This window comes from Theropithecus gelada, chromosome 4 (genome assembly GCF_003255815.1).
Source record: "Theropithecus gelada isolate Dixy chromosome 4, Tgel_1.0, whole genome shotgun sequence".
Classification (NCBI taxonomy): Eukaryota; Metazoa; Chordata; class Mammalia; order Primates; family Cercopithecidae; genus Theropithecus; species Theropithecus gelada.
Window position 1 is genome coordinate 156630039 of NC_037671.1, and position 144179 is coordinate 156774217.

Below are 144179 nucleotides of genomic sequence, written 5' to 3' on the forward strand. Positions count from 1 at the left end.
CAGCCTCTTGTTACACTTGTTACACTTCTGGCCTTTGGCCTCATGACCTTTCTTCAAGCCAGTGCCTGCCTTAGTTGTTCCTATAGTGTCTGCCATACATGTGTGGTCTCTAGTCTCAGATGTGTCCTCAGTTCTACTATGTTGTGCTTTTAGTTGCTCTGGTCCGTTCTTTGCCATCCTTTCCTTTGTGTCCCTTCCAAGCCTAACTGCTTCCCTCGAGGGTCCTACCCTGTCACCCCTCCTCTGCCTCCCTGCTGATCAGCCTTCCTTTCTACGTGAGACTACCAGGCATGAAAAACTCCAGCCTTTGTCCCCAGGATTGATGGGCTCTCAGCTTCCTGTTTGCTTCTTTAGTTTGGGCTGCAGTGTTCAGTTCTACAGCCACTGGCCACATAGGGCTATTTACATTTAATCAATATTAAAATTCAGTTTTTCAGTTGTACCAGTTGCATTTCAAGTACTCAGTAGCCATGTATAGCTAATGGTTATTGTTTGGATGGCATGGAGAACCTTTCTGTCTTTGCAGAAAGTTTGACAGGATAGTGCTGGTTCAGACAGACCTCCACTTGGGCTTTAGGTCCAAAAGCACAAGTCTGCTATGGAACCATGTGCTCTTTGGAACCTGTGGGATCATGTCACCTATGGAACCATGTGCTTTTTGGAACCTATGGAACCATGTCTCCTCTGGAACCATGTGCTCTTTGGAACCTGTGGGATCCTGTCACCTATGGAACCATGTGCTCCTTGGAACCTGTGGAACCATGTCACCTATGGAACCATGTGCTACTTGGAACCTGTGGAACCATGTCTCCTATGGAACCATGTGCTACTTGGAACCTGTGGAACCATGTCTCCTATGGAACCATGTGCTCTCTTTTCTTTTCATTTTCTCTTGTCTTTCAATTTGTTTTTCTCTAGCAGCTGCTTCTTCCCAACCTATAAACATGGCTACATTTCTCTCATATAAAAAAGAAAAACCCCAAAACAAATGAAATAAAACAACCCTTCCATTGTCTTAACACCCGTTTTTCACTGCTTTTTTTTTCACACTGAAGCTCCTAAAACACATACATACTCACATAGTGACACACAAATCCCCTGTATTTATTGTCTCCAAATACACACCTTCATGTTACCATTCAACTGATTGTAATAAAGCTCCTGACCATGGCACTGCAAATTATCACCAAATAACCTCTTTGTTGCCAAATCCAGTGGATTCTTTTCAGCTCTCATACAATTCAATCTCTCTGTAGGTATTTAGTTGAATCCTGTTCTCTCTATCTCTTTGACCATTTCCTTTGCTCTTCTTTGCAGACTCATTTCCCTCTGCCTACCCCAATGATGTGAGTGACCTGTAGTCTTTTGTCCCTGGTCCTCTTCTTACATGTTCTTCTCCTGCCACATTGTTGATGGTTTCCTGCTGTCTGGATCCCAACCAGAAACTCGGTTCTGAGTTCATTTGTGCTGTTAAAAACACATTAATCTGAATGTCCTATTCAGATGTTAAAGTAAGCATAGTAAAAACTAAATGTGTTACTCATCTCTACTTCAAAATCTTTTGCCTTTAGATGTGTTCCCATCTTAGTGATTGGAACACTGTCTTCCCAGTCGCTCCATACTGAGGCTTGTATGTTGTCTTGTATTCTTTTTTTTCTTTCAGTCCCTATATTTGATGATTCATAAAGCTGTGTGGACTCTACCTCTCATGATAACTTCCTAACACATTATGCCCTGGACATCTTTTGCTTGGATCACTGCATTAGTCCTTTTGCTATTAACTGGCCTTTTGACTTACATTATTGCCCTCCAATTCATTCTCTCCACTGCCTGAGAAATATATCAATCTACAGTGCTTATTCACCTGCCTAAAACCAAACCTGTATGTGGCTCCCATTACCTCTAAGATAAGAGCCTTTGTTTGGCTTCTATCTTCTCCATTCTTATCTAGTAGTATCCACCACTCCTGTCCTATTCTTTGGTTTTACCAGTGCATTTGAATAACTTACAAATTTTATCATGCTGTTTCATGGTTTTATAAGTTGCTCACGATTGCTCTCCAGCACTTGGAGCAGTGGCTAAGTATGCTCATATCAGATAAACTATTTTTTTTTTTTTTTTTTTGGAAACAGGTCTCACTCTGTCGCCTAGGCTGGAGTGCAGTGGTTATGACTCATCCAGCCTCGACCTCCTAGGCTCAAGTAATTCTTCCATCTCAGCCTCCCAAGTAGCTAGGACTACAGGCATGCACCATCACACTTGGCAAATTTTTAATTTCTTTTTGTAGAGACGGTGTCTCACTATGTTGCCCAGGCTAGTCTCAAATTCCTGGCCTCAAGTGATCCTCCTGCCTCAGACTCACAAAGAGTTGGGATTACAGGCGTGAGCCATCATGCCCAACCCTAATTAACTTTTGACTTTAGCAGGAAGCTTTATTTCTATTTGGTCCAGTAAATACATACTCACCCATACACATGCACAGGGAAACAAAAATTTTGTAATTTTATTGTTACTGGTTGTGATGCCCTTGGTATTTTAAAATCTGTTCCATTCCATTTTAAAGAAAATTCTAGTTTTCATCTCCAAGTTTATTCTACTGTCTGACATTTGGAAATAAGAGATATATATCTTTATATATATAAATTATATATGTAAATTTATATATATTTATTTTATATACATGTGCGTGTGTGTGTGTGTGTGTGTATCCTTGGAACACCGAACAATCAGCATAAACTGTCTGAATAAGCAGTTGAGGGAGTTAGTGTGAGGATGTGAGGTCTGGGAATGCTCTGGACGTTCTGGGAACACCTGTAGCTGCTGGGAGACGAATGTGTGGAATTTAAGAATGAAAGTACTGCAGTGAAATATAGAGCACAGGCACAGAAGAAAACCTTATTTTTGGTATGAATCAAGCCTTGCCTAAAGTTAGTTCCATCTCTCAATTTATCAATTTCATGAGCCAATATATTCCCCTACCCCTATTTTAAAAAGTTCTCAATATTGTACCATAAAATGTCCTAGCTGATACAGACTTCACCAGTGTGGGACAGACATAATTTTATTTTCATATTGATATTTTCTGATGTAACTATTTATATCATTTTCTAATTCTATTATAGTTTTAGGGTAGAACAATGCTTTTCAACCTTTTTTTTTTAACATAATGGAATACTTAGAAAATGATAACATTTTTATGACATTTTGGGGCAAAGACTTTCTAAAACCTCTAAAATTCTGAAAAGGAAGGGATATAGAAACTCTTTTGATTTAAAGATATCAAAGATCACAGGAGAGCTTACTGGCAAATTGCTACCATTTTTTTTTTTCTTAAGTTTTTAGGTAATTCAGCGTTTTTCTTGTAAGTTGACTTCTGAGTATTTGTGAATAACTCTTACATAGCATCTAGTACAGACAGATCTGCCATTGAATGAATTTTTTATGTAAAATTTGGGGACTAGCTTGAACTTTAAAATATTACAAAATTTGGCTAAAATTGCATAATTGCTAAGGTCTTAGGAACTATGATAATTCATAAAATAGCATATTTATATCAATTCATAGGTAAATATTTTTATAGTTTCCTATTTGCTTCTTTAGTTTGAGCTGTAGTGTTCAATTCTACAGCAGCCACTAGCCACATAGGGCTATTTACATTTAAATTAATCAATATTAAAATTCAGTTTTTCAGTTGTACTAGTTGCATTTCAAGTACTCAGTAGCCATGTACAGCTAATGCTTACTGTTTGGATGGCATGGAGAACCTTTCTATCTTTGCAGAAAGTTTGACAGGATAGTTTATGTTCTTCAGAATACCAGGAAATACCATGTTTATTTTATTCAAACCATAATTTACTAAAGTAAATAATTCTCTAGAAAATTGGCTAGTAGCACCAGTAAGTGTTTAGGAAAAGTTGCTGATTGACTGGCTGATAGAATTTTAAAAGTCAATGCTGTCAAAGTTGCCTAACCTTAAGCATAAGAAGATCTTAGTGTGAAATGCTTCCAGACCAATAAATGTGTTCCACTGTACCAAATTAAAAGTCAGTAAGTCATTTATTGTTGTTTACCTCTCAATGAAATAAATAATTCACAAATATTTTGAGCATTTGGTATATTTCTAACATTGTGTTAAACACAGCGAGATGTAAAAAAAATACCTGGTTCTTGCTTACAAGGAGGTTATGATTTATTTGCAGAAGCAAGACATATGTGCACTAAAAGTTCAACCAGTGGTCCTTGCAATTGTGTGACTTGAGAACCACAGGACACACAGAAAACTCTGAAGAATTGGTGCAGTGCAATATGTCATGACCCTGAAATTAGAATTTCTGAGGCACGGATGATGATAGAGCCACACGCCATGAGGCTTGAGAGCTCTTGCTCAAGTGTCAGTGAGTCAGTGGAGGTCATTAAGTGGAAATAGAAGGATTTAGCACTAAATGTTCCGCAAAGGAAGAAATAACCAACCTGAAAAAGACCAGCCTGAAGTTTTTTATGAATACAGCTGGGCCAAAGGATAAAGAAGAGAGGAGCAGCATGGGCATTTCAGACATTAGTAGTAGGGACAACAGTCCTGACTTTAGGGATGCTGTGGCACATGGAAGAGAGTAGGTGGACCGTTTTGACCTGGGTCAACATGGGGATTGAAAGATTAAGGAAGGGACTATGTTGTAAGAACCAGAATCCTAATTTTTTCTTCTTTCTTTTATTCTAATGTTGAACACATTGCTTTCATTTCCAGTCCCCTTAGTTTTTTCGAAATATATACACAGACACACACACACGCGTATATACATACACACACACACACATATATATATACACACACACCTCTCTAATATATATATTGCTGTATTGCTCTTATACTAATTCAGGAATTGGAGAATGTTAAGAAGACATTTACTGATTTACAAGGTAAAATGAAGAGAGCCTCAAAACAAAGAATTAGTAATGCTTTAATTTTTGTTATGCTTCTGTTTGTCCTCTTGCTTTAATAAACAGTATGTATATATTTTTTTCTTTCCACAACCTGCAAAATGCCAGACATATGGAAAAAATACAAAGCACAATAAATATGTATTGAATTCAGGGACCCTCTTTTATGATTCTCCATAATTTCTACAATGATGTTTTGTACACAGTGGACATCCAATCACTATGAAGTAGTGGAAATATTTATATTGACGAGAAAAAAACACAGCTAAAGTTGTTACTTGAGAGGCTATCTCACAAATTTATTCATTTGTTCATTCATTAATTCATTCACTTAATAATGGGTGCATTCACTGGACACTGTGCTAATGTGAAGACTAATAGTGGTGATTTTTAATTGATACAAATATTTATGGTGTACATGTGATATTTTGTTACATGCCTAGACTGTGTAATGATCCTGACTTGATCATTACACAGTCTATGCATGTAACAAAAGATGACATATATTTAACAAAATATTTAACATGTAAAATGATCAATACTCGAGGTGATGTCCAACACTTGGGGTGTCTGTCATCTCGAGTATTTATCATTTTATATGTTGGAAACATTTCAAGTCCTCTCTTGTAGCTATTTTGAAATGCATACTACATTGTTGTTAACTATAGTCACCCTGCTCTGCTCTCATACACTAGAATGTATTTCTTCTATGTAACTGTATGTTTGCCCTCATTAACCAACGTCTTTATCTACCAGCAGCCACCCACTAATGGTGATTTTTAGCAAGAGTTTCATGTCTTTATATGTTTGTAGAGTCTGGCCAACTTTTACCCATTCGTCAACTCTCAGAGCCCATGCCACTTTGTTTTTGTGGCTCTCCAGACTCAGCTAGCTGCTTATCCTTCCGCAGCTTTTCTCTGACTGTGTGGGGATTTGTCTGTATACCTTACCAGATGGGAACTTCACAAGAGTAGAATTGAATCATTCATCTCTATGTCTTTAGTGCCAACCTTAATGCCTCATCCCTTGAGAATTTGTTGAGTGTTTGTAGAACAATTATAATCTTTATGATGGTGTTGTCAGATATCTGGCTTTAAACTGGCAATTTGGCTTTTAAGTACTGTGTTCAGAAAATGAACTGAAAAAATAAACACTGGAATTATGTCAGTTTAGAGACAAAAGATGAGTTAAAAAGAAATAAAAACTGAAAGTCAGAAAAATGCAATGTAAAATATAAGATAGCACGTACATTATCATTAATGAACTATTCCTATTGTGTAGGTATTTTTTTTATTGTGGCAGACTTTTACTGTGTGTCTCATATTTTCGATGAAACTTTATAGGTAGCCTTTTGGGTTTGCACTGACTGTGAGAGCAGCAGGGCAGCAGGGACTCTAGAGATCGTTCCGTCCAAATACTGGTCAATTGAAGAAATACAACCACTCATTGTTGGAGTTCACAAAGGGAGGCAGATTTCAGTGACACAGTCTTGTGTGTGCCATAGTGGGCAGAAGGAGCCCCACTGACTGCAGACTTTCCACCATACCATGCTACTTTCCCAGCGACCCCTCATGTACAGTCTAGGAAGCAGCTGTTGGGGGTTGGTGGATGGCTTCTGTTTTTATACACACTGTTTCCCTTTGGCCGTCCATGTGCTCTGGAGGAAGAACGAAGTTGCTACAATACAGGTCCACCCCATTCCTTCAATTTACAGGAGCGGGCCTCACATATGTGAATAATAACAATAGTGGCACCATTGATTGATGACCTATGCTGGACTTATTATGTAGGTTAAGTCACATCTTCCCACAACCTTTTAGGGTCACTTCCTTTTTATAGATGGGGATGAGGGTTGCAAAGATTATTTAGGTATCACATCCATATCACAGAGCCAATGTGGTGAAGCCAGGTAGCTCTAACTCCCCAAATGCCATAGGTTTTCCAGATACCGCACAGCCTTTTGTAAAGCGAAGAGGATATGGTGACCTATCCATATTTGTCAGGTAATATGATATATCAAAAGGAACAAAGCACCATGCTTTCTAAAGTGCTTAAAGACCTACCTATCGTTAGATAAATGAAACGTGAATGAGTATGTGATTCTTAAAAAGAAAAAAAAATACTTCATTACAACATAGATTTAAGATCATTACAATAAGTTAGAATTTCATGAAAATATGAAGTGGAAAGGCTAAATTCAGGATTTTTTGGTTAATTTTTTTAGTAAGCATTGTATCAATACAGTATACTTTTTTTTTTGTTTGGTTGCATAATAAGACTTACAATTTTTTCTTGCCTACTTGGAAGGAATTATGAAAGTCGTGAAATGTACATGACACTTTCCTTTAAACCAGCATAAAGGCTTACTGTCTCATTACTTTCATATTACACCTTGGTTCTAAATTTAAAAAGCCAAATTAAAAATAATTATGTTCCATGGCACCTGTATACCTATGTAACAAACCTGCACGTTCTGCACATGTATCCCAGAACTTAAAGTAGAATTTAAAAATTATGTTAATGAAGGCATGATGTTCATTCAAAGTTTAAGTTAATAACTGTCCATTTAAATGCCCATCTTAACACTCAAAAAACTTCTTTTTAGCACTCCTAGAACTAAATAATCGATGATTGTGATCTTGAGGTTAGAAATAGAGACTGATTAGTTTTGAAGTATTTTTCAAAAACTTACCAATGTTGTTTGTAACAAATACAATGAGACCTATTATCATATCCTTATTTATTTGATTTTGAGTTTTCAATTCCCACCAGAATGTTTTACTAATATGTAGAATTTACATATAAGGCAAAAGTAGTTACTGTGGGACAAATCCTTTATACAGTTGGAGGCTAGGGATAATTCATTTGTCTTGGATTGATTAATAGCAATAATATCATTCCATTCTCAGAATCCTATTTGGAAGAGAAGTTATCAAATACAAAATGAGAGGGGAGACTAATTACTTTTAGCACAAATGGACTTATGTGTCACAAGAAGATTTTACAAAGTGCATTATTTTCCCTAGAAACTCCTCAGGCCCAGCTTGTGCTTGTCTTTGTTTTCTCCATATGCCTAGTAGAGTGTTTTGCATATTTACAACTATGAGCTGACTTGAATTTAACTTGGTTGGATCAGGCTGCTCTTGAGTCAACTGGTACCTCAAAAGCATGGAGATACAGCACTCTTTTATCTAACTGTAGAATTATGTCCTACTCCATGTAACTCTTGGAAATTCGGTCACAAAGGGTGGCAAATGGCGGGGTATTAAAGCAGGACTTTGCAGACTCAATAAGGCATCCTTTTCAGATTTATCTTCCCTTTATTCCTAATTAGAATATTGGAAATTATGCATAAATGTAAACTTTGAGCTTCACTGCTCTTAAATTCTGCAGAATCATTTAGATAAATGACTTTTATGTGGTGTGTTTACATATGGAAAGAGGTGGTGGAACCACTTTCATTGAGAGCATTACAAAGTAGAGAATACTGCAACTCTCCAAATGTTATGAAGGTGAAGGGTTACTATATCAGATAAGCAGCAGAACTAACAACTGAATTGGAAGATAAGTGGGGAAAACGAAATATAGAGTCAATGTCTTGTGAGTGTATTAAAAAAAAAAAAAAACTAGGACATTAAACTGAAAGTAAACCAAAGTGAAAATTCACTAAAATTAGTGGCTCTTTTTCTTTTAATTTTATACTTATTTGACTTATGGACTAATTCTTAATGCTTATACTTTATCAAAAACTGAAAAAATGAAAAATAAGGTCAAATGTCTGTTTTTTCCCCAACCCAAAATGAAGGAAGTTTGAAGTATTTAACACACATTTTTTTATTGGGATGACTTATTAAAACGAAGTGGACCTAAATGATTATAAAATTTCTGCATTTATAGATGTTAGTGGATAATGTTATTTGGGCAAGTCCTGAATAAACAATTAAGATCATTTCCACTTTGAACCTAAAACTAACCAATTTAGTAGTAAGAGTTTTCTTTGTAGCTTGTGAAAGTAACACCATGTACTTTGGTTTCAGGTAATAGGATAAAGAAGTGATAGACAGAAACTGTCTTCCTGATCTGAAAAAAGTAAGGTGTGAAAGACATAAACAATACTTGTGGAAATTCAAACATATGATCACATGCTAACCAAGTCTGACCATTTTAGTATTTCCCTTGTGAACTAGATTTTTATTGGACATAAATATAGCAAAAACAAGTACTTTTAATGTCAGTTTCCTTTTTTCTGAGAACAAGAAATAAGGCATATGCTGTCCTATAAGATGAACAAACTTAAAATGGTGTTTGCTAATTACCCTATCTTCTAAATATGGTCTCTAGAGTTTATTTGGTGTGGTTCATCTTTAGGAAGCTGCAGTGTAACAAAGAAGAATGATTATATGGGAACCACAATTTTACTCTTCTCTATGGGAAAAGTCCCTTGAAACAACAGAAAACATTTCTAAACTGTCTTAGAAGAGTTTTTTCTTTCTTTTTTAAAAAGCTCAGTTTAGGACAGTATAATAGAAATTAAAGCATAAGTGTTATTTACAGTTATTTCTCCAGTGATAATACATCACAACAGTATTTGATGATTAATAATACAATTGACATAATTCCCTAAAACCCTTGGGAATTTTATGTGATAAAAGTAGAGAGGGTTTTTTTTCCCCCCTCTTTAAGGTTTGGAATATATATGTAAAGACTTGTCCAAAGCCCCGTAGCTAGTTAGTGGCAGAACTAGTGCTAAGTACCATGACCCTTGACTTCAGCTCTGTCTCTGTTGCATTTCTTTTTCTTTTCTTTTCTCATTACATCATCCTGTCTTTTTTTATAGTGGAGAAATATTCTCTGAATACCATAAAAATAAATGGAAAAGAATAAATTGAATTCCAACTTACAGCTGTGGTTTTTGCCTATAGTAGTTGTAGATGTGTAACTCTGAGCACAGCAGTTCCAAGTCTGGGCTCTGGAGTCAGCGCTCCTGGTAAGGGTGGTTCTGCCCCTCACCATAGTGACAGCTTGTGTCTCACTTGTGTCTCTGGAATATGGGGAATGTAGGAGAACCTACTTTTGGGGGTTGTCTTGAGAATTCAGTGAAGTATAGTTTTAAGTGTTAAAATATTGTTGATGAGTATAGTAGTGCCCACCAGATGTTAGATATTATTATTTTTAATAGTTAATATTATCAAGGGAGATTTGATGTTTCCTATACCAAATTAAAATACTAAAAAATTTGGGAATCAATGGAGAAGAACATCTCAGTGCTCTAATGATCTATCTTGTAAATGTTATTAGCTCATGGTAAGGGCTATTTAATGAGAAACAGAAGAATAATGTTTTCACTTAGTAGAAACCTCATAAGCCAGGTTCGTTAGCAGCTTAGTTACTAAGTTAAATGACCTTGCTTTGAAACATAGGCTTTATGTTAAAACTTATTTATTAAATAGACTAAGAACTCTTTTAAAATGTGGCATTAGTTCTTAGAAAATAATTATTGGGATAAATTCTCGGTAAATGAATTTAAACCATGGATTAAATATTCACTAAGTATATGAGTTAGAAGTTATGAGGGTCTTGGGAATTTGTGTAGGAAATCTGCAAAAGCTAAGCACCATTAAAATGGTTCATTTTTGGTTCTGGTTATCAAAGTTGACAGTTTCTTTTTTTCTTATCTAATTAAACACAGACATAGAAGTAGAGACTTGTAGAGTTGGAAAAAAATCTTTGAGATCATGTAGTATCATGCTTTCCAAGTTTCTACACATGACCTGTTGCACAGATACAATCCTGTACAGAAACCCACATGAGCTCTAGTTGTTGCAAGGGAGGGGACTAGAGCTGGGTTCACCACTTCTGCAGGACTAAAGTCTCTACAGAGTGAAAGGAACACATCTTTCCTTGTACAGGTGAGGAAGCTGACTCCATAGGCAATGGTACCTTTCTCAAAGACCCACAGACAGACAGCGGAAGGGCAAGTTATTGAATAAATATACTCTGCTACATCTGCCCTACTGATTGCATCCTATACCCTTCCTAGTAAAGAATCTATCATATAGAGCCCTTAACAATCCAGATTTTTTTTTGCTCTTCCCCATTTCTACTAGGAAGAGGTATTTCACTTGATAATTTGTATCAAGGGTACCTGATTCTCTTTTGATGCCTGTATCATGATACATATATTTATGCTTGCTTCTACATGAAAGCTCAACTCAGTCTCTAAGCATTCTATGTAATGAAGTTTATATCGAAGACTTCAGTTTCCACGATGGGGTCACTTGGACAAACTCCTCTGCAGCAAACAATTATAAAAGCAGTGTAGAACATGTACGACAATAAATTGAAGGCACTGGAGAACAACCAACATAATTAGGGCATAATTATGATCTTTGAGAGAAGAGAAGCACAAAAGCTGAGTCTGTGTTTTCTCTGGCTGCTTCTGTGAGGGCATTTTCTAAATCACAGCATAGGTGAATGAAGTATAGGAAAAAGATGGTATTCTGTTATTGGAAGTCAAGGTTGGTGCCACCTAATTGGGTCCCTGCTGCAAGAAACTTGAGGACATCCTCCTCCTTCATTTGCAGGATATCAAGGGCTCCAGACATTGTGAAAGTTTCCCTTTAAGTTACAATGGACTAAAGAGGAAGAAGTCAGAATTTTGGACAACAAATGTGGCTAGGACTAGAAGAGCAAAATTCTAGAGATGTGGAAACCACAGAAAAGTAGCCCAAATATCTGCATATAAATGAGAAAGATCCCCAAAAACCCAGAATAAAAGAACATTTGGACAGCCAAATAGCTTATCTGAGATATTTTGCAGCCTCATGGTGCTGGGGGAGACATAGAAATTCAAGTGCTTCCAAGGTAGTGGGGGCATTGGTAAACAACCTCAGGCTTTCAGTGGAGACCCTGTCTGCCAAGCCCTAGGAGTAGGAACCATACTCTAGTAGGAAAACTGAAATAGACAAGCCCTAACAGAGCTTTAAATCAGGCTTAGACAGGATCAAGGTGATCCACCAGTAATTGTTTTCTGACTTCCAGAAGAAAATTTAATCCTCTTTGAAGGAAGATATTCAGAGCCTCAATTTTTCCATCCATAATATTCAGCATTCAATAAAAATTTGCAAGGCATGCTATAAAACAGGAAGAAATAACTGAAACCCAAGAGAAAAAAAGACACTAAACCCACAGAAGATTTAGCTATTGCAATTATTAAATAGGGATTTAAAAATAACTATGATTTAAAAAAACACAAAACTATGATTAACATAATCAAGAAAATAGAGAAAATGATAGACAAAATGGATGAAAAGATGGAGAACTTCTACACAGAATTGAAACCTATATAAAATAATCAAATGAATACTCTAGAATTGAAAAATACATTATTTAGACCAGGCGCAGTGCCTCATGCTTACAATACTGGCACTTTGGGAGGCCAAGGCAGGTGAATCACCTGAGACCAGCCTGGCCAACATGGTGAAACCCCATCTCTACTAATAATACAAAAATTAGCCGGGCTTGGTGACACACACCTGTAATCCCAGCTACTAGGGAGGTTGAGGCAGGAGAATCACTTGAACCCGGGAGGCAGAGGTTGCAGTGAGCCAAGATTGTGCCATTGCACTGCAGCCTGGGCAACAGAGTGAGACTCCATCTCAAAAAAAAAAAAAAAAAAAAAAGAAAAAAGAAAAGAAATATACATTATTCCATGTTAAGAATGTTGGATGTAAAAACGGAATAGAGCATAAAAGACATGTGGTATACAAACTGACTTTTGGACTCACTCTTCTTTGGAAACAGACTTCATATTTAGCTCTAAGAATCACTGTCTTTCTAGACCATTTGGTGCTATTAGAAACATACTTAGATAAATCTAATTCCTGTGCTGATTCAAAGCCTTTAAGTTTTCAAGGGAACATAAAGAATTGAGAGATATTGTTTTTAAACTTAATTTTAATGGAAAAATATGTTTCCTCTAAATACTATCTTTGCCAAAATTGGACAACTTCTAAAAAGGGAATTGAGTATAAGATTCTGAGGAGTAGACATAATCTGGATCAAACTTTCTTCCTAAAGGAAATAGTACAGTGTCAAAATAATATATTAATATTCTCATGTTTTAGTTCTTTTTAAATTCTTAATCTGGTTTTCATTTTCATTTTAAAACTATTTGGAGCAGTGACAGATCCCGGCCCCCTTCCCCTTCTCCTGTCTTTTTTGCTTTCCATCTGTTGATGTTTGTGCTTCTTGCCATTTTACTATATTAAAAGTCTGTAGGGTTTTCCATTGATGGAAAGTTAGGCAGAAATGAGAATTTTTGATCCCAGTCTTTGTAATTTGCAGCATGAGAACCGTTTCACCAGCCTCAGTGCATCTTTTATAGGCCTTAAACTATTTCTCTTGAGACTTTCGTGTGTTGTAGACCCATCTTGACACTGCTGGTGAAAAATAATATATTCTGATAGTAGCCTTATTAGTTCCTTAGGAAATCAATGAAAATATGGCATAATGCATATTTATGATGACTGTAACAAAAGGATGTTTTATCTCATTCCTATTCACTGAATTTCAACTAAAACTTAACCAAAAGCCAATGTTTGGTATCATAAAACACTGGCTATTTTACATATCCAGAAATGGCTTCTGACCTAGAAATAACATTATATTCCCTCCGTCCCTCTACTCTTTTTACCTTATAACCTCCCCCTAAATCCTTAATGGTAAAGATATATCCCCTGGACATCAGTAACACATGAATCTAATTGCAAATAACTGATTACTCTACAACTCTGCCTGATATACTATAATAACCCAGTTTCTGAGGGCATGAAAAGATTAGGTTTGGCATCCCTGAGGCACAAGCAAGCTGCAGGAGATACTTATTAGAGTATTAAAGCACCTTAAAGATCTATTCTTGATTATAAAATGCTTTCATAAATGTTATGTCATTTGACTTTCTCAAAAATTGTGTGAGATAGGAAGAGTGACTATTATTATCCCCATTTCACAATGAGGAGACTAAGGTAGAGGAAGAAGTTAATCATCCAAGTAACAACTAGTAAGCATTAAAGCTAGGATTCATACCATGGTAACATGTGGGTGTTAACATGTTTACTTGGGTGACCTGGTAGGGAGATGCAGGAAGCATCATTATTGAAATGTGTTCATAGTCTAAGCCTATGTCTACCTCAAACCCATAATAGTTATGGACTGTATTTTGGAATACTATTTTAATGCTAGTGAAATAGAGATGTTCTACATTGCAGAAGTATTTTATAATGGGAATCCCCAAATTATTCTGGAAAATGGTAAAAGACAAAAGTTTCAGAAATTTGTGCTGACCTTAAAAAAGAGGAAATGAATACCTATAGATGGCTTGAGAAATTCAGAAAAATATTTCTGGACCGTGCAATAGTGGTTTGTCTAGAAAAGGACCTTGGAGATCCAGAGTCATTTAAACCATCTAGCAGCATGATGCCAAGCACAATAGAAGCATGTTTGCTCTGAGTGCTCAGTATCAAGGTCATGCTGGTAGACAATTCTCCACGGGCTTCTCACATTTCTACATGTCTTATGAGCAGAGGAACTAACTGACGTTATTTCATTCTATTATTTCAAAAATGTTTGTACAGTGAACAGCCTTGGAAGATGGAGATACTGCCTCTCTCAGAGCAAAGGGCAGGCATGCTTGCTGTTCACCATAAAAGATTCAGGTTCTGTAAGCTTGGAGTCTCTCTCCTATAATGCTTACTATGTGTGCAGATAGTCAAACTGGTGCAAGAAACTGCTGAAAATGCTAGCTACTGCTGTTGCTAAGAGTAATAAAGTCAATGGTCTTTCTCCCAGGGATGTCACTTCTTTTTCCAGCACCCAAGAAAGCATGCTAATTATTAGCTGGCGAGTAGTTTTTGCAGGCAGTTCCTGACAGATCACAGGGCATCTCTCCACCCTATGTGTAGTTTAATGTAAACAAAAACAAAAATAAAACCCATAAAACATTTAGAGTCCATGCATATGAAGTTAGTTCTGAGTCTTTTGCATTTCTAGCAGGATAATTCTGACATTTTACAATGAGCCCTTGTCTCTGGAAACTAGATAGGTAGTTGGTGAAAAACAGTCTGCAAGTAATGATACTGCAGACAATTTGGGAGCCTTCAGATAATTCATTACGGATCCTCCACTGCTGACTTCAGTTCCTTTAAGATCAGCCATGAGCAACCTGGGATATAAGTGTTTAGTATGAGGAGCTGCTTTTACTTTTCCATTTTGTTACTCAGCACATTTGGAAATTATTCTCACTGTTCCTCCTTAGGCTGAATTTTTATTCCTAACCCAGTGCTAAACTTCCATTGCTGCATAGACTTCCAGTCATGTTTGGATGATGATTCTTGTCAATGTAACCATGTTGTCTCTTAATTTTTTATTATAATGAACCAGTAGCACAACAAATCATCTCTGATGAGATTTATGCTCATTGAAGAGTGGGAATTTTTCTTTTGCATTGTAGATTAACTAAGGCCTAATTATGGGTAAGAAAGTTCTCCAAGCTTAGGCTGTCTTCTTGTTAAAGGTTAAGGTGATTTTCTAAGACTTTACATAGCCCAGTGATTCTGATGTTATTTCTGTACCTGACCCCATCAGACTTTTTATTTAGGTTTGCTCTTCTCAAGTTTTGTAGTTTAGTTTTGTTCTGTACAGATGTACTTCACTTATTCTTTTGCTCTCTTCCTTCTGAGCTCCCAGTAAGTCGCCCATTGAATTGGGGAGCTGGTCAACCTTGATACCTTGCAGAAGCTCAAAAAGTATTCTTAGAAAGATTGAACGAAGGTATCAGGTATTTTGGGGGGCCTTTCACCAGAGCTCTTCAATCTAACTAGAATCTTGAATGTCCAATAAAAATCCATGGGAACAGGAATAATAGTGCTGCAAGTAATATGATGATATTAATCATAATACCAGCATTGGCTGGGTGCCTACTATATGCCAGGTACTGTGCCAAGTGCTTTGAATGTACTGCCTCATATAATTCTTGCAAAATTACTGTGTGATTATCAACATTATTGGATAAATAAAGGGACACAGAGAAGTTATGTAATTTTCTCAAAGTCACTCAGTGACAGAACTGAGTTCCCACCACCTTCTAAGAGCCAGGGGAATCTGCTGAACATATTAGATGATTAAGAAAGAACAGGGAAGTTTTTATTTTGGGTAAATTTGAATTAAAGCAACCATAAAAATGTCTTCTTTATTTCAGATTACAGATGGGTCATCAATAATACACTTGAAAGCTTAGAATCAGAGCTCACCTGGACAAACCTAACTTTTGTTGAAAGCAAGCCATCGATATTTTGGTTCAACTCCTCATTCACAAATCTCCATCTCAGAGCAATTGCATGATTAATGAATTAATTCTTTCATTTATTCTACAAATATTTATCAAAACCTGATGGTGAATAGGACTGTCTCTAAAAATTCCTTCCTTTTAGGGGAAGGAGAGCATTCCTCATGGCCCTGCCTGAGGCCAGATGTTTACCCCAGGGATTGGGAAAAGACAGAAGAGCCAGGAAGGATGCAAGGTACAGGCTGAGGAGCCTTTCACTGATGTAAGTTACGTCTGTGTCTGTACCTTTCTCTGCTGCTGCCTTTGTGCTCAGTATGCTACCTGACACACGGTGGTTGCTTCATAAAAAGGGTCAAATAAAATGAAAGCAACAGCTCTCTTGGATGTTCTTGTTTTTCCTTAACCATTCTGGAATTTTACTTATTAAGCTGTTGACTGGAATAATTGGATATATTGGCTTATTATAAAGTTTCCTATATTAGATTAAACATGATTAAGTTTCAGTTTCTGCTCTTTATTTTTCTTTAACCAAAAATAACCTCATTATTCCCCAGATCTCATCATTTTTAGTATTGTGTTTTGGACTCAGAACTGTATTTCTCTATTTCACTCCCAAGGTACAGAGAGCAATGCGATAGACAGACTACTTACATGTGAGTAAATATCACGTTGAGCCATATGAAATTGATATTTGAAAGTTTTTAACCTTTAGTCAAAACATTCTTTAGGTTAAATTTAATGGATTGTTGTGTGTGTGTGTGTGTGTGTGTGTGTGGTTTCTTTTTTTTTTGAGATGGAGTCTTGCTCTGTCGTCCAGGCTGTAGTGCAGTGGCACGATCTCTGCTCACTGCAACCTCTGCCTTGCAGTTCAAGTGGTTGTCCTGCCTCAACCTCCCGAGTAGCTTGGACTACAGGTGCCCACTCCCATGCCGGGCTAATTTTTGTATTTTTAGTAGAGATGGGGTTTCACCATATTGGCCAGGTTGGTCTTGAACTCCTGACCTTGTGATCCACCTGTCTCGGCCTCCCAAAGTGCTAGGATTACAGGTGTGAACCACCACACCTGGCCGTGTGTGTATTTTAATAAAATCTACAATGTCTACAAAAGAACACACATTTCTCTCTTTTTTAGAGACAGACTCTTGCTCTGTTGCCCAGCTAGAGTGCAGTGGTGCAATCATAGATCACTGCAGCCTTGACCTCCTGAGCACAAGTGATACTCTTGCCTCAGCCTCTTGAGTGGCTAGGACTACAGGCATGCACCACTATGCCCGGCCTATTTTTTATTTTTATTTTTTGTAGAGATGGAGTCTTGCTGTGTTGCCCAGGCTGGTCTCATATTCCTGGTCTCAAGCAAAACTCCGACCTCAGCCTCCCAAAGTGCTGGGATTACAAGCACAGGCCACTGTGCCCAGCAGAATAAATATTTCTCTACAAACATTTCCATGATACACTCCAGGATGGAGAATAATGTCTGACCATAATGAATGATATTTGTGTTTTTCCATTTCCTTTTCAATTTCTTCCCATCTGGATGGTCTGTGTCACGAAACCTTGCTTTCCTAGCTCCAACTATAATGTGCATATGGGCTGGATAATTTATCTCATATTCTTTGAGGCCTTGTGAGTATTATTAGAATGAGAGGAAACCATGGGTTCTTGTTTCATTGCTTTAACAAAAATTTACTGAGTGCCAACAAAAACAATATCTACCTCATGAACAAAAACCAAAAGACACAGTCCTTGCCTCCTTGGAATGTATTTGTTATGGTTTGTATTGTTTATATCAAATAGCTTTGTAAGTACTGCCATGCATCACTTTAACAAGGGAGATACATTCCGAGAAATGAATCATTAGGCAATCTTGTCTTTGTGAGAACATCATAATGTTTTTACCCAGATGCTATAGCCAACTACACACCTAAGCTACATGGTATAGCCTTTTGCTCCAAGCATGTACAGCATGTTACTATATTGAAACCTGTACAGCATGTTACTGTATTGAATACTGCAGGCAATTTTAACACAATGATAAGTATCTGTGTATCTAAATATAAAAAAAGTACAGTAAAAATACAGTATAAAATCTTCATTATAATATGAGATCAGTGTCACATATATGCTTTATCATTGATCAAAACATACTCATATGACACATGGTTGTAAGTGTAAAATGATAGCTGTGATGGGTGTTTTGAAGGAGAATGCATAATATTATATTTATGAATATTAGTGGGAATTGATCAAATACAGGAGGTTAGGGAGGGTCTTTCTGAGGTAGTGAAGACTGAGCCAAGGTTAAGTGCAGCTGTTAACCTGATGAAAGGGGACAAGCAGTAGGGATATGAAGCAATGCAATTCAGTTCAGTTCAATGAACATTTATAGAGCACCTACCATGTGCCAGACACTATGCTTAGATGCTGGGAAATAAAATATGAATAAGACATGGCCTTTGCCCCCAGTAAATAGCTCACTATACAAAGGTTTCCTTGTCATTTAATTTATAAATTAAGAGAGCCACTCTTTGTGTATTTATTTTGCTTCTGTGTAGTTTGAGTTTTCTTTTCTCAGGATTGCCTCACTGAAGCAAGTCCTAAATCAAATACAGTCTTTGTCATGGAGTCAAAGTTTCACAAACACGCATCGTTTGTGAGATTAAAGTCCAATAACGCTATTCTAGGCTTTACCATCAACTGAATGTGGCCCCACAGCATAGCTCAAGCCTGTTTCAGTCTGCCAACAGTGTGGCTCCAGGAAGGAAGCCTGACTGCTGCCGAACAAGAAATGCATTATGACTTTATCTTTTTTCTGAACCATTAGCTGAAATTACTAAATTATTAACCCAGCCATATAAACAAATTATAAGCATAGTGTATGTGCATTTGATTAATCTGTTTTTCATGTCAAGTATTATATAGACCTGGGATACAAACTCGTGGGGATACTTAAGTAACACACGGATGAAGTATAAAGGGTGTAAACCAAGGGGGAGGCAGGAAGTGTGGCAAAATGGAGATTGCCAAAACAGCAACAGAAAAACAGAGAAACCAAACAATGCACACCACAGCCAGATTTTTGCCCCAGCCCATAGGGCAGCTCTCCATTCTCTGCACCCACCTAAAGCACATTCTAGAACTGTCCTTATTACTCCCACCTTTGGTCTAGGCCCCTTCGTTATCTTTCTGATTCTGGCATTCTTTGCTTATTCTAGAATTTACTGACATTTGGCCTGCTTGGCTTCATGCTGTGATCTTGGTAGAGAACTTGCCTTGGGCTAGTTCTGAGCTACAAATCCTCCACTCCTCTGCTTTGCCTTGTCTGGACCTCCGCACAACCATGCCTCAGATCCCTAAGACCCTGCTCTGATCACCAGGCTGCTTGGCCTGCTCCTTTTGCTGGGACGGACAGACCTCTAGGAAGGGGTGGATGAGAAGGCCAGTGACACCTAGATCTGTGTCTCTGTCCTGCTGTCTCATTTCACTATTTTCTAAGTTTTCACTCTTCTTTGCAGGGACTTGCAAATTTCCTTTATAGGTTAGTATCAATGTATCATACTGTTAAGCCTCTTGTCCTGGCCTCAAATCCTAAACACTTTTTTTTCTCATGTGTTTGTTTGTTTATTTATTTATTTTGGGAGGGGTATTTTATCTTTGGGACTTATTTATTAGGGGACAAGTAATATTTCCAGGTTATAGAAGAGGGCATTTCCATATTGCAACATTAAGGGACTTGTCCATCCTCATTTATTATGGAGTAATCAAGTAAAAAAGAACAATAACTCCCAAATTTGGTTTCTTATTTGCGTATGCACAATCTTGTACAGATCCTATGAATATATATACACACACATATATATACACATATATATACACACACACACACACACACACATATATATATATATTTTATTTTGAGACGGAATCTTGCTCTGTCCCCCAGGCTGGAGTGCAGTGGCACGATCTTGGCTCACTGCACGCTCTGCTTCCCGGGTTCATGCCATTCTCCTGCCTCAGCCTCCTTGAGTAGCTAGGACTACAGGCACCTGCCACTGAGCCCGGCTAATTTTTTGTATTTTTAGTAGAGATGGGGTTTCACCGCGGTCTCGATCTCCTGACCTTGTGATCCACCCGCCTCAGCCTCCCAAAGTGCTGGGATTACAGGCGTGAGCCACCGTGCCTGGCCCCTATGAATATATTAACCTAATGGTTGCGCATTAGTGGTTTAAGTTAATAAAGTAAGAAGTTTAAAGACTCTAAGAAATTAAGTTAGAGGAAGCATTAAGTGGCCTTTTGGAAGATGCAAAATATACCCCTATATTCACAATCTATAAAACTTTAGAGACTTAACTTTTGAGAATTCAGTGTGTTTTGTTTTTAACAGTTCCACACTCTTCCCAAGAAGCGTTATTATCATCAACCCTGTTGATGGTAGCTGTGATTTTTGCCTAAAATCTCTAAATAAAAGTGATGAACAGCATTGTCAGACTCCCTAGCAAGTTGTTTGTGCATCTAATTTCCAGATTATTCTGTAAAAAGGAATTTACATGAATACAATTTTATCCATTAAATAACTGTTTCTGCTTATTTCTTTTCTGGAAATATTTTAAACAATATACTCCAGTAATGAGCTAGCCTAAGATACTCTTGTGTTATTTTGGAGCCAGTTGCTAGTGACTCATAGCACACTGGGCGTCCAAACTATGGTTAACTGGTGGTCAAGTTAGGAAATTTCATTCCCATTAACTCTCTTTCTTAGCCCAGGACATCTCTCCACTCAACTTTTATTCTTTTGATTCATCACACTCATAGTCTCTGCTTGGTGTTTTCAGACCAAAAGTAGAAGCAATGACATGCCATAAGAAGTATTGTTTCTGTTGCATTTCCAGCTTAGCCAAAACAGGAAATACAGGGCATTTTGTGGGAAAGCCCGATTTTGTAATATTTCCAACCCAAGAGGTTTGGATCAACTTTGGTTGAATGTCTGAACTTTTGGCTTCTTACTTACAGTAAACCTTCTAACTTCAGAATTTTAGCACAATTCTTACTTATAAGGCGATGTCAGCCATATTTAGATTATGCTGACACATCAGTCAGTTTACCTTTGAACCATTTTTACTTAATATTAGGATGAACTTGTAGCCAAAAAAAGATGCATGAAATTGTGTGCATCATAAGAAAGAATGCCTAATAGTGGAAAGGGCCATGATTTTCATAGTTTCAGGACTTTACTTATTTATTGCATAGTTTATTTAAAAAGGGTCTTGTCTTAGTCCATTTTCTGTTGGTTATTACAGAGTATCTGAAACAGGGTAATTTAAAAAGAAAAGGAATTTATTTCTTACAGTTGTGAAGGCTAAGAAATCTAAGGTCAAGGGACTACATCTGGTTAGGTTCTTTTTGCTGCAGAATCCTGAGATGGCGCAGGGCACCATGGCAAAGGGCCTGAGTGTGCTAGCTCAGATATCTCTTCTTCTAATAAAGGCACGGTCCCACTCCCATGGTAACTCATTAGTCTACTAACCCATTAACCCATTAGTCTATGACTCCCTTCATGAGAGCTCTGCCAATCTCTTATTAAAGGGCCCACCTTTAATACTGCCACATTGGGAATTAGGTTTCAACATGAGTTTCAGAAGGGACAAACATTCAAACCATAGCAAGTCTATTATCATAAGGCTTTACTCATTAAATGAACGTTTGATGAAGAGATTTACTGTCTAAAATAAATCCAGAAGCAGAAATTCTGGGTTAGGTAAAAAAAGCTTGATGACTCTTTTGGTAGGGAATATCAGGACCTACCAAAAAATAAATTTAAATTACATTGCATCCTAAAAATTATTCAGCTGACTTTTAGTAATCCTGGGAGACAGAGGGAATCTAAACTTAGAACTTCGTGTAGACTATATTTATTTCTTAGATTTGTCAAGGTAAAAATCTAATTGACTGCATTAGCCAGAGAAGCCAGATAAGGTAACATTAACTGTATTCCAGGCAAGTAGAGTAGCCTTGGACTATTTGTTGTGTTATTTTCCAACATCAGTGAGGAACTTAATCTTTTTGTTCTCTCCCGTATTTTGTGATGATATAGATTGGCCATAGTGAACTGAATGGGTTACACTAGTTCATTTATTCTCTTGTGATAGCTATCTAATGTGATCCTACATACCATTTATGGTTTTCAAACATGATAAGTGGTGAAATAACTATAATTCCAGATAGAGTTGTTAAATAAATTGAGTTTACTTGCCTTCATAAGCTATGACTTGTTACATTTATTTTTTCTCTTTGATTTTTGTATTAAAGGAAGTTATCTGAAAGAAGGAAGATAAGAAAAGTAATATCAAGGAGCATAAAATATAGAGATAAAGGAAGTATATTAAGAGGAATCAGAGCCTTTAAGCTTTAACCCTTATTGGAAAAGATATTTAACTCAATATTTGTTGAAATTCTGAAATGACTGAATAGTTCTTTTTATTCCATGTCTTCTTGCTTCCATTTAGCTGGAATGTACTGGGCAGGATTAGAAATGGCTGTTCTTTCAGTTTTTTATGGTTTAGACTAAAAGCAAAGTGCCAGAAATCTTAAAAGTAATCTCTCTTTATGAGATTCCAAGCCCTTGTGCAGACTCAGAAAGTGAAGACAACATCTAGATTTCTTTTTTAAGAGTTTATCAAACTGTATATAACATGTTAACTTTTAAAATGTTGCTTATAGTTAGTTGACAGTATAACTTTCCATTCCAAGTCAACCCGCCCACACAAAAACTTTCTCTAAAGCAAGAAAAACAAAGTAACAGACAGCTAATACCTGTTAAAATGCTGCACAAGCCAAACATTTTTTCTATTGTGTCTGAATCACATGATATCCATTTTCCTCCTTAATTCTTGGAATAATATCACTCACAATTTAAGATCTTACATTTCAGATTTTTTAGCTCGAGCTGAATAATACTTGATGAGTTAGGAAGTCCTAACAGTGAATTTATAAAGAAAATGTTGACAGAGCTTGGATTCTCACAGTGCTGGTGGGTACCACGATTATAATAATGATTTCCTTTAAAACTCTTCCATTAAATGTTCCAAACAGTGGAATTTGTAGTTTTTCCTTTGGTCCTAAGATCAAAAACATGAACAATTTTACATTTCTAAGGTTGGATAGCATGTATGTTTCCACAATTTCTGTGGGAAAGCAATCCATCCTTTCTCAGTTTTATTGAAAACCACCATCTTGGCTCCAAATCTGTGCCATTACAAGCACTTTCATTATGTCTAGTATCTCCTTTTAGGAAGCAGGAGTCTGTCTACTGCCTTTTTTCTCTTACTGGTTTTCAAAGACTACACACAGTGAATGAAAAGTAGTTTTAAAAAACTGAAGATAAGGCCGGAGAATGGCGTGAACCCGGGAGGCGGAGCTTGCAGTGAGCTGAGATCCGGCCACTGCACTCCAGCCTGGGCGACAGAGCGAGACTCCGTCTCAAAAAAAAAAAAAAAAAAAAAAACAAAAACTGAAGATAGGGGCCAGGCATGGTGGCTCACGTCTGTAATCCCAGCTCTTTGGGAGGCTGAGTTGGGCGGATCACAAGGTCTGGAGTTTGAGACCAGCCTGACCAACATGGTGAAACCCTGTCTCTACTAAAAACACAAGAATTAGTCAGATGTGGTGGTGCGTGCCTGTAATCCTAGCTACTCAGGAGGCTGAGGCAAGAGAATCGCTTGAATCTGGGAGACCGAGCTTGCAGTGAGCTGAGCTCATGCCACTGCACTCCAGGCTGGGCGACAGAACAATACTCTCTCAAAAACAAAACAAAACAAAACAAAGCAAAACAAATAAAACACTGAAGACAGGAAAGCATATTGGTTAAAAGAATAAACTTTGGGTGGGGTGTGGTGGCTCACACCTGTAATCCCAGCACTTTGGGAGGCCGAGTCGGGCAGATCACGAGGTCAGGAGATCGAGACCATCGTGGCTAACAAGGTGAAACCCCGTCTCTACTTAAAAAAAAAAAAATACAAAAATTAGCCAGGCATGGTGGTGGGCACCTGTAGCCCCAGCTACTCGGGAGGCTGAGGCAGGAGAATGGTGTGAACCTGGGAGGCTGAGCTTGCAGTGAGCAGAGATTGTGTGCCACTGTACTCCAGCCTGGGCAACAGAGCGAGACTCCATCTCAAAAAGAAAAAACAAAGAATAAACCTTGAAGATAGATTGAGTTCAAATTCTTACTCTGTCATTTAGTAGCTGGGTGACTTAGGCAAGTCATGTAACTCAGCCTCCATTCTCTCTCAACTGTAACATTTGGGTACTAATAGTATCTGACTTGGTCGGCTTTTTGTAAGGAGTAAATAAAGTAACAAATGTAGAGTACTAAACCAGGGTAAAATTTCAACAATTAGTGCCACCATCTGTTTTATTTATTTATTTATTTATTTATTATTATTATTTTACAGATAGGGGGTGTCTAGCTCTGTTCCCCAGGATGGACTTGAACTTCTGGGTTTAAGGGATCCTCTTGCCTTAGCCTGGATGTTTTATTTATTTTTATCAGGCAATTTGGAAATATATTCTAGTAGCAATTATCTAAGATAATTTTATCTTGCAACAATCATGTTTTAGTGTTTCTATTTTAAAATAAAATTACAGCTGATCTATTCACTGGACAAATCTATTACGTGACTATTATGTGCCAGTTGACTAACACAGCTTCTTTCCCCAAGAAGCTCATAGCTTAGTTGCTTGTTTTTGTGCTTTGAGAATTATCCTGATAGAAAAAAAAAGAAGTCATTTTAAAGGGTAGCAGAATGTGCACAAATTTTTGCTCTATTTTAGAATATGATTTAAGGATGTGAAATACCATTATTTCTACTTGTCATGTAGATTATAAAATTTAAGTTGCAGAGAAAGGTTCATTATGATTTAAATAACCCAGGACCTTAATACAGGTGGATAACATCCTACATTAATAACCAACTGTTACATTACTTTAGGAAGTAACCTTTGTTCACAGATAATCTCTGCTCCTTCCACTATGCCTACCAAAGTAAAGCCTAAAAGGAATTTTTGTCTGTTATTTAAATATCTGCATTTTGAGAGAGGTTTTTATTTTCTTCTCAAAAAGAAAATAACATTTTTATACGGCAAAGAACAATGTCTTTTAGGATTTGGTATTATTTAGGTATTTTTTTCTTAAAATAAGACAAATTGAGGCTTTAAAAAGAATGACCTTATTAGCTAAGTCCTATCTTACCTATTTTTTATTTGATATTTTACTTATTTATTCAGAGGCTAATCCCACTATCGACTTGTAATTTAAAAGGAAACAGGCAAAAAAAAAAAAAAAAAAAAAAAAAAAAAAAGGTGGTACAGTACAACTAGGAGTATAGAATTAAATTCTTAGTAAGATGTGTCTAAGAGTAGAAATTCAAGAGACAGGGGGAAAGAATACAAATATGCAAATTGCGAGTCTCCATAGTTATTATTGCCCTGCATTAAATTTTGCAAAATTTACTTGGCAAAATTTAAATGAACAAAATTTGAACTATTCTGATTCTTAGGGAGAATGATTATAATTCTGGGGTGTTTTTGATGAAATAATGCAATAATCGTTTTTGAAACACCTATTAAATTAGTCATCACCCTGTATATATCAACTATTTATGTTACAACATCTCTGTTGTGACTTCTCAACTTATTTGGCTTGTCAATTTAACAAAAAATATTTGTGTGTGTCTTTTATATTCAAGGCAGAGTGGATTCTTTCTATTTCACCAAATATGAATTATGATGTTTACTGTAGGTTTTTTTTTTTTTTTTTGGTTTGTTTGTTTTTTGTCTTTTGGTTTATTTTTAGAGACATGGTCTTGCTCTGTCTCCCAAACTGGAATGCAGTGGCATGGACATAGCTCACGGCAACCTTGAGCTCCTTGGCTCAAGCGACCCTCATGCTTCAGCCTCCTAAGTAGCTGGGATTACAGGTGCAAGCCACTGTACTCAGCTCACTGCATATTTTTAAAAAATATGTTTTATCAGATTAAGGAATTTACCTTGTATTCCTGATTGAATATTTTTCCACCATGAGGGAATGCAGGGAGACTAGTGAGAAGGCTGAAGCTGTGGTACAGAAGAGAGATGAAGCTGATTTGGGCAAGAGGGATTTCAGGGGAAATGGAAATCAATTAGAAGTATACTACGGAGGTATTAAAAGAACTGACAAGGCTTGCTTATGGATTACGTCTGGAGAATAAGGAAAAAGCTAGTTTCTAAGCATTTTTCAAAACTTTTAATTTTGTGTTATTTGTAAACTTTAATGGTAACATCTTTTTACTTTTATTTTCATTTTTTTAAAATTATACTTTAAGTTCTAGGGTATATGTGAACAACGTGCAGGTTACATAGGTATACATGTGCCATGCTGGTTTGCTGCACCCATCAACTCATCATCTACATTAGGTATTTCTCCTAATGCTGCTCCTCTCCCAGTCCCCCACCCCACGACAGGCCCCAGTGTGATGTTCCCTACCCTGTGTCTAAGTGTTCTCATTGTTCAGTTCCCACCTATGAGTGAGAGCATGTGGTGTTTGTTTTTCTGTTCTTGCGACAGTTTGCTGAGAATGATGATTTCCAGCTTCATCCATGTCCCTGCAAAGGACATGAACTCATCCTTTTTCATGGCTGCATAGTATTCCACAGTGTATATGTGCCACACTTTCCTAATCCAGTCTATCATTGATGGACATTTGGGTTGGTTCCAAGTCTTTGCTATTGTGAATAGTGCCACAATAAACATACATGTGCAAGTGTCTTTACAGTAGCATGATTCATAATCCTTTGGGTATATATCCAGTAATGGGATTGCTGGGTCAAATGGTATTTCTAGTTCTAGATCCTTGAGGAATCGCCACACTGTCTTCCACAATGGTTGAACTAATTTACACTCCCACCAACAGTGTAAAAGCATTCCTGTTTCTCCACATCCTCTCCAGCATCTGTTGTTTCCTGACTTTTTTTTTTTTGTTTTGAGATGGAGTCTCGCTCTGTCGCCCAGGCTGGAGTGCAGTGGCCAGATCTCAGCTCACTGCAAGCTCCGCCTCCCGGGTTCACGCCATTCTCCTGCCTCAGCCTCCCGAGCAGCTGGGACTACAGGTGCCCGCCCCCTCGCCCGGCTAGTTTTTTTTTTTTTGTATTTTTTAGTAGAGACGGGGTTTCACCGTGTTAGCCAGGATGGTCTCGATCTCCTGACCTCGTGATCCGCCTGTCTCGGCCTCCCAAAGTGCTGGGATTACAGGCTTGAGCCAAGTTTCCTGACTTTTTAATGATCACCATTCTAAGTGGTGTGAGATGGTATCTCATTGTGGTTTTGATTTGCATTTCTCTGATGGCCAGTGATGATGAGCATTTTTTCATGTGTCTGTTGGCTGCATAAATGTCTTCTTTTGAGAAATGTCTGTTCATATCCTTTGCCCACTTTTTGATGGGGTTGTTTTTTTCTTGTAAATGTGTTTAAGTTCTTTGTAAATTCTGGTTATTAGTCCTTTCTCAGATGGGTAGATTGCAAATTTTTTCTCCCACTCTGTAGGTTGCCTGTTTACTCTGATAGTATTCTTTTGCCATGCAGAAGCTTTTTAGTTTAATTAGATCCCATTTGTCTGTTTTGGCTTTTGTTAATGGCAACATCTCAACTGCGTGTTTCCAGTTCTTTTTAGGTCAACCTTCATAAATTAAAAGATTAATATCTACTGGGATAACTTTTTTTGTTTTTTCTCTTTTTATGAAAAGAAAAAAACAGGAAAGGATTTTTACAGAACAATAATTCCAGCTTGGTATTTGTCTTTGAAGATCTTGTATATGTCCTTCAACCTAAGGGAAACACCTGCCTTTCTGGCTTTCCCAGTTTACAAAAACAATATCCAGAAAAGGAGATATAATAATAGAATTTTTTGTTGTTATTAGAATAGAGATTTGAAGAAAATAGCAACACTTCTCTAGTCTAGGCTTGCCTCATTATTCATGTGAATTTCTGTGGAATTTTCTGACCTGAAGAAAAGCAAATGATTTTTATGTAAACTTACTTGAAATAAATTTAACCTGTATCGTTGATTCCTCAATTTAATGTGCACATGAGTCACCTGAGGGTTTTTTGGAACAAAGATTCTGGCTCCACAAATCTGAGTGGGCCCAGGCATTTTTACCAAGCTGCCTGCTCATATGTAGACCACACTTAAATAGGAGGCATCTCAGCTCTACTCCACATAAGCATTGTACCGGCTCTTAATCACTTTATTATTTTTTTAATTAATTATTATTTTTTTTTGAGATGGAATTTCACTCTTGTTGCCCAAGCTGGAGTGCAATGGCGAGATCTTGGCTCACTGCAACCTCCACCTCCTGGGTTCAAGCCAGTTCTCCTGCCTCAGCTTCCTGAGTAGCTGGGATTACAGGTGCATGCCACCACGCCCAGCTAATTTTTTTGTATTTTAGTAGAGACGGGGTTTCACCATGTTAGCCAAGCCGATCTCTAACTCCTGACCTCACGTGATCCACCCACCTCGGCCTCCCAAAGTGGTGGGATTACAAGCGTGAGCCACCGCGCCCGGCCTCTTACTCACTTTATACTTTTATTTTTTAATGTTCCAGTATCATCAGATTGGAGAAACTGACCTGTTAGAACTTAAATATACTGGATAAGTAGAAGAAACAAATAAGGAATTTTTTTGTCCCCTGGAAATCTTTATGGATTTACAATTTACTCTCTGTCCTTGGTCTAGGAAAGCCTGACACATTGTTTTCTGGTATGTTCTTTACCCTAATGACTAAGAATTTAATTACATTCCAAATTGTGACTATTTTCCTAAATATTCCCAGGTGCTCTCAAGATGAACTCTATAATATCACTAGCAAAAGACTCAGTGGGTTTTTTTGGGAAATCTACAATATGATCCCAAATAGCTTTTGTTCAACATCTGATGTTCAGAAGTCCATAGAATTTTAGAATATCTTTTATATCTAGCATTAACTATATATTACTTCCTTCTGAAATATTTGTTTATATTGAAAGAACTCATACTTTGAAAAGAAAAAGCACTTTTCAGGTTAGACAAAATATTGGGGAAGGAGATTTAAAACTTATGTGAGAGTATTTTAATATTTTGTTTCAATGACAACAGTTACTTGGTGTATGGTACCATCAAACTAGCTTGTAAAGCAAAAGGAAAGTCTATTTAAATAATAGCTGGAAAACTAAGTTGTGAGTGCAAGAATATCTGTACATAAAATTGAGGTCAGAATTATTTCATCAAAAATATGTTTTATACAAATTATTAGCTTATTAATACTAAGAACATCATTTTTAACACAAATATGATTTTTGAATGCCTTATTGCTCCAAAATATACTAATTCTAAAAGATATTTGATTGCTTAATTACTTAAATGTTATACTAGTTAGGATTTACAAAAAATAAGTTTAGCTGCATTAAATTTCCACAGAAAACATGGCAGCAAGATATCATTTCTGCTACTAGACTATTATCTATCATTTTCTAAGCTCCCCACATTTTCTGCCTCTTTTACATTTTAATGTATTATTTTACACATATAAAAGACGTAAGTAAACATTAATAATTTATGACAAATAAATAAATAAATATATGTATTTATATATATATATATATGTATGTACACATATTTTTTTTTTTTTGAGATGGAGTTTCCCTCTTGTTGCCCAGGCTAGAGTGCAGTAGCACGACCTCAGCTCACTGCAACCTCCACCTCCCAGGTTCAAATGATTCTCCTGCCTCAACTTCCCCAATAACTGGGATTACAGGTGTCCATCCACAACCACGCCTGGCTAATATTTTTTTTTAGTTTTTTGTATTTTTAGTAGAGACAGGGTTTCACCATGTTGACGAGGCTGGTCTCAAAACTCCAGAGCATTTGCGAATCCATCGCCTCCATAAGAATTAGAAAAATATGGCCTGGCATGGTGGCTCATGCCTGTAATCCCAGTAGTTTGGGAGGCTGAGATGGGCAGATCACCTGAGATCAGGAGTTCGAGACCAGCCTTGCCAATATGGTGAATCCTTGTCTCTACCAAAAATACAAAAATTAGCTGTTTGTGGTGGTGGGTGCCTGTAATGCCAGCTACTCGGGAGAGGCTGAGGCAGGAGAATAGCTTGAACCCGAGGAGTGGAGGTTGCAGTGAGCTAGATCGCGCCATTGCACTCCAGCCTGGGTGACAAGAGCAAAATTCCATCTCAAAAAAAAAAAAAAAAAAAAAGAATTAGAAAAATACTAATATCTTTTTATTCTTACTTACCTATCCCTTGTTTCCTCTAGATGTAACCTCTATGCTGAATTTTCATTGATCATTACCTTTAGAAAATAGTTTTCTCACGTAGCCATATGAATGTAAATAATACAGTATTTAGTTTTTTCATCCTGATATTGTTTTTGAGATAATACATATTAATGTCTGTAGTTGTAAGTCATTCATCTTCATTGCTGTATAATATTAACTTTTGTGAAAATGTCAAATTTTTTTCCATTCTTTTAAATGGATATTTTGTTTTCCAAAGTTTTTTGTTATCTTAAAATCTGCTTCCCTGAAAATTCTAGGACATTTCTCCTGATGCACAAATAAGGAGGTTTTCTAGGTTGTATATATTTTCTGATATAATTGCTGGGTCATAGCATATGCAGATGAGCAATTTCATAAGATAACATTGTTATTTTTCTATGTACAGTTTTATATTACCACAAGCAGTGCATAAGAATTCCAATTGATTTAAATGTTGATTTTGTTAGTTGTCTTAATTTTGTCAAAATGGGTATGACTTATTGTTATAATAATTAAAGTTACTTGGCTATTGCCAAGTTGATCATCTTTTTATATATTTATTGGCCATTTCTCTTCCCCCCCATGAAATACTAGTTCATTCTTTTGTTTAATTTTCTATTGGATTTGTTTTCTTAATATATTTTGTTTTCATTTCAGGACCTTATTATTTATAGGTTGTTTTCTAATTACTTTCTAAACAGCAAGTATATATAATCAATATGGGTTCTCCCTCTAGTAGTAAAAGAATAACCCCTATCAGCCCAAACATCCCAGTGATAACAATTACACACACACACACAAACAATATACACATTGTTATACACATGGTGTGTATGTATCTCAGTGTATGCATGTAATTTTATATATGTACGTAAAACAACTCTCTGAAGCTACTGAAGGAAAACAAAAGCAAGCAAGAACTGAACAAGCATTGATATTTGGAAGAAGAAAACAGTACTAGGTGAGTTTCATCTATTTAGTGCTTCTTACCTGAGGGCAGGATCCAGCCAGCACTGTACTCAGGGCTACCATAGTGACTGGATAATGAAGGCAAATATCTCAGAAAGGAGAAGAACACAGAGGAAGAGCCAAAAATTCTGCATGTTAACTCTGTTCAGATAACTGGTTGACCTCTGAAATATGCATGTGTGGTAGGCAGTAGCCACCTAAGGTTAAGGGAATTGAGCAGAGATTTCAGCTGCTGGCCATCAAAGAGAAACAGAGTTTGGAGTTTGCATTTTCCAAGTTTTCTTTGTGCGAAAACAAACAAACAAAACATCAATATTCTTCAGTGAAATAGAACATGTTCTCTACAGGAGTCCTTTCTTTCTTTTCTTTTTTTGAGCCAGAGCCTCATTCTGACTCCCAGGCTGAAGTGCAGTGGCACACTCTCAGCTTACTGCAACCTCTGCCTCCCGGGTTTAAGAGATTCTCCTGCCTCAGTCTCCCAAGTAGCTGGGATTATAGGTGTGCAACACCACGCCTGGCTATGTTTTTTGTATTTTTAGTAGAGATGGGGTTTCACCATGTTGGCCAGGGTAGTTTTGAATTCCTAACCTCAAGTGATCTGCCTACCTCGGCCTTCCGAAGTGCTAGGATTACAGGCATGAGCCACTGTGCGGGGCTGAGTCCTTTCACACCTCCATGCCATGCACGGGGATGCCTTAGGGCCCCAGTAGACTTTCCTTTGTCTCCTGGTAGATTCCTATCACATTTGCAGTAAAGCTCTCCTCAGTCACTCAGTCAGAATGAATGGTCCATCTTCTCTGTTTTCTTGGCACATTATAAACATTGCTGTTAGACTGTACACCTTGGAGAGAGAGATTACATTATATGCTGTCTAGTGCAGGGCCTGTTCCTTTTTATATCTCTAAAACTGGAGATGGTACCTGGCAAAAAGTGGATGCCAAGTCAGTGTCAAATAAAGATAGTCTGAGTTGTATTACAGAATCTCAACATGTTAGACGTACGAGTGAGAGTGTTACAGATACCAAGCTGAACTCTATTCTCAGGACAGGTTTATGTTCACATTGACCCAGGATAAGAACTAGTGACAGCTGATGGAATTTATCAAAATTGTGATGTGTTTTTTGTGTATCACCTTAGGTAAATCAATTATAACGAATTCTTTGTTTAGTAAGTTGTAAAAATTATTAACTTCAAGTCTGTTTACCTTACTAATTTCTAAACTCCTTGAAGATTGGGACTCTGTACATATTAGGTTGGACCATAGGAAACTGCTGATTTTCTATAGTTTGTGACCTACAAAAGTAGCAAATTCCCACGGTTCAACATGCACACACACACACAGGTACACACACATATATGTATACATGGGTGAGTGATTTAAGGCAGTTAGAGTTTTGTACTCCAGATGTGTCTATTTGTACTACAGGAAATGATATAGAGAAATCATCTGTTTCCACCCAGTGCCTTCTGGTGCATGACAGATTCTTTTGTTACAGAGAAATTATTTGTTGCAAAGTTGTAAAAGTACATACATATGTATATCTCAATATAGTAATTTTACTAATGTCCAAACATGTTAAGTACTTGCTATCTATTCAGATAATGGTAATTAATAACCCATGTCCTACTGTTTCTAATTTAAATAGTTTTTAAATTTCTAATTTAAATAGTTTTTCTCAAAATGTTATTATGAAAATTTTTAAACATATACAAAAAATGTACAGTGAACACCCACATACCTACTAATTTTAATGAATAAAACTAAGAAAAATTAGTATGTCCATATTTTCCGTAGACCCCTGAATTAGAAGATGCAGTAATCTTTTCCCAGGAGAGGCCCAGGGAGTACTGGAAAACTACAAAACTGAAAAATGAAATCATACAAATGCTTTGCAACTGTATACAAATGCTGCTGGACTGTAGTCCAGCTGCATCCATGTCCCTACAAAGGACACAAACTCATCCTTTTTTATGGCTGCATAGTATTCCATGGTGTATATGTGCCACATTTCTTAATCCAGTCTGTCACTGATGGACATTTGGGTTGATTCCAAGTCTTTGCTATTGTGAATAGTGCCGCAATAAACATACGTGTGCATGTGTCTTTATAGCAGCATGATTTATAATCCTTTGGGTATATACCCAGTAATGGGATGGCTGGGTCATATGGTACATCTAGTTCTAGATCCTTGAGGAATCACCATACTGTTTTCCATAATGGTTGAACTAGTTTACAATCCCACCAACAGTGTAAAAGTGTTCCTATTTCTCCACATCCTCTCCAGCACCTGTTGTTTCCTGACTTTTTAATGATTGCCATTCTAACTGGTGTGAGATGGTATCTTATTTTGGTTTTGATTTGCATTTCTCTGATGGCCAGTGATGATGAGCATTTTTTCATATGTCTGTTGGCTGTATGAATGTCTTCTTTTGAGAAATGTCTGTTCATATATTAGGTTTTTTTTAACAAGGATTTTCTGTAAGCCCATATGGGTACAGATTTTACTACTTTTTTTAAAAAAAACAACTTTGGATTTGAATTCAAGATATGAGCAATTTTTTTAGAGGCTTATGTTCTAAATTAGTGCCGGACATTGGATTTGGGGACTTAATTTTGTGTGGGGTATGGATCAAGTCAACTCCATGCCTGCCAAGCTTCAAAGCTAACAATTTCCCAGCTCAATAATCCTGGAGGCTGATTGTGATTCATATTCATTTCATGACATGATCCATGACTGCGGAATGCCGTACTGGATCTTTCTTTCCATTTCCCTGTAAGTGTGGTCCTTAAACCTTGTAAGGCTTTTCTTCTGTGGTGTTTTTGGCCTATGATCATTTCCAAAACATTTATTGAACCTCTATTATATAATGGGCATTGTTCTAGGGACATAGAAGCAAATCAAATAGAGGCCCAATCTTCCTGGAGTTTAGAAATTAGTAAGATAAGCAGACTTGAAGTAAATAATATTTATAAGTTACGAAAGAAATAATTCATTATAATTTATTTACCTAGGGTAATAAACAAACAAACAAAAAAACCACAATTTTGACAAATTCCATCAGCTGTCACTACTTCTTATCCTGGGTCAATGCGAACATAAACATGTCCTGAGAATAAACTCGGTACCTGTAATACTCTTACAGGTCTAACATGTTGAGATTCTAAGTGATTCTGAGCTGGCAACTCAAAAACTCTAGAAAACCTGACTTTATTTTTCCTTTTTAGTTTAGAGAAAATTTTATAATTTCATTTGCTCCTCTATAGATTTTGTGTTAAACAGAAGAAAAAAGTAGAAATTTGTCAGCATTTCTATTTCTGCACAGGTCAGTAATGGTCCTATAACACTCCTTTCTGCTGCATTTCTTTTGGCTGCCTCAAGACAAATAACATAACCACATCGTCCCTTGCAGGAGAGCATCCTCCTGTTCTCAGAGCCCTCACCTATGCACACCTGCGTAAGCTTCTGAGAACTGTTCAGCTGAGTTGGAAAAATGCCTGGGAGAGAACTTCCTGAGGGACGGAGGTAAACAGAGCTTTAAAGCAGGACGGAATTGTCCTAAAGATCCCGCCATTTCAAATAGATCATTACTTCTGACTATGGCTTCCTTCCTTCTTAGAACTGAACTCTTGGACAGTTTGTAGTGGGGGAAACTCAGGACCATTGGGAGACTGGAGGTCTGTTTTTTCTGGCACATGTGGAACCTTGTACATCTATATCCTGGAATCCTGCTCTCTTGGGGCTCTGTGTATCCTTAGTATCTCCCAGGCACTATTAGCTAAGGATACACAGAGCCACGAGAGAGCAGGTCCAGAGATACTGAACCAGAGACAGCCTTTGAATGCTGAGAGACACAGCATTTTGTCTTTGGTGATCAACAAGTCAATTATCAGGGTTGAATTATGTCCTCTAAAAAGATATGTTAAAGTTTTAAGCCCCAGAACCTGTGACTGTGACCTTACTTGCAAATAAGGTCTTTGCAGATGTAATTAAGTTAAGATGAGGTCATACTGGATTAATCTAATGATGGATACCTTCATAAGAGGGGGAAATGTGGGCACAGACACACATGCGGAGAAAGCAACGTGAAGAGGGAGGCAGAGATTGGAGTGGTGTAGCTACCAGCCAAGGAATGCCAAGAATTGTCAACAATCACCAGAAGCTGGAAGAGGCAGGAAGGATCCTTACTGCTAGAGCCTTCAGACAGAGCATGGCCCCACCAGCATGTTGATTCCCTGACCTTTAGGACTGTGAGAGAATGAATTTCTGTTGTTTGAACCCACCCAGTTTATTACAGCAGTCCTAGGGAGCTAATAAACCAACAAGTAGAAAAGGAAGCATGCAACTGTTGAGGTGCAGACAAGATGCCTTTCTGCTCTCACACCACCTCCAGGTCTAACCAGGAACTGTCTCCCAGCCTCTAGAATGGGTAGCATTTCAGTCTTGTAGTATCAGCCTTCCTATGCAAGTACTTGAGAATAAATTAGTCCTCACTTGTGGGACATAAGCAAGCAGCTTCCAACCTGCCTGGAGGGTATGAACAGGTGTCATGAGCCAGAGTCTTCCTGAGGTGCTTCAGGGTCCAGGTCATTGTCCAGTTGCCCTGCCGCAGGCCTGTGCTCCCACTTACCACAGACTGGGACGCAGCACCCAACACCAGTGGAGCCTCGTGTACACCCCTAGGTTTTCTAGCTTGCCTTCTGCAGCCAGACCATTATCTCCCCAGAATGCTTCCCATGACTGCTTAATGACCAGAAAGACTTGAGTTTTTATATCCAATGTCAAGAGTAAATTATTAACCACCTAGGAAAACAGAATTTTGGAGTAGTCTTGTACTTTGAGATACATAAATATATACATACCTACCAACATACATACACTCATATATGCTTGGAAATATGTAGGTATATGTATATTTTATTCCCTTCTTCAAATATGTTTAGTGGTTCCTTAGTCCTTGGTGAATAAAATCTAAAATAAGTTATTAGCTCAGCATTCAAAACTGGCCACTATCTGGCCTGACAACTAACTCCCTTGATATATTCTGTTAATACATAGCTGAATTCTTTGTTGAGCTGTTTCCCATCTTTCAAATCCCAGTTTTGGTATCAACTCCCAAAAAGACAGTCTTTCCTCATTTCAACACTCTATTTTGAGCAACCCATAATACTTTGTTTATATCTCCCTAATCACATTACATATTGTGTTGTAGGCTTTTGTATATTTGTCTAATCCTCTTTTCCTGGCCCTGCACTATAAACAGTAGGTAGAAAGCCTGTTATTAAAAACAGAACTAACAGCACAATGTGCTTTTGAAAACAGAAAGCACAGAATTTTGGGGATGCTTTGCATTTAGAGCCGTCTTCACTGGCATTGACGTCATTGCCGCTGCTAACAGGGCTTATTCTTTGTCAGGCAATGAGCCAAGCATGACATGTGAACGATTTTAAGCTCTTTTCACTAATACATGCTGAGGTTCTTATTTATCTTAGTGTCCAACGTGGCACATGGCACAGACGTAGATGCTTATTGAGCTCAATGATCTATTGATCTACTGATTATGATGATCTACCTGAAGTGACGGAATGAGCGTCTACCTCTGTGCCATGTACTCAGTAAGCATCTACACCTAATCATCTAATTGCTAAAGATGAATCTAGAAGGTAAACACATGTAGAACAAGCATTTGACTCCCATCTGTTGATCTCGATAGACGTATCATCTTTAAGAAAATTGTGACTAAAGTAATTCATTGGGAAAGCTACTCCAAAGTAAGTCTCTTGTCTTGGAGTATGTTCCAAACTAAAGAGGGTATTTATGAAAGAGGAAGTGATCATGAGGAAATGTCCTGAATTACAATCTTGAAGTGCTTTTTATTTTATCATTCTGTGTGGACACAGATGTACACAAATACAAACTTTTAATTTTTTTAAACCATGGTCGTTATACACATGAAGAAAAACATACTGAAAACAGTATTCAAAATGCAGAGTATGAACTGTTACATTTTTATTCCACCATTTTCTGTGTGAACTTATGGAGAACTAACATAGAAAACTCTAAAATGCAGCTATGACATTTTTCTCTAATAATTGAAATTGTATGTTTAAACAATAGCATAAAGAATGAAGCATGTATGCTTTTTAATAACTTTTCCTTCTGTCACATCCCAATGTCATGTGCTTAACCTCTGGTGACTGTACAGAGCCCAACGCAGCTCACGAGAGGCCCCTAAAAACCACGGCACCACGTGGACTTGGCATTAAATTCAGACGACTTTGAAAAACAGTTCAGATCTTCTGGGTTTTTTTCTCTCTTACTTTGTATTTCTTTCCATAAGAAAGCTGAGTCTGACCTATTTTTAGGATTTGGCCCATGGAATTGAACTTGGTGGTTTTAGTTTCACTGTTGTTGTTTTTCTTCTTTTGGGTTAAAAAAAAAAAAAACGCACAGGAGTCTACCATGACTAGAAAAGCATTAAAGCTTTCTTCTTTTAATTATACACTTAAAGATATATTAGGGTAGACACATGCTTTGTATTTCCTGGAAATTGTGGGGTTTTAGTTCCCCTAAGCCCTTCTAACCTTATCCTTTAAATAACTCACTGACTTCTAGTGGCCTTTAAAACAATGACGTCATCAAAACACCCTAAAATTAATATGCCTGTTAGTTTCCATTTTGTTTGTGGCAATTTTTCACCATAAAAATATTATTTTTTCCTAGTGTTATTCCCTGTTCTACTCTTTGTCTTATTTTATAAAGCCCTGTATCTTTCTTTAGCTGAAAACAGCTGACCTAAACTCCGTAACCACTCCCAAGAGCTTGAGGGAAACTAGAAGGAAATCATTTGACATTGAGATTATCCCATCAAAACATGATGACCTTTATTTTCTTTCCACACTTCCCTGAGTATTCTTACTCGAGTAAGTGTTAAAGGATATGAATAAAACAAGTTATTATCAAGTTACTGAATATTATATATGTAGCCTTGAACTTGTTTTCAAGTGTGACAGGGTTTGAATATTCCTACATGTTCTGTTGCCTTAGGCAGATAAAGGATTTTAGTTCTGGACATTAGGATTACAAATATGATATATGGAAAACATGATAAGCAATTAAAATACTTAATCATCAAAACTCTAGAAATTAGAGCAGGTTTGTCATATTAGTTGTTGATGGAAGAACGGCAAGCTGAGTACCAAAAAATAACTTCCATCACTTTTGTTCCAAAGTTTGTTGTTCAGTAGCATCCACTGAACTTTTCCCCTGACTATCTTAACACCTCTTTTTTTGTGTGTTTGAGGATCTGGCCAGGATTGGAAACAGAGGTGTGAAGGAATTACAAGAGTGGGTGTTTTTGCAGTACTTTTGGCTAGCAGTAAAATAAGCAGGAAATTCTAAAATGTCTTGAGAAAGTTTGTCCTGAAGAAAATTCTAGCTTGGATTTTTCTTTTAAATAAGAGATTTAGACAATTGGGTTAATATTAAAATGAGAATGGAAACTTATAGGAATGCAACAGTAATTGCAACTATTCTAACATCTTTATGCCTATGTGGTACTCTCTAGGGTTTTCAATATTCTTTCACACTTTTTCTTCTCTGGAGGCTACACAGTTTGGTGGTGTTACTTCCATTTTGCAAATGAGAAAACTGAAGCCCAATATTTACAGCTAAGTTTATTTTGTTGCTTTGCCTAGGGCAGCACCTTTTACCTGTCAGGCACTCTTGCATACTTCTAAACTTCTTGACATGGTTTTTAGATCAAGCTTATTTAAAAACACAGGAGTGTTAAGGTCTATTTCCAATATCATTTATGAGTACAAATGACACTCTTCACTTTATGAATAGTCTACAAAAATGTGATGCTTAATTCTGCATATGGCTGTGCTCAGTCTGTGCACATTCCTAGAACAAAGATATTCAATAAGTTGTTCTGCTGTTTCAGATTTTATAAGAGACTATGAGTTAATGTTGATTTGAAAGTATAGAAGCAATCAGGTAAATCTCCATGCTTAGAAAAGTGATTAGTTTATGATTACAATGAAGAAGTATTTGGATTCCAACATTTGTAGAGTATCTTGGATGCCTATAGCTATGGTAAATAAAAGCAAACAAAAATGAATATATTATTATTCAGAGAGTTTAACTAAATCTAACTTGTTAGCTTAAAATCTTTGAGAGCTCTCCCATACATTTTTAATGTGATAAAACTTCAAAGATATTATTAAGCCCTACTAGTAATGCTGTCAGAGGCGTTTGAACCAGAGCGACTCCATCTTCAGTGAGGGCAGGGAAAAATGAGACTGGGACATGCTGGGCTGCATTCCCAGAAAGTTAGGTATTCCTAGTCTCTATATGCCTACAATTAAGGGAACAGATTGATAACATTTACTAAACAGATCCAGACTCAGGAGTGTCCTGATATCCTGATATCTTGAGAACAGAAGCATTCCTAATTTTGCTTTAAAGACAATAATATCAATTCTTGCAAAATATAGCAATTAAGAAAATTAATCCTTTATCACAAACCGTTGTAGCAGAACACATCTCCCCATGATCTTTTTTTAATCTTATAAATAAACGAGCATTGTACCTAGGGTGGAAGCGTTTCTCTTACTTTTGGGAACACCCTACTCTGTTGATAGAGTAGCTGTTCTTTCACCACTTTATTTTCTTGATAAACTTACTTTTGTTTTGCACTGTAGACTCACTCTGAATTTTTTCTTGCGCAAGATCCAATAACCCTCTTTTGGGGTCTGGATCGAGACCGCCATCTGCTAACAATCCTGTGTTTGAATCAATCTGATGATCTAAGAATTAGAATATCACCCTTTATAAATATATGCCCGAGGCAGGCGGATCACCTGAGGTTCAGAGTTCGAGACCAGCCTGACCAACATGGAGAAACCCCGTCTCCACTAAAAATACAAAACTAGCTGGATGTGGCGGCGCATGCCTGTAATCCCAGCTACTCCGGAGGCTGACGCAGGAGAATGGCTTGAACCCCGGAGGTGGAGGTTGCTGTGAGCCGAGATCGTGCCATTGCACTCCAGCCTGGGCAACAAGAGCGAAACTCAGTACCCCCCCAAAAAAATATATATATATGTGCATGAATATATCAGATAACTTTTATTTAATTATTCTTAAAGCACATCTACACAAACCACATGAAAATGCAGACATTTACATGGAGGTAATAAACATAAGTATGTTTCAGAACATCTGGACAATTGTTCTCATGCTTGTTGGAATGAAGCTCAGTGTAGAAAGTAGAATGTAGATGTGTACCGGATGTAGTTCAGACAGGAACATTTCAAGAAATTAAGTTCTTGCCCTTCAGCTATACCAATATACAAAAGTTAAATACATTATACACTTTATTTTAATCCTTCATAAGGAGATTGTTATATTCATTATTGTAGTCCTAATGTAGAGAGGTATAATTACATTTGTAAACCAAAAGTATGTGAGACAGGTCTCAATCAATTTAGAACGTTTATTCGATCAAGGTTAAGGACACACCTCTGACACAGCTTCAGGAGGTCCTGACCACATATGTCCAAGGTGGTCGGGTCACAGCTTGGTTTTATGCATTTTAGGAAGACGGGAGACATCAATCAATGCATGTAAGAGGTACATTGGTTCAGTCCAGAAAGGTGGGGCAACTTGAAGCAGGGGCTTCCGGGCCATAGGTGATTTAAAGATTTGCTGATTGGCAATTGGTTGAAAGAGTTATCTAAAACAAGGAATGTCTGGGTTACAATACAGGGTTTTAAAGACAAAGAGTTTATCATGCAGATGAGGCCTCCAGGTAGCAGGTTTCAGAAAGACTAGACTGTAAATGCTTCTTATCAGACTTAAAGAGTCTGTTCTACCAGTAATTCCAAAAGGGAAGAGTGTATAATGAGGCATGTCTGGCTCTCTCTTTCCATCATGGCCTAAACTAGTTTTTTCAGGTTAACTTTAGAATGTCCTTGCTGAGAGGAGGGGTCCATTCAGATAGCTGAGGGGCTTTTAGTTTTATTTTTGGTTTACACATAGAATATTCAGTTTTCATGATCTATAAGCAAAAATTTCAGAGATAGTTAATTTTTGGTATCAGCTTGACTATGCCACATGGTGCCCAGATTAGACATTGTTTCTGGGTGTGTCTATGATGCTGTTTCTATGTAAAATTAGCATCTGAATGGGTAGACTCAGTAAAGTAGTTTGGGGAAGGGATTGTGCAATTTGTTGAAGGCCCGAGTATAATAAAAAGGAATAAAAAGGTAGAAGAGGGGGAAATTTGTCTCTTTTTCTTCTTGCCCATTTGCTCCAGCTGGGACATCGTATCTTATATTTTCCTGCCCTTGGACTAGGATTTACACCATTGGCTACACTGGTTTTCTAGTTCTTTGGACTCATCTCAGAGGCGTGTAAACCAGAGCAACTCCATCTTAAACAGGAGCTGGGTAAAATGAGTCTGGGTAAAATAAGACCTACTGGACTGCATTCCTAGACAAGCCATTCTAAGTCACAGGATGAGATAGGAGGTTGGTGACAGAGATGATAAATTCCTCTTCAAAAGATTTTAATTCCCTGGTCTTCTGGTTCTTTGTTTCTCTAGTTTCTATAGTTACCCGTGCTGTAAACAACCCTTCCCGCCCTTGCTGCACCCCGACTTTCCCTGACAAGCCTAGACATGCCTTGTGCCATAACAGATAACCTTCCCCTTCCTGCCTAGTTAGCTGTGTTCAATTTCAAACATTAGCCAATCGGGTCAGTTTACATGGTGCGGTCCAGCCCTAGCCAATAGGGGAAAGACACAGCAGTAGGGACTAGTGCATTAGGAATAAAACCCCTTCCCTTCCCTTGTTCGGTGTGCTCTTGCCATTGATCCACCAGTGAACCATACCCTTCTATAGAAGAAAATTGCCTTGCTGAAAAAACTTTTGCCTGAGTGCTAATTTTCACTTTGCGGCACCAAGCTTTTACTTCCAACACTGGCACAAGATACAGGTCATAAAGACCTTGTTGACAAAACAGGTTGCAGTAAAGAAGCCAGCCAAAACCCACTAAAACCAAGATGGCCAGGAGAGTGACCTCTGGTTGTCCTTACTGCTACACTCCCACCCGTGCCATGACAGTTTACAAATGCCATGACAACAAAAGGAAGTTACCTTATCTGGTCTAAAAAGGGGAAGCATGAATAATCCATTCCTTGTTTAGTATATCATCAAGAAATAACCATAAAAATGGACAACCAGCAGCTCTCAGGGCTGCTCTGTCTGTGGAGTAGCCATTCTTTTATCCCTTTACTTTCCTAATAAACTTGCTTTCACTTTACTCTTGCTTCACTGAATTCTTCCTTGTGCAAGATCCAAGAACCCTCTCTTGAGGTCTGGATGGGGACCCCTTTCCTGTCTAATTCTCAGACTAGAATTACACCATTGGCTTTCCTGAGTTTTCCGTTTGCAGACTGCAGACTAAGATTTCTGAGCCTCCATAATCACATGAGCTGGTTTTTCATAGTATATATGTTGCTGATTTTCTTTCTCGGGAGAACCCCGTCTAATACAGGTAGATTTTTGCTTAGTCTAAGGAAGAACCTAGTATTGAAAATAGCTGCTGGAAGTTTGATTGGACTATCTTAGGAGGTGGTAAAGTTCCTGTCAATGGAGGTGGTCAATCAGATGTTGTAGTGGGGCTTCCAGCATTGGATATGGTTTGGCTAGACTATCTTAGAAGTCCCTATGAGTCACTGCTAATGGGGGATATCAGCTTCAAGAGAGAATGTCAGAATATTGCATCTGGAAAGAACTTCAGAAACTGCTTAGTCGCACTCCCTTACTGTTCAGAGGAGGAAAATAAGACCAGAGAATGCAAATATCTCATCCAAGGTCAACTAGCTAATGTGTTTTAGGGGATTTGTTTGACAGAAGACTATCTTTTTGGTTTTATTTAGAATCCAGTAAAATGCAATTGTATTTTGAGTGATCTCAGTCTGCCTTTGTGGTGTAGGAAAAACTGGGTGCCTACTGAATATAGAAAGTTTTTTATTTCAGGCTAATCTGATGTGTTTAACTCACAAAGACCCTATTTTGTACATGAATAATTGGGAGCTAACTGTACTTTAAGCTTCTATTTATTTATTTATTTTTTAAAGTCATGTACATTTATAGCAATGAGAATGTGCCTCATAGGCTTTATAATGTAAGTATTCTCTAGTAAGAGCAAAAGGGAAGGTCAGCATTGGGTTGCAAATGAGAAGTAAATACTAAGAGTTCTAAGTTCACTTCCTTTTGGTATGAGCCATTCGTTGTTGGATGTGTGGCGAGATAAGCAGGGCTGATATTCAGAGTCAGTGTCAGTGTGTTAGTTTGTTTTTGCGTTGCTATAAAGGAATACCTGAGACTGGATAATTTATAAAGAAAAGTGATTTATTTTGGCTCACGGTTCTGCAGGCTGTAGAGGAACCGTGGTGCTGGTATCTCCTTCTGGCCAGGGCTTCAAGAAGGTGGAGGAGCAGGCATGTCACATGGTGAGAACAGGAGCAGGAAAGAGATGGGGGAGGTGCCACACTTAAAAACAAACAAACGGCCGGGCGCGGTGGCTCACGCCTGTAATCTCAACACTTTGGGAGGCCGAGGCAGGAGGATCATGAGGTCAGGTGATCGAGACCATCCTGGTCAACACAGTGAAACCCCGTCTCTACTAAAAATACAAAAAATTAGCCGAGCGCTGTAGCAGGGGCCTGTGGTCCCAGGTACTCGGGAGGCTGAGGCAGGAGAACGGCGTGAACCCAGGAGGCGGAGCTTGCAGTGAGCCGAGATCGCGCCACTGCACTCCAGCCTGGGCGGCAGAGCGAGACTCCGTCTCAAACAAACAAACAGCTCTCATGTGAATTACCAGAGAAAGAACTCACTCTTCACCAAGATGGCGCTAAGCCATTCATGAGGGATCCGTCCCCGTAATCCAGCATCTCTTACTGGGCTTCACCTCCAACCCAGGGGATCGTATTTCAACATAAGATTTGGAAGGGACAAACGTTCAAACCGTATCAGTCAGGTTATTTGGTAATGACCATAAAGTAGTAGGAAAACAATATTTTCTTCAGTCTGCCATACAGTTTGGGGAAATCTTCATGAAGATCTTTTGTTAAATATTTAAAGCCTGTATTATTGCATTCAAAAATATTTTCAGGCTGGACGCTTGGCTCATGCCTATAATCCCAGCACTTTGGGAGGCCGAGGCGGGTGGATCACTTGAGGTTAGGAGTTCAAGGCCAGACTGGCCAACAAGGTGAAACCCTGTCACTACTAAAAATACTAAAATTAGCTGGGTGTGGTGGTGCTCGCATGTAGTCCCAGCTACTCAGGAGGCAAAAGTGAGAGAATCACTTGAACCCAGGAAGCGGAGGTTGCAGTGAGTCAAGACTGTGCCACTGGCCGGGCGCGGTGGCTCAAGCCTGTAATCCCAGCACTTTGGGAGGCCGAGACGGGCGGATCACGAGGTCAGGAGTTCGAGACCATCCTGGCTAACACGGTGAAACCCCGTCTCTACTAAAAAATACAAAAAACTAGCCGGGCGAGGTGGTGGGCGCCTGTAGTCCCAGCTACTCGGGAGGCTGAGGCAGGAGAATGGCGTAAAAACCCGGGAGGCGGAGCTTGCAATGAGCTGAGATCCGGCCACTGCACTCCAGCCTGGGCGACACAGCGAGACTCCCTCTCAAAAAAAAAAAAAAAAAAAGACTGTGCCACTGCACTCCAGCCTGGACGACAGAGTGACACTCTGTCTCAAAAATTCATATATATATTTTTCAGAGCATTCTTCATATGTGTCCATAATCAGGTCATTCAGATAATCAAGTGTTTTTGTTGTGGTGGTGGTGGTTTTTAAAATTTTCTGGTTGGTTGAAAGGATGGCTGAAATTAAAAGATCTTTTGTTAGAACCTTGGATATTATGCATATGAGGCATTTAAATAATAACCATTTGTGGAGTGGTTACTATGTGTTAAACACTGTGCTGAGTCCTTTACATATGTCATCTCAATTCCTATAATAACACTATGAAATATGTCCTGTGAGCAGTCTCATCTTATAGGTGAGGAAACTGGAGGTTCAGAGAAGCAAAGTGATATACAAATAACATCACCAGCTCACAAGCCGCAGAACAAGAATGCAAACCTCTATCTGTTTAGTGCCATTGGCAATCACAAAAGATTCAGAAACTGGGCTCCATGTCTGTCTTCTAAGAACACTTGGGCCTGAATTACTTTACAGGCAATTTTCTAACCCAGGCCACCTCCAGGCCCTGGTTCAGGGCTGCTCTTGTCCCTTAGACCTGTTCCTAGAATCCTCATCCTTGTAAACGCAGCCTTAGTCTAAGAAGCGCCTAGGTTGGAGTACAGTTCAACAATCACAGACACAGGTAATATCTGTCTTGAAACGCAACACTGGAGTGTTCAGGAGCCATGGCACTAGGCAACACCTGTATAATTGTGGGAAAACCTCTACCCCTCAAAACCAGAAAACAAAATCTTGTTAATAGCTGGTCCTACCTCCCTGTCCTTATTAGTCCACTCCTGTTCTCACTTCTCCATTGTTGATTTCTGTCTCATCTATAGTCTCCTACTTCCAAGTATAATCCCAACTCATCTTTCTTGATCATCATAGACACATATGTTCATATTTTATAAAGCACTGTTTGAATTATGGAGGGATTGAATTAGGAAAGTTAAACTTAGGAATAGGAGTAGGCACCATGTATTATACTTTTCTTTCTCCACAGGATTATCTCAGTGCTTTGGGTCTAGTAGACATTCAAAAAATATATATGAATAGATTTATTTTATAGTTTTAAGGGGAAATAGGTCATGGTATATTAGGGATGTTTAGAGAACTCTTTGAAAGATTTTTCTGACTGGGGAAAATAGGTTCCAAAATTCTTATTAAATTCATTACTAATGAGAGCAAAGGGCGGGGAGCAGAAATGAAGCTTAACTTTGTTTTAAAAAGTAAAGAAAGGCTCTTATTCACTGAACTGCATTCCAAATCATTTCAACTTATATTTAAGAACATTTCTTGGTTCTGGGAAGCCTTAATTTACTTCTGCCATGCTGTGGTAGTCATTGCATAAAACAGATGAAAGGCAGCTTTTCTTGATGCTATGTGGTATGTTTATTTTACATGTGCTCCTGCCAGACATCTGGAGAATATACCTATGATAGGACTATGAACCAGTTACCTCTGGGGGCCCAATTTCTACTAGTATTTTACTTAAAATAAGTAACAATGTCTGCCACAATAAACTGCCAACTCCTAATGGCTTAACACAATAAAAGTATATTTATTGCTGATATACCAGATCCAAAGTAGATGTTCCTGATCAGTGAGCAGTCTATCTTGTGGTCCTTCAAGGACTCAAGTTTCCTTCACATTCGGCTAAAAAATGAGTGAACAGAATCACATAAGAGGTTTCTTAATGCTTCAGCCTGAATCATAGGACAAAATCACACATGATGATCCAGTCATATGGCCACACCCAAGTGCAAAGGGAATGCCAATGTCATCTATTGTTGACATAGACATAGAAGAAATAGAAGAAAAGTAGCTCTGATGAACACATTGCTGTTTCAGTCACAAGGTGGTCTGGAAGCCACCAGCCGAATCCTGTTGTTTCAACAACAGATAGCTTTAACAGTGCTTTATTCAAAGAGATGAGACTAGAATGAGAAAAAATAAAAAGTAGCTTATTAAATAATTCTTTGCTGTTGGTTGTCTTAAATTTCTTCTGCTTTCATTATAAATGATTATTTTCTTCAAATTTTAAAAGTTAATCAAACAAGTCTAGTGCATGTAATGAATTTTCTCTAAAAAACATGACATGTAATTTTTGGCAAGGACTTCACAGAATACAGGAATCCTGGTGCCAAAAATCAGAAAAAATCCACGTTATACACAGTGAAAAATTAATAAAGTGGTATTATTATTGAGTTTGTTTATAGAGTTCCTCTTTGACTTAATTTTAAAGTAGGTAGACAACTTGTTTTCTTCTATTGACTTTTATTAGGAAACACACTTTTAAGAAAAGATACTCTGATTTATACTGTCAGGCAGATTTATGAGGATATCAGCAAAAGGAGTTAACCTGGCATTTTTCTGGGACATAAGTGCAGTAATAATAAAAATTTTACTTGGTATGTTTTCTGAAATAAAATTTTTTTTCAGAGATATCTGAATGGGAATGTTTGACCTCAGAGAAATGATCATGTTTTCGATGGTTTGAATGTCCCCTTCAAAAGTCATATTTAAATGGAATTGCCAATGTAACAGTATTGGGTGGTGGGGCCTTTAAAAGGGGCGATTCTCATGCAGGATCTGCCCTCATGGTTGGATTAATGCCATTGTCTCAAGAGAGAGTTAGTTATCACAACAGTGGATTTCTGATAAAAGGGTGAAGTTCTGCCCCATTTCCTCTCTCTCCTGTACTCCTGCCTTTCACCTGTGCTCTATGGGATGACCTTTGCCAGATGCTACTGCGATGCTCCTGGACTTTCCTGCCTCCAGAACAGTGAGAAATAAACTTCTTTTTTTGTAAATTTCCCAGTCTGTGGTATTCTGTTATAGCAGCAGAAAAAGGACTAAGACAATGTGGTTACAGGAATAAACCAGTACTGTATCTAGCAACTAGCACATTTCCTGGCCGCAAGCTGACTGCATTTACTGTGTCCCAGGCACTATTTCAAGTGCTGGGAATGCAGCAGTGAACAAAATAAACAAATATTCCTGTCTTCATGGAACTTAACATTGTACATAAACTGTAAAACATATGTGATGATAACTGTTGTAAAGAAAAGCTGAGAAGGGGAGGTAGGAGAGTTTGGAGGGCTGTAGTTACTTCAGTAAGGATGGTCTCACTGAGTGAAGATTTGATTTGTGTGTGTGTGTGTGTGTGTGTATGTGTGTGTGTAGAGACAGAGTCTTGCTCTGTCACCCAGGCTGGAGTGCAGAGCTGCAATCTTGACTCACTGCAACCTCCATCTCCCAGGTTCAAGCGAGTCTCCTGCCTCAGCCTCCTGGGACTGAGTAGCTGGGACTATAGGCATGTGTCACCATGCCTGGCTAAGTTTTGTATTTTTAGTAGAGACAGGGTTTCACCATGTTAGCCAGCCTGGTCTCAAACTCCTGACCTCAGGCAATCTGCCTGTCTCAGCCTCACAAAGTGCTGGGATTACAGGCATGAGCCACTGTGCCCGGCCATGAGCCATGTTTCTATCTTAGATAAAGAATACTCCTGGCAGAGGTAATAGCCTGAAGTGGGAGTAAGCCTGGCTTATTCCAGAAACAGCAAGTAGCCCAATGTGACTGGAGCAGAATCAGAGAAGGGTGAAATAGTAGAAGAGGAGGTAAGAGAAGAAACTTGCATGTTGAAAGGGGCAGAACAAAGAAGAAGCTCTTGAGATCATTGTGAGGACTTTGTCATTCATTTTGAGTGACACAAGTAGCCAATTTGAGCAGAGGAGTGACATGACATGATATGTTTTCAAAGGATCAGTCTGTCAGCTGTGTTGAGAATAAAACGAGTGAGGAAACAAGAGTGGAAATAGGAAGACCAGTTAAGCGTTTGTTGCAATCCAAATGACGGTGATAGTGGTGTGGACCATGGTAGTAGCAGTGGAGGTGGTAAACACTGGTCAGATTCTGCATACATTTTGAAACTACAGTCAGTAAGACTTTCTGATGAATTCAAAGTAGGGTGGAGGGAAGGTGATCGAAGGAGGAGCAAAGGGAGACTCTGGGATTTATTGGCCTGACCCAGTGGACAGATGGAGTTGTCATGTATTATAGTGAAAAAGACGATGGGGAGAGCAGTTCTTGGCAAGGCGGGAAGGAGCTTAGTTTATACCAGTTAAATTTGTGATGCCCATTAGACATCCCACTGGAGGTATTGAATGCATGGCTGGATATTTAAGTCCAGAGGTCAAAGAAGAGGTCAGGTTGAAAATATAAATCTGGGAGAGCTCAGCAAATACATGACATTTGAAGCCATGAGTCTGGGTGAGATTAACCAGAGAGTAAGTAAACTCAGAGAAGAAGACCAAGGACTGCGTTGTGGGGAACTACTAGTTAGGAGAGGTGATAGAACCTGAAAAGGACACTGAGAAGCGGAAAATCAGGTAGGAGGAAAACCAGAAAAGTAGCCCTGTCTTACGGCTACTGAAAGTGAGAAAAAATGTTTCCAGGAGGAGGCAGGGATTGTGTCAAACATTGACAACTGACCAACTAAATGAAGATTGAGGAATGACCATTGGATTTGGCAATGTGGAGGTTCTTAGGGCTCTTAACCAGAGCAGCTTCCGTGGAGAGGTGAGGTGAAGTCTCTTTGAAGTGAGATGGAGAGAATGGGATGTTTGCTTTTAAATAACAGCAGGTAGAATGGGAAAAAAATGGACAATATAGGAGAGAGAAGACAGACTTGAGTAAGAGAGGATGGAAGCTGGGGCAAAAGTAAAAGAGCTGACATCAGACAGGCTCATAGAGTCACCCATTTTAATGGGACTGACAGCAGAGATTATAGGATGAATAGAAGTTTAAGAGGAAAAATGGAGAATGTATGGAACAATCCTTTAGGAGAAAAAAATAGGAGAATCTATATATGAAGGAAATGTGATGGATTGAATCCAGCGTGGTCAAAGAATTCTTGGTGTCAGACATCTTGAAAGAGTAAGCTGAAAATAAAGGGTAGTGAATAACTTATAAATGAATAACAATCTGTTTCCAACAGAGTTGTGAAGAAAAAGGGTATTAAACCCTTTTTAAAGGTTTTACTTTTTCCCGAGATTTAAAAGTATCATGAGACATTTTTGGAAACTGTAGGTTTGTGCATTTGGTAAGGGCATGTATCCTTATCCGGGAAGGCCAGATTAACATTGACATAGACTTCCTCACAGTATGTGGCAAGACTAAATGAATGGTCTTGGCCAGCAGACTTTGTACTTAAAATATGAGCCAGTGAAGGGGGTGGGACTGGTTGGATAAAATGCAATCCCTAGGGACAGCTGGAGCAAGAGACCTGTGCATTATGCCTTCCAGACCTGAAAGGGAAGTTGGATTTTAATAGCTTTGACTTACAAAATTAATACCCTCCAAAGAAAATTCACCTGTTGCCAAATCTAATGCCAAGCTTTGAATGCTCACAGTTCCTTCAGGTCCCTTGTTTATTTTTGTTTCTTTCTTTCTTTCTTTTCCTCCTTCTTGCCAGTGTCTTCTGAACTTTTACGCATGAATACTAGAAGGCTTGCAATTTATCTTCTTGAAGAATTGTTTAATCAGAAGTCCATAGTGAAAGAGAAAGAGAAAAAGAGATTTTAAACACTTTGGTTTAACATGCATTTCTCCTGGCTATGAATTTTCCTAGTGCGCATATAAATACACTGTTTATGCCTTGCAATTTGGCTGACATATTTTAAACTCCAACTCTTCAAAACATTCTTTTTTAGTTAGGTAAGACTGAAAAACAGTTCTATTACAAGTTATTCTATTGACCTGGGTGCCAATGACTTTTTATTTTTTTCCATATACCTTCATTTTTCTAATTAGATAGCCCAAGCAGCTAAACTTGATCTATCACACAGTCAGATGTCAGTATTTAGCAAATGTTGTTGCCACTAATGGTTTTTACACTTGTGTCATTTTACAAAGTTTACTTTCAAATCTCGTGAATTAAAGTTTCCAATCAGTATCACCAAAACAAAGAGGCAGGAAATATAGACATAATTTTCTATAAAGAGAATATAAAGGTAAAGGTACTCATTACCATACCTTTTTTTGATGTTGGCTGGTGTTAAGATAAAATGGATTTAAAGATCACTCTTAAGAGTTGACCAAAAAAATGCAAAGGGATTTAGATGCAGGCATTTTGAGATATATTCCGTTTAATCTCATTTTAATATGAAAACTATGTTTCTGGATATATTTTAAAATAAGCTAGTTTCTTGAATTTATTCCATATCGTTTGGCGTTTTAGCTGAAGAATGGACAAATTAAGATATATCATTATTATCATTACTTTTTTAATAAAATGGGAAATAGCTTTACATTTTTATTCCTAATTATGAATATAATGCATTGCTTACAGTAAAACATTCCATCAATAGAGAAATGTATAAACTGCAAAGAATATGTCTTCCTCACAATCCCACCTCCCAGAGATAACCAGACTTAGCAGTTTAGTTTGTAGCTTTGCAGGTTTATTTCTGTGTGTATGATGTTCATCTTTAGTTTATAAAACAAAATGAGCTCTAAAATGATCATTTTAGCCCTGTGTTTTAAATTTTATTAATAAATTATCAACCTATTTTAATATATGTTTACTTTATTCATTTTAAAATATAAATGAGATAATAATTAATTTATTTCATTATTGGGGATTATTAAGATTTCCAGTTTTTATTATTGCAAGTAATGCTGCTATTTACATCTCTGAACACATCATCACCTGTCTCATAGGTTTATTGGAATTAATAAATACACTAATACATATAAAATATCGAAAAAATGTATGACAAGTGCTTCAAAATGTTATAAATGCATTATTCTCTTTATTTTCTTCATTGCTAGTGAATATGTCCATATGACAAACTTCTAGAAATGAAATTACTCAGTTGTTAAATATCAAATTGCCCTCCAAAGAGGTCCTCTCAAGTTATACTTCCATCATCAAGGAATAAAGAATACTTGTTTTCTCACACCATTTAAATTAAGCTTTTCAATAGAAGCATCACAGACATATAGAAAAGTACATGCACATTATAGGTACTGGCTCAACAAAGTGAAACCAGTTGTGTAACCAACACTCAGATCAAGGCAGAGTACGTATCATATCCATCACTCTGGGGGCCTCCCTTGGGTTCCTACCTTGTCCTAATTTGCTTCTTTCATTCCAAAGTTAAGTGCTATCCTACTTATGGCACCATAGTTTAGTCTTGTATTCATTTATAGTCTGGCTTCTTTCACTCAATATTTTCCATGTATTGGATGACTATAACTATCCCTGTTGTTGCAGGTATCAATAGTTCATTCATCTTCCTGTATTCTACTGCAGGAATATATTGTAAATTATCCATTGTGAACGAGCATTCTGTATGTTTGTTTTGTATGTTTATTACAAATAACACTACTATGATTCTTCCACATGTCTTTCGGCATATACATGTACACATTTCTGTTGGACATGTAACTCAGAGTAGAACTGCTAGTTCATAGAATAGGTGTCCATTCAACTGTAAAAGATACTGCTAGTTTTCCAAAGGAACTGTGCCAGTTTATCACTGTGTCAGCAATGTGGGGTAGTACCAGTTGTATATTCTTGCCAATTCTTGGTATTATTTATTTTAAAAAATTTGGTCATTCTGATGGTTCTGTAAAGGTATATCATCATAGTTTTCAATGTATTTTCCTGATTATTAGGGAAGTTTAGCACCTTTTCGTATGATTATCCATAATTTGGATGCTCTCTTTTGTGAAACACTTTTCTTTTGCCTATTTTAAAAATTGGGTTGTCTTTTTCTTATTTATTTGTAGGTGTTCTTTCTTTTTCTGGGTATGTGTTCCTTGATATATGTAATGTCTCATATTTACAGTTAGAAATATTTATTCTCTTAATCATGTCTGTCAATAAACAAGTTCTTAATGTTAAAGAAATCTGTTTTTTTCAAACTTTTCCTTTGTAATTATTACCTTTTGTGACTTGCTTAAGAAATGTTGGACTACCTAAGGTTGTGGTTTTTACTAGCAGCTTTATTGCTTCACTTTTTTTTTCATTAGATTGACAATCCATCTTAATTTTATGTGGTGTACTCAGATTTCCTCCATGTAGATATCCAGTTGACTCTGTACCCTTTATTGAAACATGCTATAATAGTATCTTTGTTGTAAACCAAGTGACCATGTGCTATAAAACTCAGGGACTATTTGACATCTGTGCTTTCTATTAAATGGGAAAACGCAGTGTGTAGTAAAAGTAAATAAAACAAGTTTACAGAGAAATGCAATGGAAAGAAACCTGGTTGTGTGGGCCATCTTGATTCCAGTTATTTACTAATCCCAGAAGAACTGTTTTGTCTTCCCAAATGAAAACTTCATCCCCGCTGAACAATAATTTCATGTTTCTCTCCTCCTGTAGTCCCTGGCAGCCACCACTCTACTTTCTGTCTCTATTAATTTGACTACTATAGGTACCTCATATCACTGGATTCATACAGTATTTGTCCTTTTGTGACTGATTTGTTTTGCTTAGCACAATGTCTTGAAAGTTTATTCACGCTGTAGCATGTGTCAGAAGTTCTTTCCTTTCTGGGGTTGAATAACATTTCATTGTGCATATATATCACTTTTTGTTTTTCCATTCATCTGTCAGGGGACAATTGGGTTGCTTTCAGCTTTTGGCTATTATGAATAATGTCGCGATGAACATGGGTGTAAATGGATTGTTTTTTATGTTTTTTATTTGTTTCTTTGATGTACTTTTTTGTCTTGCTTAAGCAAATTAGTGTTGGGGTCCGCGTGTTTCCTAAACAAAGGAATGAACACACAAGACAACACAAGACAAGACAAACATCCGCCATGTTTGTCTTGTCTTGTGTTGTCTTGTGTGTTTGTTTGTCTTGTCTTGTGTTGTCTTGTGTGTTCATTCCTTTGTTTAGGAAACACGCGGACCCCAACAAATTAGACTTAGTAATCAGAGGTTCTCAACTAGTATGTATGTACCTGTTTCCAGACTTCCTATTGTATTCCTTTGCTCTACCAGCCTTTTTCGATACTAATACCATACTGTGTCAATTATTTTTTCCCTCATTACTCTATTACAAAAAGGCATTGGCTACATTTAAGTTTTTTTTTCCTTAGATGATCAATTGTCAGGTTCTAAAAAGAAATGGACTTTTTTTGGTATTGCATTGGACTTTTAGTTAATTTGCAGACAATCAACATTAAACCTTTCTTAACACTATATACATATGATATATCCTTTTATAAAAGAGCCAAATAATACTAACATTGGCCCCTTTTTTTCAAAAGTTCTAGTTCTAGTTCTTTTCTCACATCTGAGATGTATACACATACACACATATACACATATTTGTATATATAGTATATGTGTATATGTACGTATACATATACATATGTATAAATATGTATAAATAAATACATATATAGATATATATCTATATATATCTATGTATATGTGTGTATATTTATACATACACATCTTTCTTTATACTTTACTACTGATCTGATATATTCTTATTTTTAATTTCCTTTTGTAAAAACTTGAATGATGAATGACATGTCATCATTCAAGTTTAAAGTCCCTATTTTGGAATCTATCCATGTTCATAGAAGTAGACCCTCTTCATTCTTTTTGTTTGTTACAAGGGATTTCATTGCATAGATATATTTTATTTATCTAATGATTTCCCTTTTGATGGGTCCTTAGAGAATTACTACATTTCAGCATTACAACATTGTCATGAAACTCTTGATACATACTTGTTTTGGTTCACATGTCTCTGAAACCTACCAAAAGCAAATTGCTTGGTTTAAAGATATACACATTTAAAATTTAAAGCTATTGTCAAATTATCCTCCAGAAAGTCAGTATCAATTTATATTCCTAAGAGGCAATCACAGACATTTTTCCTATCTCCCTACAAACTCAAAAAGTTTATCATTAAAATTTATGCCCATTTGGAGCAAAAAAAAAAAAAAAAATCTCCTGATTGTTTTATTTGTATTTTAATAGTTCCAGGATGGTTGAACAGCTTTACTTATTCATTTGGCCATTTGTATTTCCATGTCTGTGAAAAACCAGTTTATAAGCTTTACTCATTTTTCTATTTTTGTCATTGTTTTAGTTTTTTCTTACTGATTTGATCCAGATGATCTGTTCACAATGCAGTTTAAATATTAATATTTCGTCTGTAATACATATAATTAAAATATTTTTCTGCATGCTGTCAATTGGCTTTTAACTTGGTATGTGCCCTTGTTTGTATGGATATATTTTGAAGTTTTAGGGTTGATACAGTCAAATTGACCACTCTTTTCTTTTTAAATATTTATCTTATTTTTATTGCTTTCCCTACATTATAGTTATAAATATATTTATTTCATTCTCTTTTAGTAATTTTATATTCTTTAATTTTACATAAATTTCTTTGACATTTAAAATTTTTTTGTGTGCACATGTTAAGGCTACTATTTGACTTTATTTTTCAACATTTGTCTTACAGCATGCATGAATTATTTTTCACTCATTTTTCCTTTTGAAAATAAAGGCTATATTTTCTCCCAAATGTTGTTGGAATAGCTATTTCCATCCCCTTTCTTATCGAACTAAAATATCCTCTTTATCATATATCCAACTATCATTTAGTCAGGCTATATTTGTATATTTCCTGTTCTGAATCTATTTGACTACTTCTGTGTTAATATCATACTGCTTTCATTACCATGGATTAAAAAGAAACTTTTTAATCTCTACTTTTCTTACATATTTCATTTTTACATGAAGTTGAGAATCAGTCTGTCAAGTATCATCTATAATTTTGTTGGGAATGCATTCAATTTATACATTAATTTAGAGGCAATTTATATCATTATAATAGTGAAGACTTTTACTATGATATACACATGGAGAACATGATATCTCCATTTATTCATGTCTGTTTGTGTATAAGTCGTTAATGTCTTATAGTTCTTGTTTTTTCATATTAGTTTTACCCCATTCATGCTACACTTATTTCTAGACCATTTAAATTGTTTTTAATGATGTGAATGGAAAATTTCCAGATAGTGGCTCAAATAACCAATTATTGTTGATATAAAAATGGTGATAGAGTTACACATATTTATTTTAAACATTAATAACCTTCTGAAATCCATTTTTTGTTTGATTATTGTGAATTTCCTTGATGTATAATCATGTCTACATATGAATGTACAACTTTTCTTTCCAGTGTGTATGTATATGTGTTCTTCTTTTATTACTTTTTGTGTTATCCACAATCTCCTGAATAGCAGTTGATACAGTGGTATTGTTGAATAGCAGTATTGATAATATACGTCCCTGTCTTTTTCCTGTTAATGAGATTGACTTTAATATTTCATTTTTAATGTGGCATTTTTCTGTTGGTGGCTGATTAAGAATTCGTATTATACTACACAGAGGTACAAATTATGTATGTTTTAGTACAAACATGATATGTAGATATATCAAAGTCTGGAATAAAGAACTGAACACAACGTATTGGAAAGACATCAGATCTTGGAATAACCAGGTTGGAATCCTGCCTGTATCACCTAACTAGTAGTTTGACATTGAGAATGATACATAACCTCTTTGAATCTCTTTCTGCATCTGAAATAGGAAGATAATAACACATGCAAGAGATGATATGTGTCATAGACTCTAAAATGTCTGCTGTGGTAGAGACTCAATAAATCTAGATTCCCCTCTGAGATCCCAGAGGACTTGAGCAACAGAAAGTCACGTGAAACAGCAAGAAACCGTTGTACTCTTCCTCTCTTCTTGTTCTTAGTTGAGAGCACAGGATCTGTTAGCAAAATGTAGTTCATATGGTGCATTTAATTTCACTAAAATGACACTTAGGGAATTTTTAAAGCTTGTATCCACAATATAACTAAATCAATGATACAGCAAATGAGTGATTCCATTAAGCTTGGAATTTTCGTAACTTACAGATAAATCAAAAAGAAAAAAAAATCTTTCTTCCATAGTTTTATAAAGTTAATTAGCTCCATATATCCATGGATAGGGAAACAATCTCATTACACTAAGTGTTTTTATTTTAAGGGCCAAATAGCTTCATCTAGATTTGAGAAGTTATTCAGAAGTGTTCAAAACCAATATAAAGGTCACTTTATTTTGAAGTACGGCTTCTTAGTGATGTAAGAGTCAAGTTTCCACTAAATTAATAAAAAGAATTAAAATAGAAACAGACGAAGCCATTGTGAAGTGCTTTATACGTCTCTGGATTTTGATAACTTAGAAAAGCAGAAGTCAATCACCACCACTTGGACACATTTCTTCTACTTAATTCCAGTCAGAGCTTATGACTAAAATTATTTTCAATTGTCTTACATAGTTTTGCAAATTTGGAGAGATCTCACTCTATCATTAAGAATTTGGCTGGCAAATATCTATATACATACCCTGTCAATTATTATTAGGTATAACAGTCTATGATATTGTTGAGTCTGTGGCTTTTAGAGAGATGTTCATTTCATATATGTCTTAGTTTTAACATATCAAGCATGAAACAAGTGAAATGTGCTTTAATCAGGTAGATTGTGAGTCCTTTTGTAGCAGGGAGCATGCTTTCTGTGACTTGTACCTCCATAAAATTAAGGGAAGAGTTCAGAATGCAGTATGTGCTTCCATAAATATTTTAGTGGTGATTAGTGAATATAATATTCAAGTGATTTAGGGGTTTTGTATGGCAAACTTTATAATGTATAATTCCAAAGACTGTTTTTCCAATTAGGGGCTATGTTTATTGATGATAGGGATGTAAATTACTTCTATCTGTAAGAACAACATTGTACATTTAGTGGACACTCAATAAATGCTAGTTGAGTAAGTGAATGAAAAACAATTTGAAGTTATTAAAATAAGGTTTATTAAGTGAACTTCAACTAAATGCAAAATAGGGTAAAAGTATAAAGAAATATAAGCTTAAACATAAGTATTCTCTTCATAAGAAGCTGTATTAGTCAACAAACTGTCTTGGGGAAGGGAATGTACTTCCTTCTTGTTAGAAAATGGTTTGTATTAAAATGAATAGCACCTGTAATGGTTAATTGCCTTGTTTTAAAATCTCAGAGGGCAGAGGGAATGCTCCCAGGTAAGTCCAGTCAATTTATGTCCTATGAGCTTGATGGCCTGCTCCCTCAGGGGTGGGGACATTCTCTTTTGTTCTCCAAATGTACAGTGAGACACATTGATCTAGAAGTCCTGAGATTTGGTGCCTGCATCAGCATTGAAAGCTGAGGCCGGCAACACATATCAATATATGGAAAGCCAAGCATGCTTAAAAGAGTGTGGTAGGCCCGGAGGAAAGGGTAAACACTGAGAATAAGACAAGAAAAGGAGCAAAGTCCCCAAAGGAGAAAGAAGTGTCTTTATTTTCTATATTTCCTATCAAAGGCTAATTTGGCTGCTTTCAAGCAATTCAAAATGATTATAGGTAACTTACCGCTGCAAAGATGATTCTGTGTGTGTGTGTGTGTGTCTATGTATACACACTAGCAAGATCTCTTGCTTTTCAAGAGGAAAGGTATTTTTATATTCATTAAATCATTTAATCTGAGACTTCTGATTCTCTTAATTAGTCATCCAATGGGAGTGTGTCCAATTTTTCTCCATGTGTCGCCAGACACAGAAGGCTGAGGGAGAGTGATGCAGGCAAGGGCCGCTGACTGGTTCCCCCAACCCGCCTTCCTCTGAGACTGGCCTGGTGTGTGGCTGCTGTTTATACCTGCTGAAGTGCTTTCTGTGTTTGAGTTGGCGCTGCCAGCTTACACGTTATAGCCCCAAGCTGTTCATGAGGTCTGTCCCAGAGCTTTGAAACCTATGAGCTGGCGGCTGGGGCGAGAAATGTCTCTCTCAGTTTTTGGGTGAACTCCATGTTTTTTCCAGGAGGTTAGATCACTGTCCACAATCCAGGCTTGCTAGACAGAATGTAACAGTTACTGTTTGAGACATCCTGAACTTTTAAAGGCAAAAGGCAGAGCGGGGGAGGGAGAGGAAAAAGCCCAGGGTCAATTTAACAGCTGGAAAGGAACATTTTTATATCTGGTCAACAGAGATTTTTACTGAACTGGAAAGCTTTATCATCAAGCAAGGAAAAAAATACCTCTTCTTATTATGACAAGGGGGTATATTGTTACAAACTTCCCAGTTCCATTCCAAGTCATGTTTGAGACCAGACCAGATTCATCAGTGGTTGTGGCAGAAGTATTAGGTGTGATATAATTTTTGTAAAAATTTACCTGGCCATCTCCCTGGTCCTTTCAGCAGTCCGTAAAGATTTTTAGACGACTTGTCTTTTTTACAAGTGGCAAAATTCTGAAAACTGACACCTACTTGTTCCCTGCCCACAGCTCTTGGCTCTTTCATGTTGCCCTTTTTGTCATATTAGGAATCTTATTATCTGTTTGTTGTTGTTGTTTTTGACACGGAGTCTCACTTTGTCGCCAGGCTAGAGTGCAGTGATGCACTCACTGCAACCTCTGCCTCCCAGGTTCAAGTGATTCTCCTGCCTCAGCCTCCCAAGTAGCTGGGACTACAGGTGTGCACCACCACATCCAGCTAATTTTTGTGTTTTTAGTAGAGATGGGATTTCACCATGTTGGCCAGCATGGTCTTGATATCTTGACCTTGTGATCTGCCTGCCTTGGCCTTCCAAAGTGCTGGATTTACAGGCATGAGCCACCGTTCCTAGCTTATTATCTGTTTTTTTTTTTTCCCCCTAAGATTTCTCTCCTTCATCTCTTTCTATGAAAAGTCTTAGTTCATGGGTAGAATTCTGTTTTTGTTATATAAGCTGAGTATGGCAGGAATTCTATATATTGCTTCTGTCCCTGTGTGTGTATGAATGAACTAGAGACATGTAAAAGACCTCATACCTGAGAAAATTGATGATAGAGATGTCGATTACTTATATCTGTAAGAGCAGAAAAACTACTAAAAAATTTTAGTAAATTATTTAAAAGTTTTATGTCAAAGGGCAGTAACATCCAAGCAAAACAGTAGACACATTGAAGAATAAAGTTTAAAGCTGGATATGATTGAATTCCAAGTTCATGGCAACTTTGTTTACAGGAAAACATAATAGAGCCCTTGTCACATTCTCCCCTCTGCCATCCCCAAACAAGTCCGAAGTCTATGTTCTTATAAATATGTTAAGAATTTCATCTGTAATGTTTGTCTATGAAGACCATAAAAATGCCTTTGAATGAAGTAAGTCTTAGTCTTATTTTGCCAAGCCAAGGGAAAGAATCTCTTCTTTTGGTTTTCCACCTAGAGAATTGCTAGTGAGGCATGAACGGTCTCTTCTTGACTCTTTAAGGTAGTATATTTATACTTGGGCAAAACTCAGTGGTCTTCCATATCACAGTGACAGCCTCTTTCTACCTCCCTATCCATACCTCTTTCTAATTCACATTGCTTGCCTGACAAAGCTGAAGAATGTCTAAACTGAACATTTCGTTTGGCCTTGTCTGGAAGCAATGCCATTAGAGACACACCTATGTTATATCAACTCTGATGTGATTATAGCTGTCCCAACATATGAGATGGCTTTGTTTGTCATTCAGGAGGCTTACTGATGCAATGTGTATTCCCTGGACCTCTTCATGAAAAGAAAAAAATGTTTATACCTGTGGGCATGTCCAGATGGCAGTGAAAGACTCCCATTCATGAGAGCAGCACTCAGCAATTCATGGTTGCCAAAGTATGCAGCGAAGGCATGCCCTCTGCCACTCCATGGCCTCGTAAGGAAACAGTTTCTAAGGTGACTAGCACCCTTGAGGCCAGAGACCTTAGTATTTTAGATTGGGGGGATGTGGGGAGGGCAGGGGGACAACATGAAATAATACCGAGAAAAGCAGTTTTTGTCATTGTTCTGGCAATTTAAAAAGGGGAAAGAGTGGGAGTGGGGAAAGGAGAAGGGGTTCGAGTTTTCCACTTTAGGTCTCAAAGAAATTTTATTCGGATCTGCTCCGTGCATTGTAAGCATAATGCCCTTTTCATGGGTTAATTTCAAGGACATAGGAGATTAAATTAGGTCCAAGGCATGACCAAAGGGACAGGCTCTAGGCTCCCAGGCTGTGATTGTCAGGTGGTAAATGGGCAGGCACTCTGATTCTCTTGGAATCTGTGGCATTCTTGAGATTGCTTTTTCTGTATTATATCCCTTAACGCTATCGCTGGAATGGTAAAATGTCACCTGAACAAGTGTTCTTAAGGAGGTATTGCTTACCCTAACAATCTTGATGGGAAGGATTTTCTCAGTGGACCACCTCCAAATGCAGAAAAATCTCAGGTGACAGCTTCTAGCATCCAGCTGTAGTGTAGATTATAAACTCAGTAGGCAATACTGGAAGATACTATGTCTTTCATAGAATTTGGCACATTGTTACTGCTTCATACCCAGTAAGTTAAGGGTAGGGAGAAAGCTTTTTGTGTGGATGGAGAAAATAGCTTTAAAAATTAGAGAGGTCCTCAAATTAAGAAAGGAGAATGGTTTCTGATAACTGAGTTTGCATTTGCTTAATCTTGGTATTATTGGAGAAAAAGAAGGGTTTCTACACATCGCACTAGGATTCTGGATGATGAAAGCATCATAGCTTGCTCTTGCTAGCTTTTATCATGTTAATGTTGTTTGGGTATTATTGAAATGGAAAGGGGCCTGGCATACATGTCATTTTCCAAACCTAAATAGACTTTCATGAAGCTATGTGGTTGGATTGGCATAATGTGAAACCCATTCTTAACACCAAATGGTAAGCAAAGTAGGGTAGACTAACAAAGAGTCAGTTTGGGTTAGAAGAACTTCCCCTTGTTCAAGTTTATTCTCTTTAGTTCAGCACTTTATTGTATATTTAACAGACAAGGACACAGGTGAACAGACTGGCTCTTTGATGCTCCCTGATGTGGCACAGCAGAGGGCCAGTGGTGGGGGGTAGTCAATCCAGCCACCACAGGAACTTATTGAGTCACAAGGGCCATGAAACTGTATGGAGTTAATGCAGTCTCCTACCATTTGTAACTAACAGGCTGGGACAAAGGCTCCTTAGCACACACAGAAACTACGCTATGTAAGGGATTATTTGCTGTATCCCAATTAACATACTACAGTGGTCTCCTTGCTGCCATCTAGCTGCAGTAGGCCTGGCATACTATAATGACATTATAGTAACTACAAGAGGCCCTGGAAACTATCAGTCATTTCTTGTTTTGAAATGCGATTAATTCCCTGAAAACTCATATTAGATAGAGGGAGGGGTGAGCCGAATTGAAGCTTCATGAGGCCTCAAACAAAAAGGGCCATAGAGATAGCTTCTGAGAGCCTGATCACGAATACCTGTATCAAAATGGAGTAAGAGGACTCAAGGGAACCTCATAAGATTCACTTAATAGTCTACCTTTAAACTGGTGAATTTAAAGGCACCCAGAACAAAGAATTAGCTGTTCCTTTCTTAATATTTCCAGAAGAAAATACTACATGTAATCTCCCACGTGCCAATTCCGTGTTTCAGCCTCTAAAGATGTCTTGTGTCAAATTTACATTCTAGCTTTTTCAATCAGACTGAACTGTTTATTAGCTGTGCATAAAGAGAACAGTCTATCGTTCCACTCAATACAAATCTGAACATCATCCTAAATTTCCTCTCAAAGGAATTTACAAGAGTCCCTAACTTCTATACAGATTGTAGTTCATAAGGATGTTTGGAAATTTGCAACCTACTTAGAAATAATATGGTACCGTTGGTGAGAATGTAAATTAGTTCAATGATTGTGGAAGATAGTGTGGAGATTCCTCAAAGATCCAGAACCAGAAACACCATTTGACCCAGCAATCCTTTTACTGGATATATACCAAAGGAATATAAATCATTCTATTACAAAGATACATGCAAGCATATGTTCACTGCAGCACTATTTACAATAGCAAAGACATAGAATCAACCTAAATGCTCATCAATGATAGACTGGATAAAGAAAATGAGGTACATATACACCATGGAATACTATGCAGCCATAAAAAAGAAAGAGATCATGTCCTTTGCAGGGACATGGATGGAGCTGGAAGCCATTACTTAGCAAACTAACAGAGGAACAGAAAACCAAACACCGCATGTTCTCACTTATAAGTGGGAACTGAACAATAAGAGCATATGGATACAGGGAGGGTAAAAACACACACTGGGGCCTGTCATGGAGTCGGGTGAAAGAAGGGAGAGCATTGGGAAAAATAGCTAATGCATGCTGGACTTAATACCCAGGTGATGGGTCAATAGGGGCAGCAAACCACCATGGCTCATGTTTACCAATGTAATAAACCTGCACATCCTGCACATCTGCCCCAGAATTTAACATTAACATTAAAATTAAAAATAGGAATGAATGTGTTATATAATAATAATAGTAATAACATTTGCTGCATGCTTACTGTGCCAAGTATTGTTCTAAGTGCTTAAAGTGTATTAATTTACTTGTTCCTCTTTAATAACCATATTAGGTAGGTATCATCATTCTCAGATTATTTAACAGTGAGTCATAAGAAGATTAAATAAATTTTCCAAGGTCACACTGATAGCAAATAGGAGAGTCAAGAATTAAGCTGAACCTGGCTTCAGAGTGTATCCAGGTGTTCCGCCAAGTGAAAAATGAAGTTTTAAAATAAGCTCCTCAATCTCTTGCAGAAGGGCCTCTCAAGTATATCATTCTCCTGAAATGGAATATTCTGCTAATAGAATTACAAAACGTATAATGATGTTTAGGACAATCTGTGTGCGTGTGAAGATGTTCTCATAAGATCTCCTTGGTCTTATTCCGAGTTTTTTTGTTCATTTTGTTTTTGTCTTTGTTTTCACTTTAGAACTGTGTGAGACAAGACAGACATAAAAAAGTTTCTTTGCTAGTCCCCCTCATCTCTGTTTTGGTTGTGTTTGCTTTTGTCATGTAGGTCCTGAAGGGGAGACAGGGTTGCATCTTGCTGAGGTTGTGGGTGCATGCAGAATTGGGATGGAGAAGTAGACTGATGTGTAGGCATTCCTTTTCAGGAGCAGGGCAGGCGGGGAGGAAAAGACTGGCCTGGGCACAGCAGGGAAGGCCCAGTGGCAACGCTGGAGAAGAGGCAGCATGGGGAGCAGGGAAGGGTCGAGAAATAATTCATTGAGCTCACACTTCTTCCCTCTCTGCATTTCTTCATTTTATGCTGCCATTAGACATTTCACATGGACTCTACCCAGAGAGAGAAAGATGAGGGTATGACAGAAGCTACAGCAGCAGGGCACTCCCTGTAGGCCTGGAGAGAATTGTGGAAGGAGTGGAAGGAAGGGGTTGGGATGCAGAGAAAAGCATTGAGGACTATTTTAGTGGGGGAAGGGAACTGACTGTATCCGGCTGAATGGGTGGTTTTACTTCAGCTTTCAGGGAGATGGCATTTGGAAATGAGAATCCAAACCCCATTGACCAAGAAACAGCTTTGATAGAACCCACAGACTTTAATGTTTCACAAATACTATTTTACATAGAGTGCCCCACCAAGGAGATAGAGAACATAAGATTAATCCAGGATATTATTAACAACAGCTTGACAACGGGGCCTGTGTAGAAAGGTTAAAGCAAGTATAGCCAGAGGAAGATGGCTGGATGGCTTCAGAGTCCTGTTTACATTCAGGGAACTACCTTAACAGGTAAGACTTATGGCATCATTCTATTCCAGAGAAAAGACACTTTGCATAACTGTGATGGTGATTGCTTGAGAATTCTCTTCTGCCTGAGGAAAATGAGTGTTTTCTCCTTTCTCAGCCTTGGGGAATTTATGGAATTCCTTCCTGGCTTCGACCTGGAACATCGCCAGGAATAAAACATCACAATTACTTTTGCACCAACCTAGTATTTCATAGTTTCTGAGTATGTCTAGGGACCAGGCTAGCTTTGAACGCCAAAGGGTATGAAGCCAGAGTGTGCTGAGAAGAGAAATCAGTAGCCTGTCTCCACTGGGACTCTGAGGGACATTTTCTGTAACTCTGCAAATCAACCTTAGAATTATGACTGAAAAAAGAAAAGAAACTTGTGGTGGAAAACATGGGAGACATATATTCTGCACTGACCACCTCAGCTTCCTTCAATGACTGGAAAGAACATTGTCAAAGAGTATTGATTAATAAAAAGAAAAATGAGAGATTTAAACACTTTGCCAACAGTTGTAGGATAAGAAAAGAATCTCGATTACATAGACTTTCCTAGGATCTCAGATATGAGGCTTCATTTATTTTATAGTTAGGTTCAAAATTTAATGGCTTAGCAGATTATTGTATTTACATTGGTTGTAAGATCTATCATTGATTTAAATATATTTTTGTGTGTGACAGTAAACACATTGGTTTTAAGACACACTCTGATTTCAAGACATTAAAATATAACTTAGTATTAAGGATGTGTGATTTTATGTAAAAGCCCATGTAATACTCTTCACCATTTCAGCTCAGTACTTGTCACCACTGAAGTTTTGGTTGGATCTGTCAAGAAAATAATTTAAAATATTACTTAATTTTTATATTTCTCCCATGATATTTTAAATAAAATTAAGATGCCAATGTAAAAGAATCATGGAAAAGTCTCAATGTTTGTCTTCTAGGAAATATTTTCACCCACTGAATACCAATAAAAATTATGAGTTTGTAATTTATGTAATTTGATTTAGTCATGAGGAAATATTTTTATGGGATGCATGTTATGGAATAGAAAAAGAGCTGAGCTGGAAAGTAAACAGCCTGGATTTTAGCATGTGTTCTGCTATGCCTGTGATGTTAGGAAAGTCAGATTGAAGTGCCCTGGGTATTTCCAAAGCTACAGGAGCCTCAAAATTTATCATGAGCCATACTACATTTATTCCACTGGTTTTCACTTAATAAGTAAAAACTGAACAGAGAGTGCCTTTTCAGATTACTTATAGTCGTTATGGGATTATTCAATATAAAAAGAATTATCCAACATAAACTTATTTACTTTATCTGAACAAAAGCTCCCGTTTAGGTAGTGGTTAAAGGCAAGGAAATGCAGATAAGAACATGCAAGAGTCCATTAGTTGCCTTGCTGTGTAGATGTGGATGCTCTTGATCTCTCTCCTGCCTACGCCATCATGGGGGCTGAATCCTGTAAAAAGGCTTCCTTCAAGGTGAGATGCAGAACCTCGTGCCAGGACCTTGATCTTCGAACTGCGGCAGCATGGCTGCACATTATGTTCCCTGTAGCGCGAGTAGCAGAGTCAGTAACCATGAAAGCTCAGAGTTTTCACGCCCTGTAGCAAGCTTGTCCAAACCACCTTATTTTGTTGTTGTTGCTGTTCTGTTTTGTTTTATTTTAGACTTTTAGCAGCCCGAAGCCATGGATTTTAGTTTCTGTCTTTAGTGATAAGTGGAAAAGAGAGATGAGGAAGGGGCTTTACTGGCCCAACCAGAGACAGAAACTAAGAACCCATGACCGCATTCTCTCCCTTGGACATCCCTGCTAGGAAAACCCCTTTTTTGCTATTGCTTCCCTTAGGGGTTTTTGGTTCACATCTTGCTCTGATTGACTACATGCAAATGATCATGCTATATTGATTCCAGAGACAATTAGTGTGAATTCTGCTTCAACCACCCTCATGCATGTAGTGAAAAACTTAACAGATAAAACAAGTTAGTTAGTTCTAATATGTTGATGCTAAGAGGTCACTGGACTTAGGCAGCCCTTTTATTTTAGTGTTGTGTTTAGAACTGGGACTTAAGTCAAGATTCATACATTCAAGAGGAAAATGAAGGTCTGTACAGGGGTTGCTCTATGGTCTAAATAAATAAATTAGTATCTCTGATTTTTCTCTCTGGTCCAAATACATATCATGAAAAATATCCCTAATATCTGCAATCCAGAAATCTGAATAGATAGCAATATGTTCCTTAGTTGACTGAAGGGTACTGGAAGATTCCCTTTCATTCAGAATATAATTGCCTGGAAGTTCAGTTTTAGAATTCATTTTGACTAAGTCAAAAAACAACCGATGCTGGTGAGGCTGTGGAGAAAAGGGAACGCTGATACACTGTTGATGAGAATGTAAATTAGTTCAGTCACTGTGGAAAGCAGTTTGGAGATTTCTTAAAGAACTTATAACAGAACTACCAGTCAACCTAGCGATCCCATTACTGGGTATATATCCAAAAGAAAATAAATAGTTCTACCAAAAAGATACATGCACTTGTATCTTCATTTCAGCAGTAGCGAAGACAGGGAACCAATGTAAGTGCCCATCAATGGTGGACTGGATAAAGAAAATGTGGGATATATACACCATGGAATACTGTGCATCCATAAAAAGGATGAAATCCTGTCCTTTGCGGCAACATGGATGCAGCTGGAGGTTGTTATCCTAAGTGAATTAATGCAGGAACAGAAGACCAAATACCACCTGTTCTCACTTATAACTGGGAGCTAAACATTGGGCACTCGTGGACATAAAGATGGCGACAATAGACACTGGAGATTACTAGCAGGGGGAGAGAGGGAGGCAAGGGTTGGCTAAGTATTGGGTTGTTGGGCATTATGCCCACGACCTAGAAGATGGAATCATTTGCACTGCACACCTCAGCTTCATACAATACATCTATGTAACAAACCTGTACGTGTACCCATGAATCTAAAATAAAAGTAGGAATTATTTTTAAAAAGAAATTAATTTCAACTAAGGCTTAAGGTAAAGGGGACTACAGGGACATAGTTATGAGGCATTAAAATCAAACTATGTCCTCCCCATTTCTGTCTATAACTGTGCTATGTGCTAATCATGAGTATCAGGATAAAATACAGTCTTTAAAAAAAACTTATCTTTTGAATGTGAGTTGATTTAGAACAAATCTCATAGATTTTCCCCCAAAGTTGTATCAAAATCTAAGACTGCATAAACACATGGGGAATGCTTGAAATCAAAACTCATTTTTATCTTAATTACTGAGAATGGGTCCTTTCCAATATGAGATGGCTGGTAATCTGGGTATAGAGTAACAATGTAGTCCTGTTTCAATACCATCGATAATAAAAACTGCTAGTACCTTTCTGTAATTTTGCTCAATTAGTTTATATTATATTCATTGGCCCAAATAAAAAAGAATGTAAAAATCTGGGAAAAGAAGTCCTAGGTCCCATTCTATTTATAGAAAACATTTTTCTTTGGCTTTAGAGAAGCTATCATTAATGAAGTCATATCATATTGGGTGGAATGTGATAAAATACATTTTAATATTTTTCCTTTGATCTCTGCATTACTGAGGATCAGGCACCAGAATAAGTACGCTGACATTAAGCAATAGGTATTTGTAAGAAATGGATTCTGTTTGAGATTTCACATGCAAAGAATAGATATTCCCATTGGATTCTCAGGTATCCCATTCTCAGTGTGGACTGCCAAACGAAGATGTGTATATTTTCCCTTGACAATAATTCTATGGACTTCTCTCTCCACTTTGACACTCACATAGTCAGACATTCCTTTTTTTCTGCATTTTCATTCTGAAGGCGTTGGTGTATAATGCTTTTGGCTTCAATGCTTTTCTCTTACACTTAAAATTAAGGTGCAAGAACTATCAAATTTTGACCGAGAGGTTCTTTGTTATTTATTCCTACAGGTTTAAGACCTCCTTGAGAGGTCTGTGTGACCTGAAAAATATAAAAGTGAAATGCGGCCAGGTGCGGTGGCTCAGGCCTATAATCCCAGCACTTTGGGAGGCTGGGGTGAGCAGATCACTTGAGGTCAGGAGTTCAAGACCAGCCTGGCCAGCATGGGGAAAACCCCATCTCTACTAAAAATACGATAATTAGTAGGGCTCACGCTTGTAATTCCAGCTACCCAGGAGACTGAGGCAAGAGAATCGCTTGAATTCGGGAGATGGAGGTTGCAGTGAGCTGAGAGCGCAACACTGCACTCCAGCCTGGGTGACAGAGTGAGACTGTCTCAAAAAAAAAAAAAAAAGTGAAATGCTTTATATAGTCCTATTCCTCTTATGGTCTTCTCTAAAAGTAGAGACAGTATTCCTTTTCTATTATTATTTTTTAGGTTTTTAAATGAGACTCATGCCCACTGTATTATTAATAACAATCAATTACTAGTATTAAGGTGGCATTTATTGCCGTTATTTTGAATTATTACTTTAAATAGATGTAAGTAGACACTTTCATAATAAAAACAGGTTAATTTGTGTTGATTAGCAAAATTGTTTTGCAAATTCCTTAAGAAATTGACCTCTTTCTTTAGTTTTTGGGAAATCCCAAACTATTTCCCTTTCATCCGATTTGAGAGCTTATCCAAATGGAAAATATTTTCTCCTCGGTAAGGTCATATCTACTGTGAAGCCAGTACTTTAACATGTAGAAAAAAACCACATTGTAATTAATGTTGAGCCTATTTCAAAAGTCTACAGTTTTGCTGGTATTTCATCCCAGGAGGAAGAACTTAAGATAAGCAGGTATGGTTTGTTGCACACAAGATGAATTATGAAAAAGACTACAGTAAAATCTGGCTGTCCAAAAGGAGTGAGACTTCCAAATGCAAAAAAGATTTGAGTAACTAGATTTCTGAAGTCCTTTTTCTGTTCTGTAAAGTAGGTTCTAATGTCTAAGGACCTATGTAATCTTTGGTTAAACATTTAAAAACTCTCCAATTTCTTGACAATTAAAGTAATTTATTGTAGAAAAGCCCTTACAAAAACCTATTAGGGATTCTGTTGTGCTAATCAATAACATATACAGAGAGGCTGTATCTAATGCCTGATGATGAACAATGGAATGAAAACAGAGAGGTTGCTTCTAAGTAGCTAACATATTTGCTTTTATCCCCTTGTTCTTCATCAATTTTGCTATCATTTAAATTTTTTAATTGTAGCAAAATATACATAATGTCTTAGAATTTACCATTTTAACTATTTTAAGTGTACAGTTCAGTGGCATTAAGTACACTCACATTGACATACAAGCCCCCAATCTCTCCACATCCATACTAACACTTGTTTTCTGTTTTTGTTTTTTTGATAATAGCCATCCTAATGGATGTAAAATCATATTTAATTGTGGTTTTGATTTGCATTTCCAAAATTTCATTAGCATTAGGTACATTCACATTGATGTGTAACCGTCACCACTGTCTATGTCTAGAACTTTTTCATCATCTCAAACTGAAATTCGGTACCCACTGAACAATGACTCCCCAATTCCCCCTCCCCTCTGTTCTTAATAACCACTGTTCTACTTTCTGCCTCTGTGTATTTGACTATTCTGGGTACCTCAAATAACTGAAAGCATAACAATATTTATCCTTTTGTGCCTGGCTTATTTCACTTATTTGAATAAGACACAAGTCTCATTTAAAAATAATAAAAAAAAATACCATCATAAAGGAATACTCTCTCTAGTTTTACAGAAGCCCATACGTGAAGTAGGATTATATAAAACATTTCACTTTCATATATTTCAGGTCACATGTCTTTAAGGTTCATTCATATTGTAACATGTATTAGAATGTCATTCTCCTCGAAGGCTGAATAGTATTTCATTGTATGTATAGATCACATTTTGTTTATTCACTTATCCACTGATGGGCATTTGGGTTGTTTCCACCTTTTAGCTACTGTGAATAATGCTGCTATGAACATTGGTGCACAAATATCTGCTTGAGTTCCTGCTTGCTGTTCTTTTGTATATATACCCAGATATTGAATTGCTGTATCAAATGGTAATTCTTTTTTTTTTTTTTGAAAAGGAGTCTTTCTTGCTCTATCGCCAGGCTGGAGTTCAGTGGCGAAATCTCAGCTCACTGCAACTTCCGCCTCTGGGGTTCAAGCGGTCCTCCTGCCTCAGCCTCCCGGGTAGCTGGGACTACAGGTGCACGCCACCACACCCAGCTAATTTTTTGTATTTTTAGTAGAGGCGGGGCTTCACCATGTTGGCCAGGATAGTCTCAATCTCTTGACCTCGTGATCCACCTGCCTCAGTCTCCCAAAGTGCTGGGATTACAGGTGCAAGCCACTGTGTCTGACCTCAAATGGTAATTCTATGTTGATTTTTTTCAGACCCACCATATTGTTTTCCACAGAGGCTGCACCATTTTACATTCCCACCTGCAATGTACCCGGGCTTTAATTTCTCCACATCCACCCCAACTCTTGTTTTCTGTTTCTTTTATATAATAGCTATCCTAATGGGTATAAAGTGGTATCTCATTCTGGTTTTGATTTGCATTTTCCTAATATTTTTTGGTGTTAAGCATCCTTTCATATGCTTAATGGCTATATGTGTATCTTCAGAGAAATGTCTATTTGAGTCCTTTGCTCATTTTTGAGTTGTATCATTTGTTGTTGACTGCTATCATTTTTTCATATGAGATCATGAGTCAATTATCAAAATAGATAATTAATTTTTTATATAATAATAAGGCTTGTTTCCCAAAGCCAACTTCAGAGTAACAAGAAATGTGTCAAGTCTAGTCCTTTTGGTCAGAAAGTGAATCATGCATCTAATTTGAAAAAAGTTCAGTGTATTCATGGGCTTTATTCTAAGTATTGTGGAATCATCATTAATACCAGTTTTCATAAAACCTTACTTTTTGGCATTGAAAGGCCATAATAAAGCTCTCTAAACTCTGAAAGTCAAGGGTCTTAATACTAAGAAAAGTCCTGTGGAATAGGTGAACATTTGATTTGATAATGGATATGGTTTGAAAGTATGTTTCAGGAATGATGCCATACTATTCTCCTTCATTACAATAAAAAAAAAAAGAAAATTCACGACTCAAGTTTTTTGAATAGTGAAACGTAATGAAATCTGTGCTTGAGGTAAAAAGTCAAGCAGGAGGGAGAAGGATAGACTGATAATAATTGTTATTAACGTAGCATCACCAACATCAAAACCTACACATTATGTCCATATCTTTATGCAGTAATGTAAATACTTGCTACAAAAAAGAAATTATATATATGTATATATGTGTTTGTTTGTGTGTGTGTGTGTGTGTGTGTATGTGTATGCAGTTTTATAAGACAGATCATGAAAATGGATGACCACATCTAATAGTGTTATACGTATTAAAGTTATATATGCTGTATATTTTGTGACATTTATCTAGTGATTAATGGAATAAAAACAGTAGTGGATTAATATTAATACACATATTATTTCTATTCCATTATAATTAAAGTCTGTTATACTCTACTAAAACAGCTGATATTTTCTTTGCTGACACCTATTACAGTTTGAATTTGTATATTTGTGTGGGCTCAGACTCTCCCCTATAATATGTAAACTCTGGGAGGTGAGGGACCCTGTCTGTCCTGTTCACTTCTGAATCCATAATTCCTGGCATGCAGCTGGTTTTCCAATATATGCCTGTAGAATTAATGAGAGAAAATGAGCCGAGGAAAGGCTGCAAAGGCAAATTCACATCACAAGGAGAACCAGGCAATTGCATCTAAATTTAGATTCTTAAAAATAAAAATCGCACCTTTTGACATATAGTAAATAACAGCAGTCAAATAAATGGGGTTGCTCGGTAAGATCTTGGTTTGGCTGCGAGTCCTCAGTGTACTCCTTTAATTGGTTTATGCAACATTTCCTGTAGGAAAATACATTTTTTGATGTTTCTAGATAATAAGCGAAGATGTTCAACTTTATTGGTGAAAATAGCCACATTTGAAATGGGTCAAGTTCGGTACACTTGTACTATTAGGATTTCCCATCCCTACTTCCTAGAATTCCATTTCATCACTGTTTAGGGGCAGACTGAGAAGCACCAACTCATATTAGTGGGCTCCTCCCATGGGGATTCTGGCCAGCCCAGAAGAAAATACTTTTGGACCCTTCCAGACCAATTTAGACAACTCAGAAGGCCCAGATAAACATCTTCATTTGAATTTTTGTCTCCACTGCTTTTCAAGTGTAGCTTGCCTAGTCTTTACTCATCTAATTCAAAACAATAATTTTGCCCTTTTAAGGACATTGCAGGGCATAATATAATAACATCTCTGTAGTAATTTTTAGTTATTATTTAACTATAGTTTATATAACTGTGTAGTTATATTGAAATATTATTATTGTTTGTGACAAGATCATTAGGCCATTATCATGAAGTCTGAATTATAATACGTTTTAAATCAGATGGCATTGAGTTAAACTCATATGATAACTGTAACAAATAGCAGAACTACTTGAATAATGTGAAATGGAAATTTTGTAATTAACATGTCAATTATTTATGAGAAAATAAACATTTAAAAAATGGTTTATAATAATTCAAGATAATTTGCCCTCTTAGACAAAACACTTTTAATAAACATTCATTCATCACCTATTAAGTTCAGAACTAGGTACCATATGGTTCAGTACCATATTAGGTTCAGAACTGAATACCATATGGGGACACAAAAAGAATAATGATGGTTCTGTTTTCTGTATTAATAGGAGAATCAAGAACATACACATTCCTTTGATTGGAGGATCATGATGTGTACTAATCTGTAATTTTACTGAAGCACCTATTTCAATGGCAGGTTGATGTGTGGGGGAGCCACTTTGTTGAAGAGTTGTATACACTATACATCTTATTGAAAACTTTGGGTGAAAAATACTCCTTTAGGTTACTTTAGGGAAAGACAGTCTGTGACTGTCAATGAAAATGATATTTTGGAGGAAAATATTTGTGAAACTTGGGATCTGTGAGCTTTCGTTTATGTGAGTTATACATATCTACATTTACCATATTAAAGACTGAATCTGAACAAAATTTTAATGTTTATGTTAATCAATTTAAGAATAAACTCGGCCATGCACGGTGGCTCAGGCCTGTAATCCCAACACTTTGGGATGCCGAAATGGGTGGATCACCTGAGGTTGGGAGTTCGAAACCAGCCTGGCCAACATGGAGAAACTCCATCTATACTAAAAATACAAAATTAGCTGGACGTGGTGGCACATGCCTGTAATCCCCGCTACTTGGAAGGCCGAGGAAGTTGAATCGCTTGAACCCAGGAGGTGGAGGTTGCGGTGAGCTGAGATTGTGACACTGCACTCCAGCCTAGGCAACAAGAGTGAAACTCCGTCTCAAAAAATAAATAAATAAATAAATAAACAAACAAACAAATAAACTCATTACAATGCAAATATAATATATAACCTTTTATAAAAATAACTATATTTCCAAAACCAAAAAATAAGTGAGAAAGTGGGATAGTTTTATATTCTGAAAATATTTTAATGCCTAGTTTGAGAGATGGTAATATTCTATATGCTTCTGCAATAAGTTTTTGTGTGGTATTGCACATCATAGAGGCAAATAAACCCTTAGTGGAATTATGAAAATAGTTTTGACCTCACAGCGCCCCTGAAAGAGACTTAGGGACCCCAAAGATGCCTCGATGTCAGTTTAAGAGATACCCCTCTCTACACTCAAGGGTCTACTGAGCAAGTAACTATCATATCAAACAGGTTGTGATGATAGCCCAAAACAACTACAAACAACAAGCAAAAGAAGAAAATAACAATTCAATGAGTGTAATCTAAAATGAAACAGAACACAAAACAGCCAAAGTTCTCGTAGACTGGAGGATGAAGAAATGTAAAATTTTCTCCTTCTGTGTATTTTTTATTTGTAATAAGAACGATAATAAGAGGAACAATACAGGATTGTTGTGAGATTCGGATGAGGTAATAGATGTTAAGTATTTAGTACGCTGCCTAGCATACAGTAGGAGCTCAATTCATGTTCAGAATTACTGTTATTATGTTCTTCCAATAAAAGTGGAGGGAGTGCACCTAGGGTAGGGAGATCAATTTGGAAATAAGTGAAAGGCAATTGTGGAGGGTCTTTCAGGACACAGCAGGTGGGTTGGACTTTATTGCTCATGGAATAGAAAAACCATTGAAATTTATGGGGAGAAAGTGGCTGAATTAGATCTGAGTGTACAGTAAGCCTGGAATCATCTACCCGTGCCATTGCTTCCTCATTGATGTGCCCAGCCAGTTCTTTCTTTTCAGGTGGGAAGGAGAGAAACTTGAAGCCACTTTCTGTATTCCCAATCAGATGAAGTTAAAATTAGCACTGTGATTTCTGTTTTGCTTCTGGGCAGACTGCAGGCCATCACTGGCTAACTTTGTTATTGACACTTGTAGCCTCCCTTGGTGGTACCATCATGTCTGGATCCCCACAGACCAACTCCTGTGATTAGATGGTTGACAGATTTAAAAACTCTTGTCCAGTGATCCAGGGGCTGGAGGGTAATTTTTAAGTGAAGTGGGGTTTGACAAGGACAAGGACAAAAAGACCTTCTGGAAAAAATAAATAATTTGCATTCAGGATGTATAAAAAGATACCCCCCGGTAGGATGAGAAGATCGTAATAGCAAAGCTTTATTGCAGATCTTTTAGCCCAGACCCCAAATAGCCATCTGCCTTGACCATAATTCCTGCATTCATTTACTTGTGCATTGCTTTTTATTCCTCGTGGTCAGCTTTTAGTCTCTGAAACTCCGTGGTATGTGAATAGCTTTAATACTTTGGGGGTTTATATATACACATACATATATATATATATAAATCATAATTTAACTTTATTTTGAAAGCCTCCCAATTGCCTAAGGATTTGCATCTTTAGTACCTCAAAGGGCTATTGTGAAGATAAAGTTAGATAACATGTAGAAGTGTGATCAATTTTTGTATAGGAAGAGGTGGTTTATATATATATGTGTGTGTGTGTATTTCGTCTGTCTCTAACAGTTTTAGACCTCAAAGAAAAGCAAATTGTACACAACAAGATTTTCAATTGGTTTAGAGGCCCAAGCTGAATCTGAATTCCATAGAACAAGCTGAGAGGCCAAGTTGGCTCTTTTAACATGGTAATAGGTTATAGTTGAAAGAAGTCTGAGGAATTTCTGGAAAAGCTTTCTGTTATATCCTAGCTTGTTTTGTCATGGATTGTAGTCTCCCATAGGTGGAAGACTAAGAATCTTATTGTCATTCTTTTATTCCTAATGGAGGGACAAGTATGAGGCTTTTAGGTACCATTTTAGGCATATATTTCCCATATAATGTTTCTCAGGTGTTACTAGGTATTTCGTGAAGAAATGAGTCCATGGCCATCTGGAAGTGGCATCCATTACCCTGGGAGGTACAGTTTGCACATTAGATATGGAAGCATCTTATTACCAACATGTTAACATTATTTCATATGGTGTTTCCAAAACCCGTATGAGCATATGAAACCACTCTTTCCTTTTCTTTATTTGAGGAACACCTTATAAGGAAGTCTGCTGTAAGGATTGTAAACTATTTTGTCTCACCGAGTAAATGACTAGAAAGGTAGAATGTTTCCAATTGACAAGTTATTCTCTCAATAATTAGCCTTTAAGAATGAAATAACTAGTTAAGATTCAAACACATGTATGGAATGGCTTATATTGAGTTCTATAAATATTTATCACACCATATTAGTTATTTCACATATATAGCAATTATAAACATATGAATAAAGCTACAGTTGGTTTCACATTTTGATGACACTACTCAGACACTGCTCAAGCATCCATACTCTCATTTTGTCTGGACCTCTTCTCTCTTTCACTCTGGCTTCCATCATGTTTCTCTACTCCTTGCCAGTCCGTACTGGATTAGTCATTATTGCCAAAGTGTCAGTCATGATTGTCACTGTTTGGCAGTCACTGTGGTTAAATTCTTGGTCTGTATGTCTGCAACAGTCAAACTTCAGTTGAATAATTAGTATTTATTTATGAACTGATACTATTAGTTGTTAAAATTTCCTTTCTCAGACCGGGTGTGGTGGCTCATGCCTGTAATCCCAGCACCTTGGGAGGCCGAAGCGGGCGGATCTTGAGGTCAGGAGATTGAGACCATCATGGACAACATGGTGAAACTCCGTCTCTATTAAAAATAAAAAAATTAGCTGGGCATGGTGGCATGTGCCTGTAAGCCCAGCTACTCAGGAGGCTGAGGCAGGAGAATCGCTTGAACCAGGGAGTCAGAGGTTGCAGTGAGCAGAGATGACACCACCGTGATCCAGCCTGGTGACAGAACGAGACTCCATCTTAAAACAAAAAAAAAATTATTGTCTCTGCTAATGGCAGTTGACTCTTGAAAAATGTGGGGGTTAGGGGCATTCACCCCCTCACAGTCAAAAATCCATGTATAACTTTTGAGCCTCAAAACCATAAGTACTAATAGCCTACTGTTGACCAGAAGTCTTATTGGTAAACAGTTGATTAATGCACGTTTTGTATATTATATGCATTTCATACTGTATCCTAACAATAAATAGGGTAGAGAATAGAAAATGTTATTAAGAAAATCATGAGGAGGAAATACGTATACAGCTGATATAGTTTGGATATTTGTCCCTGCCCAAACCTCATGTTGAATTGTAATCCCCAACGCTGGAGGTGCGGCCTGGTGGGAGGTGTTTAAATCAGGGAACGGATCCCTCTTGAATGGCTTGGGCCATCCCCTTGGTGATAAGAGAGCTCTTGCTCTGAGTTCACATGAAATCTGGTCATTGGAAAATGTTCCCCTGCAGCCCCTGTGCTCTCTCTTACTCCTGTTCTCACCATGTGAGATGTTTGCTCCCCCTTTGCCTTGCGCTATGAGTACAAACTCCCTGAGTTCTCCCAAGAAGCCGAGCAGATGCTATGCCACGATTCCTGAACAGCCTGCAGAACTGTGAGCCAATTAAACCTCTTTTCTTTATAAATTACACAATCTTAGATGTTTCTTTATAGCAGTGCAATAATTGCACTGTACCGTATTTATTGATTCCTTGAGATTACACTATCTGTTTACAGGATGAATCCTCTGTCTGAAATGGCAGTAACCGCAGCTGCAGACCTCAATCTAAATTCATATCAAGCAATTTCACCTTTTCTTTTGATGTCATGACTTTTCTCTGCTTCTGGGCAGCACTTCCAGCATCTCTTCGTGTGGGTCCCATGGCGTTAGTCAAGGTTTATGGTGTTGAACTAAGCATGATGACAAATAGGCGAAAACTGTGAGCGATCTGCCTGTACCGCAATTCACAATTTACTAGAGAGACAAATGGCTCGTGCGGAGATGATTAACGTCACACGGTGCTTTAAGAGTATAATGTGACATTTGAGCTCATTGCAGTAGCAATGGAAGCTGGCTATGAAATTATTACAGTAGTACAGTATGGATCACAGTTAATTTTATGCAATAATGATTTAATATTGCATTTGTTTACATTTCCCTCAATTGCAAATGACACCTTATATGGTCTGTTTTTGTGCATACGTTTTGATAAGCTTTAACGTTTTATAATAGATTTTTGTGTATTTTATGGTAGCAAATGATAAAACGGTAGCTACGTATTTTTTATGCGTTCATGGCAATATTTAACTTTTTCTTAATTTTTCTGATATTTGTAGGCTATGTAGTTCACCCACATCTACAAGCTTTCACAAATTGCCACAAATCTTCCAAAATTTTTCTAATGTATTTATTGAAGAAAATCCATGTATAATTGGGCCCATGCAGTTCCAATCTGTGTTGTTCAAGGGTCAACTGCATACGAACATAATGCTGGAGAGGAACTTGCTTCCTTTGTGAAAGTAGTTTCAGCAAAAATACTTGTATAAAACGACTAGGCTTTTCATATGGTCTGCCTAGGAACTTCCATGACTTCAGCCTCAATGCTACTAGGTTGAGTGTCCCCTAGAAGACTCTCCACCACTACTCAGAAGGCTTTGTTTATATAAAGCAGCTTTCAGTCTCCATTGTAACCTGTTTCTTTTACTGCAGTAACTGGAAATTAATCCAGCTATTTGCTGTGATACAAGTACTTAAAATGCTAAAATTCCAGGTTTCAGAGAATAAGGTTTAATAGTATATAGCTTTTCATTTATAAAACAAGGCACTTATCCAGTGATTCCTGCTTATTTCAAGATTGGGGTCTAGGTAAAGGTAGATCAAATGGCTGTTCACTGTGGGAAATAGCAATTCATCAGCCTTGCCATAGGAACTAACTGGCAAAGTGTGGAACATAGATACTATATCATTGCCTTCAGTTTCAAATAGTTGAGTGAGGACTGTGATTTGTTAGATTTCAGAAGATGTGTCATTTAATATAGTGGGTCAAAGATGATGCAGTTCAAGAATTTATTGCAAAGTATCTGCCACAATAAATCCATATCATTTATATTTTTTATAGGCTGAATAAAGTAGATGTTTTACAAATCCCGTGCTACAAGAATACGGTGGTGAGTAAGATAGGATCTCTGCTTATGTTTTGGTTGGGAAGGTATACAATAAATGAATAAATAAGCAAAGCAAATAGCAGATAAAGTTAAAATTGCTGTGCAGAGGATTAAAATAAAGTAATAGAAAGCAAGTGGATGGCTGTTTAAATTGTGTGGTCAGGAAAGGCCTCTCTGAAGTGATGTCATTTCAACTGATATTTGATGACTAAAGAGGAGACTTCCAAGAGCAGATCTGGGGGGGAGAGGATGCCAAGTGGAAGAGACTAAGGGCATTGGTCCTATGGAAGCTGGATGCTTGATGTGAGGATCAGAAAGAAAGCTAGAAAGGTAAGGGCCAGATTATGCAGGCCTTTGTAAACTTAGGCAAAGTGTTGGCATTTTATTCATATTTAAAGGAAAACATTGGACGGCTTGAACAAAGGCATAAACTTGTGTTTTATGATTTGATCCGATTCAGGTTTTAGAGTGATCACTCCTGCTGCTGTGCGGGTTATGGAGTGACAAGAGTAGAGACATGATCATTTAGCGGTCTGGATATGAGGTCCTATGTTTGGAGTAAGAACAACATCAGCAATAATAACAAGAACTGACATATTCTGTACTGTTACGCACTGGTACCATGCTAGGCAACAGATGCATTATTTAATTTAGTCATAAATGGACTACTTTTCAAATGTACGAGGGGGCTGTCATGAACCAAAAATATAAATTAGTTATAAAATTCTTCTAATCATGATAATTTTTGTTACACAATAAAAATCGTATTAAAATAATAGTTACACGTGGAAGAGTTTGAGTAATTTCTTGACCTTAAAGTAACCTTTATATTTGAAAATATCAGGAGTGAATACGTTACACAGAAAAAAAAATTCAGTCCTACTCAGTGCTGATCAGGACTGGCTTCCAAAAGGTTACACTGCCATGAGCAATAGAGGGGAGCCTGAAGGGACTGGGCTTAGCAGAAGGAAGGAATGGAGACAGGACAAGCTGTAGATCCTTCTGCCTCAACTATGAGATTGAAACCTACAAAAAACCAAATTCAGGAAGCTTAGCAAAAATGCCAGTCTAACACAAGCAAGCACCAATCTCTGGGTTTGGAGGAGCTTGTCTGAGGGGAATGGCAGGGGAAAGGGTTTGGGGACCTTTTGCAATAGCCAAAGCCTAAGTCAACTGCAGTTCAAGTCATTAACTGGAGAAGGTGGTTTAAGAATAAGGAGAATTGAGTTAGATTTTAACACCAGAGGGCAAGAGTATAATGGAAGTGAAGAAAGAAAGCAGGACCCTAGTCTCCCATCTCTGGGGTCCACCAGAGCATCACTGGATGCCAGAGCCAAGGACAGAGGAGATCCAGGGTGGGAGAAATAGGAGTAGAACAGGTAAGAAAGGTTGAGCAAACTCCCTAATCGATCACCAGACATAGAAAGAACATGAATTGTCTAGAATGCGAGTATACCTGAAAGGGAGGGTATCCCCTTCTGATACATGCTGTTGGGTCTCAGATGGATTGGTTTGAATGGTGTGCTAGGTCCAGTGTGTACCTGTGTTCAGTGGCATCATCAAATTGGTACCTTGAAATTGACCATAATGGGAGCATTTATACCGTAGAAATCAGCAAAGACTACAATCAGTCTCACCCAGAGACCTGGTTTAGCAGCGTACCACTGGCTGGCATAATTCACAGGTGATTGGATACAATACTGCAATGGGCCATAATTCCAAAACATATAATTTTATTGTAAAAATTGTTCCAGGGTGTTTCATAGCAGCAGTCTTATTATTATAATAGATGGCTGGCACAGAGCTGAGACTGTGCAGCAAGACTGATAATCCATGTTAGTTTACCTTGAAAATATATCAGAAATTTATATTTGCATTTGTGTCACCTTCCTTAAAAGAAGCCATGGTGAAAATATATTACAAGGGTAAGAATGTAATGTGGTCTCAAGTGGAACTGCACAGCCATCAACTACAGTGTGCATCTGTGGCCATACAGTATTTGTAGGCTAATAGAAAGTCAGACCTTTTTCCGAATTCAAAAGTACAAATTGATTCTATCACTTTTATTGATTATAAGCCTTGAAAGCTGCCGTAATAAAGACATAAGGTATTGTGTTACTATACAGTTGAATATTCCCATGACAATATAAAAGTGACTTTTATATATACATATATGTGTATATATGCACATATATACATATGTGTGTATACATATAAAAGTGATTTTTATATATACATATATATGTGTGTGTATATATACATATATGTGTATGTGAATATGCAAAAGTGATACACACACACACACACACACACCATGGAATACTACTCAGCCACAATAAAGAATGAAATAGTCTTTCACAGTAACATGGATGAAACTGGAGGCCTTTATCCCAAGTGAAATAATGCAGAAACAGAAATTCAAACACCACATATTCTCACTTGTAAGTGGGAGCTAAACATGGACATATACAGTAGAATAATAGACATTGGAGACTCTAAAAGGTGGGAAGGTGGGAGCAGGATGAGGGTTGAAAAATTATCTATTGGGTACAGTGTTCACTATTCAGTGACAGCTACACTGAGAACCCAGACATCACCAGTATGCAATATATCTATGTAACAAAACTGCATGCGTGCCTCCTAAATGTAAAAAAGTTTTTTAAAAAAGAAAAAAATCCCACAGCATCAAGAGGCAATGTGGAAATACTTACTTGAGTTCAAGTGTTTACAGGTTTCCCCCCATCTCTTGAAGTATTGGAAAGAAACCGCTCAATTAGAAAACCTTTCCTATGATGGATTTCCATAGAGTGTGGTCAGCTTTCTGGGAATATTAGACTGGGTTCAAGAATTTTGAAATCTGAACTTCAGACTTGCTGGATTTCCATTTGGTTTCAGATTTTCTTTCAAATGTTTTTTTGAACATTGACTCAGCATTCTCAAGGAATCAAAATATAATAGTAAGGGTATACTATGTAACAGGTATTCTATGTAAAGTGCATGCATCTGGAATTCATTTTATTCTAAAAGAACATACTTTGAATGTTAAACCAAGTGTAAAGCACTCCAATATAGTTAAATGAAGTTTTGGGAAATCTTTTGCTTGAATTATAATTCTTAATTATTTGAATCTTTTTTCTCCTCCCAAATATTTTAAAATTCCTTTTGATAACCAAGACTTTGAAATTGAATAGGATTCAGGTGTTTCCAGTCACTCATCTGATACTCAGAAAATTGTTTCTTTTCTCCCTCTTCTTTATAGCCTTCCTTTTACCCTTTTTGAACACATACTACTAAATGCACACAGTCTGAAAGCTAAGACGAGCTCCTTTTCCACAGCCCTTGCCCTTGATATCAACACCATGGCAAGCTTTCCCCCACCCAGATTCCTTTTTAGCCACAGTAACCAGAAGAGTTTAACATCCGCCTTTACCTTTCTCTCTTTCTTTGGTCTTCCAGCCAGGTCTGACCTATAAATTGAGGCAGGCTTTACAGCTGGGTCAATAAAGGGCAGGGAGAAAAACGAAATGGGTTTCCTATCATTTTTCACAAAGTTTGAAAAACAGAGTTGGCAAGGAGGAAAAAAATAAAACAGGAAGCTGGATTGCACGTATAAATTAAATATTTTCACCCTAACCCTTTTTAGATAGCCCAGAGGTATTAAAAACGTGTGTGTTTTGGATGGCCTCAGCAAGCATTCCAACAGTAAATGGCTTCCTGTTCAGCATGTTCGAAGTCAGGCTGTCTTTTGGGGTTGGTTTAAAAATATGTGTGAAATATGTACTTTTATTTTGAGCCAAGTCAAATGTTTTCAATCATCCCCCCTTACTTTGCTGCTTCTCTCTTCCCATCCTATTATTTCTTGCCCCTCAGACAGTAAAATATACCCCCAAACATGTTTTTTGTTTTTTTTTTCCCAAAAGGAAGTTTAGTGATTAATTATGAGTTACATGTAAACATATATTATTGCCCTCAAAGGTATTCACCAAGAACCTGGCCAGTGTCATTCCTGGCTGGCCTTCTTGAGTGTTAGATCTTGGCGAGTAGAAGTTAGAGAAGCATGCAAAGAAACCAAGTATTTGGCTTAGGCACAACAGGGAACCAATGGATAATTGAGGGTGAGAAATGGTCTATAACTTTTTACCCCAGCGGTGATGAACCTATAATTCCCAAATTGTTTGTGTAATTTTCTATTTCTACCACATCAGTGACAAATATTATTTTGTACTGCATGTTCCCTGTGAATTTTTTTTTTTTCATCAGCAAGGTCCAGTTAGGATGCCTGAAAGAAAAATAGCATACCTGAGGCCATCATACCTAGCAAGAGAGACCACAGATGCACCCAGGAGGAAAAATATAGACTTCTAGTGGAAGCCACAGAGTCCCATTGCAAAATGCAACTCGGCTGTTGATAGACTTTAAAAATATACGTCATGTGATCTAATTAGAGGAAACCCTTAGATATTCACATTTGACATCAAACTGTCAAGGAACCTTCTATATTTGGCATAGTCTACGGAGACTGCAAATGCTCCTCTCTGTAGAAGGCCTGAGATAGGCTTCCCCTCATATGACTGGGCCTGTTTAAATTCAGAATGTTCTTAATTATATTTGCTAACGGTACTAGGTGTTAGAGTTAACCATTCTCATAGTTTAAAATATTTTTAGTGTAAGAGGTCATCTCTTTTTTTTTTTTACTCTTATGGGAATTCTATGGCTTGTGTTGGATTGAAAAGAAAGCCAACCTTTCCAAATACATGTCTAAAGATAATTTATTCAAAGAATGTCTCTTAACATGTGATTCCAGGTTTTTGGTGTTTGCTGTTTTCAATCAGTCTAACTCAGCAAACACTTATTAAATTATTGACTGCGCAAAGCTCAATGCTAGGTGCTGTTTGCAGAATGTTAATGACCTGGAAATAATTCACATTGTCAAAGTGCAACACCCTTTTATTATTTAAAAAAATAAAAATAAAAAAACTCTCAGAAAACTAGGAATATAAAAGAACTTCCTCAACATGGTAAAGGGTATTTATTTTTTAAAACCCCACAGCTAATATCATACTCAATAGCAAAAATCTTAAAACTTTCCCCATAAAATCAGGAACAGAACAGGACCCTAGTGTTATCTCTGCTATCCAGTGTAGTTCTGGAAGTTCTACCCAGAGCAATCAGGTGAGAAAAAGAAATGAAAGGATTCAAACGGGAAAGGAAGAAGTAAAACTATCTGTGTTCATAGATGACTTGATCCTATATGTAGAACTCCTACAGAATCCACAACAAGGCCACTAGAGCTAATAAACAAATTCAGCAAAGCTACAGTTGCTCCATTCTTTCTTCACATTTCAGCACTTCAGTGTCCTCACTAAATATGTGGAATGACTTGTCCTTAGGGAAATACTGGATGTTTAAAAATGTAAGGGCTGGGCACAGTGGCTCCCATCTGTAATCCCAGCACTTTGGGAGGCTGAGGCGGGCAGATCATGAGGTCAGGAATTCTAGAATGGCCTGACCAACATGGTGAAACCTTGTCTCTACTAAAAATACAAAAATTAGCTAGGTGTGGTGACACATGTATGTAATCCCAGCTACTCAGGAGGCTGAGGCAGGAGAATTGCTTGAACCCAGGAGGCGGAGATTGTAGTGAACTGAGATCGCGCAATTGCACCCCAGCCTGGGCAACAGAGTGACTCTGTCTCAAAAAAATAAAATAAAATAAAATAAAATAAAAATAAGGTCTTATTTTGGATCATCAAAAATAAGTTAATTTACTGTCCCCATATTCAGTTGCATGCATGAAATTTTCTTGAGACTATTTTGGCAGTAGGTCAAATTTTGTTTAAATTCCAAGTACTTATAAATTTAGTAGTACATTAAGTATCATTATGCTTTGAAATAGATTCATTTATTAGGTTGGTTATCTGTGATGCTTAGTAAAAAAAATAGAGAATAGTGACCATCACTGGCAGGGTGGAGTCTGGAGGGAGCCACAGAGAAAGGTGAGGCTTTAAAGGAAGGTGAAGAGAAAAGGGGCAGAGGAATCAACAAACAAAAGACACCACAGATCCTCACTGTTTATTATGGTATAGTCATGAGACACATCTGACTATGGGTTTTTTTTTTTTTTTGGTGGGGGGGCTTTTTTGTTGTTGTTTTTGTTTTTTGAGATGGAGTCTCACTCTGTCACCCAGGCTGTAGTGCAATGGCACAATCTTGGATCACTGCAACCTCTGCCTCCAAGGTTCAAATGATTCTTCTGCCTCAGCCTCCCGAGTAGTTGGGATTACAGGCACGTGCCACCATACCTAGCTAATTTTTGTATTTTTAGTAGAGACGGATTTTACCATGTTGGCCGGGATGGTCTTGATCTCCTGACCTCGTGATCCACCCACCTCGGCCTCCCAAAGTGCTGGGATTACAGGCATGAGGCACCACGCCTCGACAAAATAAAGTTTAAAACAAAGTTCTTTAGTGCTTCAGCCACGTATTTGTTTACCACATGTCTAGTGATTACTGTTTTAGGCATCATGGATATAAAACATTGTCATCATTGCAGAAAGCCTGTTGAGCATTGCTGCTTTAGGCAGTATTTCGTTCACCTGTGTTCATCCAAGCTGATAAGCATGCGAGAGTCCATGTTTTAACCACTATACAATATTGTCTCTCAACCATTTTTTCAAATCCCAGTGGGATTGTGGGATTGTAGGTGGGATCATGTCCCCTCTCATATATATATATATATACACACACACACACACATATATGTTCTAATCCCCAGTACTTCAAAGTGTGGCCTTACTTGGAGATAGGGACATTGCAGATATAATTGCAGACATACTTTGTTTTATTGACCTGTGCTTTATTGAACTTCACAGATAGGGTATTTTTTACAAATTGAAAGTTTGTGGCAACCCTGTGACAAAGCAAGTATATCGACCATTTTTTTTCCAACTACATCTGCTCATTTCATATCTCTGTGTCACATTTCGGTAATTCTTGCAATATTTTAAAATTTTTTCATTGTTATTATATTTGTTATGGTGATCTGTCATCAGTGACATTTGATGTTACCACTGTAATTATTTTGGAGTGCCACAAACCGTGCCCATATAACACGGCAAACTTAATCAATAAATCTTGTGTATTCTGATTGCTCCAATGACCAGCTCCCCATCTCTCTCCCTCTCCTTGGGCCTCCTGATTCCCTGAGACACAACAATATCAAAACTAGGCCAATTAATAATACTACAGTGGCTACTAAGTGTTCAAGTGAAAGGAAGAGTCTCGTGCTGTCACCTTCAATCAAAAGCTAGAAATGATTAAGCTAAGTGGTGAGGAAGGCATGTACAAAACCAAGAGATGCCAAGAGCTAGGCCTCTTCTGCCAAACAGTGAACCAAGTTGTGAATGCAAAAGAAAAATTATTGAAGGAAATTGAAGGTTCTACTCCCGTGAACCCATGAAAGATAAGACAGTGAAAAAGCCTTATTGATGATATGGAGAAAGTTTTAGTGGTCTGGATAGATGATCAAACAAGCCACAACTTTCTTTTAAGCCAAAGCCTAATTCAGAGCAAGGTCCTAACTCTCTTCAATTCTGTGAAGGCTGAGAAAGGTGAAGAAGCTGCAGAATAAAATTTGGAAACTAGCAGACGTTGGTTCATAAGATTTAAAGAAAGAAGCTGTCTCTGTAACATAAAAGTGCAAGGTGCAGCAGCAAGTGCTAATGTAGAAGCTGCAGCAGGTTATCCAGAAGATCTAGCTAAGATCATTGATGAAGGTGGCTACACTAGACAACAGATTTTCAATGTAAAGGAAACAGCTTTCCATTGGAAGAAGATACCATTTTGCACTTTCATAGCTAGAGAAGAGAAGTCAGTACCTGGCTTCAAAACATCAAGGGGCAATCTGACTCTCTCATTAGGGAATTATGAATCTGGTGACTTGAAGTTGAAGCCAGTACTCATTTACCATTCTGAAAACCCTGGGGCCCTTACGAATTATGCTAAGTGTACTCTACTTGTGTTCTATAACTTGAAATGATAAAACTTAGATCATAGTGCAATGTTCACACAACATAGTTTACTGAATATTTTAACTACTGCCCAGGAAAAAAAAGATTTCTTTCAAAATATTACTGCTTATTGAGAATGCACATGATCACCCAAGAGCTCTGACGGAGATGTACTAGATTAATGTTGTTTTCATGCCTGCTAACAACGTCCATTTTGCAGCTGATGGATCAAGGAGTAATATTGACTTTTGAGTCTTAATATTTAAGATTTTCATTTTGTAAGGCAATAGCTGCCATAGTGATTCCTCTGATGGATCTGGAAAAAGTAAATTGCAAACCTCTGGAATGAATTCATTTTAGACACCATTTAGAACATTCATGATTCATGAAAAAAGGTCAAAATATCAACAGTAACAGGAGTTTGGAAGAAGTTGGTTCCAACCCTCATAGATGACTTTGAAAGATTAAAGACTACAGTAGACGAAATAACTAACTGCAGATGTAATGGAAATAGCAAAATAACTGGAATTGGAAGTGGAGCCTGAAGATGTGACTGAATTGCTGCAATCTCATGATAAAACTTTAATGGATGAGGAGTTGCTTCTTATGGATGAGCAAAGAAAGTAGTTTCTTGAGATGGAATTTACTCCTAGTAAAGATGGTGTGAACATTGTTGAAATGACAACAAGGGATTTAGAATATTACATAAACTTAGTTGATAAAGCAGTGGTAGGGTTTGAGAGGACTGACTCCAATTTTGAAAGTTCTACTGTGGCTAAATGCTATCAAACAGCATCCCATGCTGCAGAGAAGTCTTTCATGAACAGTGACAAACTTGGTGTGCAGGTTATTGATGAAGCAAACTTCATTGCTGTCTTATTTTGACAAATTAACACAGTCACTCCAATCTTCAGCAACCACTGCCATAATCAGTCAGCATCCATCAACACAGAGGCAAGACCCTCCACTAGCAAAAAGACCACTCGCTGAAGTCTCAGATGATCATAAGCACTTTTTAGCAATTAAGTATTTTTAAATTAAAGTATGTACATTGGTTTTCTTAGACATAGTGCTATTGCATACTTAATAGACTGCAGCATAGTGCAAACATAACTTTTATATGCACCAGGAAACCCCCAAAATTGTGTGACTTGTTTTATTGCAATATTCACTTTATTGTAGTGGTCTGGAATCAAACCCTCAGTATCCTTGAGGTATGCCTGTAGTTTACAAAAGGCCATACTAGAGTAGGATTGGTTCCTAATTCAATATAACTGGAGTCCTTATAAGAAGACGGCCATGTGAAAATTTACACAGGGAGAATGTTGTGTGATGACAAAGGCAGAGATTGGAGTTATGCAGCCGCAAGCCACCAGAAGCTAGGAAGAGGCGAGGAACGATTATCCTATAGGTTTCAGAGGGTGCCTATACGTAAGCTGATACCCTGGTTTTGTACCTTCTAGCATCCAAAGCTGTAAGACAATAAATTCCTGTTGTTTTAAAGCCACTAAGTTTGTGGTACTTTCTTACAGCAGCCTAAGGAGGCTAATATACCTGGTGACTTAACGGATGTTCCAGTGCCCAACCAACCACCCAGTTAGCTCATGAACACATCTTGCCTACTCCTCATCTGTGTCCTCTCTCATTTGTCAGATACCTGTATGGTGCCCAGTCACATGGGCTGAAGGCCAAAGACAATATGCTTGCTGCTGCTTCTGTACGCCTTGGAAATATCAGAGAACACCCTGACTGACTCACAAAGTGAATATTTCATTGAATTTGCCAACATTTTGTTAAGTTTCTGGGAAGCTAATAATTGTATATTTGTCTTCATTTTGGAGGGGCAGTGATTCACTAAGACAGTATGAACTATGCTGGTATCATGTAACTGTATTTAGATTTGTCTAGCTTGTGGGAAAAACTGTAAGGGCTCCAAACAACTGTAAATCATCAATGAATTTGTCCTTTGTCCCAATTTTCATTTCCATATTTAAGCATATTACAGTTTGTCCAGTTTTGGAAAATCAGTTGCTTCTTGGTTTGAAAGAAAAATGAAAACCAAATTTATGGTTTACTCCATATTCATATTCTGATTTTGAAAATGTTATCATAATAGAATAACTGGAAATGATTTTATCTTGAATGAAGTCTTGAAAAATGATTTTTTTTTTTTTTTTGAGACAGGGTGTCTCATTCTGTCGGCAGGCTGGAGTGTAGTGGCAGGATCACATCTCACAGCAGTCTCGACTTTCCCAGGTTCAGGTGATTCTCCCACCTCAGCCTCCCAAGTAGGTGGAACTACAAGCAAACACCATCATGCCTAATTAATTTCTTTATTTTTTGTAGAAACAGGGTTTTTTGCCATGTTGCCCAGGCTGGTCTCAAACTCCTGGACTCAAGCAATCTGCCTGCTTTGACCTCCCAAATTGCTGGGATTACAGGTGCAAGCCACCATGCCCAGCGAAATACGATTTCTTAGTTTTCCTTTTATACTATCAGGAGAAAAGAATAGAGGAGTGTCAGGAATCTCACAGGAAATCTTGCTCTCTAGCACACCTTTCCTTCATCATCTGTTTAAATCCCTGATTCATTCTCCTCCCCTGAATGAATACCCTCTAGAGCTTGTGACTGGTTCCTGAAACTCCAAAAGCAATCCAGTTTGTTGTTGTTGTTGTTTTGTTTTGTTTTGTTTTGAGACAGAGCCTCACTCCGACACCCAGCCTGGAGTGCAGTGGTGTGATCTCAGCTCACTGCAAGCTCCGCCTCCCAGGTTCAGGCCATTCTCCTGCCTCAGCCTCCCGAGTAGCTGGGACTACAGGCACCAGCCACCACGCCCGGCTAATCTTTTTGTATTTTTTTTTTTTTAGTAGAGACAGGGTTTCACCGCGTTAGCCAGGATGATCTCGATCTCCTGACCTCGTGATCCACCCACCTCAGCCTCCCAAAGTGCTGGGATTATAGGCGTGAGCCACCGCGCCTGGCCAGCAATCCAATTTTTAATACTGGGCACTGTTTTCATCTGGCAGACATGATTTAAAATGCAAAACTAGTAGTAGCTTCTTTACAGTGCCTTTATTGTGCCAAGCACTGTGCTAAATGCCTTTGTGTCTATCAGTGCACTTGGACTTTAAAAAAACTCTGTGATAAGTAGTGAGATAGGTATTGATGAGCAATCTGAAGCTCAGATTACTTTATGTTACAAAGTCTAGTAAATGGTATTTTGGATTTCACATCCAGGGCTGTCTGAATCAGAATGCACTTCCACACCATGAGCTCTTCTGCTTTCCTGGAACCAGAGTATGGACAGCAAAACACTGGGGGGCCTGAAATGGGAAGCAGGAAGGTGTCTAAATCGAGAAAAGAGAGAAGAGCATTAAGGACAAACTTATAATTTTGCCTGCAGCTTTCCTTGAATCTTTTACACTCTGTCTAGCCACTAGCTACATGGGACTATTGAGCACTTGAAATGAGTCTGATGCAAGTTAAGATGTGCTAGAAGCATATAATGCACACTGGATTTTGAAGACTGAACATGGAAAAAACAATGTCAAACATCTCATCATATTTTCATGCTGATTACATGTTAAATGATAATATTTATTTAGATATTTTGGGTTACATAAAAATATGCTATTAAAATTGATTTCACCTGTTTCTTTTTACTTTTTCAAAATAAATTTTTCCTTTCTTCTTATTTTTAAAAAATTTTCACGGATACATAATAGTTGTACATGTTAATAGAGTACATGTGATATTTCGATACAAGCAAATAAAGTGTAGTGATCCAATCAGGATAATTGGGATATCTATCACCTCAAATATATATCTTTTGTTTGTGTTAGGAAACTCAAATTGCACTCCTCCTATATTTATTTTGAAATATACAACAAATTATTTTTAACTATAGCTGCCTTATTGTGCACTGAACACTAGATCTTATTCCTTCTATCTAATTGTGTTTTTGGAGCCATTAACCAACCCCAGGGAACTCAAGCAACTCAATAGCAAAGCCAAATAATCTGATTAAAAAATAGGCAAAAGATTCAAACACATATTTCTCAAAAGAAGACATGCAAATGGCCAAGAGACATATGAAAAAATGCTCAACAACACTAATCATCAGGGAAATGTAAATGAAAATCACGGTGAAATATCATCTCACCCTAGTGAAAACAGCTTTTATCCAAAAGTCAAAAAATAACCGATGCCAGTGAGTATGTTGAGAAATGAGAATGGTTCTATACTGTTGGTAGGAGTGTAAATTAGTACTGGCCACTATGGAAAACAGTATGGAGGTTCCTCAAAATACTAAAAATGGAACTACCATATGATCGAGCAATCTCATTGCTGGGTATATATACAAATGAAAGGAACTTAGTATATCAAAGAGATATCTGAACTCCCATGTTTATTGCAGCACTATTCACAATAGCCAAGATACAGAATCAACCTAAATGTCTATTGATGAATGAAGGGATGAAGAAAATGTGTGGTACATAAACACAATGAAATATTACTCAGCCATAAAAAAGAATGAAATCTTGTCATTTGCAAAAACATGGATGGAACTGGAGGACATTAAGTGAAATAAGCCAGGCACAGAAAGACAAATATTGCATGTTCTTACTCAGATGCAGGAGCTAAAAAAATAAACTCATGGAGTCAGAGTAGAATAATGTTTCTTTTTACTTCCTAAAATGTGGCTACCAGAATTTTTACATATGTGACTCCCATTCTATTGCTATTGGACAACACTGCTTTAGATGACTAGATAAACTAAACAATCTGAATGGTGTAAATTTAAATGAAAAAAGAAAATACAATTTAACTTTTAAAGAAAGGTTACTGCAATTCAAAACTGATACATTGTTTTCAAAGTATAGAGTATACTGTTCTTATCTTCAAGATAATCCTGTTGTTCAAATTTTAAACCCAATTCCTAAAAACTAATAAAAGTGAGATGTGAACTGCATGTGAACGTTTTAGTCTTTCTGGTACATTGCTTGCAAAACTCTACTCAATCCTTCCCTCTTTTATTTGAGCTACTTAGTAGTTCCTTTACAGTAAGGGGTGGGATTTATTTCCCCTCTCCTTAAATCTCGATTGGCCTTGTGAATTTCTGCCAATAGAACACAGCATAAATGATGGTGTACCAGTTTTGGACTTAGATAACAAATCTTCCATTCTGTCTACTCATTCTTTTGGAACCTGCTCACTTTTCATGTGAACAGGCGCCCTGCTGCCCTGGAAGTTAAGAGACCATGTGGAGCAGAGATGAACTGTCCCAGATGAGATCATCAGTGTTAGTTTTCTATGGCTGCTACAACAAACTACTACAAATTTAGTGACTAAAATCACCACCAATTTATCATCTTACAGTTTATCATCTTACAGTTCTGTAAGGCAGGAGTCCAACACAAGTCTCACTGGGCTAAAATCATGTATCACCTGGGTTGTGTTCTTTTTCAGAGGGAGGTTCTAGGGGAGAATCCTTTTTTTATTTTTTAACCTTTTCTAGCTTCTATAGGCTGCTCACATTCCTTGATTTTATAACCCCTTCCTTTCTCTTCAAAGCCAGCAGAAACAGGTGGAGTCTTTCTCACATCATATCACTCTGTCGTCTTCTGACTCTCTCTGGCACTTCTAAGGATGCTTGTTATTGCACTGAGTCCACCCAAATAATCCAGAGTAATGTTATTTTCAGATCAACTGATTAGTAACCTTAATCTCATCTGCAATTTTAACTCCCCTTTGCCATGTACGGTAGTATATCCACAGATTCCAGGAATTAGAATGTGGACCGTGTGTGTGTGTGTAGAGGAGAAGAGTGGTCACTTCTCTTCCCACCATGCAGTCCTTGACCAGCCAGCACTTGACCACCAGAAGCTGATTGCAGATGCATAAGTGAGTCTAGCTCTGAGCAGAACTCCTCAGCTGAGCCCAGCCACAATTGCTGGTCTCTAAAGTGATCAATGAGATAAACGTTTGTTAAGTGCCTTAAATAAAGATAGGGTGGCATGACATGAAATAAAGGGAAAACTAATTCAGTCTTTGAAAAGGCCCCCAAAATGCAAACTGACTCTTTATGTAAAATATTACACCATCAAGTTTCTCAAACAATCCTGATAATTTGAGGCACTCCATTTTTATTTAACTATTTTATTAATATTTTTTGCTCTTCTTAAAAAAATATAATGGTGATCGTGTTGGGACAAACTGTTTCCCTACTGAGTTATTTGCAGTATAGGAAATTACTGTGTAGATCTCCCTACCAACATTCTCGATTCTGCTGTGAGAAGACCTCTCTGTCAACAAAAGGGGGACTTAATCTTCAAGTCCTTGATCTTTGAAGTAATAATGACTTGTGGTCTGGGCTAAATTTTCATTAGGGAATAGACAATGTTTTAAAAAATCCTCTCAAGCTGTTTAATTATACTTTTCATTCTCTCTTAAGTAGATTCAACATGTAATTGTAATATATTACTTATAGTTTGCCTCCAGTGGCATAGATCACATAGTCAACTTTTGGAGGATTCAACATTTTGTTTATCTTCAGGGGAAGGCCTGGATATGCCTCACAATGTAAATTCTCTGTTTCAACTGTGAAACAGAAAGGAAGAAGAGTGAAAGCAGCTTTCTGTTAGACGTAACATTTTAGCCTCCTGAGCAAAACCTCAGAGAAACCAGGACTCCTTAAAATAAAAAGTTTCAAATGGAAAATATGAACCAAGCAGAATAATTTCTAATTGAGACACATGAAGTTTTTAACTTTGCAATGTTTTTACCTTGTGATGTTTCATCCACGATCCCAAGATTTCCATTTCAAGTATTTACTAGCGTAATATGAAAGAGCAGTGGGTCAACATCATCAATTTGGTGGCAGAGTCTCATAAAACAGAGACTATCTGCCTATTAATAGCCTCATGCTGTAAAAGGTCCCCCGGGTGTGTGTGTGTGTGTGTGTGTGTGTGTGTGTGTAGAAAGGGGTTCTTCATTAACTGCAAAATTTATTGCTAAAGGTCCTGAAACTGGTAATTAATAAACAAAGGTAATTATTTGGCAACCTAACAAGATTCACACATTCAAAACTCTTGGAAATTTAAGGCACCTGCTAATGGTTTCCAGTGTAACAGTAGATCAGGGAAATATATTTAAGAATAAATAAGTTGCATCACTGAAATTTCTTGTTTTGCTTTTTCCTTACAATTTTTTTTAACTTTGTCATCATAAAGTTTCCTGTCTGAGAAAGATATAAAAGAATTTACTTTGTTTTTGTTTTTTCCCACAGAAAGCAGAATGGGTCTGGAGTGGCCTATGAAATTTGGCGATTCTTGTACATTGTACGTTGCTTTCTTAATCATTATTATTATATTTCTGTTGGGAATCACGTAACCAGATATTGACCTCAGGAGGATATCACAAGGTCTTTTGAATTGTAAGTTAGGTAAAGGCTTCTTATTTTCTGACATGGCTGATTATATGTCCACTGGAAAACTGCAGTTCCTGCTGCAACACCGGAAATGGCTTTGCTGTCCAGCAACAACTAAACCATAAAGTATTTCACTCAGCTATCTGGGGCATTGGGGAGCACTGAACAAAAGTGTGTTTGTAGGGCTGCTGCCAGGGTCTGGTTTTTGTTATTAACTGGAACAAGATTAAGCAATTTCCATGTCAGCATGTGTCTGTGATGTGTGTCCACAGATGCATGTGTGCATATCTGCCCTCATAGACCAGTTGGAAAATTAAGTGAGAAGAAGCATATTTTCTTACTTATAATAAAAGGTTATTGTGCTTAGCTGGATTTTGTAAAGTGTTATTACCTCGTATATTTATACAATATTGATTCAATCAAATTAACTTAATAGGTGCAAACAATAGGTAAACCAAGACAAATGGGGAGATGAGAGGAAAAAACACATTTATTGAGCACCTACTATGTGTACACCTTCATCAGCATCATTGTCCTTAATACTGGCAACTACAGCTATCATATTTACCTCATATGGATAAGGAAACAGTTCAGGAAGATCAAACCACTTTATATGTCAGAGCTAGAATTCAGACTCAAGTGTGATTTCCATTCATGTGTCATGACCATGATGCCATGACACCTCTTCACCCAGTTGAAGTTCATAGTCAAGGCCACCGTGATGTTCATGAACATTTGCTGGCAATCTCGTGACGATGATGTAAAAGATTTTACACACAATTGTCAGAAATGATGCAAGAAAAAAAAAAGAAGTTTTAAAAGGTATCTTCATGGAATTCATAGTCACAGAAATATTTGCATACAAGGAGACTTTTAATTATATTTTTAAAACTCTATACCCACTTATTTCTTGTGATGTTTATCAGGACTGGACTAGATGAATATGAGAGAGATAAAGCTGTCACTTAAGGTTCCTGCTTAAAAGGATTTTATTAGTGTACTGGACACTAATGTTTTGACATTGTTTAATTTTAAAAATCTACTTCTTAAAAGAAAATAGTTTTAAAACAGCCTTTAAGGATAGGACTATAAGTATTGTCATTTGTAAAGTGTCATTTATTTTGAACATGCAAAATTCTTGGCCCTCAGATATCTTACATTTAATCCTTTTAACAACTCTGCATAGTAAGCATTAATTTTCTGATTCCACACATCGTTTTCTTAATCCTTGAATAAGGATTATTATTGAGGCTATTAAGAATGATTGCTAACATTGATTTGAACTAGAAATGTCAGGGAATGGACAATAGAATGAAAAACATGACAGTTTTGTTTTTTACTTTTTTTTTTTAATCACTGGGTTAGAATAGCAGAAGATAAAATTCAGAGAACAAAAAGTAATTTTCAGTGGTAATATGCTAACTGTATCAAGAGTAGCAGGAATGATACTATCAAGGAAGAAAAGAATAAATATTTCAGCAGACAATTAATCTATCTCAGGGCTAACAAATCTAAAACAAATACATCATCAATAATACTCTATTTCCATTTCCTGGCTGGAAAGAGCTACATGAGCATATGACTTTGAATTGTTTTGCAAGGCCAGGTGACCTGCAGCTGGCTCATGGTCAACTGCCAGAGTCTCATTGAAGATGTGAATACTGTTCATCTTTGCAGCTTTGTGATACATAGCTAAAGACCACAAATGTGTATGTAATGAGTCAGAGAGCAGCAGTTCATTACTTGAAGCCTTTGTCACATATGCATCATATGAATACTGAACGACAGTGATTTGCATGGAAAATCAGTTTAATGACAGAGAAACAAATACAGAGTGAGTTTTCAATTTTGTGTCTAAAAAATGGATTCTAATCTCTTTTGTGCCGTTTATTGGCTGTGTCTGTTTTCCTAACAGTGGGATGTACATAAGGCTCTTGGGACAGGGTTATTGTATAAGCTAAATAAAAAGAGGCGTGTAAAACATGTGGCATGGTGCCTAGAACAGAGTAAGGCATCAACTCGTATCTGCTATTAGTACTGATGTCAAAGGATGTGGCATGCTGTTGTCTGGCTCCTCTTAAAAGGAAATTAAAACCTAAATTTGTCTCATGTGAGTATTCGTCTCATATGATCAACCCCATAAAGCCACTATGGGAAAACCAAATGGGGGAAAAAAAAAACCAAACAAACAGCGTCTGACTTGTAGCTCCAGAGGAGCAGGATTTAGGTTTGGGCTGTTCTCTTTGGTCCCTTTTAATCTGACCAACCTGGTGCTTCACCAGCACAAAACTACTTTCTCCCAAGGTTTTCATTTGCAGAAACAAGAAGACCCTTGAGACCAATAACTAGTTATTTATTTTTAAATGTTCTAAAATAAAAATAATAGTGTGAGGCTTTTGCTTGAGCTTTCTTTCTGAAATGACCCTTGACAGGAACTGGAAATAGTTCTTGTCAATGCCGCCATTATCTCTCTTGTGACCAAACGGGATGTGGGAGGTAGGGTGGAATTTCTGAGTTCTTTGTACATAGGAATAAAATGTCTGTCATTTAGTTAAAATAAATTATTGATTTTTAAATCAAATCAAAATATCGAGTCAAACAAACAGGTACTGTACTTGAATTTTCCCTTATTTGTAAGAACTGTTTTTCACTGCTTTATGAATAGTGGGGAAAAATAAGGAGATATAAGTAACAAAAACATGTTTTGGGCTTCATGAAACGCAGAAGGCAATTATAGGACACTCTGAAGAAAAAGTTTAAATTACCATCATTTCCCAGGAAAATAAATGATCCACTTTCTTGCCTTATCAGGTAAGCAAGCTGACAAAATGCTTTAAAAACAACTTTGGGATACTTAGTTTCCCTTTCCACTGGAGGACTGTGCACAAAGCTCAAATTATTCTTTCCATACCCCAGTGCTTTCTCCTCTTCCTGGGAACAAGGGTGTTAAGTGTCCCCAGCATCACTCGGATTGGGCTTGAGAAAGTCTTAGGAGCAAGACAAATGACTGGTTTTCTTGAAGGGAAATAGAGAAAGCTGGGCATGAATTTAAGTGGAATAATGACAGATCACTTTAGCAGATCAAATGTTGATTTTCTCCAGGGATTAAGAGATGATTCAATTTGGGATTACTCTATTATTGCTTCTAGATCTGCAAAATATACATGCCCATGGCCTGAGAGTAAAGAAAGTAAAATAATGGGTAATATCACATACATTTCTTGTTTAAATTTCCTCCAAAGCTGTAATTGTTTCAGGAATAAATACCTCCTACTCAGCATGAAAATCTGGGGTTTTCTTGCTCTGGCTCCTATATACTTATCCTGTCTCTTTGGTGGTCTTTCTCTCCTTGCATGCTATATTTCATCAGAAGCAGTGACTTCACTGTACTACCCCAGAAATGGGCCTCTCTGCCTTTGAATCTCATACTCCTTTTGTCCAGAATGCTTCCATCTCCCTTATTTCCTTTTATTTCCTAGGTTAACTGATAAATCATCATTTAAAACATTCTACTTAGCCCTGAATCTGGGTTGTAGGTACTTTCTATGTGCTCTCAAAATATCTCTTTATTTTACTCAGTCATTACGTTTATCATAGTACACTGTAATAATCAGTTTTGACTTTGATTTAATTGGTGCTAGGTGAGGCATGGTCAGTGGTCTATTTACAAAAGCTCCCTGGTGATTCTGATTCACAGCCAGGATTATGACCCACTGAACTGGACTGATAGCTCCATGAAGATAGGACAGTTGACTGTCTAGTTCACAGTTATAAGCCTATTTTCTAGCTCAGTGCCAGAAACACAGCAAATGCTCAAGACACATTTGATCTATAGATCAAATGTCTTTGTATCTCCAGTGTTTGCAGAATGTCAAGCACCATTGTTTGCTGAGGGAGTAAATGCATAAATATGTTAAATTCTACAAAGATCCCATACATTAGTAAATTATAGTCTTTGCTTTCACAAAGTTAAAGTTGGATAGGAGTAAGGGTAATTGGAGAAACACCAAAAATTCTGATATTATCACTTTTGCATATTAACAATGAAAACATTTTCAGTGGTTGTAATGATTTCTTACTGAGAATATCTCTCATGGTGAGGATTTTTCTTTCTTTTGATGCAGACATTTCTTTCTTCTGAATGCAGACATTTTTAAAATAGTATGGCAAATGTTCAGTTGATTGAAGCTTTGAGCAAATTCTGTTTAAGTTCTTTGGCAAACTGTTTAAATCTTGTGAGGTCATTCCAGACCATTCGCCTTTCCCTGTTATGCACTGAGGCAGGAAATGTTTTCTCCTTTTTGAAATGAGCAATTCAAGGGGCTAGTAAAGAATGCACACGGTGCGAAGTGCTATCAGCTCCCGCCAGCTGTTTACCGTGGTCTTTTTCATTCTCAACGGGGACATCAAGTTCTTTTGGATACTAGTTATGGTTTTATACATAAGACAAAATAAACACTTCCTGTAGGGCTTCAGAGGGTAACTTCACTCAAGTCTTATCTTTCATTTTTCTTCAACGAAAAGAGGAAAAAGTAAGATTTGAGAGAGGATTGCTGTTTATCAGGTTATGCTATAGTCTGTTGGCACATTTTAAAAATTTCTTTTTGGATCCTAAAGCAGTAAAACTCCTCACCTTAACTTTCCTCATCTCATATCACTTAATTTTTCATACTGAGAGTGATCATGGCCCCCACCCAAGGTCATCTGAGAACAATTGTACCTTAGTCATTGACATTCTTAAGACCTTGTTTAGAAGGGATTGTTTGGAGCCTTTGTAGTCTGACCTGAGTCATCCCAGACTGTGCCAGGGTGGCTAAAGAACTGAACTTTCCCCAAAGGAACTCTTGTTATTACAGAGAATCTCCAGGATGAAATACACAGTTAGTGCTCAGTGCACATGCACTTTGTCTGAAATTTACTGTCTGAACAGGGACAGACCATGACCTTTTAATCAGGATAGGCTTAGACTGAATTTTTTGTGCAAAGTAAATTTCCTTCTGGTAGAATTTGCCAGAGAGGCCACCCTGTAGAAAGGTATGATGGCTTAGTGGGAAGACTATGAGCTTTGGAGTCAGACAGACTTAAGTTTAAATCCCATTTCCGCCACGTATTTCGTGAATTGGGTAAGACACTTAACTTCTTTGAAGCTCAGGTTTCTCATATATAAAATATGATAACCCACTCAGGGTGTTGCCATGAAGATCAAAAGAGTTAAGACAGATGTTGTTCTTGCCTCTGGATAGCACTGAATAGGTCCGTTTCCTTTTCGCTTCCTTTGCTTGAAAACTTGTCAATGAATTTCACTGGCTAATCTATACAAATATTTCTTATCTAAAAGAAATATCATGTCACTGATTTAGTCACATACATATTTTATTTAGAAATATCGATTAAAACTATGCTATGTGCTGTAGAAAGAGAAACAGAGTGCCTTCCTCTATTCAGATGTTATAATTAAAACTGATATAGCAAAATACGTAGAGAGCAACAAACATTTGAATAAGGGAGAGTGGAAGAACATAATGGAAAAGGCACTGAATCCGAAGACCCGACCCTAACCTCAACTCTAGCTGCGGGATGGAAGGCTCACTTATAAAATAAGAATAATATCTACCTTAATAGTGTTGTTCAGAAAAATGAAAGGGTGGAATGTTTGTAGATCTGCCTCGAAAACATAATAGCACAATACTCACATTTAATTACTAAGAACAGGTCGTATTTCTTCTCCTACTTAACAAAAACAAACTAATTTAAGAGTCAGGAATGGTATACAGTTGGAGAAAGGGCATTTTTTTCATAAGCCCGGGAGGAAGATGGTGGGTTTAGTTACAGTATGCTAACTGAGAGCAATTTTGCATTTTCTCAGATGCCCCTTGGAAGCCTGTCTAGACTTCAGGTAGTCAGTCCAGGTATTTGCTGAGTGGAGTGATTAGATGGGGCTGGGATACAGACCTCTCTGGGAATAAGTAATCTTCCCTCAACCTGTGTGGCTGTGGCATGCTTGTGAAAAGGACTGTGGTGTATAAAACTATGGATGGTAAGACTGAGAACTTAAACAAGATAGAAGTTTGTGGGAACAGCAATACAAATGGTGTGTATGTTTGTTCATTTAAAGATCACAATTCATATAAGGTCGTGAAGGCACCTGCTATAAAGGCAAACTAAATTTATTGGTATTAAAAAGTTGCTCCAATAGGTAATCTTTTCCTGACCATCCTTCTTAATTGTTCTAGAAGTCTTGTGAAATAGATTCTTCCATGTGTTGTACAAAAGTTTTGCAAACTCATTTTAAAGATTTTAGATCTTACTGAGTTGGGGTTTAACAATTTTTGCCCTTGTCATTTTTTCATTTCCTGAAGTATTGGCAAAATCTTAGCCATTCTGTATGGCTCTGGTCTTTATCCCACATCTGAGAAGGCAGAACCTAAACAGGTCTCCCTTTCACACTAAATGTTCCTGCTCCTTGGAGAGCAACAGAGGGAGCAGTAATGGCCTTTGAGCTCTTGTTTAAAAGGACTGAATTATAGAAACTATAGATCATACTACAGTAAGACTTTAAATTGCTAAAACGACATGTTGCTATCATGTAATTCAAAGCCCACATACAATGAGTAACTCATCTGGGTTACACCTTGGGAGTGGGTATGGTATGTTATTATGAATGGACAAAACATGAGCTCATCTTTAGCAAGCTTTCAACTGAACTTCTTTTTATCAAACTAGCAAACAAGTCGCCCATGAGGGAGTGGTTTCGAGTTCAGTGAGTGTAGGGAGGATGCAGGGAAGGTTGGGGAAGTGGACTTCTGGCTGGATATGATCTTCAAGGGGTACCCAGTGAGAGTCCCTTGTGGTGGTATGATCATGGTGAAGGGTTGACGGGAGAAAGGAGACACAGACAAAAAAAAATGGCAGAAGGCCATGATTTTAACCACTTTTTTTTTTTTTTTGCCTAGAATTGATCTTATTTAGAAAAAAGATTTCAATCTTGCTGCTTTTGCTGAGGTGAAGTGTTTAATAGAAAATAGTAGGCAGAGCCTTCTTAGTTATTGTGGCAACAGCTGACCATCTTCCTTATAACATCCTTCCTTATAGTGACCCATATGTCAACATGGGGTATTCACACATCTGAGCAAAGACTAATAGACAGTGTAGATCATTTTATGTAGACACTTGAGTTAGTGTATTCTTACTCACCCCTGTAGAGCTTTTGTGTTTCTTGGTCAAATTCATTCTTTGCTTGAAAACAAAGCACAACACACTAGATGAAAGGTGAGAACAAAGTCGCATGGAGTTTTAAGATGGGAAAATGACTTACCACTTGGTTTTGGCAGGCGGGAGGCAGAGATGAAATAAGAACTTATTGAGATGTCAAACCTGAGGTGGACCTTGATGGAAATGTGAGATTTATGACTGATCTAGTTGTAGGGAACAGAATGCGTAAGGGTATTGATGGGGAGTCACATGTGCAAGTTACAAAATTGCTGTAGTGTGGAGTGGTAGGATTGCAAAGATGGAAGACGACTGATTGGTGGTAGCTGCTGTCATGTGGATTATTTATTTCTAAATTTAGAGGGGAAATTGGACTAGATCATCATATTTTAATTAGAATCTTTTAAGTATTATTTATATATGTTATTTATAGATGATCTAGAAAAGAATGATGAAAAAATTAATTTAAAAAACACTTAATATTACTGTTCAAATCATTGTTCTTTTATCTTAAACCTCTTTTGCTTTGTGAAGAATATTCTTTTCTTCATTACCTAATCCTACTGTAGAAGTATTTTACTGAATATTTTTCTATATCCTTATAATGTTCAATTTCATATTAATGTTATAATTTAAATTTATAAATACATATTTTTAAAGAGCAGAATCATAGAATAAAAATACACCATATTTGAACAAGGATTTGTAAATTTTTGAGCTTTTTTGTTTTTTTAGACAGAGTCTCACTCTGTTGCCAGGCTGGAGTACAGTGGCGAGATCTCAGCTCACTGCAACCTCTGCCTCCCAGATTCAAGCCATTCTCCTATCTCAGCCTCCCGAGTAGCTGGGATTACAGGTGCACGCCACCACACCCAGCTAACTATTGTATTTTTAGTAGAGACAGGGTTTCACCAGGTTAGCCAGGATGTTCTCGATCTCTCAACCTCTTGATCCGCCCACCTCGGCCTCCCAAAGTGCTGGGATTACAGGCGTGAGCCACCGCGCCTGGCTTGAGCTTTTGTTTGTCAAATTCCATATTCATAATTGGAAAAGAAACATTTGTCAGACCAAATTGTAGAGAGGAATAGAAAAAACCCAACCCAATTACATCCTCAAATTTCAGCAGCTCATCTCTGAGTGCTCTCTCTAGGTCTCTTCTGTGAGGCATCAGGGCCCCAGAGAGATGTTTGTTCACTCCCAGGGCAACCGTGGTAGCTGTTCAGTAACTATGTGGCTGTTTCTACAGTTAGATGATTTAGAACACATGTAGAATTACCTGTTTCAGACTCATATTGGGTTTCCTTCTTTCTTTTATGTACGGCCTTGGTTACCAACTGGGATAAAAACAGTTTACTTAAACACAGAAGCAAGTAAGACTGGAAAGTGGTATTTATACAATGCTTTTCCAAGAAAACTATATTGAGTGGAACAGGAGGTTTAAAACGTCATTTTGGCATCAATGAAATCTCATTATAGACTTCAGAAGAGATCCAAAGACCAGTCATGTTGATGATCCCTCATAGTGGCCCTTCCTAACACAGTTTGAAATCAGGCATCTTCGGTCCTGTAGGTTATTTGATCCAAAGTATATATGCATTGTATTCTTTGTGAGTAATCTGTGTAAATGTAAATGGACCCTAGAATGATTTGTGTCTGCCACCAGGCATGATTCTGGGTGCTTACGAAAATGCATCTATACAATGCCTGTCCCAAGACGAAGGTCCTCAACATTTTGTTGTCGTTTAATTAATGCAGACTGATTTTAATTCAGTCCAGGGATATTTCAATCACAACATAAGTAGAAGGTAAAACTGAGATCTAAATACTTATATATTAATTTCAATGTTGAATAGAAAAAGAGCCGTATCTTTGCCTCTTAAGTGTTTACAGTTCTCAAAGCATTCAGAACTTTGAATCCTCCAAATGATCACTTGTCTCCATACACGGATATCCAAAAGTTCATTAACAGGTAAAGGATGAAAGGACTTGGAAATGAAATTGTCAAGAGAAGATATTTGAGACCTAGGGTCTGTGATCTATGTTTTCAATTTTCTGCCTTCAGAGTATTTTAAAAATTAAAATGGAATAATTTTATTTTTACATTGTGCTTTATGTAAGGATGACCTAAGCCATAGACAGATAACATTTAGGGTAAATTTACAGAAGGCTTCTTGTAAAAATCAAAATCTGGTTGTTAATAATATTTAATAATAAATTATTATGATGGCAGATATTTAATGACCTATTTATAAAATAAACTGTTTCATTTCTTAATATTATTTAGAGTTACTTGTGGGAGCCAATTTATCAGATATTGCCCATAGATCCAAGTGAAATCAGGAGGAAGGCTAGGAGGAAAAAAAAAATATCTAAAATGTACTGTGTAGCTGTTTTGTTTTTTAAGAACTCTAGAGATACTTCAGAGAAAATTGGAGATATTGTAAAAGAAAAATTTAACACTGCTGCTTTTATCTATTGATATGGACAGTGATTTGAAAGTTGACCAAAACTGATGCTTATTCTATTTCATACACGCCTCTGGACAACCCTGGTGATTTTTAAATTTTATTTTTTCTTCTAATTTTAATTTTGTAGAGATGAGGTCTTGCTATTGCCCAGGCTGGTCTTGAACTCCTGGCTTCAAGCAAGCCTCTGGCCTTGGCCTCCCAAAGTGCTGGGATGATATCCATAAGCCACCACTCCCAGTACCCAGTCATTTTTTAAAGACTATATTGTATGTAGATTTTGCAACATGAGCCAAATGCTTTGCATTTTCCCAAAGATTAATCATATTGAAATGTACTTTTCTAGATCCTTAAAAAAACAAACACTATTTGGGGGCTTATGTACTAGGAACTTGCGAGGCACTAAAAATACAAAAATAAATAGGTGTTGTCACTGCTGTCATTCAAGGCATAGTATATCCATTCAAGGCATAGTATATCCAATGTCAATATGACTTTTCACATAAACAATCAGATATAGCCAAAGAAATGACTCTAAACTGCTAAGAATTATATATAGTCTTGCAAAACAGAAAAAAACTAACCAAACGTATAAAGAATGAAGGAAACAATGAAGATAATAACAAAAAATTAGAGTAGAACACTCGATAAAGAAGAGCAACACCTCGAAAAGGTAAGTTCATTGAAAAGCCTACTGTTTCCCTAGTTTCCATCCGCCTCCTGCCAGGGCAGGTTTTTGAACCCTTTTCAAGGGTGGAAAGTCCAAATAGAGTCCCAGTCTTGATGAACTTTTGAGGCAGAGATTAGAGATTCAGGCTGTCTGAAGTAGCTGGAATTTGCAAAGCAGGGTACCAGAGAAGAGGAAGCTGTATGGAGGGCAGAATCCTGTGTGTGAGGATTCACTATGCATCTTTGGTTTGGGATTAGCTTGGCTTGTGTAGGACAAGATTCCATGAGACCTACCTGGGATCTCCTTCTCCAGGGCTGGATAGTGATGGCAAAGGGTTGTTAGAGTTCTGGCCCACTAAGAGAGCAAATAAAAGATACATATCTGTATATTAATTGTATATTATGTCCACACACCTAGATAATAGTGCACTTTCTCTAAAAAAGTAGTATAAAATAATTTGTCTACATGAATGTGTGGACGCTCCCCAGGTCTTGCTGGAGTAATTCCCAGAAATAGAATTCTCCATGACTTAACCAGTCTTATGATTATGAAATTAACATTAATCTGTAAAGCAGTGGGTAAGAACTTGTCAGAGGCCACCAGATCTTAAAATGTAATAATCTTAATCTAGTACTAAGTCAAAATAGAGAAGGTTTGCATTGGGTTTGACAGCTCCTTAAAATGGATTTTTTAATGAACTTTCAGTTTTAGTTTTTAGGAATTAGAATTTCAAGAGAAATTCCTTCATGTTACTTTTGCATTAAATATCATATTCTTTGCTATGTATAAAATCTTTTGGCATAGACTTAAAAACATTGAAAAGACTTAAAAATTGGAAACAAAAGGAAACAGGAATAATTTTGAGTTTAGATAAAAACCAATAATATTCCTGAGTTGAAAGTTTTTGCCTCAAACATCTTCAAATTTTGGAAAATAAAAAAAAATCGTCATTTGTTTTATTTAGAAAGATGTTACTTTTGGTTATGTTTTATGTGTTACTAATACAATGCAAACTATGAGTGTAAGACAAGTCCAGTCTTGAATTATTAGTAGTGGAACAAAAACATGAAGACCTCCCAGTATAAAATAGGCTCTGACCCGTGGCTAAGTGTACTTCACAGCTGTTTGGCCTTTTCAAAAGTCCTGCTATCTTTATAATGCACAGTTTTAGCTTTCTGTGTTGCATTGTGTGTATCTATGGTTATTCATGCTGAGCAGAGAACAGTTTATATATGTTTGTTTCTAGCATCTAAGCAACTTGACTGATACTTTTTTTTTTTACTTTCTGTTAGTTCCGATGTTTGCAAGCCTATTTGCATAAAACAGGGAAAAAGGCTTATGCAGAGTGGCTTTGCATGTCGAGTACTGATACTACACAGACATTCACAATTATTTATTATGTTTATAAGTCCTTATAATGACTATAGTCTATAGAATTAAGATGTGTATGGGAGCCAACAATACATGGTTTTACCTTTTATGGGTTGGTCACTTTCCTAATGAACTTGCCTTTTCATTTGGCCAGGTATTGGTCTTGTCAGCTATAGCATATCAAGGTCCTCCAAACGTCACACACCTAATAAATAGGATTCATATATTAGAATTTCTCAGTTATGACTGTGTCCGTTTCCTTTATATTTTATTCATCTTTTTCATGTCTAGCTATGAAAAGAAATTAGTTTCCCACAAATCACTTAAAAGCATACCATGCAATAATTGCCACCTACATCATTAAAGATTTGTATATCAATAGTTGGAATTTACTTTTTTCATTTTTTTTTTATTTTATTTTATTTTATTTTTTGAGACAGAATCTTGCTCTGTTGCCCACGCTGAAGTGCAGTGGCATGATCGCGGCTCACTGCAAGCTCCACCTCCCTATCTAGGCTCACTGCAAGCTCCACCTCCCGGGTTGACGCCATTCTCTTGCCTCAGCCTCTGGAGTAGCTGGGACTACAGGCGGCCGCCACCACGCCCAGCTAATTTTTTTGTATTTTTAGTAGACAGGGTTTCACCATGTTAGCCAGGATGGTCTTGATCTCCTGACCTCATGATCCTCCTGCCTCGGCCTCCCAAAGTGCTAGGATTATAGGCGTGAGCCACAGACAAATTTTCTTCACTTAAAGTTTATTCTAAGTAGAAAAAATGACATTGAGAGTCTATGGTAGCTTGTTTCTTGTGTCATATTGTTTTTACAATTTTGTATTTTGAGCTCATCTTCAGAACTTAATCTGTGATAATTTTGTGACACCTGAGCTGGGAGTGTGTATTCCTCCAGGTAGGATATTGTTTGCTTCAGGCAAGCATCCTGAGACATTATTTATCTAGTAATGATTCAATTCCTTATCTTGGGCTTTCGCAGACCCCACAGGTCATATAAAGTTTGATCTTAAAACCTGTAGCCTTGAATAACTTTTTCCCAAATCCAGATAAATAAAGACTAAAAAGTTTTCTTGATACTTCTCTTTTCTAAGAGATACATATATTCTAGATGCTCTCTCCTGCCTCCTATCCTGGAGGATTCAACTTCATCCACAAGATCTCCATTTTAACTCACCACGTTGCAAGTATCTAAGTTAAAACTCAGTTCTCTAGGTTCCAGGGATCAGATTTAATTTCAATCCTCATTTATCCCTCTGTTAACTGCTTCCTTCTTGGACCCTGGAGATTTATTTTCCTTTTTACTTTCTTTTTCCACAATGCTCTTTCATTTGGAAACTGTTTACTTAAATATAATTCAAATACAGAAAAAATATACAAAATAGAAACTTTTTCTGCACAGCATCACATTTATTTATGAAATTTAGCCATGATTTTGTGCTCAGTAATAGTTTTTTTCTTTGTATTTTATGAACATACTGTAATTTATTTATCCATTCTATTTGTTGATGGACAACTGGGTTATTTCTAATTTGGGGCTTTCACAAATAACGTGAACATTTCCATTATGTCTCTTAGTGAATCTATGTATTACTTTCCATTTGGTACATAGCTATTATCGGAAATGCTAGGGTATAAACATAATCTTTGGCAGTTTTTCAAAGTCGTTGTCCCAATTTAAATTCCTATCAACAATGTGGGAAAGTTGGAGTTGTTCCACATCCTTATCAACATTTTTTATTAACCATTGTGTTTGCTTGTTTGTTTTACTATTAGCCATTCTGATGAGTGAACAGCCCCAACTTATTGTTTAATCGGCATCTCTGTATTGGTTCTTTTGTACCCTATGTTTATTGCCCATTTGACTATCCTCTTTAGTGGAGGATAACCAGTCTAGTGAGAAAAATTATTTGAGTTATCTTTTTATTTTTTAGGAATTCTTTTTCTAGTCTGGCCATGAGGTCTTCATCAAATATTGCCAATATCTTCTCTCATGCTGTGACTTTTCACTGTTTGAATGGTACATTGATAAATGAAGTTTAATTTTAAAGAAGTTTTATTTTTTAATTCTTTCTCTTCATCATGACTGCTTTTTTTGTCCTGTTTAAGAAATCTGTCCCTTCCCAATTTACGAAGATATTCTTTCATGTTATCTTCTTGAATATTATTGCTTTGCCTTTTGTATTTTCACATCACAATTCACATAGAATTGATTTTCTGTACTGTTGTAAATCAGGAGATCATACATTTGGCCTACTTCTTTCAACATTCTCTCTTCTCTTCCATTGTTTCTACTTGGTCCTGCATCAATACCACACTGTCTTATTTACTGTAACCTCAAGATAAATCTTGAAATCTGGCATTTTGAGTTTTCCAATTTTGTTATTCTTCACGAATTGTTTAACTATTCTTGGCCCTTTGTGGCTTCATGTAAATTTAGTACCAGATTTTCATTTTGGGCATATGAATCCCAAATATCTGAGAAAGGTCTCAGTTATTTTAGAAAGTTTATTCTGCCAATGTTGAGGATGTTGAGGACATGCGCTCATGACAGAGCCTCAGGAGGTCCTGATGACAGGTGGCTAAGATGGTCAGGGCACAGCTTGGTTTTATACATTTTAGGGAGACATGAGACATCAATCAATATATGTAAGATATACATTGGTTTCGATCAGAAAGGCGGGACAACTTGAAGCAGGGAGGGGGCTTCCAGGTCACAGGTAGTGACAGACAAATGGTTGCATTCTTTTGAGTGTCTGATTAGCCTTTCCAAAGGAGGCAGTAGGATATGCATCTATCTCAGTGAGCAGAGGGATGACTGAATAAAATGGGAGGCAGGTTTGCCCTAAACAGTTCCCAGCTTGACTTTTCCCTTTAGCTTAGTGATTTTGGGGCTCCAAGACTTATTTTCCTTTCACAGGTCAAAATTATTTATTAAGAGTTTACAGAATTTCTGAATTAATTTAAGGATATTGAAAATTTTGCAGTATCAATTCTCGCAATCCATAATAATTTATTGAAATCTTTTAAATTTCTCCCAGAAATGTTTTGTAGTATTGTATAGAGGTCTTATACATGTTTTTTAGATTTATTCTTGTGCATTTAATTTTATTTCTTATAAGTGTTATCTTTTTGAAATTATTTTCAACTGGCTTTGCTAGCATATTTAAATACAAATGATTTTTATATCCTGCAACTTTGTTAAATCCACTTATTAATTCTATCATTTTATCTGTAAATATTTGGATTTTTTACACTCACAATCATGTTTTCTAGTTCTTATGTGTTTTATTCTGTTTCCTTTCATTAATTAACAAGGTAGTGAGTATAGTTGGTTTTAGAAAACATCTTAGTTTTGTTTTCAAAATCTGGGGTAAGCTTTCAACATTTCACCAGTAAGCATTATGTTTGCTGTAGGTTTTTTTCTTAGACATCTACTTCCAGTTTAAGGAAGTCCTCATTTATTGCTAGTTTGCTTAGAGCTTTTATAATGGACTGTGGTTACATGTTATCAAAATTTCTGCTCAATTGTTTTGTCTTTTGTACCTTTACTGTTCCTCACACCCAGAAGGTACAACTTCAGTCTTGTGCTGGAGTAAAGTGGAGCAGTCATCTGTCTTGACAGCGTGGAGGTGGTTTTAAATGTCTAACTATTTCCTTTAAAGACTTGTATCTAATCCTCCTGTTTATAGTTCCTCACACCCCATCCCCATGCATTTTTTTTTTTTTTTTTGATACAGGGTCTAGCTCTGTTGCCCACTCTTTATCTGAAAATTCAAAGCTAATTGGGCTTCCTGTATTTTATCTGTAACTTTATTATGAGTATCTATTGGATAAGCTGTTGTTGCAGGTATAGGTACTACAGTGGAGATAAAAACTGTTCAAAAATCCCTGCTGTTAGGAGCTTATATTTGACTGGGTAAGATATTACACATAATAGGTAAATCATATAGTATGTTGGAGAGTGATAAATGCTATCAAAAAGAAATGAAGTAGGCAAATGAGTATCAGATATATGTGTGTGTGTATATATATATAGAGAGAGAGAGAGAAAGAGAGAAATTTTTCTTTAGATGTGTTAGAAAGAATGTCAAAGTGAGAGTGAAATTACAGCAGTTACTTTAGTTGAATAAGTTTGTGGGGGAAGTGTGTTTTCTAGGCAGAAGGAGCAGCATGTGTAACCAGAGGCAGGAATGCAGCTAGTGTGCTCATGGCACGAGCGCAGTTACTGGTCCCAGTGGATTAGCAAGGGCAAGAGCGGTAAGATGAGGTCAGGATGGGAACAGGAATCCAGACAACATAGGGAGCATTGTGGGCTGTTGTGAAAATCAAGTTTCTTTGAATGAGGCACAAGGGTAGTATTTAAACATGACTGATATTGTTAAAAGACAAACCTGCACCCCATGTACTGCTGTACTTAAAATAATAGTTTAAAAAAGTTGTAAACCCTATAATTTATATTTGTATAACCTCAGCTTCAACAACGTGGAGCAATGAAAATTTATTCTTATATCTCCTTTAAGTAAAACATTTTTCATTTTATTTTTATATGTCTCCATTTGGGTATTCATATTATATAAATATATGTTGCTGAACATTGTATTTTAAAATTCTAATAAGCATTAAGAATTTTTTTTTTTTTTTGACAGAGTCTTGCTCTGGTGCGATCTCAGCTTACTGCAACCTCTGCCTCCTGGGTTCAAGTGATTCTCCTGCCTCGTCCTCCCAAGTAGCTGGGCTTACAGGCGTGCACCACCACACTTGGCTGTTCTGTACTTTTAGTAGAGACAGGATTTCACCATGTTGGCCAGGCTGGTCTTGAACTCCTGACCTCAAGAGATCCACCTGCCTCAGCCTCCCAAAGTGCTAGGATCACAGGCCTGAGCCACTGAGCCCGGGCAACAATTTTTTTTTTAAAGAGACATGACATTGTTGTAAGAAGTGATATGGCAGCTATGCTGAGAATGGATGGTAGTGGATCAGTGGAGGCCAAGGAAGAGATTGCTGCAATAATCTAGGCAAGAGATGATGGTGGTCATGACTACTGATACAGCGAAAGTGATAGTAGTGGAAGTGGTGTGAAATGGCTCCATTCTGAATCATTTTGGGGGTGTGTCTAACAAGACTTCCTAATGGAATGGACATAAGTGTCACAGAGAGAGAACAGTCACGGATAATGTCAAAGCTTTTGATCTCGAGAAATCAGAAAGATGGTTCAGTTCTACAGTATCTCTCATCTATTTGAATCCCCTCTTACCTTCTTTTTATCATCATTGCTTTATGCTTTTTCATATTCCCTCAAGGATGGTATAGTGTGGGGCTTTCAGCCGGGGAAATGATAAACCTGTGTCTTCAACTTGACATGTTTATCTGGAAGTCCAGAGGAGTTTCTATAGATCAATTAATTTTACTTAATTTTGATTCGCAGGGAAGAAACACCTTTGGAATTTCACTGTAATGTGATACTTTATTTTTACAAAGGTGATGGAAAATAAATGTCCCTGATCAAACCAATGTGGCTCATGTCCAGGTACCACATGTGATTCAATTAGAATTTTCTTGTTGTATTTGGTTTCTACGGAGAGAGATTATTTTTATTCCTGTCACTGCAACATGATATCTATAAATTAACTTCTCCATAATTAAACTAGTTCATTTGGGTGTTTTAGAATGACTGATAGTAATCATCCAAGAACTTTTATGTGTCCCAAAAGAGATACTGCATACCCTACGTAAGTCTACAAGGAATTGGAAAACATCTAAGGAATTGAAACAGATATTTAAAGTTTCTCATTGAGAAGTATGATGAAGGTTCATTAAAAGAACTGGATGAGTGTATACATTATTAAAACCAGTATTTTGTTAATTAGCATTTTTCCTGTTTGAGTATGTCAAGTCAGAGTTTTATGCTATTATTGGCTACCCACTGGGCAATTTCTTTTTTTTTCTGTTTTATAGAAGAATGTCAAACCTTAACTGGATTTGTTTATTTCTTTTAGGTATTTCCCATATCTTTCTGTCTTTTCCATGGCCAAAAACGATCAACTAAAGAACATTAAAGAAGAAATAAATTACCATATATTAAAAAATATATACTGTAAAATGTTCTTTATACAAAAATATGACAACTTCAATAAAAGTAACTTGGATAACCTGAGGCATTAATTGAGGATCAATGTGATGACTTTACATTGAGAATCACATATACCCTCTGAATAAATTTTAGAAATGAAATATTCTCAGTCACATTATTTTCAAATTGTGGATATGCATGGAAATTATCAGAGAACCAGAATATTCAAGGTTTATCCTTCCTGTTTTTGTCTTAAATCACAGCTTTGTGTTAAATGATTTGTATGACCTATTTCAGTGGCAGTATGCGAAATAAAATTCTGTTTGCATCTCCTGTTTTTGTGCTTCTCAAATTGAAGTCACTGAATCCTCAAGAATTCATGCTAGGTTGCCCTAATAGTTGATACTCCCAGATGAACAAGGTGGAACTTCCTGGAGAATTCATCTTATTGGAATTAGAATTTTTTGTGAACCCTCTATATGCTTAAGCCAATATATTTTGATATGGAAAACAAAATGTGCACAAAGGAGGCATAAAAGAAATTTCCACCTGCCACAGATCCCCTTGGGCTATACCTCAACCCAAGACCCTACGTGTGCCATTTTCTATTCGGTAACCTTGTTATAAATATTTAAGAAGCTCTTTCTAGTAGTTCACAGAAAACATTCCTGTCGTGCCAGCCCATTCTGCAGATTCCCCAGGTTAGATGCTGATGATAACATATTCCATGGCTCTTGTAAAAGTGCCAAATATTTTAGAATAGCCTGCAGAGCACAATGTAAATGTGCAATCATTCTAAGTTTCTCAGTTTTCCTTTTTGCCACAATATGCCTACTGTTGTCTCAATTAAATGACTTTGGATGTTTTCAGTCCTATGCAAAAACAATATTAACTAATACGAATTTAGAGCTTTCTATGCATAAAGAGCCCCCTCTGTATGGTTGCTTTTAAGCATCGCAGCAACCCTCTAAGTTAGGTGTCATTCTCATCCTCTTTGTAGACGAGAACCTGAGTACAAATTGCTCAAATTATGTCCTCGAGATCACACAGCTCAAAGGAAGAATATCCAGGATTTGAAACCAAATGGTCCTCCTTCGAGGTCCCACCTTTACATATTACTCTTATTCTTCATCTGGAAAGAACCATGAGGGGATAAATTTCTTTGTTAAAAGGGCAAATAAAATATTTATAATCATGTTGAGCAGGGTTGATTTCTGCCATGTGACATGATTCTTACTTAACTGTTGGGACTCCAGCAGCGTACTCCAATCAGCTTACAAACAGCACTGACTTCCACACACTCAGAAGGACACAGCCACCCCAAACTAAACCATAAAGTTGATGAAATTTGTATTACTTTTCATGGCCCTCACATTCCACGTTCTTGACCTTTCTTGCTACATTATTCCTAATTGCTTTCTAACCTTCTCCTCTTGTATAACCAGAAGAGAATTTGATGCCAGCCTTTATAGTGTGGCAGATGGATTCCACATTAGGTTGATGCAAATGAATTTCAGTCATCTGTATTATCTCAATTGAGCATCTTCATTCAAGCCTTTGGTTTTATCTCTAAAGGAATAGATTTGAGTTCATTGGAATAATTGAAGGCTTTGATTTTATCTCTAATTGAATGATTTGAGCCCATTCAGTAACCATGTGGCAAGATAATTTGAGGGTGGGAGGCCCTTGAAATACTGCAACTCTTCACAAGTTACTCTAATGAGCCTATGTGAGGGTAGAAATGGCCTAAAGGAATGACACTGCATAGTTTCTTTCCTTGTTTAGAGCTACTCTCCTTTGGTAGAACTAAGGCTAACAGTGGTCCAATAGTTGCTGCAGCAGGTATTTTCCAAGAGTTTCTGGGGACAGGTACAAATCCCATTGTTATCATTGTTTTCCAAGATTGGCCCAGGTATCTAGGGCACCTGCATTGCTTCTAGACACTCAGCCCACCATCACCACCTGTACAGAGGCTTCCAGGTCAAACAAGCCATCTGTGCATTCTGACATTGTGACATTATGATAACCAGCATTGAGTAGCAGCTTTTACAGAAATGTGACTCTTGCGACATCCTGGAATGCCTATGTATTGCTTTGATCTCTGATAAGAAGCTACTGAAAACAAAACTCTCTTCCTTATTAAAACAGGTGCTGCAATGAACTTTTACTTAGATTATACTCAGTTTTTTAATCTGTTCATATCTCCCACCAGACTCATAGAAGTCAAGAACTATTTTTTTTTTCTTTACATCCTCTGTACTAAGTAGAATACTTGGCAGAGAGACAGGGAGACAGAGTGCTCAGTAAATGTGGAATGAATGAATTAATGAATGACAGAGTGAATAAGTATATTTATGTTGAATCTATATATTCATCCAAGATCAGACGAGATTGGGTGTGTTCAGGGTGGTATGGCCTTAGATGAACTTTAACCTCTACAGAAGTATGTGTAGAATAATTCTCCAATAGGTTTTATGGAACACCATAAAGTATCCTATAGTATTAGGCAGCAAATTTATGCCACTAGAATAAGACGCAGGCCTAGGTAAAAATAATCCCATTTATTTACAAAAATTTAGGATTTAGGTTATAAATACTTAGAACATTTTCCTGAAGTATTTCTAAGTATAAATACTTAGAAAATTTCCCAATTGTTGAAACATTTTAAGCGTCCTGCAAAAATTTCAGAAAGGTTTTTCCTTCTCATGGCCTAAGTTGTATTAAAGAAAGCGCAGTGGCCCTTCATCACTTATCACATAGGGTTTTAGTCCTGTTTGGATTATATATAACTCCACTCTACCCTTCCAATCTAATATCCTTTCATTTCCCAACATGTGACCTTTCTCCATGCACACCAGGACCCTCAGTAATCTCTTCTTGTTCACCATGTTGGGTACTGTACGGGCTTTGGAAATTCCAGTCATCCCCTTTGTATAACCCTTTCCGAACCCTTTCTTAATCCTCCACAATCAGCTTCTATCTACGTTCAGGGTCCAGCTCAAGTCTTTCCTTCATCGTGGCTAATTCCCTGACAACTCTTGACTTCGTATTTGTTCTTTTGCTGAGTCCTGCTACACATATTGTTAGTGTTACAGTCACAACCTTATTTCATCTCTCCTTGCCCTGTTTTATTAATTTTATGTACACATGTAAACTCTTTGAGGGAAGTGATTGTGTCAAATCCTCTAAGTCCCCTACAATACCAAATAAAATGCTAAGCACATAAAAGGATACTCAGCAATATTGCTTATGAGAAAATAATATAGGTTTATTTTTTAATGTTTTATAGACCTCTTCATTGATACTGTTTATACTCATTTTTTTCTTATTTTGTCTTCTCCAAAAATTATAAATATTTGTCAAACTTCTTTTTATGACCTTTCATATCTTCATGCTATGTCTTTACCAAATGATATCCTAAGTTGTCTGAAAGGACATTTTGTCTTCCTGTTTGAAAACTTCCTCCACATTCTTCCCCCAGACATTAGCACTTCTTTTGGAAACATTCTTTGTAGGGTTTCCCTTCTGGGCATGCAAAAAGCATAGTCTGTATGTTAAAGGGTTTTCACAACTTTTACATTGTGGTGTGTATGAAACCCAGGAAACAATATGGCCACAATGAAATAGATCAACAAGGAGTATACTGAAGATATTCTTAGTGGAGAGACGATTTTCCCAACTTTTCATTTAGAGCTAAAAACTGAAATGAGTAAAGGACTGAAAGATAACCCATAAGTTTCAACCAGCACTTTTGCAAGTATAAGAGAGAATGTGAAATTGCTGACATTGGTTTTTAAAAGTTTAAAAAAATAAAAGGAAATAGTACCTGTAGTGGTGGCTTTTAACTGAAATCAAGATCAAAGCTCATCCTTCGCAAGCATAAAGTGCAAGTTTTCAAGATTGTTCTAATTTTAATATAAGACAACTTACTAATTTTTGTCCGCTTTTTACTGGCTCATACCTCTCTGTGCAGTTACATCCATTTGAAATGTCTGTATATGTGGGGGAAAAGCATGTTTTAATAGCTTTTGCTTGTAACTTGGTAATATGACTATTTTCAGTCATTTCCATTTGTTTAGCAGCTGAACTGCTTTAATATTCATTAGAAAGGTCAGTCTATTATTCACATCCCCACATGGCTTTATACACTGCATCTTCTAACATGACTTACTGTATTGTCATCTATCGTAAGGTACCATGTTGTAGGTATTTGGTTTCTTGATTTAAAACCTAAAGAGCTCCAGATTTTAAATGATCTCTGTCTACTTTGACAAGTAAAAATGGACGAAAGGTATCTCTTTCTATTTTTCTTTTTCTTTTGAGATGGAGTCTCACTCTGTTGCCCAGGTTCAAGCAATTCTCCTGCCTCAACCTCCCAAGTAGCTGGGACTACAGGCGCGTGCCACCATGCCCAGATAATTTTTTTTGTATTTTTAGTAGAGATGGAGTTTCACCGTGTTAGCCAGGATGGTCTCGATCTCCTGACCTCGTAATCCACCCGCCTCAGCCTCCCAAAGTGCTAGGATTATAAGCGTGAGCCACTGCGCCTGGCCGCCTTGTTTTTCTGTTTCTCGTGTGAGGAAATTGTAAAGGTAGACTGACTTCAAGTATGGATCTGGGTCACTTGGAAACTCTGCCTTTACATTTTCTGCTTTCTAATTATTCTGCTCTTCAAATTTCCATTGTATTTTTTAAAGACAAGTGGGTCAAGAAGGCTTTTTAAAAAGAATTTCTATTCTTTAGATTTCTACTTTATAGGTACATGAGTTAATATCATGAGTACAATGATTAACCACATTGTATGTAATTCTCAAAATGTTTATTTTATTTGGGTATTTTGGTTACAGATGACACAGCCTTACTGAGAAATTAATTGGCCAGGAGAAAGATGACTTCTTAGGGCTGGATTGATGAGGGTCATGAGAAACATCCCAAATGCCACAAAACAGAAATGAGGTCACCTCAGTAGAAATTATTTGAAGAATATATTGAAATTAGGGGAAAATAGTCATGTGTATATGGTGGTTATAGGAGCGGAGTCAACTTTATAAGCATTTTAATAACCACTTTGTATATCTGCTAGACCTGGGTGAGGATGATAATTAATAATAACATGTATGCTGTCATTTAAAGGAGAGAGGAAAGTAAAAGCAGTTTAGAAGATTCAATTTAAAAACAACTTTGTTCAGATACCCTATGAACTTTTGTGAAAATTTCAAGTGCCTGAAATAAAACCTTTGTGTATGCAAGTCATTAGGGTTTGATTGACACAGTCAGATTGAACTAGCAAAACAAACTTAGTATATTTTTTTTTTTGGAAAGTTTCATGACTCCAATACTACTACTGCACTATGTTTCCCTGATTTTGGATAGGTTTATGTTTCTTAGACCAAGAGTCAACTTAAAAACTCTTAGGATAAGTGTTCAAATGATTTCCTATTTATGATTTCAAGAAAAATGTCATTTGTTACAGATTACAGGCATAAGCTCTTTTGGGAGTATCATTAGAAATCTGATTTGCACTATAAGTATGGGCCAGCATAGAATTCAAAACTCTTTATCATTCTGTTCAAAATCAAACATAATTTTTTTTTTTTTTTGAGACGGAGTCTTGCTCTGTCGCCCAGGCTGGAGTGCAGTGGCACGATCTTGGCTCACTGCAAGCTCTGCCTCCCGGGCCCACGCCATTCTCCTGCCTCAGCCTCCCAAGTAGCTGGGACCACAGGCGCCCGCCACCGCACCCGGCTAAATCAAACATAATTTAACATCACTTTTGTGTGTTTAGATATTTCTCTATATCATCAGCTCTGAACACTTTCTTTAGTCTAACACTCTTCAAAAGATCCAGAATTACTAAAATAGTATACGTTCAGAAATGCACACAGCTTATAACCTCCTAATGGCAGAACGAGGGACTCAGGTCAAGAAAAGAATTGTAGCCATGCAAAAACTGGAGATTACTGTCATGCGTAGCTCAGTTTGAGATGTGGCAATCTTGGGGAAAGGTAAGTTTTATCTGAGTTTGAAAGACATAGAAACCCTTTAGAATCATATTTTGTTACCACAATCAAGAGACATACAATTTTATCAGGTGCCCTCTCCTTATCTTGTAGCAGGAATGAGAAATATTTCTATACTCAGAAATCAAAACCTCATCATCCCCTCTACAAATATCTGATAACTTACTGATAATTAAACCAGGAAATTTTATAATTGTAGCTGTCTTCATGTATTTGTTTCTTACATGCTACATTGGTTGGTATCCATTCAACAAAAAAATCTGTTTAGGTAACAAAACAGATCATTTCTCACATCTACATTTCCTTGTATGGGAGAAAAAGAACAAGTCTATCTTCTGAAACTACGTTCCTGAATTTTTTTTTTTTTTTTTTTTTTGAGACCGAGTCTCACTCTGTTGCCTAGGCTGGAGTGCAGTGGCACAATCTTAGCTCACTGCAACCTCTGCCTCCCAGGTTCAAGCGATTTTCCTGCCTCAGACACACAAGTAGCTGGGACTACAGGTGTGAGCCACCATGCCTGGCTGATTTTTGTGTTTTTAGTAGAGACAGGGTTTCACCATGTTGGCCAGGCTCGTCTCGAACTCCTGACCTCAGGTGATCCATTCACCTCAGCCTCCCAAAGTGTTGGGATTACAGGCATGGGTCACTGGGCCCGACCTGAGATTTTTTTTTTACCAAGGCTATGGATTCAAATTCATGACTTTTATAATGTGCTTCCACTTGTTTCATGTTGTTGGCCCTTTCTAGGTGTCCTTCTGAACAGATCTTCACATGGATGATATTTGTTCTGGGAGAATGCAGCATGAACACGCAGATTTGGTCACAATAACAAATGCTCCTTTAAAGACCAGCTGAGGAGGCCGGGTGCGGTGGCTCACGCCTATAATCCCAGCACTTTGGGTGGTGGCCAAGGCGGGCAAATCATGAGGTCAGGAGTTCGAGACCACCCTGACCAACATAGTGAAACCCTGTCTCTACTAAAAATACAAAAATTAGCCAGGTGTGGTGGCAGGCACCTGTAATATCAGCTACTCGGGAGACTGAGGCAGGAAAATCGCTTGAACCCAGGAGGCAGAGGTTGCAGTGAGCCGAGATCGTGCCACTGGAGTCTAGCCTGGGTGACAGAGCAAGGCTCCATCTTGGGAAAAAAAAAAAAAAAGCTGAGGAAAGAAATATATTATTTAGCACATTATTAATTCTGATGACATTTCCTCCTTCTTTCTTTGTTTCTTTTGCCTTTTTCTCATATGAAACATCATATCATTCCTAAAGAGGAGAAACTCACAGGCCAAAAATGTAAAGCTTTCTCTGTGTCTGAGAGGAAAATGTTGTCATTTAAAATAAAATAGCTCTTACCAAGCAGAACAGCCTTCCTGAGTATTTCATTCCTGGGACTGTTTGCATTCTTTCCCAGTGAGCTACAGTGATAGGCATCAGAACCTACTTATAACAGGAAAGAAGAGGTATTAAACTATTCAGTGCTGTGTTAAGAATAAACCCCTCAAGTCATTGGATGGAATTTCTATGTGCCTCTTCCCAGCAAGCATCCCTTACCCTTTTTGGGGAGACGTGGCTATATGTCAGACCTGTGAGAACCCAATGCAGGAACAGCATGTAATGTGAAAATGGAAACTGTTAGATTGAAACCATACATGGCGAAGTCAAAAAGAGACTCTTTCTTGAACTGTTTCAGAAGTATGCTGGGGTTATTTCAGTGCTGTAAGAATAAATAGAACTTGAGGCACTTTGGAGGATAATGTAAAAGTATGTGAGAGGACTCTGTGAATTTTCCCAGGCAACATCTCCCAGCCAATTGTCTTCTAGCTTTCACTCTGACCTTAGAAAACACGACTGCAGTGCAATAGGGTCTGTGCCCTTTGTGAGTGCACACAGACTGGCCTGCTTGTTTAAAGACATGAGGGAAGCTTCTGCCTAATACTGTGTTCCTTAGGATTGTGAGGACAGAAGTACCAAAGCAAAACAAAAACAAACCAACAAGACCACCATGAAACCCCAAACACAAGACAATAATTGTAAGTTACTGGATAACTAACGATAAACTACACAAAATCACAGAATGCATGACCAGGGTAGGAAACTAAAAAATCCTCAGTCCAAGCTCCTCTTTAGCAAAGGAAGACAACAAGACAGAAACTAAAATACCTTGCCCCATAACCTGGCCAATTATAACAGAATTGAAATCACTTCTTATAGCTTACTCTCTCTGAGTGCGAGGGTGCCTTTCATTGGGAAACGCAAGTCAGTAACAGAATTACGAATGGAAGGCATGTCAGGTGATTGTGCTGCAATGTGTCCAATCCTTTGGCAGTCCCTAGACCTCCCAGTTCTGCGGCCCCTGTAGCTATGCAGCAGTCACAGATAAGCCAGTGTCTTGGTAGTGCAAGTACTCAGTCTTGGGACAGCCCCAGGAAGAATAAAGTAACTGGGCATTTTTAGGGATAAAAATAGCCATTCAAATTAAAGAGGGGGGGGTGTGGTGCCATGTAAAATAGACAAAGATACAAGTTTAAGTAGCAAAAAAAGATGATTGGTGGGAGGTGACAGTCTTCCCTTGTATTATTTGTTTGTCTAGCATTGAGATGTCCTCTTTCAATTACATTGGCTTTTAATACTATGGGAATTGGCCTGTTTAATAGCAAATTTTTTAAAGTCTGGAATATGCTTTTCTAGCTGAAATTGTATATGAGAAATACACTTCTTTTCTCTAAAAGTACTTATTTAAGTTGATATTTTGGCTTTCCTATAGAAACAAAGTCATGTCCACGTGGCTTTCAACATCCCAGAACTTCAGCGTGGAGGATGGTGCTTTCCAGTGCTCGCATCTCTTCTTCATGCCTGGGCATGACGGAAAGAAACTTTTCTTCCAATTCACACTGCTAAGCCATCAGATCTACATTAAAAAATAATTATTAAATCTGTATCAGCCGGTGTTATGAATTTGGGTCTTCAGTCTATTTTCCTAAACTCTCCTTTTTGGTAACTTGATATAGCAAACATGTTCAGAATGAAGGAGAAAGGAAAAGCTAGATCAACCCTTTGGTTATCCTGGGTTTTATCTTAGCAGATTTTTGAGTGGATCAAATGAAATAACATATGTAAATGTGCTTTGGTAAACTTTAAATTGCTGCAACAATTAAAGATGCTATAGTGACTTTAAACATTAACTCGAGGAAGTTTGTTTTAATTGATAGTGTTAAAATATATAAAGAGATAAATATGTATTAGAAAATAATAAGCCCAGGCACGACGGCTTACACCTGTAATCCCAGTGCTTTGAGAGGCAGAGGTGGAAGAATCACTTGAATCCAGGAGTTCGAGACCAGCCGGGGCAGCATAGTGAGACCTCGTCTCTAACAAAAATTTAAAAAACTAGCCAGACATGATGATATATGCCTGTAGTTCCAGGTACTTGAGAGGCTGAGGCAGGAGGATCCCTTGAGCCTAGGTGTTCAAGTCTGCAGTGAGTCATGATCACCCCACTGCACTTCAGCCTGAGTGACAGAATGAGGCCCAATCTCTAAAAAAAAAAAAAAAAAAGAAAGTATACTAATGACACATGTAGTACACTAGCAGCCAGGCACTGACCTCAGTATGCATACTGATTCTCTCACTTTATCTTGTTAACCTTATAAGAGGAGTACTATTATTACTATTATTTCCACTTTAAATGTGAAAGTTAAGGCTCAAAAAGATCATACAACTAATAAGTAGCAGAGCCACAGACATAACTCCAGAATATATGCTTCTGACCACTAGGCTCTAATACGTGAAATAGAAGTGATACATTTCACAGTACTGTAAAAACACTTAATATGTAACTTTATCATTCTGCTGGTCATATGCTAAGCATATCAGGTTTTGTTTGGTTAGGCTTTCTTTCATTTTAATGACAAATCTTGGAAGACAAGCTATGCTATGTTCTTTATGAAGGGAGGTCAGAACAAAAATCAGCTGTCATTAACTGGCAAATATCAGTGATTCATGTGAAAGACTATTATCTTTGGTGATAGAAGGAGTGCTAGGCTGAAGATCTGGAGCCAGCAATCTGCCATTCCTGGCTGTGAAATTTATGTAAGCAATATTACTGGAATACATAGTCTACATATCCTTTCTAGCTCTGAAATTCTGTGGTTCTCTTACAGAGCCCTTAATTTGAAGATCAGGCATTGTCTATTTAAAAGGCGCATGTAATTCAAATCACAGGGAAAAATGTTTTATACTTGGTTGTGATGACGGCTGCACAACTCTATGAATATACTAAAAGCCATTGAATTACACATTTTAAATGAGTGAGTTTTATGCAATGTGAATTAAATCTCAGTTAAACATATATGATAGCATATACATATATAAAATAAAACACACACACACACACACACACAAGTACCATCCTCCCATTTGAACATTGTCATAAAAGCAGCAGCAGCCAATTGATATTAAAATGAATAAAGTGAAATATTAAAGTAAAAATATAATAATGTGTAATACAAATTACTCTGATAATTGTCAGTGTGATATAAGAAAAGATTTATCTCATGAAGTAAATAAATATGGTATGCTTTCTGGAATAGAGCTTTGAACATCTCTTCTCCAGAATTGCTCCTAGTATCAGCTTTAGTGCAGGACTGATGCCACAGAAATTGTTCGTTATGTTTGGGTGCACTTACACAGAAGGTGTTCTACCTCGAGTGAGGTTGTTTTAAATGTCAGCCCAATTGTCCTGACTCCACATTCTGCAATTTCTTTTCATGTTTCTGTCATTCTCCTTCTCATTTTACAGATACAGAAACGGAGCAGAGAGGGATAAATTATTTATCCTTGCTCACCCAGAACTTCAGTCAGAGTCTAGATGCACACGTTGCTACTAAATGGTACAATGATAAAAAGACACTCTACCTTGCAATATTTTAATTTAACACGATAATGGCTTATATAGACATATACTCAAAACTTATCCTACATTTTTGGATTCAGTTATTACTGCCTGGGCCAATTGCTAGTCTATATTTTTTGTTTGTGGGCTTTGAGTTTACCCAGCCCTCTTTTTGCCCTTATTTACAACAGAATTTGAGAGTATAAATGTAGATAATCACCACTAGAAATAAGAGTGTCAGTAGGTTCAATTTATAAGTGAAGAATACTGTATATTCCTCTTTTCTATACCCACAGAAACCCAAAGTAAAGAAACACACAAAAGCACACACAAAGTAACTAAATTTTCTCCAAACATCTAGGTTTTTCTTACATCTTAGAGTTCACTCTGATGAGAGTGTTTTAAGATTTCTCCTGCCAAAGTAAAAATTGAGTCAGAAAACTCCTGATTCTTTTTGTAAAATGAGTGTCTTATTACTGAACTATGAAGATAGTTTTCCTAGTATTAATGTCGTGTACAGTTTTGCTGTCAGGTGTCACATTGCCTCTCTGGAGATTCTTCCCCTTCACCCAGCAGCAATATCACAAAGAAGGAAGCACATTTCTGGAAAAAACAAAACAAAACAAAACAAAACTCAGAGTACTTTTGCAAATAATGATAATAGGATGTGGATGTAGTATTGAATATCGCTCACCAAGAATTCTGCACACATTTCATTTTTAGTACGGGAAATTTCTATTTAGTCTATGGCTTTGTGTGTGACTGTCAGCCAGTTTCTTATTCAGAAGCGGATGATGGCATATTTTTTTTCCGTCTTGATTATTTTCTTGGGATTTCTGGCCATCCTGTTTAGGCTCCTGCTGCTAGCAGGCGGGTCTCATCAGCATCCAAATGCAGAGATTGAGATGCTTTATGAATGCCTGACTAAGGAGGTTAGAGAAACTTTCCTCTTTTACAAATACCCACAGGATACAAGACGTCAAAAATATATGCCTAGTCTTTGTAGACATTTCTGTAGAATAATTTTTTTTCTTTTGGGATTCTTGCCACATTTCCCTCAAGCCTTTTAAAAATGTGATTTTTTTTTCATGTTTGAGACTAACTTTTCCCATTGTAGGTGAATATTATTTAAGGAGGAGTTATTTTTAGACATGAAACTAATGAAACTGGAAAAAGTACAAACATACCTTTATCACAGGAGAGATCTTCATATAAACCCTGTTCTCTCTTATGTTATATATCACAGAAGAAAACTTTCATGGTGTGCCAGTGTGAAGACTTGATATGGGTGAACTGTGTGCCTCCCAAATCCATATGTTGAAGCCCTACCCCCTAGTGTGATGACATTTGGAGATGGGGCTTTTGAGAAATAATTAGGCTTAGATAAAGCCATGATGGTGGGGCCCCCACAATGGGATTTGTGCCCTTGTAAGAAGAGACACTGGGAGCTGAGGCTTGTGTGCTTGCATTCTCTTTCTCTCTCTTGTATGTAGGGACACAGGGAGAAGTCCACCATTTACAAGATAGAAACAGCTCTTACCTGAAATAGGCAAGAAACAGCTCACATGCTGCCAGACCTTGATCTTGGACTATCTAGTCTCTACAACTGTGAGAAAATTAATTTCTCTTATTTAAGCCACCCAGTCTATGGTATTTTGTATGGCAACCTAAAGTGACTAAGGAACTTTCCATATAACAAATATCTATGTAAATATGACTTGGTTACTTTGGGTACTTGGTTACTTGGTTACTTTGATTACAAAGTAGCCAACCTTAACTATCCATTAAAAAATATCAAGAGGTTATAGCTGTAGAAAAAATGTAGCATCTTTTGTCCCAGAAAATGTTCATGTTTCTCTAACAGGATAAGAGATTCAGTTATAAAGTAGTAGGACTCAGAACGTTTACTATATTTTACTTTCTTTTACTTCCCACAGAGAGTGCTAAAATCAGACAGACAGAACAAGGTTAGAATGGAGCACATGCAAAGAAAATATGGACCTGAAGAAAAACAAGCTATGGACTATCTTCTGTCTCATGCTAGCAGTGAAGTAGGAAAAGGACTCAAAAGACTTCTACTGGCCATAATGAAGTACCTGTTACTATATTTGCTTTCCTACCATAAGCAACTATAAAACTGGACAATGTATATGGCAACTGATCTCATGCATTTCAGGCAACACAGGATTCTGATAATTAAAAGAAGGAAAGTACATGAAGTGAGCTCTGACATTCACTCTACCTTTTGGCCTGGGGATACTTTTCTTATGGTGGCACAAGAGACAGAACTCAAGTAGAAAGGCAGCCTCACTAAATTGAGGAGCCAGAGATCAGAGTTCTGGGCTCTTGACATAGCTAAATTTGCAGAGCAGGAAACGACAAGAGAACTGAACCTTGTGTGTGTGAGATGGGAGGTGGAGAGGATAGAAATATGCATGGAGGTTCACTCTGGATCCTTAACCAAGGGCTGGACTGTGTGTGCAAGGCCTAGCAGAGTAGCTGCTAAGAGACTGAGAGTGGAATGGAGATACCACAGGTTGCTTTGTGCTGGGAAACACTAAAGCTCCAGTTCGGCCAGAATAGAGAGTCCTTATTGCCTTGAGAATTTAATTGAGATCTTAGAAAAGCCACACCTTTTGAGTAAGGACCACATGTTTTGGTAAGGGTCTTATTCTAAGACTAAGGATCAAACCAAAATAGACCTATGATTATAAAGAATAAAACCAAACTTAAGAAGAGCAAAAAGTCCTTCTAGTAATTTAATTGACTGTCAAAATAAAAGGCAATCCCCTTTAAAGAAATACAACATACTCCAGCCTCCCACAGTTATAATTACATGTCCACCGTATTATAAACAGTTACTTGACTTACAAAGAAACAAGAAAATGTGACACATAAACAAGAGAAAGTACATTTGATTAAAACAAACTTGAGTTAGATATCATTCTAAACACATATAAAAGCATTCAAGAAACTATTATAGATAATGTTTAAAAACTATTATAGATAATGTTTAAAGACTTAAAGGTACGGATAATCTTAACGAGTGACCAGATGGAGTATCGAAGAACAAAATTGAGATCTATAAAAAAGAAACAGATGAAAATTCTAGAATTAAAAACACAATTAAAAATTCCCTGGGTGGACTTTACAGCAGATTGGAGATGGTAGAAAATTGTCATTGAATTTGAAAACATATCTGTAGAATTATTCAATCTGAAGAACATTGAGAAAAAACATCTAATAAATTCACCAAACCTCCATGACCTGTGGAACTCTATTAGGCATCTGTCATTGGAGGGAGATGACAGAGTGGGGCAGAAAAAAATTTGAAGAATTAATAGTTGAAAAGTTCAAAAATGTGATGAAAATTGTCAAATCACATATTGAAGAACCTTAGCAAAACCCATACAAGATAAATAGAATGAAAACCTAGAAACATTATAGTCAAACTACTAAAACCAAAGATATCAAGAAAATACATATTTTTTAAGTCTTAAGTACCAACTTTTGGGAAAGACAGTAGATTTTGCACCAGATTAACAATAAAGAAAGTGATTTTGTTATAAATCTCAGGGAGAAAGAGCAAAATTAGCTCTCAAAACTCACAAATATTTCAGTCTATTTCACCATGATAAAGATTAATCAGATAAGGATTTGGAGCAGAGGTCATTACTGATAATAGTCACATTTTGCTATGCTATTCTTTCTACCTATATCTTTTGGGAAGCAGGTTCAGCAGCAGGAGTAAGTGGCTATAGAAGGTTGGGGATTCACTCTTTTGTTATTACCATCGCTGATGGCATTTTTAAAAAAGGCTAATCTAGAATTGTTTTATTTCATTTCTTCTAGGGTTTATTTAAAACAATAATTGCATCTGATTGAATCATCAAATAATTAAACATTTACTATGTGTCAGGTGCTTTTAATTACATCATGCCATTTGATCCCCATAACATTATTAGAAATAAACATTATAGTCACTATTTTTACAGTAGAGGACATTGAAACTTAACTAAGGTTAGGAAAACGTGCCCTAATCATGCAGTGACTTAACTAGGGATTCAAATTCAGTATCATCTAACTCTAAAACAAATGTTTTTTTCAGTGTCATACAAATAATTTTATAATTACCTGGATTTAAAAGGCATTCTTATTCATCTTATTTTCTTTTGTATCTTTGGAAAGAAGCTTTAAAATTAAATATCTCTTATAGAATTGTTAAGGTAAGAACAACTCTTATATAGCCAAATGCTTTGATGTGCTCCATCAGCAAGGAACAGGTAAAAGACTAAGGCAAAGTGCTGATTAGTCAACACTATGAGCTTAATTATTAGGACAACATTGCTTATGTATGGTTGCAAACATAGAATTATTTTTTATTTTTTATTTTTTTTGAGATGGAGTCTCGCTCTCTCGCCCAGGCTGGAGTGCAGTGGCGCGATCTTGGCTCACTGCAAGCTCCGCCTCCTAGGTTCACACCATTCTCCCGCCTCAGCCTCCTAAGTAGCTGGGACTATAGGCGCCCGCCACCGCATCCGGCTAATTTTTTGTATTTTTAGTAGAGACGGGGTTTCACCGTGGTCTCGATCTCCTGACCTTGTGATCCGCCCGCCTTGGCCTCCCAAAGTGCTGGGATTACAGGCGTGAGCCACCGCGCCTGGTGGAAAACATAGAATTATAAGTAATAAAGCTAAAATATAAAATTCTGATTGTCATTAACTAAGAACATTTGATTTTTAATATTATATAAAACGACATAGAGATGTGCCAAAAAATAATGTAACAATCATTCATGTGTTGGTGGTATTTCTACAAATGCTAACTTTTAAGAATTTTTGCTTCGATTTTTAAAGGAAAAAATAATTACATGTATAACTCCCCTATATAAGCATTTCCCACTGTGATACACATTAGTGCTACTCACCAATAGTTATGATTCTTTTTCTTCTAGTATAGATGGGATTGGATTTGTCTGCTCCTTGGGCTTGGGTCTGGCTTGATAAATGGCTTTATCCAGTAAAATATGAGTAGACGTTACATACGTAACTTTCATGTAGAATTGCCAGTAGTAAAATGCAAGAGTCTCCAAAGCTTTTCTCCTTTGTTACATGGTCTTGAAGGACACGTTAATGTGGAGGTGAAATGTCAAGCCATTGCACTGAGAACAGTTGGCTTTGGTAATAGACTTCATTGCTTTAAGCCGCTGATATTTTGGGGTTGTTTATCAGTGCAATCTAGACTATCCTGACTACAAGACCCTCTCAGCGCCTCATCAGCACCCTCTCACCCTTCCAAATCAGCAAAGGAAATAAAGGCCACCACTGTCAAAATTTGCCTTTAATTCCTTTGCTGATTTGGAAGTACAGATTATACTTATTTTCATTTAGTGAACACCCACTACATTTTATTTTACTTACTTAAATGTACATTTTTTCTAACAAAGTTTAAAGTTATTCAAAATATCTGTCTATACTTAAAAATGCATAATATGCTTTGACTATTCACACAATCCCAATTCCATATCATTTCTTCTTAAATATTATATAGTATTGTATCTATAATTGTTAAAGTAGAAAATACTCTTAAGCTTTTATCATCTAAACTTTTAAAGATTTGTTCATATTCTGAAATGATAATTTAATGAAGCATATAATTCTAATGGAAAGTTATTTAAACCCAGTAACTGGAAGATATCACTCCACTTGGTTCTACAATCTATTGTTACTGATAAGATTTGTTTTGTCTTATGAATTTTTTCATTTATAATTAGTCTTTTTTTCAAAAAAATATTTTTATATTTATCCTTGATGCATTGTATTTAGTTTCCTTGTGATGTACCTAAATGTGAATTTATTTTGATTGACCACACATTTCATTTCACTTTTTGTACACTTTTCATTTTACTTTTTGTATACTTTCAATCTCAGAACTCACGTCTTTTTAATTCTAGAAAGCTCTCTATTAATAACCCTTTAATCAGTAATACTAGTTCTCATATTGACAATACATTGATTATGCTCTCCCCAGGTGTGTAAGTGTGCTAAATTTAGAACACAAGTTATTATTCGTTAGGGGTATCTGTTAATGTAAGAATAAAATATGCTTTTGGCCTGGCATGGTGGTTCATGCCTGTAATCCTAGCACTTTGTGAGGCCAAAGCAGGAAGGTCACTGTCACTGGAAGCCAGGGGTTCAAAACCAGCCTGAGCAAAATAGCAAGATCTTATCTCTACTAAAAAATGTTTTTAAAAATTAGACAGTAGTTAATTTTGGTGGCACATGGTAGCTCATGCCTATAGCCCCAGCTACTCATGAGGCAGAGGCAGGAAGATTGCTTGAGCCCAGGAGTTTAAGGCTATAGTAAGCCTCTGGTCATTCCACTCTACTTCAGCCTGGGTGACAGAGCAGGACCCTGTCTCTAAACAAGACAAAACAAAACTACACTAAAAAATGCTCTCATGCTGTCCTATTTGTGTAGGTTGTTACAATAACGGTCGTGATACACAATGCCTCTCAGTATCCAAGCTCTTATGTAGTCCTTTCCACATTGACTCTAGGCTTAGTCATGTGATTTGGTTTGTCCAATAGGAATCAGCAAATGTGACATAAGCAGAGGCTGAATATATGCTTGTGTACTGGAGATGGCCCTATTGGAATCCTGAGATCACCATCTTACAAGGACTCATGGTCTAGCCTTCCTGACATGATCCCAGCCAAACCTCTAGTAGAATGCAACCACAGGAAATATCAGCAGAACCAAGGCAACACTCAGAATTATGAAAAAGTATAATTTCTTGTTGAGTTAAGTCACTGAGTTTTGGAGTTATTTTTATGTAACAATAGTTAAGTAATACAATGTCTGATTTTTAAATCTCTCCCTCCCAATAATATGTTTCAAATTACATACAAATTTGTATACCTAATTAAGATGATGGCATACAAAACAAGCTTTTCAGATTTTGCTACTTATGTTTTGTTATTCCTAGAATGAAGTCATAGGATTCTGGGGTACAATTAATCATATTATGAAATTATGTCAGACTCAAGATCTGAACTCAGGAAAAAAAAGGAACAGATTAAGTATATAAATAAAACAATGTTGAGGGCATGGAGAGAAATCAAGATTATGTTGTTATAAGTAGAAAACTGTTCCTTTGAAAATGCCATGCCTCTGAAGAAAACAACAGGGTGATGTTGGGAGGTGTGGTGGAAGCTGTGAGTAGTAATTACTGTTGTGATTTTCATTCCCTAAGAAATGAAGTCCAATTTTACATGGAAAAGGCACATGGTTGCCTTTCATGTTTACATGGAGACTTCCCGTCATAGTTCCTTGGAAGCCATGTGTCTAACTTAACGATCAGACTTCCAGTTAGTCATTTGCTGGTGTTAAATCTGGCAGAGTGAATTGTACAGTCGAGAAGTGACCACTCTCATGATGGAATTTAGGTAGAACAACTGCAAAGTATTTTCCAAGTGCTTCCCAAGGGGCATGGATAACTCCCTCGTTAAAAGCAGATTATTTCTTCATTTTTTACTAACGGTGTGTCTATGTCTCTTGAACTCCGGATTATTCTGACTTGAGACTAATGAATATATATACATATATACATATATATTTATATATAATATTTATCTTTGATGTGATGTATTGAGTTTCCTTGCAATGTAACCAAATGTGAATTTATTTCTCTTGACCACACCTTTTACTTTTTGTACACTTTCAGTCTCAGAACTCATGTCTTTTTTTTTAATTCTAGAAAGTTCTCTATTAATAACCCTTTAATCAGTAATACCAGTTCTCCTATTGACAACCCATTGATTAGTTTATGCTCTCCCTAGGTGTGTAAGTGTGCTAAATTTAGAACACAAGTTATTATTCTTTAGGGGTAGCTCTAAATGTGAGAATACATGTGTGTGTGTGTGTGTGTGTGTGTGTATATGCACATACATTTATATATTTTTAAGACAGAGTCTCGCTCTGTCACTCAGGCTGGAGTGCAGTGGGACAATCTTGGCTCACTGCAACCTCCGCCTTTCACATTCAAGTGATTCTCATGCCTTCACCTCCCAAGTAGCTGGGATTATAGGTGTATGCCACCACACCCAGCTAATTTTTGCTTTTTGGCTTTTTTTTTTGTAGATACAGGGTTTCACTATGTTGACCAGGCTGGTCTCAAACTCCAACTCCTGACCTCAAGTGATCCACCCACCTTGACCTCCTAAAGTGCTGGGATTATAGGCGTGAGCCACCTTGCCCAGTCAGCTAATGAATATATTAAAGAAATTGAATAAACTTAATTAGGACTAATAAAGGGGGAACCATCTTTACGAGTAACCTGAAACTTTCTTAAGTACCTGGTTAGGGGTATAGAAGCTAAGCTAATAGTTAGGTCCATAGCAGCCAAAAGGCTCTTTATTTTTAAGGAAGACCTTTATGTGGAAACTTAAGTTAGGAAAATGAAGATTATCTTCCTAACAAATTCACAAAAACAATGAAAGCAAAATAAAAGATTTAAGAGGAGCAAGCAAAATAAAAGATTTAAGAGGAGCTGGTGGTCCACAGCAGCCAAAAGGCTCTTTATTTTTAAAGAAGACCTTTATGTGGAAACTTAAATTAGGAAAATGAAGATTATCTTCCTACAAATTCACAAAAACAATGAAAGTAAAATAAAAGTTTTAAGAGGAGCTGTTTGCACATTTTAGATCCTTACAATCAGTCGGACCACACTTTTATTTATCCCCAGCCAACTTTTAATTTCAACAGGTAGTCATGATATTTCCTTCCAGTAACAAAGGCTTGAGAAATCATAAGAACACTAATAATTAATGCACTGTAGTAAGTAACATGTAAGCAGTTTTTACCTTCTAGATGGACTGGGGAAGGCTTTCTAAGGCAGATGATAATTCAATGGGTCTGTAGAGAATGAATAGAGTTTGCAAGATGAAACATGAGAAGAAAGCATTTCCAGACCAATGAGAGAAAAGTAATGGCATGAAGATATTGAAACCCTTGCTAAGCAACTGGGGGAGTCATTTTAGTTGTCCTGCTTAATTAGGACTTAGGATGCATGGACACATTAGTTATCAAATGCGATTGAAAAGTTTGCTTGGAATAAGATTTTAAGGAATCTTGTCTACCAAAGCAATCCATTTGCTGATCACTTGAGGGAGCCAGCAGAGATTAGTAGGCAGAGAAAAGAATAATGAGAACTAGACATTTTCTAATTTTTCTTTTTTCCCATATCCATATTTTAGGATAACACTGGAGGCTGCCATGGGAGAAAACTGCACAAAAAGAGCAAGTTTAAGAGCTTCAGCAGTCATAAGTGGCTTGAGAAGATTATGCTAGAGATTGAAGCAGATGGAAGATTCTAGAAACAAAAAGTGTTCTTTTCATTGGTGTGAGTCTTGAATATAAATGGAAATCAGAGGTCTATAATAGCAACCCAGTGTGGATAAAGCAGTAAGGTTTTCAGTCTGAGGAGATGGCTGGGGGCAGTTTGTAGACTTATTGTCAGTCCAGCAGAGAATTTGAGAATATAGTCAGGGTTTAAGGTTCCAGTTTCAAACCAAAGACAAAATAAATCAGCAAGACCAGAATGAGGACAGAAGCCTGGGAATTGTGTCTCAAGATCTGGACTGAGAGGGCATTTCTACACAACAGCTCCCCCATGGGCAGGGCTATGACCATTGTTGCTAAGCTGTCACCATTTCTCTTTCCCTATTAGACTGGCTTCTGTGGGGTAATTAGCCAGTACAAAGACATATGGGAAGCTCTTCTGAGAAGACCTCACATAAAAACAAAGTGTCCTTATTCAAGCTGGGTCATATTTGGGCACCTTGTTATTGCAGCTTTGAGGAGGGATATCAAACTGTCATATTCACCTGTGAGTTTAGGATCAATGGAGGGAAGAGAACAGAAGGGCCACACGGAAGGGGAAGCTCAGGTACAGATGGCCAGCAACCAGGGTCGCTGTAGAGGTGAGATTATCAAAGATGACCATACAAAGGCTGCAGAGGCAAGATGCTTCCAATAGCCAGGAAGAAGGTGGGCAGGGGAGAATTTTGTCCATTTGAAGTTAGAATTATATATGAAGACACTTATAATCAAATAAATGCAGAACATATTTGGAAAAGGAAATAAAGTAAGAGTTAATTTTTCTTTTAACAAATTATGGTTGAAATCTAAAATGTCAAGATTAGCATTCTACAAGGGTATGAATACAACAATGCCATTTTAACCCAAAGAATGTCTAAATATTTGTACAAAATAGCTGCTTACTGATGCTTGTGAAAAGGAAGAGATTGCCTTCCAGCACACTGTATCAGGGAGCCATGATAATAGCCATAGCTTAAAGAGAACAAAGCAAAACACAAAAATCCAAAAAACTATCCATCATTACTACCACCACTCTTTAAAAATGCAAATCTATTGTTTATGGTGCATTCCAATTCAGTTAACTTCCTTCTTGCCTTTAAACAGACACCCCTGACTTAATTGAAGTGTTTTAGTTAACTTAGCATAAAAATAATAGATTCGAACTAGAAAATGATTACAAAATAGAAAAAAAAGTCTGGGAATGTCAAGAGGTTCTTAAGAATGTCAGATAAGTGAGCTCATTCAATGACAGAAAAAGAAATATTAGAGTGATAAGCTGAAAGCTACATAGGACTGAAGTTTTTCAGATTCTACATTTATCAAAGTAATGAGTCAATTTTGTTGTGGACATCAAAAGCTATCTCAAGAAAAAGTTCAAATTATTACACTGCACCGGAATTTTAGTTTATCCATTAAGATTTGCAGGGAGCAAAACAGCAGCTTCCTTGTTATAATGCTGTTTGTCTTAATGAGGGGAACTTAAGGGCGGCAGAGAGAGAAGCTCATAATGTCTTATTTCAATATGAAACCCAAACAGCAAGCAGCTGTCTCTTCTACAGAAGTGCAACCTCAAAGAGTCTGAGAGTTTTTGCCGTATCACAGCTGAGACCTTGTTGTAGTCCAAATTAGGGTGTGTTCCTCAACATCCTACGGGAGGTTCAGATATCCTTTCAATCATTGTCCTGGAATTCAGGCTTCTGAGAATTTGATATGAAATGGAAATTGACTAACGTGAAGAAAAGACAGAAACTTGGCCTAAGGGCAACGTTTTCTTTCCTTAGTACAGGGTAACCATATAATTTATTTTCAAACTTGGACAGACTCCAAAGGGGACTCTTTTGAGAATTGTGCCAGGACAATGGGAGTAAGTAGCAACTGTCCCAGATAAACGGAACATATGCTTGGTTTAGTCATAGAGAATCTATGTCTAATATATTGTTTCTTTAGTTTTTGTATGTCTTAGTAGCTAAATATAACTAAATATAGCTAGTGTTTATAAAGTGTGAGCTTTTTATTCTTCAATACTGTGTAGCTTTGTGAGACTATTTGGCGTCACGTAGACCCTGTACCTCTGAGTTTACCAAGAATAAAAACTCATGATTCAAAAAGTTAAGCAATCGTTAACTGCGTGACTCCAAAGAGCCCTAAGAGTTCACACACATATGGATTTCTACTCTATAAGTTTAATTAGTCATAGTACAAAGTGACCTATGAGAAGCCTCATGCCTCATGAATGATGAACACTGAATCTGTTCATAAATAATAGATTAAACTTTAAATCAATAACCATTAGAGAAAACAGAAATATATTATGGTGAGTTTCATTCATATTTATATCTGCCCTTTTCTATATATTTTAATTAAACCAATTTAAGTCATAAATTCTTCAATTATAATTCAGGCATAGATTCTTTACTCAAAAACTAAAGATAGTTATCTGGCATTAAAAGAGGAAGAAGGAAGTGATCACTGACAACTGGAATCAATGGTCATATATAAATATAAACCATGGTTCTCGGGGCCAGTGTTTTTTTTTTTGTTTTGTTTTGTTTCGTGTTTTTTTGCCAATATTGAAATTGTCCTGAAAGGTCAATGTCATCTTTCTAAATCTAGTTGCTAATACTATGGCATCCTCTTTTTTGCTATTCTTAGTATTGTAAGAATGTGAACTCAGAACCTATTAATAGAAAGTCTTCCCTTTGGAAAATGGAGCTTAGACCCAGAAAGGAGGGTGGTGCATACCAGCTCTCTGCTATCCTCCTCTGAACAGTCTCTCCCCTAGGTTTCCCCTCCTCCTCCTCCTCCTCCTTCTTCTCCTCCTCCTCTTCTCCTGGTCCCTTCATCTCTTCACCATTTTGTCCCCTTTATATTTCTTTTTATAGAATTTTTAAAATAAAATTTCTTTTTATAGCTAGAGTCCTATTTTTTTCCTCTTTATTTTGGGCCTAATCTATCAATTATTAACATATGCAGTTTTTCTAATATGGGAGGAACAAGATTGCTCATTCATTCAACACATTTTGATTGAGAGCCCACCATGTTCCAGATGCAAGGATCAGCAGTGAATAAAAAGAGATAAATATCCCTGCCCTCATGAATCTTAGAGGACAAAAGAAAGCCACTCTCAGGTTCATCAAAAGAGTGTAATATATACATATAACAACCATTTCTGGGACTAAGATTAACTACCTTTATCTTCTGGTATTCATTTCATAATATATGCGATATTTATGTTACATATATATGTAAATGCATAGAAAAGTTTGAGAATAATAATAAAATAGGTTCATTTTGCATGTGTGTGTTATATATGTGTGTAATCATACAATACATATTCAGTAATTTGCTTTTGGCATTTAATAGAATATGTTTTTTTCCCTTGGTTTTTCATCAAAATATATTTCCCTATCAGCACATACAAATTTATCTCATCATTTTCATGACTGCTTAGTGAAGATGTGCCTTGTACCTATTGTAGGACATTCAAGGTTGCTTCCAAATTTCAGTGTTTTGGATAATGCCACACTGTCTTGCACATATCTTTTGCAAAGATGTCAGGATTCCTGTGGGATTGATTCCCAGCTGCTAAGTCAAAAGAGATGACTATGTTACCTGTAGACAAACACTGCCTGTTACAGGATGTACCTCAGCATCTGAAGCAAATGCAACTCAGAGGAAAAGTATTGGGTACGAAAGAAAATACTTTGTACTAATTTATATAGGGGATGGCTGCATTCCTCCTTTATCAGAAGCAGAAGCCTCTGTTGTCGCTTTAACAGTGGAAAATAAAGGGACAGAACATAAGAAATAATTGTGTACATTTAAGGGGTGGGATTAGAAAGGATGAAGAAACTAGGGGCAGGGAAACTTTTATTTTTGCTTTTGCCTTCTATGCCATTTGACTTGTTTATAACAGGTAGGTATTCATTTTATTTAAAACTAAGTAAATTTTCATAAACTATATACAAAAAAAATAATTTTTTCCCTGTATTCTCCCAGTGAAAACTATAAGGCATCATTCTTCCAAGAGAAATGACAGGTTCGGGGTTTTTAAAATAAAGTTTAGGTAAAGAACTGCTTCTGAAAACTTTAGGGTGATAGGAGAAAGCGTGTCCAAGTAATCAACTTTTCAAACAGTTAAGAATGAAAAATAAATTAAAAATGCCTGTCAATCTCAATCCTGATTTCTTTTCAAATCAACAGAACAGTTTCCAGTTGAGGACAGTTATGTAAAGAGTCAAACACAAGGAGTTATTGGTAAATCAAAATTAATTTTATTAAGTTAATTAAGCAACTTTCTTCCCTGTATCCCATACCTCTATACATGGCTCTTTTAGTTCCTACTTTACCTCCTAGGTTAATTTTTTTTTCTGTCCTGGTTAAGAAGTTCATAAGCAACTTCATGAATAATGAATAAAAACCTAAAAATGATTTGTTTCGGGGTAGACTGTATGATTTAGCATTGCAAAGTTCTTGCTTTACAGCTCCTGATCCAGCAAGTTGCATAACTTTTGACCTAATTTCTAAAGATTAACTGTTTATGTGGAGTGGCTGATATGATTTGCTGTGTCCCCACCCAAATCTCATTCTGAACTGTAGCTCCCACAATTCCCATGTGTCATGGGAGGGACCGAGTGGGAAGAATTTGAATCATGGAGGCAGTTCTTTCCCACACTGTTCTCGTGACAGTGAATAAGTCTCATGAGACCTGAGGGTTTTATAAAGGGGAGTTTCCCTGGACAAGCTCTCTCTTGACTGCTGCTTGCTCTTCCACTGTGATTGTGAGGCCCCCCCATCCTCAAGGAACTGTGAGTCCCTTAAACCTCTTGTTCTTTGAAAGTACCCAGTCTCAGGTATGTCTTTATCAGCAGTGGAAAAATGCACTAATACACTTGTGGAGGGAGAAAGGCAACGGAGAGAAGAAAGTCCTTTAAGGAAAGCATTTTGGCCTTTCTCCATCATGTCCCTTGAATGTAGATTATGTTTGTAGGGTATCAGCTGACGTATCACAATATTTGTTGGGTGATAAGTGGATAGTAAAAAGCGGATCATTTTCCTTTAGTCAGGAAGATCAGGTGAAGATACCCAAATCCAGAGTTAGTCCCAAACTAAACTTTTCCGCACAATATACTCATATCCTAGTCATTCCTAATTATTACATCCCCATCAGTCCTGGCTTGCTCTGAACCAGGTCTTTCTTCACATTTAAAATTCATACCCACTCCCTACCACTCAACTCACCCTTGGGATATCACTTCTCAGAGAATAGTAGCTAATTGACTTTCTAACTGGATTCACAATGAAATGTCAATGGCATATTTAACTATTTTAGAGAAAACATGCTTTTAAAAGAAAAAAAAAAAAAAAACCAAAGAAAGAAAGAAAAGAAAAAGAAAAAGAAAAGAAGGAGATATCTATACAACAGTGCCTTCATCTGGATGAATGGAGGTGAAGATTTCAGCCAGTATTGGTTATTCTGAGGGGAAGAGGGTGGCAGTATTTTCTCCCAGGCCTGCCTGCTGCTTTGGTACTTAACACTGACATTTCCAATTCTTCTAATTTTTATTATTTAACTTCCAGTGTCTCTAGGAAACACACAGATTTCCTTTCTGATCATACTGATGTTATTCAGGGCTTTTTTGAGCTATTGTGCTCTTACTTTTGGCTACCTCACATGTATAACGTATCAGACAAATTAAAATCCACCCATATTCCACATCAAATATAATTTATATTGCAATTATAAGAGTAGAGTTGCAGCTGACTAGTTGATGTAATGTTATTTTTGTAGATAGCTGATTAAACATTTATTAATTTCCATTTTGCAGCTTGTGTTTGTAGTTTGGAGCCAATACTTTAAAAATCTTACAATCCATTGGCACTGGTCTCTAGTGACTAATGGATAAAATGGCCTTGCTGATGCTAATTTAATATAGGAATATATTTTTAAACTCTTAAAAAAATAGAGCCATTTAAAGTGTTTTGCCTTTCTAATGAATGCATCCTTTTTTCTTTTTTATTTCTTTTTTTTTTTTTTTTTTTGAGATGGGGGTCTTGCTATGTCACCAGGCTGGGGTGCTATGGCGTAATTTTGGCTCACTGCAACCTCCACCTCCCAGGTTCAAGTGATTCTCCTGCCTCAACCTCCTGAGTAGCTGGGATTACAGGTGCCTGCCACCACACCTGGATAATTTTTTGTATCTTTACTAGAGACAGGGTTTCACCATGTTGGCCAAGATGGTCTCAAACTCCTGACTTCGTGATCTGCCTGCCTCAGCCTCCCAAAGTCTTGGGATTACAGGCATGGGCCATTGTGCCCCGCCCAATGCATCCTGTTTTCATAGAAAACTACCTTCCTGAAATCTCTGTATCTATCCTAATTATCTAATTTTTGAAAAATTGTAAAGTACCTTTTTTCATCACAGACAAGTCTCTTTATTTTCACATTTTGATATTTAAGATCTAAAGTTACAGTCTTCCTGTTTTAAGGCAATTTCTTTAATCTGCTATTTATTATCCACTTTCCATTGGATCATCTCTTTTGAAAAATCAGGGCTCAACCTTTGATTTCTAAAAAGATATTTCACGGTCTGATGAAGCCTCCAACCCCTTGACTACAATAGTTCCTATAGAAATTGTTTGTGTCCTTCCCTTTCATATTTTTCTCGACTGCGTTTTCTTTTTTTTTTTTTGAGACAAAGTCTTTCCCTGTCATCCGAGCCTGAGTGCAGTGGTGTGATCTTGGCTCTCTGCAACTTCCACGTCCCAGGTTAAAGCGATTCTCGCGCCTCAGCTTCCTGAGTAGCGGGGATTACAAGTGTGTGCCACCTTGCCTGGCTAATTTTTGTATTTTTATTAGAGACAGGGTTTCGCCATGTTGGCCAGGCTGGTCTTGAATTCCTGGGCTCAAGTGATCCATCCACCTTTCCAAAATGCTGGGATTATATGAGTGGGCCACCGTGTTCAGCTCTGACTTTAATTCTTTCTAACATGCAAATTGCAGTGTACCATATCACCCCAGTTTGGAGTATGACACATGAATGCATGTGTGGGATGCTCTGAAAAGAACCCTCAAACTGAGCGCAAAGTAGTCCTTCTCAAAACATGGGCACCCTTGGTTCACAGAGGTCAGAATTTCTCATATCCTTCAAAGCTGGGGAGCATTTTGGTAGAGTCTCAAAACTGTTCTTTCGTTAGTTGTCCTCCCTGCATATTTTTAATAAGCCTCCATCTCTTAACTTACAGAGATAAAAATATAATGGTTTTCCTTCTCTCCTCCTATGTCTTATAGTCTACTTGTCATCCAAATGAAATAAATGCACTTCCTTATTTTCTTAGGAGGCAAAGAGTAAAAATTTCATACTAGGCTAGTTATTCTGCAAAAAGAGAACATTCAAACAGAGGTTAGTACATAGTGGTTAAATCAGCAAAAGTTTCAGTGCTTATATTAGAAAAACAAATATTTATATCATTAAACCTGAAATTTGCTTTCTAATACAATGTTTTGTGGTCTGCCTAAATGACGGCAATTGATTTCAGGATGAATCAAAAGGACATGAAGAGGATATTAAAGAAAACATCTTTTTGTTTGTTTCTGTCCTACAGTCCTGAAGGCAAAAATGAATTGTACTCTTCATACATGTTGCTGCTTTCAAGATTTCCATTTTACACCATCGATGGGCCTTAGTTTTTGGGTTGTCTACAAAGTCAAATTTCTCTTATTTGGAAAACCTGAATATAGTCTTGCAGTACAAAGCACTGGTCATACTGTCCACTTTCAGAAGATGGCATGGAATTCTCAGCAACAAGAAATGTTTTGGAATGCTGGCAAAGGAGCAGAAAACAGTGTCCTCCCCACACATTTAGAAAAATAAAGGTACGGAGGACATGGCGTACTACTTATTAAAGACTTTGAAAAACACCACACCTCAGTAAACATTCCTCAAGAACTGAAGAAACACTCTGGGCAATGGCTTACCTCAGTTCCCTCAGTTCTGGTTTTAGTGAGCGGGACAATAGCACAGACACAATGCCAGCTGTGGAAGCGAGAGAGCCAAGGACACACAGGCTCACTCTGTAAACAAGCCTAGTGTTCTGCTTCAGGCACTTTGTGTTGTTTTGTCATCCTAAGAGGTGTTTTGGATTTGCTGAAGACTCTACTAGCTCAACAAGTCTTGGTGCTTTCTTCTGTCCCTGAATTCAACACTTAGTAACTTTCTCTTTTTTGAGCATTGGAGCTCCTGATTGGGCTTTCTGTTTATCTCCCCATAAACTGATATAAGCTCAGCTGCCCATGACACTAGTTTCTTTTCCTGTCTCCTTTAGTTGAAGATGCTAATATTATCACCTTCAGTGACAGTAACCAAATAAAATCAAATATTCAGCTTACGATGGGTTAGCATATTGCCATTCCCTTTTGCTGTCTAAATGCATCTGAAATTACCATGGAGAGGAAATGATCTACTAAGAAGATTCCCAAGACAGACATCATTCTGGATTAATTCCTATAACGGGAGGTTTGCACTAAACTGGCTTTCCTTCTTCAGTGTGAGAAGCAAGTATTCCTCCTGGAAGTCATTTTCCTGAATAACTAACAACGTGTTCAACTACCTCCAGCCCCTTTAAACACCATTATCTCCTACTGAACGTATGCTGGAGTTTTGCAAAAAGCTAGTGAGAGATCCATTCTGTCTTCAGGTTTTTCCAGAGCAGTGGTTCCCAAATGTTGCTCCACTGACCAGCTGCACCAGAAATATCTGGCAAGCTACAAAGAAGACTGATTCTAGGCCCTCTTTCCAAATAATCTCATTTAGTGTGTCTAGGTGGAGACAAGACATCAATGTTTTAATTCTTAGGTCATGCTAACTCATTGCAGGCTATTTAGGTTGGTGGGGGGAAAAAAAAGCAAAACCAGCAATTACTTTTGCAGCAACCTATTATCAACTAAAGACCACTTCTGATTGTCTACCTCCCCGCCCCTCATTTCCAATTTCCCTTTTTATGAGTCATCTACGTGTCTCAGCATCCTTTCTCTGTTTCATCACTTGGATTAAGAACATCTTTCAGATTTGCCACCCCTGCTTCAACCTCTAACATCCTTCCAGGACATGACTTGTGATCATGGCTATTTTGGCTTTATCCTTTCAACTCTTCCAGTCCTTGGTTGCCCCCTTCCTACCAGAGAAGAGACATCAGACACAAGTAACTAGCAGGCAAGGTATTTGAAGCATGCACCATTGCAATTGCTTGATTTGCTGCACTTACAAGAAGCCTTTATGCAAAGGCCTTATGAAAATTACTTATAAGTGATACACAAAAAGTAATTTACTTTTTATTTATTTATTTTTTGAGACAGAGTCTTGCTCTGTCACCCAGACTGGAGTGCAGTGGCACCATCTCAGCTCACTGAAACCTCTGCCTCTTGGGTTCAAGGGATTCTTATGCCTTAGGCTCCCAAGTAGCTAGGATTACAGGTGCCTGCCAGCATACCTAGAGAATTTTTGTATTTTTAGTAGAGATGGGGTTTCACCATGTTGATCAGGCTGGTTTCAAACTCCTGACCTCAGGAGATCCTCCCACCTCTGCCTCCCAAAGTGCTGGGATTATAGGCTTGAGCAACTGAACCTGGCCACTAAAAGTAATTTAAAAAGAAGACCTCAACTATCAACTTTGGGTTTCAAAAAGTGCATCGTCCCTGTATCTTGCCCTAGCTTAGTTGCACTGTGTTGTAGGGTGGATATATGAGAAAGAAATAGGCTGGTGGCAACTAGGCAGCTGTCACACTCTGAAGGACAAGCATAAGGAGTCAAAGAAGGAAATTATCTGTGGTTATATGAAGCATAGTTCCAAAAGATTCTGCCATGCTGTGGACTGCTGAAAAGCAAGAACAGCACATAGATTAACCTCATAAGTAACAAGTCGTGCTGGGCACACTTATTTAGAGGTAAGTTACAAGGCTCCCTCAAAGGATGAAAGCAAGCAAATAAGAAGAAAAGCATTCGTTTAGACAAAGAACAAAAATTCTTTGGAATTTCAGGCTATGTAGTCTTATAGCAAAATGTTTAGAATATATTGGTAACTTTGCCCATATTATACAGCTGATTCTGAAGATGAAAGTTCAACTAGAAAATAAAATTGTTTGGGTACACACTAACATGTTTTCAGAGTTTTGAAACATATTACAAATAATTAGAAAAAATATGAATAGTAAAAGTTTGAGTTTATTCTATGTATATTTTTCAAAGGTTCTTTACAACTCAGAATTTCCTTCAGGAAAATGGACTGGGCTGATACTTTGCCATTGTGAGTGGGAGTGCATTCTATTAAAGTCCACTTGGTCAAGTGTCAGTGGGTGACCTTGAACAGGAATGATAGATATAACATGCTATCAGCGGGACCAGCCCCCAATATTTCAATGTAGATTCTTTTCTATTTTCCCTAAGTGTCAGATGGTCTGAGAAATAAAGAGAAAGAGTACAAAAGAGAGAAATTTTACAGCTGGGCCTCTGGGGGTGACATCACCTATCAGCAGGTTCCGTGATGCTCCTTGAGCCACAAAACCAACAAGTTTTTATTAGGGATTTCAAAAGGTGAGGGAGTGTATGAATAGGGAGTGGGTCACAAAGATCACATGCTTCAAAGGCAATAAAATATCACAAGGGCAGAAGGGCAGAGCAACATCACAAGGCCAGAGCAAAATTAGAATTACTGTTGACGTTCCATGTCCCACTGGGCATGCATTGACATTGATAAGCATCTTAACAGGAAATGGGGTTCAAGAGCAGACAACCACGCTGACTGGAATTCATCAGGCTGGAATTGCCTAATCCTAGCAAGCCTGAGGGCACTGCAGGAGACCAGGGCATATTTCATCCTTTATCTTCAATCACATAAGACAGACACTCCCAGAGTGGCCATTTTAGAGACCTCTCCCTGGAAATGCATTATTTTCCCAGGGTTATTCCTTGCTGAGAAAAGAATTCAGCGA